Source organism: Melospiza melodia, chromosome 12 (genome assembly GCF_035770615.1).
Source record: "Melospiza melodia melodia isolate bMelMel2 chromosome 12, bMelMel2.pri, whole genome shotgun sequence".
Taxonomy (NCBI): Eukaryota; Metazoa; Chordata; class Aves; order Passeriformes; family Passerellidae; genus Melospiza; species Melospiza melodia.
The window spans coordinates 5,423,744-5,565,961 of record NC_086205.1 but is presented as its reverse complement, the minus strand read 5'-3'; the positions used below and the strand labels follow the sequence as shown (position 1 = coordinate 5,565,961).

The 142,218-nt window shown below is 46.5% G+C and overlaps 3 protein-coding genes across 3 annotated transcripts; 2 read left to right on the top strand and 1 right to left on the bottom strand.

Annotated features, from left to right (window-relative positions):
* Nucleotides 1-22,787: 22,787 nt before the first annotated feature.
* LOC134423419 (transcription cofactor HES-6-like) lies at nt 22,788-25,325 on the bottom strand. The gene is given in 5 exon segments (XM_063166393.1): nt 22,788-23,824; nt 24,356-24,434; nt 24,583-24,678; nt 25,099-25,233; nt 25,236-25,325. Coding segments are annotated over 5 exon segments (822 nt in total). The 3' UTR covers nt 22,788-23,402.
* Nucleotides 25,326-41,628: 16,303 nt separating this feature from the next.
* CAB39 (calcium binding protein 39) lies at nt 41,629-86,212 on the top strand. Its single transcript, XM_063166505.1, has 9 exons — nt 41,629-41,703; nt 63,380-63,536; nt 71,547-71,711; nt 75,390-75,508; nt 77,380-77,548; nt 79,734-79,793; nt 81,784-81,849; nt 82,689-82,832; nt 83,618-86,212. The coding sequence occupies exons 2-9, from the start codon at nt 63,423-63,425 to the stop codon at nt 83,804-83,806; spliced, it is 1,026 nt and encodes a 341-aa protein (XP_063022575.1). The 5' UTR covers nt 41,629-41,703; nt 63,380-63,422; the 3' UTR covers nt 83,807-86,212.
* A 22,055-nt stretch (nt 86,213-108,267) lies between these two features.
* On the top strand, nt 108,268-135,402 carry ITM2C (integral membrane protein 2C). The gene is made up of 6 exons (XM_063166504.1): nt 108,268-108,415; nt 123,939-124,076; nt 125,994-126,182; nt 126,453-126,563; nt 130,747-130,897; nt 133,644-135,402. The coding sequence occupies exons 1-6, from the start codon at nt 108,302-108,304 to the stop codon at nt 133,733-133,735; spliced, it is 795 nt and encodes a 264-aa protein (XP_063022574.1). The 5' UTR covers nt 108,268-108,301; the 3' UTR covers nt 133,736-135,402.
* Nucleotides 135,403-142,218: the final 6,816 nt, after the last annotated feature.

The window sequence follows — 142,218 nt, the reverse complement described above, 5'->3', positions numbered from 1 at the left end:
ACAGCAAACATGTCATGAGCTGCCTGTTTCAGGCATCATCCATGCTGCTGCTGATATAACATCCCATGAAGAAAAGAGATACAATCGTCACCTTCCCCACTGATGCCTGCCTGCTTTCCAAATCCTTCAGGAGCTGGGTTTGTAATCCAGCTCACTCTGATTGCCCCTTTACCTCAGACAGCCAGCGTGGTGTGTGGGGCTTGCAGAGGAGCTGAGGTGCCAAAGAAACACCCTGGTGTGTATTCCTGGTGTGTATTCCATCCCTGGGTGCTGGGACAGTGAGCAGCAGGGGTGCGTGTGTATTGTGTGTATTCCATCCCTGGGTGCTGGGACGTGCTGCTCTCCTGCCTGCAGGACCTCAGGCACCTGAGGAGCAGTGGTGGGCAGCGTGAGTGACCTGGGTGTGATGCTGAGGGAGTGATGCTCCTCAGTTTCCTGAGGGAGGGATGCTCCACAGCTGTGCTGGCAGCAGCACGGGGCAGGGAGGTGAGGCTCAGAGGAGTGGCAGTGCCAGCTGCTGGCTGTCCTGTGTGCTGTCCCTGCTGTGGCACTGCAGCACAATGGCCTCTTTGTGTGACAGGCCCAGAGGAAGCTGCACTGTCAGCTCACAAGCTCAGAAACAGCATGTGTTGTTGCAGGAGATGACAAGAGGAAAAGGAAAGCAGAGGTAACCTGCACCTTCCAGAGACCCCAGAACTGCTCCTGAGCCATGTGTTTGCATTGGCCATGTCCTGCATCATGTGGGAATTCCTGGAGGTCACACCAAGCAGGTGAACTTTCAGAGATGTGGTGTGAATTCATTGCTGCCCTGATCATTTGACTGAGTGGCCTTCCGCTTGCCAGAGTGCCAATGGTACCTGTGACACCACATCCTCTGCCAGGGCTTCTGCACAGCTGGATTGCTCTGTTAGAGCAGAGAGATGGGATGGCCCCTCTTCTGTCTCACAGCAGCCTTCTCTTCCACTGGGAGACCTGGCAGCTGCTGTCTGTCCATCCTGTCACTCCTTCCCCTCTGGAGAGCCACTGCATTCTCGTGGCAGTCACACCTCTGTTTACACGATGCCCCTGATAAATTGCAGTGTGGCTGGAGCAGGAGCCATGGCCCTCGGCCAGCCTTTGGAAGGTGTTCCAGATCCCTGCCTGGCAGCTGGCTCAGGGATAGGTTCTGTATTAGCAGCCCTGGTTCTGACACCGCTGTGTCCTTGTGGAGGGCTCTGAGCAGATGCTGCATCTGGCTGGGGCTGCTCCAGGTGCATTCAGATCATATCTTGGGAAAAGCTGCTCACTCACTCACACATTCCACTCCTTTCAGCAGCTTTCTGTGTGCCCTGGCTCCATGGGGACCCTCCCATTTCAGTGCCCATTTGTCACAGACATCTTTTATGGAAAATCCTTTCCTTAGGATTTTTCCTCCTGAGAAGCTGGGAGGCCTCAGGAACAAAATGTAAACAATGGTTATCTGCTGCTGTGGAATGCAACAGGTGCATCTGGGATTGGTCTCATGTGGTTGTTTCTAATTAATGGCCAATCACAGTCAGCTGGCTTGGACAGAGAGTCTGAGACACAAGCCTTTGTTATTCATTCTTTGCTGTTCTATTCTTAGCTAGCCTTCTGATGAAATCCTTTCTTCTCTTATTTTAGTATAGTTTTATTGTAATATATATAATAAAATAATAAAGCAAGCCTTGTGAAACATGGAGTCAGATCCTCCTCTCTTCCCTCATGCTCAGACCCCTGTGAACATTGTCACACTCACTGACCAGTTTGGACTGAGCTGCTCCATGTGCTCTCACTGCTGGCTGCCTCAGTGCCCTGCTCTCCCTGCTGCTCCACCCAGCCTGGCTCCAGCAGAGCAGGGAACACCTGCTGGAGAACAACTCCTAGGGGTGTGTCAGTGCAGGTGGTGCTGGCCTGGGCGGATCAGAGAGACCCAGGCTGTGCAGTCTGTCTCAGGAAGGGCAGGGTCTGACTGTCCTCCCTGTGCTCCTTGCTGCAGATGTGAGCACCTGTCCCAGCTGCCATCTCAGCACAGGGCCAAACCTGAGCTGGTGACTGACCTGTTGTGCCAGGACCTGCCTCTGCTGCTGGAAAACCTCCAGGGATGCCTGTCCCTAAGGTCACTGCCTGATAGAGACACAACAGCAGGCCCAAATCGTGCAGCCAGGCTGTGTCACTGCTCCCTGCTCACCTGTGCAGGCAGTCTGTGTCACTGCCACCTGTGCAGCCAGGCTGTGTCACTGTCACTGCTCCCCTGTGCAGCCAGGCTGTGTCACTGTCACTGCTCCCCTGTGCAGCCAGGCTGTGTCACTGTCACTGCTCACCTGTGCAGCCAGGCTGTGTCACTGATCACCTGTGCAGCCAGCCTGTGTCACTGTCACTGCTCACCTGTGCAGCCAGCCTGTGTCACTGCCACCTGTGCAGCCAGGCTGTGTCACTGTCACAGCTCACCTGTGCAGCCAGGCTGTGTCACTGCTCACTGCTCCCCTGTGCAGCCAGGCTGTGTCACTGTCACTGCTCCCCTGTGCAGCCAGCCTGTGTCACTGTCACTGCTCACCTGTGCAGCCAGGCTGTGTCACTGATCACCTGTGCAGCCAGGCTGTGTCACTGTCACTGCTCCCCTGTGCAGCCAGGCTGTGTCACTGTCACTGCTCACCTGTGCAGCCAGCCTGTGTCACTGATCACTGCTCACCTGTGCAGCCAGCCTGTGTCACTGATCACCTGTACAGCCAGGCTGTGTCACTGCTCCCCTGTGCAGCCAGGCTGTGTCACTGATCACTGCGCACCTGTGCAGCCAGGCTGTGTCACTGTCACTGCTCCCCTGTGCAGCCAGGCTGTGTCACTGTCACTGCTCACCTGTGCAGCCAGCCTGTGTCACTGCTCACCTGTGCAGCCAGGCTGTGTCACTGTCACTGCCACCTGTGCAGCCAGCCTGTGTCACTGCTCACCTGTGCAGCCAGGCTGTGTCACTGTCACCGATCCCCTGCTTGCTGGGGTAGTGTGGGGTACTTAGTTAAGTAAGTTTTGGGGTTTCCACCCTATTTGGGCGCTGTTCTCTGCTACACCTTACACTTCACCTTAGGGTTAGGGTTCTGTGGCTTAGGATTAGGTTTTAGGGTTAGGGTTAGAGTTAGGGTTAGGGTTAAGTAGTAAGTAGTAGTAGTAGTAAGTAAGGTGATCACCTTATTGATCACCTGCTTGTTGTGGAATTTTTGGCTCTCCCTCCTATTTGGGTGCTGTTCTCTGCTACACCTTATACTTCAGCTTAGGGCTAGGGTTCTGTGGCTTAGGGTTAGGGTTAAGTAGTGAGTGCTAGTAAGTAAGTAGTAGTAGTAGTAGTAGTAAGTAAGGTGATCACTTTACTGATCTCCTGCTTGCTGGGGACTTTTCATGTCAGGGAGTTTTTGGCTCTCCATCCTATTTGAGTGCTGTTCTCTGCTACACATTGCACTTCACTTTAGGGTTAGGGTTCAGTAGAGTTAGGGTTAGGGTTAAGTAGTAAGTAGTAGTAGTAGTAAGTAAGGTGATCACTTCACTGATCACCTGCTTGTTGAGGAGTTTTCGTGTCAGAAAGTTTTTGGCTCTCCCTCCTATTTGGGTGCTGTTCTCTGCTGCACTGTACACTGCAGTGGTGTAGCACTGCCAGGACTGACAGACCAATGCACACCTTTGGGCTTTACACGTGTGTGACAGCTGTGGCCAAAGAAAACTCTATTTTCTGAATACAGCACACAGCTTATTGGGCCTGAGTAGGCCTGCTAAGTACAGGACTTTTGTTCTTTAGTTTGCCAACACTGTGATCTGAATGCTTGTGCAGACTGGGAGGGTTAGCTGGAGAAATTCCCCTAAAGTCACAGGGCTGACAGCTGGCAGATGTAGGAACAGCCCAGCCCTGCTGCTGCCCTGCCCACCAAAGTACACTGCTCCTGTGCTGTTCCTTCCATCATCTTCCTCCATGTGCCTCCCCTCCCTTGTCCTTTCCTCCCTCCAGCCTCTGGGGCGAGGTGTGGCAGGGATGGGCAGGAAGAGTCTGGCTTGCTGAGCTCCATCTGTCAGGCAAAGCTGCACAACTCCCCCTCCTTGCAACCAACATTGAAGGAGTTCAGCAGCCAAGCCAGCTGGTAACAGCAATAAACTTGGCTGGATTTTAGTAAATTTTTACCATCTCCAGATCTGGGCTAAAAATCCATCTTCTCCCCAAAGGGGACAAATGCTGCCAGTTGTCTGCACCACCCAAACCCTGTGACTCAGCCGTGATGGAGCTCCACAGGGCTCCTCATTGTGGGTACACATTGCACTGAACTCCACCACCACTGAGGCGCTCTGGCCTGCCTGCTGTTGCATTCCCCACCTGGAATTCACCACACAAGTCACAGCAGCACAATAAAAGCCAACAGATGAGCTGAGTCAGAACATTGGGTGCTTTGCTGTGCTCAGGTCAGGGCTCTGCTACCAACATTGGGGTTCCAACAGCAGGGAACCCCACACCACTGGGGCTGCAGAGGGACTGCAGGCTGGCTCCCCTCTCCAACCCCAGTCTGGAAAGGGCTGCCTGTGCTCAGAACCTCTCTGATTTCTGGGGCTGGGATGTGGAGTCACTCAGAGCAGGTTGTTCCCAAGTGGAGCACACCCTGTACAGGGCAGTCTTTGTCGATGGCAGCTCACTGCTGTACCTGGTTTTCTCACAGGTGTGATGTACACGTGTTATTTTTGGCCCCTCAAAGCAGGTTTGGTGGTCACCCATGCCAAAGTTACACGTGACATGAGGTATTTCCAAGAGGCCAACATGGGGTTTCTCCTCCCCTGGCCTGCCTGTGCTGTGTCTCCTCCAGAGACACTTCACCTCCCTCTGTGCAGCTCTCTGTTCCTCTGCCATGGATTTGGGACCACTCGGAAAGGTGGGTTTCACCCACTGGCTGTGTTGTTGTAGGCAGTGGGGCAGTCATGGCTCTGGTAAAGGCGTTGGTTGTGCAGACTTTGGAACCAGATCAGAATCCAAAATTCCCCTCGACTGGGGAAGGGCTGGGGTGCCAAAAGCCCTGAAAACATCTTTTCTCCCAGTGAACAGCCGCTGCTGCTCACTGCACTGAGAAAAGCTGGCAATCCCTGGGCAGACAAGGTGAGATGTGCTCATGTCTGGGGTCAGGTTTGCAATGGAGGAAGGCACGGTGAGAGCACAAGGTGTGGTGAAATTCCTGGAGAAAACGGTCTGCAGTAATCCAAACGGGAGTTTCCGTGTGCTGCAGGCATCAAAGCAGCCCCCCTTGTGCAGGTGGGAGCCTGGGCTGCTCCCCGTGCCGTGGCCAGACTCCACATGCCTCTGGTTTTGTTACTCATGCCTGAATCTTTTCATTCCCCTGGGGAAACTCATAAAAGTAATTGTTAAATCTCTGGCAAGGCACTGGGAGGAGAGGGAGGCGCAGGGAGATCCCTGCCCTGGCTGCTCTGTGGGTGCTGCAGCCACCTCAGGCTGAGCTGGCCCTTGCCAGGGGCCCTGTCCCAGGGTGATGCTGTGATGCTCTATCCCCATTTGTGTGTTCTGTTTATGCTGGATATCATGTTCTGTGCCTTCAGGACTGGCTCTGAAGGGTGAAAGTTTTGTTTTGGTTTTGCCATCAGCCGCTCCCCCATGGCTGGTGGGACACACGGACAGGGCAGTGCATGGTGCTGCTTTTGCTTTTAGCTTTGCTTTTTGCTTTGCTCTTGCTCTTGCTCTTGCTTCTGCTCATTAGTTAGTTTAACTAAGCAGTCCAAATTTTCCCTGGACTGTTTCTCCTTCCCCTTTTTTGGACCTACTCAAACCTGCTCTGGACTGGGACCTGGGAACACGGAGAGTTTGCACCTTGTGGCTGCAGCAGCTGCCCCAGCACAGGAGGGACTGAGAACAGAGCTACCACTTCCCAGAGAGAATTTCTGAATTTGTCATCTCTTCAGAGCAGTGACAGAGTGGTGTCACCTGGTATTGTTCATTTTGTGTGCTGGGGGTGCTGTGACTGTTAAATAAACAGGTTCTTTCTACTTCTCTCCTAGGAATCCTTCCCAAGGGGAAGGGGACGTGTGGGTTTGCTTTCTGGAGGGGCCTCTTTGGAGGTTTTCTCCCAAATTTGCCTTAAACCAGGACAGGCACCCATGCAGGGCCTCACCCATCCCCTTCCCCTTTGGGCTGATCAAAAACCTCCCTGGAGAGCACAGAACTGTCAGAACTCAGCGCATCCCTCTGGGTGTCCAGAGTTGCTGGGACCCTGCCAGGGGGCTCAGAGACCCTGGCACACAGCCCAGAACACCTGTGGGTTTGATTGTGACCCATGGAGCAAATTACCAGCTTTGTATGAAGACCTGAAAGTCACAGAAGTTTAAATAATGTAATAAGAAAATTATCACCAGGTGAAAAGGTAGATTTTGGATTTTTAGAATGGGAGTTTTGGGGACAAGATGGCAGAACTTGGGCGTGTCCAGCCTTTCTCCTTCTTCTTCTCTACCTCCATCTTCTGCAGTGATGTTGGCACTTTGGGATTGGTTTAGAGTAGAAGTGCACTGTCTAACACAGGTGATGGGTATTGGAAAGTAATTGCAAACATGTTATCTGTACTTTGTAGTATAAAGAGATAACACACCCCTGGGGGCAGGCAGAGTGCCTCTGTCTGTCCTGCTGAGGGAACCTCAGCTGGACAGGAGGAAAATTTTATAGATAATATACAATAAACAACTTTAAGAATGAAAACTGAAGAACTCCAGCTCGTTCTTCAGACACATGGGCCAAAACAGAGACTTTTCACACATCTCAGGGCTGCAATTAACAACAAAACTCCCGAGATGGAACCAGCACCCAGCCCCCAGCACCTGCGGTGTCCTCACCCTGTGTTGGTTTCTCAGCTGTTTTAATGACCCAGGAAGGCCCGGGGTGGCCTTGGGCAGCCCGCCCTCCAAAGGACGAGAAGAGGATTCAGGTTTTTTCTCGGTCTTCAGTGTTTATTAGTTTTTTATCTAAAAGATTTTCTCTCGGCCCGACAGAGGTCTGCACAGCAGCCAGCCATGAGCGCACTGAGAGCCCCCGGGGCGGTCACCTATCTTTATACTCAAAACTACGTGTACAATATTTACCTATTTCCCCAATACCTTCTACCCTTATTGACCAGTACACCTTTAGTAATAACCAATCCCAAAGTGCCAACATCACCACAGAAGATGGAGGCCAAGAAGAAGCAGAAGAAGGACAGGACACGCCCCAATTCCTCCATCTTACTTCTTTAGACCCCCCTGTACAGAAATCTTAAACCCTGTGTCTCACTCTAATTAACTTATCCCTTCACCATTCACCCCAGTGAAATCCTCCCATCCTCATACAGGTGTTGTCTCCCGTGCAGGATCAAAGTCCAGCCACCAGACACTTCTGGCAACATTCCAGGACTCCCGAGCCCCCCAAGGGTGGTCTCGGTCACTCTGCACATCAGTCCTGAGGTGCTGAGATCCCACAACCCTGGGCTGCTGAGTGCAGGGACCAGCAAAGGACACCAGGGATGGGACCTCTGGAGAGCATCTCCTGCCCTGGGAGGCTGCACAGTCCCCTGGAAAAGGGGATTAGGGCAAATATTTTGTTGTGTGCCCCAGACAAGAGCACTGAGCACTGGGTATTTGATACCCCAGCAGGATCACTCTCTGCCTGCCCGCCACAGCTAAGCCCGGTGCTTAGCATCAGGAAATCCCTCACAGCCCTGCAGCCTTTGAAGGCAACTGTGACCCTTTGATTGGCAGCCCTAAATCTGACTGGACTTAAAATAGAACCTCAACATCAGCTCTCTGAAATTCAGCTCTCCTCAAGCCTCATTTTTTTTGGCCCTGCTTAATTCTGATTTCGACATACAGGCATTATAATTAGGCAATTTGCAAATGGAAACCATAAAAAGAAAGCAAAATAAGGCTGTGTTATGTAGTGACAGCCCTGTGCTCACCATGTTAACTCTTTCCCTGGGCCATCAGAGATGGGATGCTGTGTTGGGAGGGCTCCTACTCTCATCTACAGGGATTCTTATGCTCTGGTTTTGTAACAGGTATTTCAAGCAATGGAGCAAAGAGGGGAAATTCCAGTCTCTGAGCTGGCTGACAGACACCAAACACTCCTGCCCAGGTGTGTCCCACAGCTCAGAGGGTCTCCAGGCCAGAGGTTACTTACATCAGTAATGGTGGGTGAAGCTTCACACTAAGAGCTCTCTTCTGCTCTCCTGCCTCCATTTCCAGCTGCCTACAGTATTTCTGATTGCTTATCCCAGTCAAGGAACAGTGAAATCCACATATAATGCTCCCCAGAGTTGGGAGTTTTTCAGCAGTAATTAAACAGTCCTTTGTGCCTGCTTTACAGAGCACCTCAAATGAGACACCTCACACTGCCAACAGCTGCACAGCACAGCACATGGATGACAAAGATTTGTTTCCTTGTTTGATTTTAATTATTCTGCTTCACTGCAAAATCCCTTCCAGTTATCCCAGTATAAAAGCCCTGGGTAAACAAAGCTGATTTTGCTTGTCTGATGCGTTGATGGCACCGATGGATTTTGCTGTGCTGGGGAGTTTTGCCAGGATAGCTGCAGCAGCAGGACTGGGCAAGGGCAGGTGGCAGGATCTGGATGTGCATCAATTGATTGGCAGCCAATGCTCTGCATCTCCTGCTCAGTCAGTGATCAGGAAGGTAGGATTGATGGGGGTAGGATGGTGGGGATGGACGGAGAGCAGAGATCTCTGCAGCCAGGTCAGGAACTTGGGGTTCATTGCAAAGGGCCTGGGTGCAGGGCCCTGCTGGGATTTGGGGTTCATTGCCAAGGGCCTGGGTGCAGGGCCCTGCTGGGATTTGGGGTTTATTGCAAAGGGCCTGGGTGCAGGGCCCCGCTGGGATTTGGGGTTCATTGCAAAGGGCCTGGGTGCAGGGCCCTGCTGGGAGCTGCCAGGCACAGCTCAGAGTAGACCCCAGAGAGGGAGAGAGGGGTAGAGAGGATGAGAGGGTAAGAGAGAAAAAGGGTAAGAGAGCAAAAGGGGTAAGAGCTAAGAGGCAAGAGTAAGAGTATAGAAAGTAAGTGAGCAAAGTTCCTGTTACAATACAATAAATCCTCTTCTGTGTTGAATATTCTGATTCTCACTAACCAATCTAATACAAGATACAAATCCCATAGCATCTCCATACAGCCTATAAGAATCATTACATTACCACACTGTGTTACATTTTAAACCCTAAAAACTCCTCTTTGGGCCCCTTCTGCCAAGCTGTAGGGTCTGCTCTGACCCTTGGGCCTGTCTGCAAGCAGAGGGTGTTGTTCCATCAAAAGGGGATTACCTTCAGCCAGCCACACCATTGTTTTCCAGCTGTTCAGTAACTGAGGCATCTCAAAGCTTGCTTTCATTTCAATCTCGCTTATAGTTTCCATATTCTCAAAATCTTTTGCCAGACAATCGTATTTATAAGGCTTTCCTGCTTCATCTTCCCCAACAAGGAACATGATGTGTGAGGGTGCTGCTGCCTCAGCCGGTACCCAGTGTGCTGGGAGCAATGCAGGCTCTTGTACCAGGAATGTGTGGGGGCTTCCCAGCACTGGCAGCAGAATGTGCCAGGGAAGTGTGTGCATGTGCTGTGGACCCGTGCCCACATTCCCACACCCCATCACACCTTGAGGCTGGGGGTTTTTCCTCAGGGCACCCCAGAGTGAGATATGTCAGCACTCTGTGTAAAATCCAGATGCCCAGGCAGGCAGGAGCCTCAGCTGGGGCTGTGCCCTGCAGCTCTGAACAGGCTGCTTGCTGGAAAACATTTTTCCTGACCATTTCTGCCACCCTGACTTGCATTCAAACACTTCAGAGTCATCTGCTGGAGAGCTGCCAGTGGCCCACTGCTGCTCTGTGGCTCTGGGTCATGCACAGACATGCAGGGGAAAGAATTCTTCCCCTCACCTCCTTATCTGCCCAGGAGGAATGCAGAGCAGCCTTCATTCAGTGCACACACACCACGCTGTCTCCAGGAATAACCTTCTGAAATTACCTTTTTGGAGCTTGGGAGAGGGGGATGATAAAGAGGAGCTGATGGTTGTGAGGGAGCTGGAGAAAGAGGAGAGCATGGAAAAAATAAGCATTTCTATCCTTCTTTTTCCTGAAAATGGTGGTTCTCTTGCTCTCACAACTCTGAAATATCCCTTAAAAAAAGGAGGGATCATACAGCTTGTTGTTCTCCACAGCAAACCAGCTGTATGATCTTGGAAATCTTTTCATCCTGCTTGTGAGTGCAGGAACTCTTTGGAAGCTCGAGATGAAGTTTCCTGTCTCTGCCCTGTGTCCAAGGGGCACACCAGGAGCTGAGCTGTGATTCCCTCCCAACACCTGGAATCAGAGCTCCCCAAAACACCACAGCAGGACCCTGTAGGCAGTGTGTGCAAGCCAATCTGCTGCTTGCCTTCCACACTTTACTTCCCTGTCTGTGGTTGTTTGTCTCTGCTCTGCTGTTGCAGTTTCACTGCTGCTTTGGGCTGGTTCTTCTACCCTCTGTGGTGTTGACTTTATTGTGGAAAAATGTGGGGACTTGCTTGGAGAAGCAATTATTTTGTGTACTGGCTTTAGGCTCCTTATGTTTGCTGCCTCCTTATCTTTCTGTTTCCCAAGAAATCTTACAGATACTTCCTTCTGTGTGTGTTTAAATGCATGCACACCCATATATATGTATGTATATTTATGCATATACACATTTATGTATATATATTATGTATTTAGGAGCTTGATACCTGCTCCTATCTACCTAATTAAGGTGTCCAGGGCATCTGCACTGGAGTGTGGATACTTGCATGTATAAACCTAGCAAAAACTAACAGTAAGGTCAGGACTAAGTCTTTAGTCCCTGGGCGTGTGTGGCAGCCATCTTGACATCTTCAGTGTCACGCTTTTTGTAAGCTACAAGAATGTAAAATTTGGTGGGTGATTGGTTGATGATTTCTCATCATGGTTTGTATTTTTGTTTGGTTTTTTTGTGGGGGGGGGTTAGTTCTGGGGTTAATTCTATGTTTGTTTTGGGGTGGCTATGGAGTGATGATGACAGTTGGTTATTGGTTTTGATACTAGGAAATGTAGAGGAAGGTTAATTTAAAGTGTATTGACAAATTATTTGGATAATGTAGGGATATATGGTTTAATTATTTGACCAAAAAAAAAGTCAAGATAAAAAAATAATGCGTAAAATGGAATTTAAATACTAGCTCCTAGTAAATGATACAATAATTAATATGTGTAATTAAGATGATAAAATTATCATATTAATTGCACATGCACACATGTGGATGTATATATGGTGGGTCAAAGAAATCGTTGTTGAATTCCTGCAGTGTCCATGAAAATGAGTGTGTATTCCCTAAAATGAGTGTGTATTCCCTTCATGTATTCACTGAGAGGGGTTTTCACCCGTATCTGAAGGGATTTTACCAGATGTGGCAGTGTGGCAGTGGTAAGCACAGTCAGCAGGCACCACACAGCACTGCAGCTGCTGGAACTCAGTTCAGCCATGGACATTTCATGGCTCTGAGGCAGCCAGACTCCACTCCTCAGCCTTTTACCTCCCTGAAAAGGCTGAAAAGAGCGTTGTTGAAGCTATGGCAGACCTCTGGGACAAGGACATCTTGCCCTTGAGGAGAGGGTTATTGCCCACCTTGCTGTGGAAGGAGCCTTGCCTGGAATGGCAGAGATGCTGGTGCTGGAGTGGAGCTGCTCCTGCTGTCAAACACAGCTGCTGTCCTGGCTGGGCATTGTCTCTGATGGCAGCCACTCAAACCAGCATTTCCCCTGGGAATGGAGAGTGTTGTCCCCTGGAGCTGGCAGCTGTGGGTCTGTCTGAGGGGCAGCTCTGACCGTGTTCACAGGGGTCTGAGGATGAGGGAAGAGATGAGGATCTGACTCCATGTTTGAGAAGGCTTGATTTATTATTTTATTCTATATATATTGCATTAAAACTATACTAAAAGAATAGAAGAAAAGGTTTCATCAGAAGGCTAGGTAAGAATAGAATAAGAAAGAATGATAACAAAGGTTTGTGGCTTGGGCTCTGTGTCTGAGCCAGCAGACTGTGATTGACCATTAATTAGAAACAACTACATGAGGCCAATCCCAGATGCACCTGTTGCATTCCACAGCAGCAGATAACCATTGTTTACATTTTGTTCCTGAGGCCTCCCAGCTTCTCAGGAGGAAAAATCCTAAGGAAAGGATTTTTCATAAAAGTTGCCTGTGACACCCCTTCCCTTCTTGCTTTCACAGCCCTAAGGAAAGGATTTTTCATAAAAGATGTCTGTGACAGGGACCCACTCCTGGTGTTGTGCTGATGGCACCTGGAGCTGTCCCTGCTCTCTGGGGGTGCTCTATGGGCACAGCTCTGGAGATGGCCACGGGACCCATCCAGCTGCTTTGGCACTGCCCAAAGCCATCTGAGGGCTGTTTGCCAGTGGCCCTGCATGCAGGGTGTGCCCAGGGCAGGCAGATCCCTCCTGCCCCGACCTGCCCCGTGCAGGGAGTGCTGCCTGCCTGGGTTCAGGGCAGGAGAGCTGTCTGAGGCTGGGAGAGGCCCCTCTGATGTGCATGCCAGCAGCTGCACACAGACACAGACAGCAGGATGAAAGGCGAAAGGTGTGTAAAATCCCCCCTGGGGGCTAGGATTGAAGCTGTGAAACCCAAAGCTTATGGAAACACTTCAGGCTCCATCTGGGGTAGCCATGTTTCCCTCCAGAAGCAGTGGGAGCTGAGAGATCATGGGCTCTGACTCTACTGGCGTTTCATTTTGGAGCAGCCATGTGGTTTTGAAGCAAATTCCCTAACTGTCCTCACTCTCTGCACAATCCATGGGCTGGCAGTGCAGTTCTTTGCAGACAAACTGGGCTCATTCTGGTGGAAACCAGATTAGAAGTTCTGCCTGAGCTTGCACCAGATGTTCTCCAGCTGTGGAAGAAGAGGGTGTGGTGGATGAAAGCAGCAGCTGGTCCTGTGGGCAGCTGGGAAGGACATGCATGTTTAGGGGCTTGCTCCAGGAGATTCAGCCTAGCTGGAAGTGCCATCCTCCAGCAGCACACGTGGGGGGTGCAGGAGCCTCAGAACCAACAGCTTCAGCCAAGTGATCTCACACACAGTTCTCTGCTCTTGTAGGCACTGCCCTTGAGCTTCTGTGACCCTGAGCCCTTGGTGAGTGGTGGCCACAAGTGGGTGTTGAAGTTTAGCTGCACAGATCACCTTGCTTGTGTCCCACACCTGCAGTGTGGCCTGTGCTGGAGTGTCTGCAGGCTTTGCCCTGCCAGGGTGAGGGTCAAGTGTCCCCTGTTTGTGCTGGGTCAGCACAGCCCATCAGGAGAGCACTGGCTGCTGTTTGACACAGTAGGTGTTTGACAGAATGGCCAGAATGGTTTTCTTCCTCCTCTTCTCTTGCTGAGACCTCCGTCAGAACAGATGCTGGATATTCCCTGGGGTGATCTGGAAAGTGATGGCAGCCATCGTGGGACACCTCGGGAAGGTCCCTGCTGCCTTCTGCAGCTGTAAAACACCTCTGCTGGAGAGGATCAGAGTGTGGAGGCCCTGGGCTGGCAGCTGGGTGTGTTTTACTGTCAGGGCAGAGCAGCAGCTGCCTCACCTGTTCTGTGCCCTGGCTGTGCTGCACTGTCAGAACTCAGTGCATCCCTCTGGGTGTCCAGAGCTGCCAGGACCCTGCCAGGGGGCTCAGAGACCCTGGCACACAGCCCAGAACACCTGTGGGTTTGATTGTGACCCGTGGAGCAAACTACCAGCTTTGTATGAAGACCTGAAAGCCACAGAAGCAGTGTAATAATAAAATTATCAGTGGGTGAAAAGGGAGATTTTGGGGTGTTTAGAATAGGGGTTTTGGGGACAAGATGGAGGGACTTGGGCATGTCCAGACTTTCTTCTTCTTCTTCTCTACCTCCATCTTCTGCTGTGTTGTTGGCACTTTGGGATTGGGTTAGAGTAGAAGCTTGTAGGAGGACACGGTATGGGTAATGTAGAATGTAATCTTATCCCCCAATGAGTTGCAGCTGAACCCTATTACTAAAGATTAGGAGCAGGCTGGATGATAACAAGCAACACCTGTAAACAATAAGAACAAGTGGTATAAAAGAGTGGACTGATGGGAACTAGAGTTAGAGAAGTCAGATGGCTGCTGTAAGGACTAAGAACAGTCAGTGCTTAGAGGAGCTGGCTATGAGAAAATTTGAGGAGGTGTGAAACTCTGGTGCTATGGAATCCTTGCACAACAATGATAAAAGAACTCTTGATATACAAGACAACAAACTATAATGATAGTAGAACTCTTAATATATATTAAGGTAACAGAAGTGCACTGTCTAACACAGGTGATAGGTATAGGGAATTAGGTGTAAATATGTTACATGTAGTTTGTAGTATAAAGAGATAACACCGCCCCAGGGGCAGGCAGAGTGCCTCTGTCGGTCCTGCTGAGCAGACCTCGGCTGGACAGGAGAAAAATTTTTATAGATAAGATACAATAAACAACTCTGAGACTGAGAACTGAAGAAGCCTGACTCATTCTTTGAATGTGCAGCCCCAAACAGAGACTGTTCATGTGTCTCAGGGCTGCAATAAGCTGCAACCTCCTGAGGCTGCACTGGGCCAGGGAACAGCCCCAGGAGCTCTCCCAAGCTCACCACCTCCAGGCTCTGTCCCCCAGCAGCTGTCACTGGGCTGGGCAGGGCAGCAGAAGCTCCAGGCGAGGCTCAGAGCAGGGCCAGTTTCCTGCAGCTGTCAGGGAACAGCTGGAACACAAAGCAGCTCTTTCCAGGCTCGGTGCCAAAGTCTCCTGCTCCTCCTTGTCAAGCTGGGCACAATCCCAAGCACACTCTGCCTGCAGGAATCACTGCAGGAAGGGGCAGAGCCTGCTGCTCTGATAGGGACATCCCCTCCCAGCTGCTTGATAAGGGCCAGTATGGGACAAAACTTCTCACAAAAGCAGCAGAGGGTCACTGCTCAAAAGCAAAGCATCTCCCAGCAACACATTAACCTTCCCAAGCACAGTTTGGTGCTTCCATGAGCTCTGTAAGTGCTCTGTAAGTGAATAAAGTTCTTTCCTTTACTCCTCAGCTAGAGCCTGCTTTGCTCTATTTCTGGTCACATCTCACAGCAGACACCAGGGGAGAATATATTATATATATATGGGGGCACTGGCATTGTGCCAGCATCAGACCAGGACACCATGGAACCATGCCACCATGATTCCTTTGTGTTTGCTGTTGGAGGACGAGCAGTGCCTGGTTTGGGGGCACAGTGCTCATACGGGGTGAGCTCAGGGCTGGGGCTGTGCACAGGGTGAGCTGGGCTGGCAGCACCACTGCCCACACAGGGGCAGGGTGGCAGGAGAGCAGCTGGGTGTCCCACGCCTGCTGGGAATGAGCCTTGGAGAAGGCTGGGAGCAGTGGGAAGGCTGGGCCAGGCACTGCCTGCCCTGGGGAAGGGCTACAAGGGAATGTTTGCACAGAGGGACAGGGAAGAGGCCAGTGCTGGAGCTGCGGAGACAGTGGAGAAGTGATTCATATGGCAGCTGGTTGGAGAGGTGATTTTCGAGTCCTGCCTCATCTCTTTAATCTGAGCAATCCCTGGCATCTTGCTGGTGCTTTTCATCTCAAGATCTCTGAGGTGAATACAGTCATCAGCCCAAGCAGGAGGCTGGAAAAATTCAGGTGCAGAGTAGGTGGAGGTGAGAGCCAGGACTAAAACAAGAGCAGCTGCTGCTGAAACTGTCCTGCCCTGGAGAACCAGGGGGCTGCTGAGCAAGCTCAGGTCTGTGCTGAGCTCAGCTGTGCTCCTGAGCTCAGGGCTCTCCCTGGTGCCGTGGCTCTGTGGTGGAAAGGGCTCTCTGCTCCTTCTGTGGGTTCTGATGGCCAAAGCCCTGGTCCTGCAGGGGTTTTTAGCAGGTGTGTTTGTGAGGGCAGTGCCAAAGCACGGCTCTCAGGTTGGCTGTTTTGTTCTCTGCCCTGAGATGTGCAGGATGTCTCTGCTGCAGCACTTTTGAAGAACGAGTCTGGACTCTTCTACTTTTTGGTCTTGAGGCTGTTTATTAATTCTTATCTATAAAATTTTCTTTCTGCCCAGCTGAGATCTGCTCAGCAGGGCCGCCACAGGCACTCTGTGTTGTCCTTTTATACTACAAACTACATATAACATATTTACACTTAATTCCCAATACCTATCACCTGTGTTAGACAGTGAGCTTCTACTCTAAACCAACCCCAAAGTGCCAACATCACAGCAGAAAATGGAGAACAAGAAGAAAGGCTGGACACACCCTGATTCCTCCATCTTGTCCTCATAACCCCCATACCAAAAACCCTAAAATCTACATTTTGTGATCATTTTATTACACCATTCAAACCTGTGTGACTTTCACATCCTCATACCAAGCTGGCAACTTGCTCCAAGGGTCACAATCAAATCCCCAGCTGTTCTGGGCAGCATGCCAGGGTCTCTGAGCCCCCCAGCAACTCTGGGCATCCGAAGGGATGTGCTGAGTTCCTACACATGGCAGATGCCAGGAGCCACAAGTGTCCTTTAGCCCAGAGTGTTTTGAGAGCAGTGTGTGTGGTTTGCAGAACCTGTCTGTGCAGGTGCTGCTCTCCTTGTGTTCAGTGACCAGGCTGTTCTTCCATCACACCTATCAAAACAACATCTCAGCGCTTCTGAGGAGTACATGGGGTGCTGTGATTGCTATCCCAGGTGGATTGCTTGTTCTCACAGCCTCTCCAGTGGGGAGAGCACATATTTTAAAGTGCTTGCCTTTGTTCTTTAATACCCACGTAGGCTAAGGAGGGCAGGGCAGGGGACAGAGAGTTTTGAGGTTGTGTGGTTGCTCCTCGGTGGTTTCTTCCCACAGTCCAGGAAAGTCCCAGCTCCCACACAGGGATACTCTGCCCTTGTTTTGGGGCTGCTCTGTCCCAAGGAGCTCCCCTGCCTCACTTTCCCACCCTGCCTCTTCTCAATGTGTGGAAGAGAAACAGCCTGAGCAGCGAAGATGGTGCAGACATGGGCAGTGCTTCTGGGGCTGCAAACCAGCCACTTTCAGGTTATCCCAGCTGGAGTGAGAAATTGTCCTTCAGCACACTCCTTCTGCTGGGATGGAGGAAGAGGAGGCTGTGCAGGGAGAGAGGCAGAGAGGAGGGGGTTTGGAGAACTCCTGGTAAAGGAAGGGCCAACCTGGCAGTGGTTTCTCTTACCCCAGCAATCATTCCCTGCTGAGCAGCTTCCCAAGAGCCACCAGAGCTTCTGTGCTGCCATTTTCCCTTGCCTCCTTGGGAAGGTGTTGTCATTATATTGTAAGGGTTCCATATTGCCAGAGTTTCACACCTCCTTGATGTTTCTTGTAGGCAGCTCCTCTGGGCACTGACTCTTCCTTGTCCTCACAGCAGCCAACTGGCTCCAGTCCCCACCAATCCACTCTTTTATAACACTCTGCTGATTGGCTCCAGCTGTGGCCTGTTAACATCAGGCCTGCTCCAAATCCTTAATAATTAACCCAGCTGCAACTCTTTTAGGGGGTAATATTACTTTCTATACTACCTTTATTTACTTATGTTCTATTCCCCTACAGGAAGGGACCCTGGAGAGGAGGCATCATTCCTGTTCCTCCTCAGTGGCATTCTGCAGAGCAGGATGGACAGTCCTTCAGCCCTGAAGAAGAGCCCTTGGAGCTGCTTCCTGAGGACCCAATCTCTTCGTGGCAGCAGATGTGGAATTGATTGAAGAAGTCCATTTGCTGGGTGGCGTTAGCTGTGGAAAACTTGATGGAAATGCACTCTTCAATTGCAAATATGTGGTAGGAGTTATGCAATTTATGCTGCCTAATGCAGGAGCCATAGGAGGGCCTCAGAGCAGAGTGTTCCTAGGCTCTGGTAGGGCTGTGGTGATGCCTCCAGCCATGTTCTCACCAGGACTTGGACTTAGAGGTTAAATATCTCAGCAGTGCAGAACAGATCCAGGGCTGGCTTCAGCTTCTGCTGCATCATTCATGAGTATGGGAAAGCTCTGATGAATGTGACAGACTTTGGGTTAGGTCCTCAACACAATATTGGTTCTCATGAGATGAAATGTGAGCTTCATGTCCCTGTAGGACAGGAGTGCACAGGCTGGGAGCTCTGAGATAATGGCATAAATAAAGGGAAGGTGAAGTCTTTGCTGTTTGTTTTCACTTTCCTCCCAAGGAATCCCTTCTGCCAGTGACCTGCAAGCACTCCCAGTCATGGCAGCATGGCTCAGAGCAGTTTGAAGACATTTGAATTGCTTTTGCAGGTTTTGTTGGGGGTGCAGAGGATCAGGAGCCCCTGCAGGCCCTCTAGAGAGGCCACACTGGCAGCACAGGCTCCTTTTTGCCCAAGCGAGCACTCAACAATGAGATAAGTGAGGATACAGCTCACGTTCCCTTGTCCTGCCCTGTGCTCAGCCCGCTCAGGCAGTGATGTGCAGGGGCTCAGCACCACTCCTACATCTCCAAAGCAGTTTGGCCTTGTCACTGAGGGTGGTTGTGGGACCTCAGGCTGGGAGGAGGAGCCAGGAGAAGGCAGGGATGCTCAGGGGCCCCAGGGGTTGTGTGTGCCCCACAGAAGACAGCATGGCAGGGCCCCAGTTTCTCTTATATACTGATGGAGCTCTGCACTTTCCCAGTGGGAAAGGGTTTGCTCCTGTTTCTGAGAAATAAGTGAGAGTTTTCCTCTTGGTTTGCATGAGAGCTGGTCTGGGAGTGAAGTTTCCATGAAGGGGACTGTTGTGCATGTGGGTGTTCTGTCCACCTGTGTCACAGACATCTTTTCATGAAAAATCCTTTCCTTAGGATTTTTCCTCCTGAGAAGCTGGGAGACCTCAGGAACAAAATGTAAATAATGGTTATCTGCTGCTGTGGAATGCAATAGGTAGATCTTTGATTGGCCCATGTTGGATGTTTATAATTAATGGCCAGTCACAGTCAGCTGGCTCAGACAGAGTCCAAGACACAAACCTTTGTTATCATTCCTTCTTTTTCTATTCTTAGCCAGCCTTCTGATGAAACCTTTTCTTCTATTCTTTTAGTATAGTTTTAATGTAATATATATCATAAAATAATAAATCAAGCCTTCTGAAACATGGAGTCAGATCCTCGTCTCTTCCCTCAACAGAAGACCCCTGTGAACACTGTCACATACCTGGGCTTATGCTGCTATAAAAATCAGTAATTGCTTTGTAGTGAAGGCATGTGAGGGTCCTGAGGCTCATGTCCAGCCTTCCCCACATCCCTGTGATCTCTGCTTTTTAATTCTCCATTCACAAACACATGCCTGGAACAGCACTTTGGCAGGGGACAAAGCCCAGCTCTGCTGTGTCCCAGCCCTGCCTGTGCTGGGGAGATGTGCTGCATCCAAACAGGTCTGTCTGGCCACGCCTGAGCCCAGGAATCTGGTCTGGGAGCTGGTGCTGGCTCTTTCCAGCCTGCATATGAGGTGTCTGTGCCTTGGGAATGCAGTCCCTGTGATGGTGTTCACAGGGGTCTGAGGATGAGGGAAGAGATGAGGATCTGACTCCACGTTTCAGAAGGCTTGATTTATTATTTTATTATATATATTATATTATATTAAAACTATACTAAAAGAATAGAAGAAAGGATTTCATCAGAAGGCTAGCTAAGGATAGAAAAAGAAAGAATGATAACAAAGGTTTGTGGCTTGGGCTCTGTGTCCAAGCCAGCTGACTTTGATTGGCCATTAATTAGAAACAACCACATGAGACCAATCCCAGATGCACCTGTTGCATTCCACAGCAGCAGATAACCATTGTTTACATTTTGTTCCTGAGGCTTCTCAGCTTCTCAGGAGGAAAAAACCTAAGGAAAGGATTTTCCATGAAAAGATGTCTGTGACAAGTCCCAGCTGGGAATGGGATGCAGCCTGGAAGGTGCTGGGGATCCGTCCCTGGGCTGTGCCCTGGCAGGGCAGGGTCACAGCCACTGCTGCAGATGTGACAGCAGCATCTGCCTGGGCAGAGCCTGTAGGAGTGAGGGGCAGTTCCACCAGCAGCTGCTAAGGACAGAATTCACAGAATGACCAGGTTGGAAGAGACCTTCAAGATCATCGAGTCCCACCCATCCCCAGCAGCTCAACTCACCCAGTGCCCCATCCAGGCTGTGTTAAACACACCCAGGGATGGGGACTCCACTGCCTCCCTGGGCAGCCATTCCAGAACTTTATCACTCTTTCTATAAAAAACTTTCTCCTGCTATCCAACCTGTATTGGCACAGCCTGAGGCTGTGTGCTCTGGCTGTGTCAGTGCTGCTGCAGACAGAGCCCAGCCCCAGCTGAGCACAGGCACCTTTCAGGAGCTGTGAGAGTGATGGGGGCACCCCTGAGTCTCCTTTTCTGCAGGCTGAGCACCCCCAGCTCCCTCAGGGGTTCCTCTCAGGGTTTGTGCTCCCAGCCCCTTGGTGCTCTCCACTCTGCACTGCCCAGCTGGCAGCAGGAGCTGCTCCCTTTCTTCCCCAGGGGACAAGATGGGAGCAGCTGGCAAAGCATTTTTGGGTTGTCAGTGGAGAGGTGATCATAATGAAGAGCAAAGTGTTATTGCTCTTGTACAGTCCTGGCTCTGGTGAAACCAGATGGGTTTGAAGTAAGTATGGAGTTCCTTTGTCCAATGTAATTAGAAGCTGAAATTCGTGTGTTTGAAGTGGTGTGAGTAATCCTCTGCTTTCTTTCTGAAGAAACATTTTTTTATTTGTTTTTTTACTGGTGGCTTGCAATGGATTCCTGCAGTACTGGTTGGATAGAGGACAAGGAGGTCATATAAAAAGTCACCACTGGTTTGAAATGAAGGCAATGAAAAATGAGTGCCTTGTACTAAAAGTGTTGCTGGAGGTTGTTGGCCAAGTATTGCAGTCTCACTTTCCTATTTTTAAAACTCTTTCACCAGCTGTGATGTGACCCTTCCCTCCACACCCACAACAGAAAAATAGCCCTTACTGATTAGAAACAGGAAACAATAAAACTCACTAACCACAAAGTATTTCCAAAGACACAAAATAAACAAGCAGAGATAGTGGGAAATAGATATTTCCTGCTGATCTCCTTTCAGCACAGTAACTATAGCTAATAATTATAGTCCCTGGGGATTTACAGCTTTTGGAGGGAATGTATGTTTTTATGATGACTGAAGTAAAATATTTTCATCAGAGTCTGTCCCAGCATAGCAAGGAGGTGGCCAGGAGTGCCATGAGATGCATTGGTGACACCTTCTAGAAGTACAGGAGTGTGACAGTGTTCACAGGGGTTCTTGGACGAGGGAAGAGATGAGAATGTTGACTCCGTATTTCAGAAGGCTTGATTTATTATTTTATGATATATATTACATTAAAACTAAAAGAATAGAAGAAAAGGTTTCATCAGAAGGCTGGCTAAGAATAGAAAGGAAAGAATGATAACAAAGGCTCTGTCTCAGACTCTCTGTCCAAGCCAGCTGACTGTGATTGGCCATTAATTAGAAACAACCACATGAGACCAATCCCAGATGCACCTGTTGCATTCCACAGCAGCAGATAACCATTGTTTGCATTTTGTTCCTGAGGCCTCCCAGCTTCTCAGGAGGAAAAATCCTAAGGAAAGGATTTTTCATGAAAAGATGTCTGTGACAGGCTCTCATGGCATGGGCTTTTACCTGAACCTCCCTTTATATGTGACAGTAAGCTGGGAAGATCTTTAATGCCTTTTCTCTGCCAGGATTCTGCAGTTTTCTTTGCCTGGTTGGTTTCTCTAGCCATGAGTATTCTGTGTGCTCGGGCTGGCCCCACCTCCCACTCTCCCCTGGACTTTGCAGTGGATCAGGATGAGGATGATGATGATGATGATGTGTATTTTTCACATTAGTGATCACCCCAAAAGGCCCCATCAGGAAAGGGGGAATCTTCATTTTCAGGCAGAGGGTGGAAGCTGAGGCTGATATTTGTGCAGTTCTGGATCTGTGCAATTCTGTCCTCACCTGATGTCTGACCTGCCTTACCTCCCTCCAGCCAGGGAGGTGGGCCAGTGGTTTCTGCTGCCACCCTCGTACCACTGCTCCTAATGGCTGGATAAAAGGGAAAGCTTCCCAGGAAAAGATGCTAAACCCGGAGGTGCCGCTTTCACTCCTTCAGCACCTCATCCAATACATCTCCTGCATAATGAGCCCCTGAACTGCGGGGCCGTTCATTAGTATGCTCCGTGTTTGTTTAGGAGCTCCCTGCTCCTTTATTTCTGCTGTGAGCAGCTTCTAACTGCCTCTGAGAAGAAAAACGGGCACCAAATGTTGCCAAAAAGTGAGTAGATTTGTCCCAATCTCCTCTGTCCAGTTTGCAGGGAATTTCACCTTCTGCTCTCTAGATGATCTTTGTGACTCAGTTATCAGTAAAAGCTGAAGCATCGATCCAGCCTGATAAACCCAACTCCTTATTTCCTTCATAACTTCTAAAGTGTCCCTGTGATGCAGGCAGGGCTGTCTGTGTGTGTGGTGAACGCTGCTTTCCTACAAAGTGTCGGGGGCAGCCCCCAGTCCAGCCCCTCCAACTGCATCCAGGAAAAACTGTTTGTGAAAGAAGCAAATCGAAGCAGATGCTCCTCAAACACTCTTTATTCAGAGCACACAGGACAAGGCTGGGAGAAATGTCAGTCGTTATCTTCAGAAGGTTTATTTAGAACTTTTAGTTATGGAAACAAAAAAAATCCCTAAATATAACTATATGTAACATATATATATATAACATATGTAAATATATATACACACATGTACTCACAAGCTCTAGAGCAGGCTGGGAACAGCAAAGCCTGAGTGAGCAACCCACAGAGCATCTCTAAAAAGTCCAGACCAAGTCTCTCCCTTTTTCCCTTTTTTTTTGTTTTTTTCCTCCTAATAATTGCAGCATTTTTACAGGACTCAACACTGGAATATCCTACACGGCACAGGGATGATATTAAAAATACAAAGCAGAAGACACCAGCACCAGTTGCTTACCCTTTTATCCAACAAAGGGATCTCAATGGCTTATGTGAGATCTGAAGGTAAACTTGATTCCAGAGAGGTTTGTTGCTTATTGCCTTGTAGTTTTATTAACACAAAGTTAATTATTTTAGAATGTAAGACAAGAAAACTATATCATTATTATACACTAAACAGCACGAGAGGATTCTAGACAATAATTTAGATGTATTAAATAAATAAGAAATAATAGCAGCCTTCTACAATGCAGGCTACACATAGGTTTACTTCGGTTTGAAGTACCCAGGTCTTTAGTACACCTACGGGAACAGATTTGCTCCACAAGTGTTTTAAAGCAACATATCTATAAGATACATACGTAAAGAGTGTCTAAGGTTAGGACAAAAATGGAAAGCACACTTTACCACGGTCTCCACATATCTAATGACCCCATTCTGGGGTTGTTATGGGAAAAATTTGGCTGCAGAACCTGTCTGGGAGGAGGCGCAGCATCAGCCTGGCTGCAGAGCGGCAGCGAGGGCAGCTGGAGGGGATTTTTGGCAGCCTGCTTGTTCTCCGCCGGGCTTGTGCCTCGGCCCTTGGGGCTCGGGGCATTTTTCTGTGTCGGGAGAGGCTGCAGAGCCGGGCTGCCGGAGCGGAGCGCTGCCTTGCCGGGCTCATCTCCCGAGCGGGGCAGCGATTTGAGCAGGTGGTTCAGCAGCCGCGCCCCCAGGCTCCTGTCCATCCACTCGCAGGTGAGCAGCAGGTTGTGCACCTCGTGCATGCACTGGATGTAGCCGGTGCTGTACCTCTGCTGCGCCTCCAGCCCCACCTTGGAGTCGGCTGTGCGGGACAGACACAAAGGGTGAGCGGGGCACGGTCACCTGGTGGTGTCTGAAGCATCTCTGGCTTTAGAGATGCTTTGTGTGCGGGGAAAAGGTGAGCCCTGAGCCCTAAAGGGTGAGCGGGGCAGGGTCACCTGGTGGTGTCTGAAGCATCTCTGGCTTTAGAGATGCTTTGTGTGCGGGGAAAAGGTGAGCCCTGAGCCCTGTGCCCCGCAGGGTGAGCGGGGCAGGGTCACCTGGAGACCTGCCCGAGCACCTCTGGCTTTAGAGATGCTTTGTGTGCGGGGAAAAGGGTGAGCCCTGTGCCCTGCTGCCCCGCGCCAAGGCAAAACCGCACCAAAAAGCAGAAATCGGCTCAGGGAGGGAAGGAAAAACGCTCCCCTGGGTTCAGCAGAGCCCGGCTCCATCTCCCCATCTAGTGGAGAAAGGCAAAGCCCGGCAGGCTGGGCCTGGGCGGTCTGAAAGGGGCTTGTGCCAGGCTGCCAGGGCATCACACCCCCTGGCACAGGGTGAGGGACCCAGCACTCACCCAGCATCTTGCTGCTCTGGATGTTCTGGAGGTGCTTCACTGTCATTTCCAGGATGTCTGCTTTTTCCAGTTTAGACTGCTGATAGGGAAAGAGCGCAGCACTTAGAGGCAGAGAAGGGTTTGCACCATGCCCAGTTTCTCTAAAGATTATCCATTTCCCTTCCTCCCCCCACAACCCAGTTTCCCACCAGCAGAAGGACAAAAAGCAGCATAAAATGAGCACTTACATCCAGGTGAAATGCACCCACAACAGTCTCCTTCAGCTGGTCCAAGCAGTTATTAATCCTTTCCCTTCGCTTCCGCTCAATGAGGGGTTTCCTTAACTGGCAAAGAAAAGGAGCAGGAAAGATCTCAGTTGATATTTTAATTTCCTCTCCCTGCTGCAGTCCAGCAAGGCCAGAGATCCCTTCCCTGTGTGAAGCCAGAGCAGGGTGACACTGCTCAGCAGGGACAAGGTGTGCATGGAGCCTGTGCCCATCCCTGAGGTGGCATCACCTCTCCCTTCTCCCACTTCCAATCGTTCCGAACACAGAAACTCAAAAACAGAGAGGAGGCATAGAAAGGAAGCAGAAAAACACCCACATGAGTTAAAATCAGAGAAAAAACCATCTTTCCAAGAGGAGAAAAAGCATTTGTGACAGCAAAAGCTGTTATCAGTAAAAGCTAAAGCATCGCTCTAAATCTAAAGCGCTTCCTGAGTGGCTGGCACCCCTCATTGACATGCCCAGCTCAGGGACACTCACCTTCCTCTCCTCCTTGGTGCTGGCCACCTTGTGCGTGCCCGTGGTGGCCGTGGCTGTCATCCTGGGGCAGGGAGCTTGGCAGGACGGGATGGGATGGGATGGAATGGGATGGGATGGGATGGGATGGGATGGGAAGGAGGCGCTGGGCCAGTGGCTCGCTCCCCTTCCAGCTGGGCTCTTTGCTGCTCCGCTGCTCCTCGGCTGTATTTATAACCCCAAATTAGCATCTGAAAGGCAACTTTCCTTGGCGGGACTTCTTTTCCCACACGAGGGGTCGAGCCCGGAGGTTTGTGGCCATCAATCAAAGCTGACAGGTCACTGCTTCTTTTCAATGACCACGGCGGCCCCCCCAAACGGCGACAGATGTCCGGCCTCCGACGCTGGGCTTTGGAGGGATTCCTTTGTTCGGGAAGAAGGGCAGGAAAATGGGCGCGCTCGGAGCAGCTTGCACGGCTCCTCGTTCAGTTCGCACAGATTCCCAGGGAGGCACACAATGGCCGGGAAGCGCTTGAATTACACCTGGGAAAATGCCTTCCACTCATCGTTTTCTCCTCCATCTCCTTGAAGCCATGCCTGTTTTTACCTGCTGAGCTGACCCCAGTTGTTTCACATCATTGTAACAGGCTCTTAATTTAAGAATAGAGTACTTCAGCTGGGAGATGCTGCTCCCAGGGATTATTGTTACAAGGAAATGATGATCGATTAAAAACTGTTGACAGCAGACACCTGAAGGAAGGTTGTTTCCATCACAGAAATCCTCTAGGGAAAACATGGGGACTTTATTTACCTCCTGGGAACCTGAATTATCTGTTGCACCTGGGTGGATGCAGGTAATATGTAACTCTTCTAGTTTTTGGCTGCTCTGCAGAATTTAATATTAAATGTACAGGGTATTGAAGGTACTAACAAACCTAGAGTTGAGTTAGTCCTGTGGAAGGTTTACTTCTTTGGGTTTTCCCCCCCATGCTGCGAGGCTTGGGTGGCTTTGCCTGTTTCCTGCTCTGGAATGCTAGGCCAGGGCATGAGGGGCCTTTTGAGGAGGCTTGGTGTGGGGTGAGAACACACTTTTATACTTCCTCACTTCTGCCTGGCTTGGGGGAGCGTATGAAGGTGTTTTCATGATGTTGCATTTGCTTTCTGAAACTTTTTGAAGTTGCTCTGCTGATGAGCAGGGTTTGGCAGTGTCCTGTTGGGTCCCACAGGTGAAGCCCTGTGGATTGGTGTTGAATGTGTCACCTTATTGAAGTGGAGAGGAAGCAGCTGCAGCGGTTCAGAAGCACTGCAGGCCCTCCCAACGCACTGGGGGGATTTCCCAGCTCCTGGGAAAAATAAATATTTTATTGAAATAAATAAAAAATGAGAGCAGCATTCTACAATGCAGGCTACACATAGGTTTACTTTGGCTGGAAGTAGCCAGGTGTTCAGTACAGCCACAGGAACAGAGCACTCCACAAGGGTTTTACAGAAACATGTCTGTGAGGTAGATGGTGCGTGGCTGCAGAGCCCTGTGTCCCTCCAGCCCTGGGTGGGGACATTGCCCAGTGACAGCAGCGAGGACATCACGCTGCTCCTTGCTCAAGCACCGTGTGGGTGTGAGAGTGTCAATGCAAACATACCTGCAGCACATCTGCACGCCCTGCTGCCTGGCCTCAGCACCAAAACACGTCCCCAGCCATGGGAGCTGGCAGGCAGAGGCTGTTTGGCAGTCACATGCAGAGCTGGGGTGCAGTTCCTTGGTTTTATAAGCGCCCTACTTTGGAATGGCCTGGGTCGAGCTGGGGTGGTGGTTGTGCTGGGAGAGGAGGGTTGGGAGGGGAAGGTTAACTTATCCTTTGTGCCAGGTAAAGGGGTGGGATCCTTATCTCTGGGGCGTTGTCTTCAGAGACAGCAAAGGAGATCCCACCACCCCATGCAGGAGGCCCCACATCAGCCAGCCCAGCCTCCTCACCTGTGAAGACTCCTTTGGTTTTCCACGCTTTTTCCATCCCAGGGAAATGGATTGTTGCTGCTATTTGTAAAAGGTGTAGCTGAGGCCACATGATTGCAGCAGCTCGGCCTGGAGCAGGCAGGGCTGGGCTGGGGGCACAGAGCCCACTCTGTGTTTTGTGCCCAGGCTGGCGGTGCCTGCCCATCTCCCTCCACCTTGTGCAGAGGGCAGCAGGGAGGAGGTGAGGTGATCTGGCCCAGCTGAGCACAACAGGGGTGTCAGCAAATCCACAATCACCCAAAGCTCTGAAAAGTGTGTCCCGAGCCTGCAGGGTGCAGCATGTGCCCCGTGTTGCTGGCCCGGAGGCTGGCCAGGACAGTGCCACCAGGACAGCTCTCTCAGTGTCTGTGATGGCAGCACCTCCTTCCTCAGCCTCTCTCCCTCCCCTGGCCCTGCCTCGCCCTCCCTCCTGCCCCCTTTGTGCGGCGAGCTGCTCCAGCTCCGGGGCTGCTCCCTGAGCTTTCCTCTCCCTCCCAGGCGAGCTGGTGGCCAGGGGACGCCGGGCTGGCAGGACAGGCCATGGGCAGTGGGGTGGCCCTCAGTGTCCTGCGAGCTGCCCCAGCTCCGGGGCTGTTCCCTGGGAGCCCAGGTGAGTTGGTGGCCAGGGGACACCGGGCACGGGCAGCAGGGTGGCCCCGGGTGCCAGCCCGTGCCCAGCCCAGCCTGGCACCGCAGCCCCTTGCTTGGCCCTTGCATCTGCTGCGGCTGCGCTCATTTCAAGGTTCATTTGTAAGACAGCGGCGCGGTGCAAAAGCAGAGCAGCTTTGGCTGTAAACAGTTATTTTACACCTCTCAGTCACGGCAAAAGCCTTTATTTGGGAGGCGGGGGTGCGGGCGGGAGAGCTGGCCTGGCTTTGGGCAAGGCTGACATCTGTGCCGGGGATTGCAGGCACCCAACAGCCCCATGCTAATGAGCATTAGGGGAGCTTTCTGCGAATTCCCGCCTTCCTTTGGCGGTGCCACTGCCAGGTTTCACTGAAAAGGGGATTCTCCTTTGTAAACAAAGCCTCTCTTTTTTCCTGGGCTTTCCAAAAAAAGAAAAAAAAAAAAAAAAAAAAGGAAAGAGAGAGGGGTGAGCGCTGCTTAGAGTTTTCTCTTTTTTTTCCCTATTTGTCTACACTTCACAGTGCGGAGAAAGAGAACAACTTTTAACATCTGTTCCTGCAGTATTTAAGAGGGAAAGAAAGGCTGTTGAAAAGGGGGAAAGTGTGGCAGATGTTGGCAGGTTCCCCCGGGCGCAGATGTCCCGCTCGGAGCGGGGCTTTGCTCGGGGAGCGGCCTCGGGACACGCGACTGCCGCCCGGGCGGGGGACGTGGGAAAGCGCCGCCCAACAAAGGCGCCCATTCAGACAAACCCCGGAGCCGTGAACAATCTAATCACCAGCAGAGAAATGGGCAGCAGCCCCCAGCGAGGGCGCGGGGGCAGCCGGTGGCCACGGGACGAGGGAATTTGACCGGGCTGCAAGAGCAGCGTCCCTTCCTTGCCCTCTGCGCTCCCTCGGGGCATCCGGCACGGAGCTGTGGGCAGGGATCCATCATTGCTGAGGTGCTCTGCAGCCCGGCTGTCCCACACAGCAGACAGGGATGGAGGGCTGGATGGATCCCTCTGGATAGAGAGCAGGCACCGCTGGGCTGGATGGAACCCTCGGGATGCAGGGCAGGCACCTCTGGGCTGGATGGAACCCTCGGGATGGAGAGCAGGCACCCCTGGGCTGGATGGATCCCTCTGGATAGAGAGCAGGCACCCCTGGGCTGGATGGAACCCTCGGGATGGAGGACAGGCACCTCTGGGCTGGATGGAATGCTCTGGATGGAGAGCAGGCACCCCTGGGCTGGATGGAACCCTCGGGATGGAGGACAGGCACCCCTGGGCTGGATGGAACTCTCAGGATGGAGAGCAGGGAGAGCAAGCACCTCTGGGCTGGATGGAACCTTCTGGATGGAGGGCAGGCACCCCTGGGCTGGATGGAACTCTCTGGATGGAGGGCAGGCACCTCTGGGCTGGATGGAACCTTCTGGATGGAGAGCAGGGAGAGCAAGCACCTCTGGGCTGGATGGAACCTTCTGGATGGAGGGCAGGCACCCCTGGGCTGGATGGAACTCTCTGGATGGAGGGCAGGCACCTCTGGGCTGGATGGACCCCTCGGGATGGAGGACAGGCACCTCTGGGCTGGATAGAACACTCTGGATAGAGAGCAGGCACCCCTGGGCTGGATGGAACCCTCGGGATGGAGGGCAGGCACCTCTGGGCTGGATGGAACCCTCGGGATGCAAGACAGGCACCTCTGGGCTGGATGGAAATCTCTGGATGGAGAGCAGGCACCTCTGGGCTGGATGGAACCTTTTGGATGGAGGACAGGCACCTCTGGGCTGGCCAGGGCTGTCCCACGCTCGGGACAAGGCAGCACCAGAGGAGGGACTGTGGGACAGCAGGGACATCTTCGATTAGGCTTTTAAGAAAGACCTTCTACCAATAAAATAATAATAATAATAATAGTAGTAGTATTACAGCAGGGACATCTTCGATTAGGCTTTTAAAAAAGAGCTTCTCCCAATAAAATAATAGTAATAATATAAATAATAATAATAATAGTACAGCAGGGTCATCTTCGATTAAGCTTTTAAGAAGCAGCTTCTACCAATATAATAATAATAATAATAATAATAATAATAATAATAATAATAATAATAATAATAATAATAATAATAATAATATAGTCTTGTTAATAATAATAAGCCTCCAATCCTATTGATTACATCTAGCTGAAACACCTTTGCAAAACTGACTTTGATAAGGAAAAAAAGTTTATTTTAACAGCTTCTACCAATATAACAACAACAACAACAACAATAATAATAATAATAAATAAATTGTTGTTAATAATAACAATAAGCCTCCAATCCTATTGATTACGTCTCGTTGAAATATCCTTGTAAAACTGACTTTGATATGGAAAAAAAGTTTATTTTAACAGCTTCTACCAATATAACAACAACAATAATAATAATAATAATAATAATAATAAATTGTTGTTAATAATAACAATAAGCCTCCAATCCTATTGATTACGTCTCGTTGAAATATCCTTGTAAAACTGACTTTGATATGGAAAAAAATGTTTATTTTAATGAAAGCAAAATTTTTGAGAGAACTTTTCATTCTCCTTCTTTCTGGCTGATAAAATAATTTCAAATAAGTTTTTTTTCCATGAAAGCTGGTAATAGTTCTGTTGAAGCACTTTGTAGGAAACAAGTGAGAAGCCCAGAGAAAGAGAAGCCGAGCCAAGAGAATTCACATAAGAGAGTAATTAATTCCAGTTTGATCTTAAGGCTGAGGAGCTCTGTGATTGTTCCTCTAATTCCTGCAATTTTCAGCCTGCTCCATCTCCGCCCCAGTCCATTTTCTCTGGGTTGTGGGCAGGGCAGAGCTGTTCCTGCCCATGTGCCAGGACAGCTCTTCCTCTTCCCTGCTCAGGGCCAGAGGGCACAGCCAGGTGAGTTGAGCTGAGCTGCTTCTTTGGAGGCCAAGGATGGGGACAAGGAGCCCAAAGCCCTGCTAGGCTGTGTTCCTCCTGCCAGCAGAGCCCTTTCTGCATGGCAGCTGGGTGAGGAGCTCCATGCTGCACAGCCCAGGCTGGTGCCCCTGCCTCTTGCAGCTGTGGGCACCAACTCAGACCCTGACAGGGCTCACAGGAGGCTTGTGCTGTGCTGAGGCAAGCCCAAGCCCAGCCTGGGCCCTGGCTGGTTAATGAACGGCCTGGTTAAGGCAGCTCAGCCTTTGGCAGGGATGGGTTTGCTGTGTGTGGGAGGAGAGCTGGGCAGGTTCCTGAGCACTGCTCAGTCTGCAGTGGGGGTCACAGAAGGACTGTTTGATCCCTCTTTGTTCCAGGCTGGAGATCATCCAGGCTGGGTTTGTCTGTGTGTCTGCTGGCTGGGTGTGGGGCTGGGGGTGCCTGGCCCCAGCAGTGCCAGGGAGGCTCTCAGAGGCAGGAAAAGGGGTTCTGCTCCAGGTCCTCCAGTCCATCCCTCCCAGGTGTCTGTGGGTTTGCTGGGCCTGGTTTCTACTCTACTTCAGCTCTACTTTCACCATCTGCTGTGTGCTCTGGGCAGCAAGGAGCAAAGTGCAGGGCTGGCAGTGAGCAGGCTGAGGTGGGGACTGTGACAGTGTTCACAGGGGTCTGAGGATGAGGGAAGAGACAAGGATCTGACTCCATGTTTCAGGAGGCTTGATTTATTATTTTATGATATATATTACATTAAAACTATACTATGAGAATAGAAGAAAAGGTTTCATCAGAAGGCTAGCTAAGCTAAGAATAGAATCCAAAAAAATTATACAAAGCTTCTGTCTTGGACAGAGAATCTGAGCCAGCTGACTGTGATTGGCCATTAATTATAAACAACCACATGAGACCAATCCCAGATGCACCTGTTGCATTCCACAGCAGCAGATAACCATTGTTTACATTTTGTTCCTGAGGCCTTTCAGCTTCTCAGGAGGAAAAATCCTAAGGAAAGGAATTTTCATGAAAAGATGTCTACGACAGGGGACAGTGGCTGCTGCCAGCACAGGCTGTGGGTTGGCCCTGATGTGTGACCACGGGGCATCCTCTGCACCCTGTGCCCCCTCCCTGGGCTTGGGCTCCAGCCCTGCCCTGCCCTGAACAAACACTCCCCAAGGAGAGGCTGCTTTACAAGGGCTTTACTCACTCTCAATAAAGAGGGTTTTGTCCAGTTGAGGTTTTAAAAGGAGTAAAGCTCTCCTTTAAAACGTTTAAACCTGGATGCTTCCCTGTAGCCACAACCCCCAGGCAGGCTGTGCTGAAGCCCTGCTTCACCAGGGCTGTTGTGCTGCTGAGGTATTCGGTCGGGAGGAATGTGAGGAGCAGCAGGACGTGCCAGTGCAGTGACTGGGGTGCAGGCGGGCTGGCTCCGGGCACCCAGGCACCCAGCTGGAGATTACTCACTGCTGCATGGCCCAGGGGCACCAGGGCTGCCTCTCCTGACTGGCCTCAGTTCAGCATGGTGGACCTGCCATGGCCCATCTCAGCCCTGTTTGCAGGAGGAACATGTGTCCTGCAGCCCATCCAGGACAGGATGGTGCTGGAAATGGCTTAGTCAGAAAAGCAAAGGATGATTTACCTGTTCTTGGGATGTGGGGAAGAGCATTGGGAGAGCACAGTCCCAATGAGCAGATGTGGAGAAGAGCATTGGTTGGTCAGAAAAGCAAAGGATGATTTATCTGTTCTTGGGATGTGGGGAAGGGCATTTGCTGTGTTGAGGGCACAGTCCCCATGAGCAGACACCACCCTCGATGGAAGGTGGGCCCAAGATCACCGTCAGAGCTGGCAGAGGGAAGCCATGGCTGTGCTGGGAAGGCTGCTCCTGACACCTCTGTGTTGGGATCCTTGGGGATGCAGTGACACTGTGTGTGCCAGGTCATGGTTTCTGGCACAGGGCTGGCAGGTGATGGGGTTGGTGGCTAGGTGAGCGTTGTGTGGTGGCTGGGGAAGAGGCACAGGGCATCTGGCAGATGAGGTTGGTGTGGTGAGATGTGGTGGCCTATCAAAGCCTGTGAGTTCACCGTGGTGTGGGCAGGGAGCTCACCTGCTCCTCCTGCTATAGCTGAGGAGAGAGAGGTCATACATGGCATTGGACAGTGCCACATGAAGTATCTGCATCACGGAGAAAGCCCAGCTCCAAAGGAGCACTGAACATCTGGAAATTCTGTTGACATCTCTAAATCCATCTCTAAATCCATCTCCTTTACCAAGTGCTCCAAACCCCTCTGGCCCCAGCTCAGCCTCCTGGGTACCAGCTGGCTCTGCCATCTTTGGGAGTGAACTCCTGGGACAGGAAATAATTACAAGGCTGGTACCAGCTGAGTAATTCCCAGCTTTTCTTTCACACACCCCCATGCAGCCTTGGTGTTAAGGATCAGCTGATGCTCTTGCCATTGCTCAAGCTGTCTCCTGCCTGGCAGGTTAGCAGCGCTCCAGGCCCCACAGGAAATCTTATCTGCTGCTTCTCAGCCAGAGTGCTTGAAACACAGCTGCTGGGCCAAAAGCACCTTATAGGAAGCAGAAAATCTGATAAGCTGTGTGGGTGGTGGCAGGCTGTAAGGGTTAGCCCCTTGCCTGTGCTGAATTTTACATAGAGAAGACAAAACAAGTGCAAACTCTGCTTTTCTTCTTCCCAGACCAGCTCATGCAGCAGCACCCACCTTCTTCACAGCTCCTGCTTGCTCTTCATATCTTCTCAGGGCCATGGTTCTCCTACTCCAAGGTGACCAAGAACTAGCAGGACTTCCTATACCTTTTGGTTCCTCCACAGCAATGAGAAATGCTCATCCCTGTAATAAAGGAGTGTCTCCTAGATACACCTGAAGAGGGGGGAAAAGTGAAGAAATTGAACAGGAGAGTTGGTTTTAGAAAGCAAACAATTCATAACAAAAAACAAAATAGTAGAAAACCTTTTGCGTTAATTGGTAAAAAATTAGTTAAAAACATAGAGATAAAAAAAAAAATCTTAGAGTACTCACAAGGTTTTATACACCATGCAGGATGGACTTGGCTCACACAGACCAGGACCAGGCTGCAGAGGTGGTACAAAGGAAAAGAGCCAAGCTTCATGAGGAGAGCACAGGGGACTTTGAGGGACCATTCAAGGAGAGCACTTGAACTTTCTTTATGCAGCATGCCTTGATTTATATCATTCAGGAGAGCAGTGCTGGGTGTTCTCACTCTGGTTGTGTTATATCATTCAGGAGAGCAGTGCTGGGTGTTCTCACACTCTGGTTGTGTTATATCATTCAGGAGAGCAGTGCTGGGTGTTCTCACACTCTGGGTGCGTTATTTCATTCAGGAGAGCAGTGCTGGGTGTTCTCACACTCTGGTTGTGTTATTTCATTCAGGAGAGCAGTGCTGGGTGTTCTCACACTCTGGGTGCGTTATTTCATTCGGGAGAGCAGTGCTGGGTGTTCTCACACTCTGGTTGTGTTATATCATTCGGGAGAGCAGTGCTGGGTGTTCTCACTCTGGTTGTGTTATATCATTCGGGAGAGCAGTGCTGGGTGTTCTCACACTCTGGTTGTGTTATTTCATTCAGGAGAGCAGTGCTGGGTGTTCTCACACTCTGGTTGTGTTATATCATTCAGGAGAGCGGTGCTGGGTGTTCTCACACTCTGGTTGTGTTATATCATTCAGGAGAGCAGTGCTGGGTGTTCTCACACTCTGGTTGTGTTATATCATTCAGGAGAGCAGTGCTGGATGTTCTCACACTCTGGGTGTGTTATTTCATTCAGGAGAGCAGTGCTGGGTGTTCTCACACTCTGGTTGTGTTATTTCATTCAGGAGAGCAGTGTTGGGTGTTCTCACACTCTGGTTGTGTTATATCATTCAGGAGAGCGGTGCTGGGTGTTCTCACACTCTGGGTGTGTTATTTCATTCAGGAGAGCAGTGCTGGGTGTTCTCACACTCTGGGTGTGTTATTTCATTCAGGAGAGCGGTGCTGGGTGTTCTCACACTCTGGGTGTGTTATTTCATTCAGGAGAGCAGTGCTGGGTGTTCTCACACTCTGGTTGTGTTATTTCATTCAGGAGAGCGGTGCTGGGTGTTCTCACACTCTGGTTGTGTTATTTCATTCAGGAGAGCAGTGCTGGGTGTTCTCACACTCTGGTTGTGTTATATCATTCGGGAGAGCAGTGCTGGGTGTTCTCACACTCTGGTTGTGTTATATCATTCAGGAGAGTGGTGCTGGGTGTTCTCACACTCTGGGTGCGTTATTTCATTCAGGAGAGCGGTGCTGGGTGTTCTCACTCTGTGTGTGAGATGTTACCAGATGTCACCTGATAACAATCTGTAATGGAATAAACCAAGTGCTTGGTTTATTCAGTAAGCTTTGACTTTGACAGCAGCACGGATGCCTGACTCCCCCTGGGCTCAGCACCCTGCACACCCCACACTGCAGCCTCTGCACTTCCCACACTGCCTGTTTCCTCTTAGCTTCTCAGTTCTTGAGGCTGCAGAGGGATGTGGGTTAAGATTCATCTTTGTGAGAAAAATATCTCTTCTGTGAGTAAATGTGGCTTTTGTGCCAGCCTGGCCACACGCCAACGCCTGCTTTTTATAGTCCGTGTGCTTACGTGTGCTGTCACCACATCCTGAGGCCTGGCACAGGACACCTTGTCAGCAGGAATGGGGCAGCCCCAGGCTGTGCTCTGCAGCAGGGTGACCTGTGTGCTGTCCTGGGCCCAGCTCGGGGGGTGCCAGGGGGGCACTGCCCTTATAGCAGAATTCCCAACCTGCTGCCCACTGCTGTTGCTGCAGGGCTGGGCTTGCAGCACCCCAGGAAGTGGGAAATGCTCACCTGGGTGTTTGGCACTTTGTGGTCCTGCCTTGGCACAGCCTGGCTGCTGCTGGGACAGTGGAGAATGGGAGGAGGGGTAGGCATGAGCTGCAGGGCTCTGCTCTGTGTGAGCCAAGTCCATCTTGCATGGTGTATAAAGCCTCGTGACGTTCTCTAAGATTTCTTTTTTCATCTCTATGTTTGTAACTACTTTTTTACCAATTAAAGCAAAAGGTTTTATACTATTTTGGTTTTGTTTATGAACGCTGTCTGCTTTAAACCAACTCTCCGGTTCAATTTCTTTACTTTTCCCACCTCTCTTCAGGTGTCTCTAGGAGACACTCCTTTATTACAGGGATGAGCATTTCTCATACTTGTGGAGGAACCAAAAGGTGTAGGAAGTCCTGCCAGTTCTTGGGGCACAGTCACCTTGGGGTAGGAGAACCATGGCCCTGAGAAGATGAAGGGCAAGCAGGAGCTGTGAGAAGGTGGGTGCTGCTGCATGGGCTGGTCTGGGAAGGAGAAAAGCAGAGTTTGCACTTGTTTTGTCTTCTCCATAATGAGGCCATTAATTCAAATAATAATAAAACCCCCACTGCCACAACCCTTTTTTTCTTGCTTGTTGATTTTTAACATTAGGAGCTGTGCCCTGGGTTTGCTCTGTCAAAAAGCAAAAGAGGCCACGAGACACATGAGTTCCCTAAGGGGTTTTCCAGAAGAATACCTGTGATCAGCTGGGTGTCTTGTGTTTCAAAGATGATGTTTCACCCCCTCTTGTTGTATTTCAAAGATGATGTTTCACCTTTCTTGTTGTGTTTCAAAGATGATGTTTCACCCCCTCTCCCCATTCCAGGTGTGTCTGTACACACATGTGCAGACAGTGATGCCCTCTCGCACCTGCACACAGACAATTTTCAGATGATACAATTTTGTAGCCCTTTTCCAAAGCAGTGCCTGCCTTGGAAGGTTGGGACAGCAGAGCTCTGGAGCTCTCTCCTCACTGGGAGCCAGGGGTCCCATCAGGAGCAGGAGGAGAGCTGCAGAAAAACTTTAGAGAGTCTCAGGACAGGCTGTGTGTGTGTATTTGCTGGTGTTGTCAAGTGATGTGGCCAGGGCTCCTGTGCCAGCTGAACCTGAATCCAGCTGAAGGGCAGCACTAAGCCCATGCCCCTCACAGGTTTCTGCTGTAAGAGCTAATTAATTCATTTCTGCAAAGCCATTTGAGGGGGTAAAGGGGTAAGCAAGTGCACAGCAGTGTTATCCAGAGGCTGTGTGCTTCAGAGTTTAACAGGCACTGCTTAAATATGAACCAAGTTAGTCACCTTGTAATTTCTTTAAAATGTAAAAGAAGAGGGAGAGCATCTAAAAAGAATAACCCAACAGTAATTTTCAGCAGTGTTCACACCTTTTTATCTTTCTGCTTGATTTGGGATTCTTACTGTATTTGCTTCCAGTTCTATTGAATTAATAGCTGTATTTCACTGTTTTTTTGTGTATGGTGTTTTGGTTTTAGCTCAGGAAATACATTTTACACTAGTGCTGTTTCAAACTCAGGAAGTACATTTTTCACTAGTGCTGTTTCTTGGGGTGACTTCTTTTACTTCCTTTCATGTTTACAATGCTGATGGAAACCTGGTTGTGGCTTTAGTAGTAGATCCTACCTGGAATGGATGCTGTGCTTTACAGATAACTTTCAATTGTTCCACAGTAATAAAAAGTTTATTAAAATGACTTGCTCTCCAGGTAAAGGGATTTGCAACAGATTTTTTTCTATGATTGTTCAGGTAATTGTTTGGGGTTTTTTTCTGACAATGTTTACATGCTAACCCTTAGTTCTTGTGGTTTGTTAAAATGTTTTTAAAATGTGTTCTAATTCTGAAATGGAACCTTGAATTAAAGATAAATCATGGAATGTCCACGAGGAAAGAACCTCCTAACTGATATGAAAGACAATTACATTTAATTGTGTTTTCTGCCATAAATAGGATTTTGGGGGTGAGTGTCTGCTCATTATGTATTAATTGAATGAACTGAAAAGTAAAACAATACCCACAGACGTTTCTTTGAGGAAAGCTTTAGGAGTCTGCAGTGAATGTCTCCAGGCAATAACTGGTGAAATGCAGTTTCAGGAACTGTCATGGGCACTTGTGAAAGCTGGTGATTAAATTCAGCCACTGCAGCTTGGTTTAAAGTCCATGGAAAGACTCAGGATTCTTCTTCTGCCGAACTTTAAACAGAAGAAATTCAGCATAACTGCAGTTGTCCCTACTTCTAATATTTCCTCCCTGAAGCACCTTGTCAGGAGCCAGGAACACGGGCTGTGCTCTGGGAATCACAGCACTCCATGCCCAGTTAAACATCACCTGGGGGTTGGTTCTGCTCTCCCCTCCTCGTGTGCCCCTCCAGACAGCTGGCAAGAGGCCCCAGTGTATATTTTGAGATGATCTGTGTCAGGAGGCCATGGAGGTCCAGAGCCCCTCCATCCCATGGCGTGGGTGACACACCCACAGCACAGGAGTTACCTCAGGGCTCCCAGCCCTGCTCCCAGCACAGCTGGACACCTGTGACACCTGTGTGACACCGCTCCAGCTGTGACTCTGTCAGTAAAACTGTGGACAGTGACACCCCAAAGTGCATGGCTGGCAGCAAGGGCTGGGGGCACGCCGTGAGGGACACGAGGGGCACCTGGGGCCTGTGTGGGACATGAGGGGCACTCGGGGCCTGTGTGTGACATGAGGGGCACTTGGGGTCTGCAGGGGGCATGAGGGGCACTTGGGGTCTGCAGGGGGCATGAGGGGCACTTGGGGGCACCTGGGGTCTGCAGGGGACATGAGGGGCACCCAGAGCCTGCAGGGGTTCACGAGGGGCACACGGGGCCTGTGTGGGACATGAGGGGCACCTGGGGCCTGTGTGGAATGTGAGGGGCACCCAGGGCCTGTGTGGGACGTGAGGGGCACTCAAGGCCTGTGTGGGATGTGAGGGGCACCCAGGGCCTGTGTGGGACGTGAGGGGCACTCGGGGCCTGCAGGGGACATGAGGGGCACTCAAGGCCTGTGTGGGACATGAGGGGCACTCAGGGCCTGTGTGGGACATGAGGGGCACCCAGGGCCTGTGTGGGATGTGAGGGGCACTCAAGGCCTGTGTGGGACGTGAGGGGCACTCGGGGCCTGCAGGGGACATGAGGGGCACCCAGGGCCTGTGTGGGACGTGAGGGGCACCCAGGGCCTGTGTGGGATGTGAGGGGCACTCAGGGCCTGTGTGGGACGTGAGGAGCACCCAGGGCCTGTGTGGAACATGAGGGGCACTCGGGGCCTGCTGCCAGCAGAGCAGTGGGGACAGGAGGGGAACCCACGTGGGGAAAGGGCATGTGTGTGCCATGGAAAAGAGAAGATAGAGCAGGAAATGGCTACAGGGCCTTGTGGAGAGCTAGGGTGGCCAACCTTGCAGAGCTGCCATGGCACCCCATGAGGGAATGGCTGCCCTGCATGAGATAAGGGCTGAAGGGAGACAACAGGACAGCAATATGGAGCTGCTTGAAGGAGGGGTAATTTCACAGGCTGACATATTGTTTTAACCTAGTTTTGCTATTTTTCTGTCTAGGATGGTGATGGGAGGAGCTAGAGCTGAGCTGTAGGGTTCCCTGAGCCTCCCACCCGCAGCACAAAGGCCAAGGATGCCATTCAGCTCTGTCCTTCCTAAGCAAAGCACCTGCATGCTTGTCCTTCTAAATACCTTTTCTTTTCCCCAGTTGAAGTAACTTGGATTTTTTTAATGTTTACTCACTTCCTAATTTGCAAGGATTAATTAATTCACAATGGCTCTCTCAGTCATGGCTGTGAATTAGTGAATCATTAGTGTGCCAAGAGCCCTCTCACATGCTGTATTTAATCCCTGCTTCTAAGAGCTTAGGAAAATCATGCTCTCTCTGCTCAGGGATTTCTCTGCAGTGTGCAGGGCTCGTGATTGCACTGAACCCATTTCTGGCCTGCTCTCTTTTCCAATGGTCATTTGTAGAGCAGTAGTGTCTATCCTCCAGGAGCTGATATTGAATCCCTTTAACAGTGCTTGCCTTTAACTCCTCCTCCTCTCTCCTCAGTACTCTGATTATTATGTTTAAACTCCAATGGTTTTAGCCTAAGTATGGGCTCACAATTTTTCACACCCTTTCCATGTTGGTTTTGAGATCAACCATTCCCAGCTCACAAGTGGGATATATGAACTGCCAAAATTTTGCTGACCACACGTTGTGAGTCGAGGTCCCATCACCTCACACAGGCACCACAACCCCTCCTGCTTCAGGTCTAGTGCTGCTGCATCTCTTCCATCTTCCTGCAACAGCAAGTAAATATATGAGGTAGATATAAATAATATTAGGAGGTAAATATAATAAATAGTAGGGATAAATGTAATAAAATTAGGAGTAAATATAATAAATAAATATAATAAACATTAGGAGGTAGATATAAATAAATGCTAGATATAAATAAATGTTAGATATAAATAAATGCTATGCATGCACACTTGTTTTTACCCCCATGTCCTGTTCCCTGGGGTGCTGAGCATGGCAGGATTGGCTGGGGCAGCCCCTCATGGCTCCAGCTTGGTGCCAGGCTGGACCTGGAGTCCCTGGTACCTGTCCAGAGAAGTGTCCCGTGACCCACCCTGTCCCACTGCCCAGTGCCAGCCCCTCTGCTCCCCTGCTGTCGGATGCTGGGGTGGCTGCAGGTGTGCTCAGATGCATTTTCCATGTCTGAGCTGTAGCACAGAGCTGGTGGAGACCCCCCCAAGAGGGCAGAGGCAGCTGTGCCCACCCACATCAGAGGTTCAGCAGCCAGGGAACTGTGATGTGTGGAGCCCAACCCAAACCTCCGCAGCAGAAGTGCAGCAGAGGGATGTGCAGCCAGGTAATCAAGAAGAAGCTGAAGATAGAAGCTGTTATGGACATTTTGGGAAGCAGGTCCCTCATGGCTGCATGCCGGTGCTGCATCAGACCTCCTGGGGCAAGGTTTGTAAGAAATTCATGACTTGTTCCATTAAAAATTTTTCTTCTGCTTTAAATGTATTATAATGGGCAATATCAACTTGATCTGTGCTGGGAGAGGTGTGGGCTTTTCTCCATGCAGGCTAATTTGCATTTGTCACAGCGCCAGTAATAGATGAGTATTACACACAGGGACAGGAAACCATCTGGAGGCCTTCCATGCCATGCTGGGGAGTGCAGAAAACCTGCAGGCTGTAAATCAGCAGCACCTGATGCATCAGGACAATCTGAGCACGTCCAAGGCACGAGTTCCAGCCCCACCCTGAGGCCCTGAGGGTCACCGCATGGAAAAGAAGTTTTGTGACACAACAGAGGGTGTAAAGGGTCTGCAAAAGGACAGGGCAGAGGGCGGTAAAAATGGTGAAAAAAAGAGTAAATGCAAATAAAAAATGAATAAATACCAATAAATAAAATTTAAATAGTAATCACAAAGACTGTTAACCATTAATAAAGAATAAAGGAATAGGTTGCACCTTGAGTTCTGCATGCTGTTTTGAGTCCCTCACTTTAAAAAGGACATTTAGGTGCGAGCATGTCCAGAGAAGGGCACCAAGGTTTAGAACCCTTGTGTGATGAGGAGTGGCTGAGGGAGCCGGGGCTGTTCAGTCTCCAGGGGCTCAGGAGGGACCTCCTTGCTCTGTACAACCCCCTGGCAGGAGGCTGTAGTGACACGGGGCCGGTCTCTTCTGCCATGTCTGCACTGGGAGGACCAGAGGAAATGACTTTAAGCTGAAGCACGAGAATCAAATTAAATATTAAAAGATATTTTTCCCTGTTCAGGGGGTCAGGCATCAGAACAGGTTGACAGGAAGGTGGTGGAGTCCCCATCCTGGAGGTGCTCAACAGGCACCTACACCTGGTGCTGGGTGATGTAGTTTAGTGGCTCAGGGGTACAGTGACATGTACCATGGTTGAACCGGGTGATCTGAAAGGTGTCTTCCAGCCCTGGTGGCTCTGTGACTCCAATAATAAGGAAAAGCGCCGTGAACAATGAAACGAGGAAATAGCGAGAGGCGCGGCTATTTCCCCCTTGGTCCTCCGCGGCGGCAGGGGGCGCTGTGGCGCTGCGGCGCGGGCGGAAGCGCGGGCGGGAGGGCCGGGCCGGTGCGACGCCGTGAGCGCGGGGCGGGGGGGACGGGCCGGGCGAGCCGGGGCCGCGCCGCCTCTGCCGCAGCCGCAGCGCCGGAGCCGAGAGCCGCCAGCGGGCGGGCGGGGCCCGCCGGACGCACAGGTACTGGGACGGCCGGGGCTGCGGGGGGCGAGGGCCGTGGGCATTGTCCGGCGCGGGGCCGGGCCGTGCCCTGCGGGCCGCGGGTAGCGCGGCCCGGCCGGTGCCCGCCGCGCTCCGGGCCCGTTTGTCCGCTGGGCGCTGGGAGGGACCGGCCGAGTCCCGCCGGCCTGGGCGGAGGGCAGCTCCGGGGACAGCAGCCGCTGCTCCGGGGGTGCCGCGCGGAGCGAAAGGGCACGGCCGGGGCTGCGCTTCCCGTGCGGCAGCGCCCCGGTCCCCGAGCCGCTCCAACGTCGAGCCGGGGAACGATCAACGTAAAGCCGCGCACGGCCCGGCCCGGAGCGAAGCGCAGCGCCCGCGCCGCTCCCGAGCAGGGCGGAGGGGCAGCGGCTGTCCCGTCCCAGCGGCGGCGGGCCGGGGGCGCTGCCCGCGACCACCGCTCTTTGTTCGGCCCCGGACACACGCTCGGGGCGGCCGGAGGTGCGGGGCCGGCACTGCCTTGCGCGGCCTCTCGCGGTCCGGCCCCGAGGCCTCTTCCTACAATTGTTGTTGCTGGGGTGGCCCCGCTAGGCCTCCGCGGCTGTGCGGGAGTGCTGCTCGCAGCCTGCTCTCCTGCGGACTGACCCGCGGACACCCAGCGCGGCCTCATCGCTGCTCCGTGCCATAAGGAAAGTTTTGCCATTGTTATTTTCCCTGTAAATCCCTAGTATGCTACCGGTACTGAAACTGGGATGTATCCGGTTTTGGTATTTAAATTTTTTTAAAAAAATATAATTTCTGGTGAGGGATCATGTAGGTGCCCAGGATTTATTTAAAACCCATATGCTGTCTTGTGGGAATGGTGTGATTTAATTTGCATGATGAGTCAAAGATTAAATTACATGACCTAGGCTCTTCAGTTTCAGTGAGGCAAATAATGCGTGGAAGAACAGTTTCAGTGTAGATCAGAAATGAAATTTGATTAACATCGAAATGTTGTAAAGTTTTGTCTGCGCGTGGGTTATTTTTAAAACTTACCTGTCAAAAACTCTTAATTTAAGATCCTTAGCGGTGTGGTTTATCAGGAAGTGTGCCTTCCTTTTTAACACCTAGAGCTCGTGCAAGCTGAGGAAATTTAACATCCTGAGCTTGCACCTTGGTATCACAGCTTTTAAATAATAGATTTTTACTATTTAAAACACTGTGTACCTTTAGTTAGTAGCTGTTACTTAATACCTGTTGATGTGGCACATGCCTTTAACTGCAGAAGGAAAAAAAGGCCACAAAATATTTTGTGAAGTAGGATAAGCATGGTACCCATTCTGGGCTCAGGAATTAGTTGATTTTTTTTATTTTTTTGTTGTTTTCAGTTGTCCTGTAGAAATTGGCAGCTAAGGTGACCTGATAGGTTTCTGCCTGCTGTAAGAATATTGTATTTCACAGTTTTAGCTTCATGGTTTTCATGTGGTGTGGGAAACTATTGGGTCAGCCAGCTGGGATGCTTTTGGCTTAAATTTATTTATATTTGATGTGGATCTCACCAGTAGTGTAACATTGCTGTTGTTGGGGCTTTCCTTGGTCGGGCAGAGGCACCTTGGGACAGGAGAGGTTGTGCCTGGTGGTGTTGGGAACAAGCAGGACAGTGTTAGAATGTGAGTTTGTACATATGAACCATGCTGCTGAGTTTTTCTGAATGCTGACAGCATTGATTTTTCTTTTTCTCTTAAGTTTAATGACATTCTCTTCTTTATGTGGATACAAAGTTGTGAAATTTTGATGTGTTCTGTGTGCATTGAGTGCACAGCTGTGTAAAACAGAATTTATATTTGTAAAAATACATGTGTTTACCAGTAAAAGCAGCAGTTGAGTAATACTTTGTGACAGTATGTCTTTGAGAGATAATTACACTCTTTGGGTATTATCAAGCCCAGACAAATGTATATTCCCAGTGGGGTGTGATAATATTAAAACTGCACCTCTTGGAATTCCTTGATTGGCTTATTCAGGAGGGAATGGTGTCTATTTTGCATTCTGTCATGTAGCTCTTATTAATTAATGGCTGATAGTTAAATGAGACTTGACTCTTGCCCTGTGTGTGCTGCACTTCCCAAGCTTTTTTTATGGCATTTTGGTGAATATGAGAATTACTGGCCAATGTCTTCCCTTCTGAATCATTTCTTTGTTCAGTGTTTGTAGATTTTTTTACATTAATTATTTGCAGCCCGTTTTTTTTTTTTTTTTGTGTAAAATATTTCTGAAAGCTGATAATCTCTGTATGTGCTTTAGAGGCTTTAGAAACTTGCTAAAATAATGATTTTTTTTGGTGGAGTTTCAGAAAGCTGTACTAGCTGGTGCTGCTTTGAAGCAGGGGGCAGGAAGAAGCCTGGTGGCCTTTTGAATTCCCTTCTGGCCCTGCTTTTCTGTACTTGTGACACTGTGTAATATGGTTTAATTACAAGAGCAGCTATTAAAGTATGATTATCTTAGTCTAATTGGAGGCATCTTGCAGTTACCTATCAAAAATAAGATTTGACTCATCTGCTCCTTCAAAATTAATAGTTCCACAACACCCTGCAGCTATTTATGTAAATAATGTGCCAAGCAAGAATGTGAGTTGAATATTTTTCCAATATTCCCATTTCTGCATCATACAGTTGATATTTTCTATGTTTAATTCTCTCTCTGGCCGTGTTTTCTGTCCATCCCATGCTTTTGGCACCACGAGGTGCAGAGGTGTGAGCCAAAGGGAAGGAAGCTGAATGTCTGCAGTGAGAAGGTGAAACTTTATGCTGAAATCCCTCCCCACCCCCAAGTGCAAACACAAAGGTTAAATTAGAAGATGAGGCTGTCTTGAATTATTTTAAAGGACTTGAGCTGGGCTGTTAAATGCATGATCAGGAGTACCTAAGGCTTCCACTGGTGTCATGTGAGTTTGGGCTTTCTTTAGCCTGAGCACAGTTATGTGCTTTCCTTATTGCACCTTGTGATAAAATAACACATTCATTTGCCCCTGTTTAAATACTCCTCATAAAGGCTTAAATTCAGGGTTGATCCAAACTGGAAGCAGCCAAAATTCTGTGTGTTTACAGGAATAACTGTGGTTGTTCCTCAACAGCCTTGTGGCCTCCTTTTTTCAGACAGTGTTAATTTAGGAAGTAAATGGCTTAGGTTTAAATAAACAACTGCAATTTGCTTTCTAACTCCCTTGGTCTGAGCATTCTAGCTATGCTTGATATAATCAAAAGACACTACAAAAAGTTCCTGACTGTTGTCCTCAAATTTGCTAAAAAGAAGCAAATATTAAGCCTATCCACAAGGGCAGAAAATTCTGGGGGATATTACTGAATGTTGTAGCTAATCTTTCTGTTTATTGAAATTCTGCTACTTGTAGTTAAATTCCTAGTTCTTTCTAAAGATGCATTTCCTCTGTAATCCTTCCCTCCCCTTCAAACACTCAGAGAATTCTTCACCAGAAAGTTAAATATAGCAAGACAGTTCAAAAACTGGCAAGTTATAATTAGTAGAGGACTGTAGTATTAGTGTAAGATGTTTTTCTAAGTTCACAAACATCTTTGGATGAAGATATTTAGGAGTTACTACATAGATATTTAAAACATTGGATATTTTAAAAATTCAGGTATACTGCCAAGTGTGGGAAATGGCTGCATCAGTGAAAAATTACTCTGTGCTGCTTTTGATCCTTGCCCTGTTGTGTATTTTTTTAGTCAGTCTTTATTGATAACAAATTGTTTTTTCTTACTAAGAGAATGTAACAAATTGTTTTAACTGCAAACCCTGCAAGATTTGAAACATGAGACTTAAAAATAGCTAAGATAGAACTTGGCTATAAATTAAAGAGAATTAATTTGTCAGCTTTTCAGGGAGCTGAATGTATGTGACTGTGAGAACAGTACTTATGTTCAGTCACTCATGTGTGAAATGCCTTATCTCCTTTGAAGTTTATCTGTGTTAAAACACAGAATGAAAAAATGGAGAAGCATTTCCAGAAATGTGCAATGTGAATGTGTGATCTTTTTCTGGCTGCTAAAGCTGCCCAGACAAACAGCTTGACATCTGAAGAAACACCTTTCTGAGAAGTTTTCATTGTTTTATTTACTGATTTTGGAGTGAGGAGAGGCAGCTGCACAGAGTTGGGGAAGGTCCCTCTCACACCCCAGCTGGCTCTTGCACCAGTGCTGCTTTGACTGTGCAACTTTCTGTCATTTTCTCTTTACTTTCCTGGCCAGGTGCATCTGGGAAGCTCCTCATGGATGGATTTATTTTTCCAAATATTCATTCAGAGCCACAGCAGCTTCTCAGCTCATCTGCTGAGGAGCTTGCTGTGAGAAAAAGTCTGTAGACACAGAGTTCTGAGTGACACCCTGTATGGAGTGGTGGATGTGTGTGCTGATCACACCCATGCAGAGCATCCTGCTGCCCTGGAGCTCTGAGATCTTCCCCTGCCTAAGCAGTTTCAGGAGGTTTTGCTACACTTATAAAAATGATGTAAAAGTTATTGGTCATTTTATTTTATTTTTGGCTGTTACATGTGAAGTTACTGCTCTGGCAGATGATCTCATTTTAATTTTTTTTATGTACTGCTATAATTTATAAAATTACCCACCAAATTAACAGCCACATAACATTATGACTTTATTGCACAGACAAAGAATAAGCACAAGTAAAGTCTGATCACAGAGGCACAAAATTTTAGCCAAGAAAATGTGGGGGGTTTTGTTGTAAAAGAGGCCTTAGGGATGCAGACATGCACTGAGTGTAACACAGGGATGCCTGAGAAGTCTCTCCCACATGGTTTATGAATGCCTGGCACTTCTAACCTGTCACACCTGCTCTTCAAGTCCCAAGTTTCTTCTGACTGGAGTTTGGTAGTGATGGAGAAACTTCTCAGGAGAATTTAAAGAGATAACCTTGGAGGAGGTCACTTGAGGCATGGTTCCTGATAAAGACTTTGTGTATGCTTGGTACTATATTAGAAAAATGTTTGGAAAGCAAAGTCAATCTCTGAAAAATCAGCAAATATCCCAAACCTTGCTTTGCTTACGCTGATTTGGTACAAAATCCTTCTGTGGTTGTTTGCAGGTTTTTTCAGCTCACTGCACATAACATCCTTTGAATGTACTCGTTTAGTGAATACACCAAATACACTGCAACTGAAGACAGGAGGTTCCAGATCCTTGAGGGTTTTTCTTTGGGTCACAGACACTCATGACAGTACATTTCACAGTGTTCTTCAGCAGCATGATGCTTTCCCCCCTTTTCCAGGGAATGATGCTTAAGCACAGAGATTTTCCTCCTCTCTTGGGGTGTGTGACGTTTGTTGTGCATATTGTCTGCTAGAGCACTTGAGGAACACACACTTAAACTTTTTTTTCCAGTGATGCCCATAAAGTTGCCTAAACATAGATATCCAGATATATTTTAGGTACTCCAAAGCACCTGCCCTAGAGGTTTGTGATTTTCTGAAAGGGCAGTTGGAGACCCAGCTGTTGATATTGGTTGTTAGCCTTGGAATCTCATCCAGAAGAGGATGAACACTCAGGCTGTGACCATGTTATGGGTACCTGGGTTATGTGTTACCTCAGGAGAAATGAAGATTTGGGATCAAATTCTGCTGCCTGAGTCTTGTCCAAGAGACCTGTTTTTGCTGCCCTCTGCCTTGTTGCCTCCTTTCCAGCTTTAAAAAAGGAAAAGTTCCTATGGAAATTTATATTTTATAGTCCAGTATAGTTTATCAGTGGAATGAGTGAAGGTTTCAATAATCCAGAGAATTGGAAAACCTTAAATCAAGTGTTGGCTGTTGGATTTCAGGGTTCAGATATGAACCTGAGAAGTTCAGCTTGTCTTAAAATATGTCTGAAAGCAAACACAAGCTGCAGTCACCAGGGTAAATAGTCTTTTTCCATGCATCACAGAGGTAATGATTGACAGCAAAGACAGCTTCTTGAGAGCAGAATATGTTGGCTAAACAAGTGCTGTTCTGGAGGTGATTATTTAGATTTGTAATCTCTAAGAAAAGCAGGAGATTGACTCATCAGAATTGACTAACATAGTTCTGTTTTATGTCTGTAATTGACATTGAGCAATATCCAAACTCTGCTGCCTCTGTAATAGGGTGGAGCTGGAGTAAACAGTTTTTCTCTGAGGAACTGCCTCCATTCATGGAGCATTTTGGGCAGAGTCCTGGCATAGCTGTGCTCTCTGACTGCTGTAACCTTTAACTCCTGTTATGGTGATGGGTTTGACATCATTGGATCCAAAAGAGCCTCTTCATTACAGGCTGATGGAATATTTTCCCAAAAAGTCACAAAAACTTCAGGGCATTTGTGCATGCTCACAAACTTATGAATGTATTTAAGTTTTAAATTCTCTGACAGAATTGCTGCCAGTTTTCTTCCTCTTTTAACCAGGAAAAACCAAACAAACTTCAAGTCCCCAGCTTCTTAATTTGTGCTGTAGTTATTACTTCCTGCCTGTTTATAGATAATTTTTTTTCTGTCACAAAGAGAAATAAACTCTGTTTAGTGAGTTTTCCTTCTTGCTTGGGGACTTATGTGTGTATGTGTAGATATGTAAAAATAAAAAAAAAATGTTTATAGGCATTTGGAGCTGGATTTATAGTTTACATCCAACGAAGATTATTTAGATTTTTGCTTTGAGGCTGACCATGCAAGGCTTTTTGCCTCCCTTAGGAATTGTACTGGGTAGGGTCTCAGAGTTGTTGGAGTCTGAATAGTTCTGCTCTCCCTTTAGCACTGGCAGTCATTCCTTGTGTTGATGCAGGTTGAGGATTTAACACTATCAAATCTAGGAAGAAATGTCAAATCTGTGTTTCAGAAGTAGCTTTAGTGAACAATGAGAATGATTGTTGGCCAGAAATAAAAAAAAACTTTTCTCTTGAAATCGGCTGTTTTTAACTTTCAGAATTACTAGCAAGCATTGAAAAATGTTAGTAAGCACAACAGAAGTTTCTAACCCTTGTCTTGTATTCATTATGGTACTCTGACTTTCAGTGCTGTGGATTGATGCCTCTGAGATTTAGACCAAAACTCAGAAAATCCAGACTTTGAGCAAGTCCCTAAATTAGATAACCAAGCTAAACTAATTTCAAAATGACTGTGAAGGGAAAATGAAAATCTATATTTTAGGAGCTAAAAGGGATAGTTTGAAAATCCATAAGTTACAGTGTCTCTCACATTGTTTATTTAAATCTTCTTTGACTTAGTAGCAAAGAGTTATTTTAATAGATTTCAGTACATCTGAATTCTGTGAAATCCCCTCATTTACTTCTGTTTCTAATGGATGGTTGGTCTGATTCCAAAATTGTCACTGCATGCCTTTTATTTTTGTAATTTCTGGGGAATGTGCAGGTTGTATTACAGTCTATGGGCTGCATCACAAGCAGTGAGGGCAGCAGGGTGAGGGAGGGAATTTTGATTTCTTGACCATTTCATCATTTGATTTAAGAGCTCTTGTTTGATTGAAGCCTCTTAGTGATAGAGAAAGTGATGATATTGTACTGTTGTACTCCCATTTAAGTAATTTTTGTAATTTTTAATTAAATAAAATTATGTTAAGTTGGTGCAGCAATTAATAATTTCAGGGGTTGGGGATTTTTGTTTTGTTTTTCCACATAGCCCTAAGGATACTGACATAGCTGGAATAAGTAAAATTGCACAGTGTTAGGAGTATAGGTATCAGCTGAAATGCAAGTTGTTCCACCCAAGCTTGGTGTCAGCCCTTTAGGAGAATTACTGTCCTGCAGAATGGGTTTTTTCAGTCATTTCAGGTACAATGTTTGATCATTCCTTGGGTATACTTGTAGAGATGAAAACTTTTTATGTAGTGTTCAAGTTTCTCTTGGTAGCATTGCACAGTAATTGCATTAGAGGAAAATTGGGAGTTCTTGTTTTAGTATTGTGAAACAATTTGGTAGTTCCCTTTTCCAGTCCAGCTCTTCTGAGCAGATAAATTAAGGGAAGTGTCCCTCAGAGGTGCTTCCCACCATGTTAGCTGATCTAATTTTAGTCCCATTGGTCACATCTTGTAGCAAACCTTGTTTTTCAGTGCTGTCTGCAGCCAGGTAGCTCTCGGCCAGGTTTCCACCTGTGGCCCTGTCCGTGTGTCAGGGAGTGCTGATTCCTGTATGGACAGACCAACAGTGTCTGTTTGTCACACCTGTGAGCCCTCAGGGCTCCTCTGCCTTGGAGACCCCCGTCTGCAGCAGCTATTGTGAACTGTTTGAAGTCCAGCCAGTTGGGAAGTCTCTCTTTTGGAAGGGTGTCTTTCCTTTCTGTTGTGTGATCCCCTCCAGGCTCCTTTTTCTTTAAATCCTTTTTGAAACTTTTGGTCAACAGCAAGCAGGAACTGTAAGGTACTACCTTGTGAATTTTGTTAAACTTTTTACCATTTTCTTGTAGTTGTTACACTCATGGAAGCAGAGCTTTGCTTAGCGTGATGTGGTCTACATGGAAAGAGAACTCAAGTGTCCCCAAAAAGAGAAAGACAGATGAAAACTGTGTATCAGCACAGACCTCTGACACATTGTTTATCTTGTGTTTTCATTGATATATAATAACTTTGAGTAGCTGACACTCTCAGGTGGTGTCAGGATTGAAAAGGATTTTGACCTGGGTTTCTCAGGAATGGCTGACTGAAGTATCCTGCTGTAACACAGATCTTTGGACTGGTGTCTTGTGAGTCATCAGAAGCACTCTTAATTAGGTTGTCATGGCAGGAGCTCAAGCACATTTTGGGAGCAATCTAGATCGTTCCCCCTTTTTGATTCCTGTGCTGCAGAGCATTTCATAACATGATGTGGAGTTCATGGGTTAGCCTGAAAATCTATAAAAGTGAAATCCAATGGCATGGTGTTGATGTTGTGACTCTCCCCTCATCTCTCCTGAAGGTTTGTGACTCTGATAACTCTCTTAATCCTGGGATGCATCACCTCTGCCATTGAACATGCCTTTCTGTGCTCTGTGTTGCCCCAGAGGAGCACACCTATCTTGGCACTTGAGATGTGGTGTGGTTCATATATCAGAAATGAATTCCATTAGTGACTTTAGAGATTTAGACTAAACATTTAAGCTGGCAGAAGAAAGAGAGGTCATTTAGGGGAACTGTGCAAAGTACACTTTCCTACAGCCTCTTAAGGTGTATTGTGATGTTGAAATTATTTATGTGAAATTTCTGTGTTGTAATGGCTGGTTCTTTTCTTGGGAGAACAAAGTGAATTCTACTTTAAGGTCTAGTTTTTTGTTTGCATGTTTATTATCTTGGCACAAAATCTGGTCACTTATTCAGTAATAGTTTGTTGTTTAGTTTTAAATGGAGATAATTTTATGATAGAATCATTGAATTATTTGGATTGGGAAAGGACTTTAAAGACTGTCTAGCATGGGCAGGGACAGCTTCCACCAGACCAGGTTGCTCAGAGCCCCGTCCATCCCAGCCTTGGACACTTCAGGGATGGAGCATCCACAGCTTCTCTGGGCAGCCTGTGCCAGGGCAGTGCACCCTCACAGGGAAGAATGAATTCCTGATATCTAATCCAACCATGTCTGCTCTCAGTTTGAAGCCATTCCCCCTTGTCAGAAGCCCCTTTGAGGTCTCCCCAGAGCCTTCTCTTCTCCAGGCTGAACAACCCCATGTCTCTCCTCCTGTGTCCATTGCAGAGGTGCTCCAGCCCCTCTGATCACCATTTCATCTCCTCTGACTCACTCACCGTGTTCCTCATGTGCTGGGGGCCCAGGGCTGGTGCAGCCCCGCAGCTGAGTCTCAGCAGAGTGGAACAGAGGGCAGAATCCCTTCCCTTGCCCTGCTGGCCATGCTGCTTGTGATGCAGCCCAGGACATGGGTGGCTTTCTGGGCTGCCATGTCGCTTTAAGCTTCTCAGCAGCACCACCCCTGGGTCGTTCTGGGCAGGGCTGCTCTCAGTCCATTCTGTGCCCACACTCTGTGCTCAGGGTTCCCTGTCCCTGCAGTTGCTGTGCTCATTGAGCTCTGTAAGGACTGCATGAGCCCACATGTCACCCTGTGCCACCCTGGGGATGCTGTCCCTTCCCTGCAGCCTGCTGTGACCACCACCCCTGCTCAGCCCCACACATCTGAACGGTGCCAGTCCAGCTGTGACCCCTGGGGAGCACCACTCCTTGTGGGGTGTAATACATTATCAAAGTCTTGTCTCTTTCCTGAGCCCTGGATATCAGGCTGCATTTTAGCCAGCTGCTTCTCATGAGTTCATTTCTCACTCTGATGTCTTGGTAGCAATGAAACAGATGTGTGCCTGGATGTCACAGATGTGGTGTGGCTTGTAATGCATTGATTTTTGTTTTTTCTTTTGTCTTCCAAGTGATGATCATGAAATTAATTCTTGAGTACTTTGGGGAAAAATATCTCCTGGCTATCCTCTAATTTTGCTGCTCTTTGTGATGTGCTCCCCTTTGCCACATTGTCCTTGGTACAGCACACCTGAGAGGAAGCAGGAATTCTGTCTGAGGATGAGTTCTGTACCGAAAGGCACCTCCACACAGCTAACTTGGGAAAATTGGACACTTGATTGATGGTGTACTGATTCTGGCTGGCAGTGTGAAGGAAGAAGCACTCTTTATACAAGTACTTAACCAGTGAAGCCCTGGCACAGTTGCAGTTATCATGGTCAGAGGCTGTGGTTTTTACTAATCTAAGCTGTATCTGCACTGGTAGGATTTGCTAGCAGAGCTGTGTCAGTAAACCCTTTGTACTGTCATCAAAACTGTCTTTTAAGTGCCAGGGACCATGGCAAAAAAAATAAAATAGTGTGGCAGAAAGCAGATTTGTCAGATGGATAATGATGTGTGGATCAGCACAGATACTGCTTGTGCTTCAGCTCCCAGTACTAGGTGAGAGATAATTGAAGGGAAAAAGCCCTGGACAACTCTTTTCCTTTACTGGATGAGGATGTAATGAACTAGAGGAAAAAGATTGCCAGTAATGGTGGTGTCATGATTCTCAGTTGTTTATTGATTGCCCTCTCCTGCTTTCTCTGTGTCTGTACATAACTCCCATAGGTTATTTGTCAGGAACTCCCTTTTGTAGAGGAGATATGGATCATTGGATCATGCACCAAATTGTCTTGGTTTTGTGTAGTGAGAATCAGCTCAGATTCATGAGAATTGATCTCCCAGTGATTTACATTTTAATCTTTGTGTCACTGTACTGAGTTGAGGTGACAGTGGCAGAGCTGAGGAGTCAGCTGTGGTCTCAGCCAGCCCTGTGGACTGTGAGCAGCTCTTTGCAGTGCAGCTTGCTGTGCTTGGGTTTCAGTTTCAGCCCTGCCTCTGCCCAGCTGAAGCACAGCAGTGAGCCCAGGTAGATAAGCTCTGTTTGATTGCCTGGCATCCCAGCTGGTTTGTTCTTGTGGAGCTGAGGTGGGCTCCACAGTTGTGTAACATAAAGATTCTTTCATTGTGAGCTCCCAAATGGATTCTTTTGAAAGGGAAACCTTCTCACACAGAGTTTGGTAAAGCTGGAGTTCATTCCATGCTGCCTGTGGCAGGGGTCAATAGCAATCACTGTGGGAAGAGGGATTTTCCTTGGTGTGTTTTCCCAGTTCCTATGTCAACATGTTTAGGATGTTCCTGAGCTCTGTCACAGCCACTACTTTACTGCTCATAATGTTAGTGCTTTAATATTGTTCTTTAAGTCATCTTGTTTTGTAGGTTATGTTTGTTAAAAATGTGTTCATCTTAAGGTACATTAGATGAAGAGCTATGTTGTGTTAAAGTTTAAAAAACTTGGATTGAGCATTAGAAGTTACTAGCAGGCCATAGAATATGGTCTCCAAAGAAAGTAAAGAAACTATGCGAAAAATATTGTGGAATTTCTTTAAAGTTAGTTTTAAAAGTGATGCATGTCTTATTGAAATTGTATTTGGGTAAATACTTTATTAATTATGATTTTTTTCTCCCTAGATTTGTTATTTCTACAGCTTTCTGGTAGGTGGCTGTAGTCAGGTGGGGTTGGTCTCTTTCTCCAGGCAGCGCTGACAGAACCAGTGGAGACAATCTGAAGCTGTGAGAGGGGAAATACAGGTTGGATATTAGCAAAAAGGTTTTCATGGACAGAGTGATACAGTTCTGGAATGGCTGCCTGGGAGGTGGTGCAGTCCCCATCCCTGGGTGTGTTTAACACAGCCTGGATGGGGCACTGGTGCCAGGGTTTAGGTGAGGTGTTGGGGCTGGGTTGGACTCAATGATCTTTAAGGTCTCTTCCAACCCAGTGAATTTGTGCTGGTAGAGGATGGCTTTACTGAGTGTAGGTTTTAGTTTGAGAGAATATCCTCTAAAGAAAACTGTGCCTTAGAGGATTGTGGCTGGAGCATCCCCAGACCTTGCAGTTTCTTTGTTCTCAGTTTCTGTTCAGAAGGCGCTGAAGTGCACAAGCACCTCCCTTGTGCTGGTGCTTGGGATTCTCACCCTCCTACCCTGTGTCACCAACTCGTGATTAAAGTGATGTTTTCCCCCAGCCTGTTGCCCCAGTGCTGATGCTGTGTGTGGTGCTGGTTTCCTGTCCTTCACCTGGGGGCTTTCTCACACTCAGCTCAGTTGAGTTCTTGGAACGTGTGGACTCCAGGCCGTATTTCACGATGTGAAATCAATCAGAAATGAAACTGCAGTGTCCTTCTGCCTCCACTTTTGCCACTGCTTCAGTCTCAGAATTGACCCTTAGATGTATATCAGAAAATCTGGTACAAAGAGAACCTCTGGAAAGGAATGGGAATAATAAAGCAAAGGACTAGAAATAGTTACAAAGGAGATTCTTGCTTTGCATTTTTGCTTCCAAGGGTGGGTAGAATGGCACGTACAGAGTTGCAGCATTTTTTGTCATGTAGCAAATATTCAGGGGTTTGTGATGATGCAGTATGGGCAACTGAGCCAACAGGGGATTGACTGGATACCAGGTTAGGAGAAAATTGTTTCAGCTTCTGCCTGGGCATAAGTGGGCAGAATATTGTCTGACAGCTTTCCTGAAGCTCCAGGTAAGTTCTTTGGGTTTTTTGCCCCCAGTGTGCTGGAGATAGTAGTTGTTTTTTGTGCTGAAGTGTAGGATTATTATTGTTTTTATTAATTTTTCAATATACTTCCCAAGGAATGGGTGAGGCATTCACATGCCTGTCTGTATACCATATTGCAATATAGGAGTGAGGTTTGTGGGGGAATGGATGGGTGGGGTAACTCCAAACAGCACACCAGGGAAAGAAGCTGAGTCATAGGATTTCCTTCTGCATGGAGACAGGCTGGGATCTCACATTCTGAGCTTTAGCATTAACAGGCTTTTCTGCTTAGGCAGAAGCCCCTTAGAAGGAGCAGTGCTATTTAAAATCAATTTATAATTAATGTTTCTGTAGCTGTGTGTTAAACTGCAATTTCTGTAACAATCTCCCAGTCACAGAATGTAATGTGACTTTAGGGGCTGCAGTGGCTGCCCTTTCCTTTTTCCTGCATGGTGCAGGTGTCTGCTGGAGAAGGAGGCTCTTGGAGAGGCAGAAGGATCAGTCAATTAATTGAATGGCAAGAGAGAAGCCTGCTTAATGAAAGGAATCAGGTGGCATTTGGTGCTAAAGAAACAAGCAGGGCTATGAACTGCCAGGGTTTTAATTGTTTGGAAATATTCAGAAAGTAAGAAGCTATGTTACATTATTAATTTCATGTTTATGTAGAGATTTATTTTCCAATATTACCCTTTCTTTTTAATCCATTGAATTATTTTTTTTTTGTTCACTTCGCTGTTCTTCTGTGTTACAGGAGGAAGTTTTTTCTTCATGATTTTAATTTTGCTATTTTTAAAGAGGGGAAGTTTTTTTCATTTTAATCTTTAAGTGGGTCACACTACAAATAATTCTGTGATGCAGAGTTGTGAAACTGCTTTTGAAGCACATTAAAGCTTTTGTGTGCTGCAGACTTGATAGAATATGGTAATAGTGAATTTTAAGAAAGATGCTAAGTTTCTGTGCTGGGTGGGACATGGCAAGTATGAGATGAACATGCCTGTCCTTCAAGAAAACTTGTATGTATGAATTATATTCCTCACAAAATTATCATTATCACAACAGATCCAGACAGGTAATTGCTGTAATTCTTTTATCCATATTTTAAAGTTATATTGAAAGAAACACTGAAAAGGTGTGTGGAAGTATTTAGAGGATAGCAATTATTAATTTTTTTTTAATTATCAGTAATTATAATTTACAAGCAGAGCCATGCTCTGCCATGGCTACACTGAGCAGTTCATTGTGGTGTGGCTCCTGCTCTTTATCAGTCTCATTTCCTTTGGGAAAGTTTTTACAGGTGAGCTTGTATTAATAAACTCTGCTAGACACATGTTTTGGTTGAGAGGCTGTTGAGTTTCAATTCATTTTACATATCCAAAAGAAAAGAACTGCTTTGCTACAATACTGAAGCTCTGGAAAACCTTTTAATTTAGTGGAAAACCAAATATCCAGAATGAGGATACTGAAAGATGTAGAACCCGGCACATGAAAAATGTGCAAGAATGTTTTAATGAGGAATGTGAGTACTCGAATAACCCAGTGAAGGAAATGATGGCTGCTGCCCTCAGTCACTGCATTTATGCACTCAGAAGTGCTGAGGCCTTTCAGGAATTGTGCTCTGGGCAGGAATTTGCAGTGATGAGCTGGCAGCAATATTCCAGCTGCTTCCCAGTGGCACCTGCCTGCTGTCCTGCACGTGTCTGGGACAAAGCACAGGCAGGAGCTTCAGCTGCCTAAATGCTGGTAGCTGTGACATTTCACCATCTTGTACAAGAGGGGGAATAGCTAATAAGGTGTCACTTCTGGCTTTGAAGTACTCAATTTTTTTTCCAAGGAGCATGGTAGCTTGCATAAAAAATGTTTCTTGGATCAAAGGCATGGCTGTCAGTCTTCCTCTGGGATGCTGGGCATGTCTGAGGGAGACAGTGCTTTTAAAAATGCATAATTTCTCGATCTGTTCCTGGTTTTATCATTCCAACCAGATTTCACAGTGGTGAATTCTAGCTGAGCTTACAGCCCCTTGTAGCAATTACACCTCAAGAAAACTGATTTGTGTTATTGTTTCCAATACTGGCTTAATGGTCCCTGTTAATCAAGAAGCATTCAGCAAAAGAGTGACTTGTGAGGGACATCAGGTGTATCAAGACAAACATGAGCTTGCTGCATTATATTTTTTAATAGCAGTGTGCCCCTTTTTAGCAAGATACAACATGCTGTGTCAGTAATAGGTTGATAAATTGTCAATTAAAACTCCACATGCAGTGCAACCCCAACTGTTTATTGTGAAACTTGGTATTTTGCCTTTGTAGACCGATTAGTTTATTGAAGTGTGTTTGCTTAAGCCATTCTCCTATGTGTTAGCAGCACTGTGGAAGGTAATTGGCACATGATATGACTTCAGGATAGGAGTTGGCAGCTCCCCTCTACCTGGAGGAGGAGGAGAAGCTGCTGTGCCCTTCCCTCCTGGCTGCCTCATCCCCCTCCTCATCCCCTCCTCGGGCTGTTGTGGCTCACAGCTCAGGTGCCTTGTGCTGCTTTGTCTTAAAAACCTTTCAGAATTTTTATTTATTGCCCCTCATTTTTATTGGCTTTGTCTTCTGCCATTTTGGTCGGTTCAGTCAGCACTCTGGGCACTGGGACAAATATCAGGCTTCTCAAAATAACTGATGGAAAGTGACCTTGCCCCTCCAGCCCTGCTGTTGGTTTGGCTCCAGCCTCACCACGAGGTGCTCTTCTGGAGGGATCAGGAGCTGAGGGAGCTGATTGACAGCTCCTTGCTGCTCAAAGGGATGATTTTCCTACATTCCCTACACTACTCATTGTTTATTTTCCTTTCTGGTAGCTTGAAGAGTGCCTCAGCCCCTGGATGGGTCAGCTGGCCATAAACAGGGGATGGGGAGCTGGGGGGAAATGGGATCTCCCCATCAGCTCTGGGCTTGCCTCATGTGCCCTGAGAAACCTTACTGGTAATTATTTGGCCTTACTGAAATTATGTTGGTTTTGTTTGATCTGCAGCAGTTTTCTTCTTATGTGCACATTAAATGGATGTTCCATGGGTGCTCTCACTAGGCTTGCATTTTCATTTCCCCTCAGGAAATAGCTGAAGGGTTTTTTCCTCCTCTTTTCCTCATCAGGAGCTTGCAAAAGCAGTCAGCTTAAACTCTTGGTGTGTATAAATAAGGCAGAAGGATGCAGTGAGGAGTTAATATAGTGCAATTAAATGGTGAGGGCCACAACAGAATAAGGATTGAGTTTATTGCACCTGTTTGTTTCACAGAATTGGAAATATGGGGCCTTTGTACATTAGTTAAAGAGTATTTTGCAAGGGGATAGATGGTGGTTTGCTCTCTGGAGCTGGAATAGATGTGGATATTTAAATAATGCTTTATTTGTGGATTATACTTCTGTGCAGAGAAAAAACAAAGTTTAAACTTTATTTTGTGGTAAATTCCTGGTATGTCTAAATTTAAAAGGCTTGATTTTGTGTCCTATGGTGCTGGTATGGTTTTCCATTCAATTGAATCCCTTTGCGTTTCAAAGTCTGTGCTGGTGAGACTTGGGTGCCACAAATTCATTTGTCTGTGGAGTAACTACACCTGTTAGTGCAGTCAGGAGTGTAATTGTACCATTTCTTGTACCTATATTGTTCTGAAAATAGTAATGCAGGCATCTCACAGTAACAAAAATATACTTCCTACAACAGAAAAAAGCCATTTATTCTAGTAAGTAATCAGGGTTTAAATGGTGGCACACACTTCTTATATAGAGGTAGCAAATTTTCTGACCCTTCAAACAAAAAAAGCTCAGCTACATGACAGACCATAGTCCAGACTAGTGCATTATTCTTAGAGAAAATAAATTAATTTAAAAAAGGAAATTGTTTATCATGCTTCTGTATTTGTTCCTGTGGCATTTTTTTTCTGCTGGAGGGTTGTCCTCACAGAAAATGCTGGTTTTTTTTTCTCTCAGCAGACACTTTTAAAATCTTATAGATTTAAATCAGACATTATTGATTGTGTGGTCAATCCAGTGAATCAAAAATCACAAAAAAGCAAACTGCATGGATTCCTGGTGCATTGACAGAGCTGGAAGTTATATACCATCTGCAACAGTGGGGCTTCTATCTCTGGGTATCACAAAAGCCCCAATGTCCCAGAGTCCTGAGTGTGTCACTGGAACTTCAATCTCTGCGTGTCTGGCCATGTGCCATGTTGTTGTGTGATGGTCCATTGGCACTGATAAATCAAATCACATTTCTGTTTGTGGCTGGGACCCCAATGCTTTGAGGACTTCAATTTTGTTACCTTTAACCTATTGAATATTGGTGAAATAAAGACATGCCTGAGAAACCTGAGGTTTGTGTAATATTGTGCATTAACAAATGGTGAAGGTGAGTTTCTGGGAAGGCAAGATAAAGCAAAGCGCCCAGCAGATCCATGGACTTGTAGCATTTTAACCCTTCAGGAATCCTTTGTTTAGCCACAATCAATGTTTTATCCTGAATTTGCAAGGCAGCCAGGTGCTAGTATTGTGAATCAGTTATCATTTGACATGATGTAAGGCCTATTCTTATTTACAGCAAATGTCATTTGGTGTTGTTCCCTTTTTGTGTGTGCTGCAGATGTGCTGGGGGCAGCTCTTTCCGATCCCTCACAGATGTTGCCATTGTCTATTGTGCCCAGGGTGCTGCTGGGGGTGCTTTGCTTGGCTGAAAAAGGAACAGCCTGTCTGTGTTCTCCTGCATGAAGTACAGCTTTGAGACAAAGCACTGCTCCTCCTTTTCCCCTTTTTTTTCCCTTTTTTTTCCCCTTTTTTCCTCTTTTTTCCTCTTTTTTCCTCCTTTTTTCCTCCTTTTTTCCTCCTTTTTTCCTCCTTTTTTCCTCCTTTTTTCCTCCTTTTTTCCTCCTTTTTTCCTCCTTTTTTCCTCTTTTTTCCTCCTTTTTTCCTCCTTTTTTTCCTCCTTTTTTCCTCCTTTTTCCTCATTTTTCCTCCTTTTTCCTCCTTTTCCTCCTTTTTCCTCCTTTTTCCTCCTTTTTTCCTCCTTTTTTCCTCCTTTTTTCCTCCTTTTTTCCTCCTTTTTTCCTCCTTTTTTCCTCCTTTTTCCTCCTTTTTTCCTCCTTTTTTCCTCCTTTTTTCCTCCTTTTTTCCTCCTTTTTTCCTCCTTTTTTTCCTCCTTTTTCCTCCTTTTTTCCTCCTTTTTTCCTCCTTTTTCCTCCTTTTTTCCTCCTTTTTCCTCCTTTTTTCCTCCTTTTTTCCTCCTTTTTTCCTCCTTTTTTCCCTCCTTTTTCCTCCTTTTTTCCTCTTTTTTCCTCCTTTTTTCCTCCTTTTTTCCCTCTTTTTTCCTCCTTTTTTCCCTCCTTTTTTTCTCCTTTTTCTCCTTTTTCCCTCCTTTTTTCTCTTTTTTCCTCCTTTTTTCTCCCTTTTTTCTCCCTTTTTTTTCCTCCCTTTTTTTTCCTACCTTTTTTTCTCCCTTTTTTTCTCCCTTTTTTTCTCCCTTTTTTTCTCCCTTTTTTTTCTCTCCTTTTTTTCTCTCCTTTTTTTCTCTCCCTTTTTTTTTCTCCCTTTTTTTTTCTCCCTTTTTTTTCTCCCTTTTTTCTCTCCCTTTTTTTTTCTTCCTTTTTTTCCCCCTTTTCCCCCCTTTTTTTCCTTTTTGGTTTTCAGGTTTTTTTTTCTTTTTGCTGTTTTTCTTTTTTCTTTGGCAGGATGTGGCCCAGGTTTTTCAGTAACAGAATTTTGCTTCAGGGTTTGTGGGATCTTCCATCTTGAGGCCCCAGATGATGTTCCCATCAGTACCATTGCATTCCTTCCTGTAATAAAACTGAAATGGCATAAACAGTGTATTTACTCCATTTTATATAATAAAAGAAATACCTTGAAGCAAAATGTCATCTTCAGTAATCAAGAATGTAGATTTTCCTTCTTAGTGGTGCTGGCAGTCATTCCTGATTTTTCTAAATTGCTTAGGAGAGGTTCATACAGGAACTTACCTGGATTGGGAGAAAATATTTAATCAGAATGTATGCTAGTGAGCTGTTATTGATTATTTTCTACTAGATATGCTGGTATATAGAGAGAAACTTGTTATGATTGAGTATGCATGTATGTATATCTGATTTACACAGAACCTGGAAGATTTTAGGAATAATCAAAGCTTCAGACTATTGTTAATTTGAAGAAAAAAACAGGCACTGTCTAGAGGCAAATCAAGTTTTGCAAACCTAGACCTTTGGCACACATGAGGACAGTTGTTTAATATCAGTATTCTGTATTTCCATAGGTTTTGTGTTATCCATGTAGTCTTTTAGACTTTGGAGTAGACATAGTTCTGATCCAGAAATTGAGTGTGCAGGGCTGTTTTCTTTGGTTTGATTTACCTTTGTTTGTATATTTGCTGTCATACCAGATTTTATGGTTCCATATATTTTTGTTCTCTCAGCTGTTTTGATTCCTAGTGGATCTGCTTCTGTTTTAATGCCTAATCCAAGGAATTAAGACTGGCAAATTTCTCTTTGTACTGGGAAATATTTTATATATTTGTACATATGTTGTCTGATTGTTAGTTGCACTTTTGATCATAGGTTTTTGGATGAGCCAGCCCTTCTCTGTTACATGGGTATTAGCCCTCATCCAGAATGAACAGGCAGAGTAGTTGTTAAATACTGTTACTATCAGTGCTGATGTACAAACATGAAAGAATCCAGATTTGTTTTCATGGCTCATCTTTATTTGCAGAGTAGTAAACAAAGGAGAAATAAAGAGAACATTTAAAATGTTGCTGTGATGCTTGAGGTGGGGAAATTGTGCTTATTTTCACTCTTTCTAGGAACAAAAAAATCCTGTGTGAAAATACCACAATTTTCCTTAAATATTGTTTTAAATGCCATTGTATTTTTATTGTATTAAATAACAGTCAGTAGTGGTGCTTTTCTTAGCTGTAGGTTTCTGTTCTGCTAGATGTGATGAAGTTTGAGGCATAGAATTCTCTTGTCAAAAGAAAGACCTGTGGGCACTTTTTGATCTCTTTTTATCTCCTGCCTTTGTAATTTCAGTGTTACAGACCCTTCTTTATGAAGGTTGTGAATGAGAGGTTACTACAATGACACACTCTAGAAAATAAATGCAACAGAAGTCCTTATGATGTGTTAAAGAATGGAAATGGCTGGTGGAAGGTCTTGTTTCAGTCTTCCTGCTGATACTTCTATCTGGAAGCAATCTAATTAAAAACTACCTACTTTATGCTTTAAGTTATTTGTAGGTATGGAATTGTGAATGTATGATCTCTGTAACTGCTTACCTGAAATTTCTATTTATGGAAATTTATTTGGATGAAGATCCAAGTTCTTTGGAACTTTAAAGTTTTGCCCATGGGCCAGCCAAATTTATTTGTTTAAATAACAGAAATAACTCAAAAACAGCATTGTATTGGGATTTTCATCACTGATCAAAACTGTTGAGTAAGATGAGGAATAAAGTTTTAGAGTTCCTGGTGGGTGAGCTGGTATTTTAATCAAGGAGCAAAGTGCATTGTGTCAGATAAGATCCTTTAACATGTTCTGGTTAGAGTTGGCTTGTTACTCACCACACAGACACTGCAGGGAGATGGAAATTCAATTTTCAGGGTAATCCCCCTTCTTTGGAATGACAGTGCAGGCTCTGCTCTGCCCTGCCAGCCTCAGCTGTCTTTTGTGTCTAGCAGAAGTAGCACTGTCAGCATTTTAATGGAGGATTTCCTGTTCTCTTCGGGCTAGATGAGAGTTGTAGAAGTATCCTCCATGTAATTCACTTGTAAGAAGGTTTTATTGTTGTTTAAATGTGGGTGTATGTGTTTAGTGACAAAAGCTCCAGTACACTCATTTATTCCAGTTGTACTTTTCCATTTTGTACACAGAAGAGAGTATGTATATGTGTGTGTGTGAAAGTAAATATGTGTCAATATACAGAAGAATAAATGTATTTGGATTCAAGAGCCAGATATTTTTAGGGAAGGAAACCTTCTCCTGTAAGACATGTTTTATCTTTTTGAGAAAGATACACAGGGTGTTGATTTTAATGTTTTCAAGTGCTTTATGTATCCCTGCCTGGTGTCAAATTTTATTTCCCATAAAATGTGTGAGGTTGAGAGTGTATTTGAGGCTGCTGTCTGTAGCCCTGCCTGCTCATGTTTGTGGGTCCTGCACTAAGGTGCACACCTTGGGGTCTGCTTTGCATTTGCAAATTGATAATGGAGTGAATCTGGGTAAAAGCATGTACCTGGGCAGTCCCTGCAGGCCCTGGGACACCAGGAGCTGTGTGTCAAACACCTCATGGGAGAAGGCATTTGGCTTAACAGCGCTAATTGGAATAATTGATCCTTGTAAGTCTTGCCCATATGGGGCATGTGTGCACTTTGTGGCTTTGGATATAATTCATGTACTCGTTAATTTGCTCCTGAAGCATAAGATGATTATTTTAATGTGAGTTCTTTGTTGTGTATCTTGTATTTCAAGAGAAATAGAAATACAAGAATCTAAGTTTGTCATGGCAAGCTCTGGTTCACCTGTCAGGAATCATTTGTTCCATGTATGAATACCTTTGCTGCTCTCTCTTTGCGTGTGTTATGCAGAGCTCAAGTTTCTATTTTTGATGTACTTTCTTTCTCCTCCTTTTCAGGTGAAGCAGGAGCCACAGAAGGAAGACCTTGTGGTTTGCAATCATGCCATTCCCCTTTGGCAAGTCCCACAAGTCTCCTGCAGACATAGTGAAAAACCTGAAGGAGAGCATGGCAGTTCTAGAAAAACAAGACATCTCTGACAAAAAGGCAGAAAAGGTACAGTTGTGATGTTCCACTTGCTAGATGTTCCAGTGGGGGAAAGGGGGAATTTACAGCTCTTGAAACTGAAACAATTAGGAATTATTTGGGTGGTTTATACTGTGATAAAGGGTAATTGATGTACCTTTGAACAGGTGTGTGTGCTGTTGGCTGGTTGGCTTACGCCACTGGCAGCTGATAATGACATTTCAAACGATTTGGCACTGTAGGACATTGCATTCTTTTAATGAACAGCTCACAGCTGTACAGTGTTCTGCTCTTGTGACCACCACAGTGCCTTCACTGCTGCACGAGTAGTTCTGTCTCTGCTTGTCCATGCAAATCTTTACAGAGCAGAGTGTCTCTTACTGAAGCTGAAGAACTTTGTGTCTTCATGGATAGAGGATCTATTTTGGCTTTCCTGCCTCTTCTTCAGGCCACAGTAAGATGTGAGAAGTTCTGTGCTGGTGCACTTTCCTTTACATGGGTGTCTTGTACCTGTCCCCAGTCATTTCCTTCTCAGCTGGCACTCTGGCTTTTACAGCTTTACAGGAACTGACCTCACAGTTCAGCCTGAGTGCAGCTTCATCCCACCTGGTGAATTGTGTGGCTGAGGTTGAGATGAGCACCCTCCTTGGAGCCTCTCCCAGCATTATTTAACTATTGTGTGCCATTCTTGGCATCCCCTGAGTCCCATATTGGAGTTAGTCACAATCTTTTCATGTTCACCTGTATTTTTAAGCAGAGTGTGGCCAGCTCTTCTACATTCAGTTTCACCTAGATTTGGCACTGTTACTTCTAAGGGTCTTGATTAAATTGCCATTTATTTCTGTTATTCTTAAATAATTAGCATCTTCTACCCCTTTGCCACCATGTGGTGTGTTCCAGGTGTCTTACAGGGTACCACAGTAGTTTCCTCTGATGCTTTTTCTCTCCTATTGTAGAGAAAAATGTTACATTTTGTTCTGCAGGCTTGTGTGAAGGCTGGAAGGTTTTCATTTGCTGCTGCTCTTCTTTTGTCTCTAAAAGAGCCTTCTGTCAGGAGAGGAAGGATAGGTGCATTCTGATGAGGCTTGGCACTGCCTCCTTTATCTTGGGCTCATTATTAGTTCCTGGAGATGTGGCCTGGTCTTAAAATCTGTGTTATTCTGTGTTCTCTTTCTGCTGGGACCCCTCATGGGGAGCAGAGCAGCTCATCCCATGGTGTGTGTCCTGCAGCACGTGCCTGTGCTCCTGATACTGCTGCTGGAGGTTGCTGTTACCTTTTCTTCTTGCTGGCCTTTGGTGCCACACCTCCATCTTTTTGAAAGCCCTCATTTCTGTGAGGCTGCTGCTCTGACAAGAAGTAATAAAGCCTGTGGAATGGTTTTTCCTGTGTCAGACAGAGGGTAATACGTTGTGCCTGCAGGAGAACAAAGGGCAGCCCACATTGACTGGGTTAAGTGTGAGGAGGGTTAAATCCTGACAGCCAGGGCAATGAGCCTGGGCATGGTGCTGCTGTTCCCCATCATCCTTGCTGTTCACAAAGGAGCTGGTGAGCCCCAGCACCCCCACCACCAGTGTCCACATCTCCATGCAGAGGTTCATCAGGAAGTGTTTGTTCCTTGGCAAGCCAAGACTTCAGCAAGGTGACTCTGGTTGTGACTCTTTCTCCATCAAACCAGCAAAACTCAGGAGGTTTGCTGGTTTGAAGGAGAAAGTTCTGCAATGTGTTATGGACCAGCATCAGATGTTTGAGGGCACAGCTCTGTGAGCAGACACCCTGAATTTGTGCCCTCTTCCTGTCCAGTCTGTAGAAATGACTGGAGTGAACTTGGAGTTAAAGGACAGTGGCCTTTATTAGAAAAGAACAAACATTTCTTTATGCCCATATCTCAGTATTTAGGCATCTTTTTCATTATCCCTTTTATTATGATGATCCTTTCTGCCATGTAACTTTTTGGCCTCCTTTGGAGAAGAATTCTGTGCTGGTGGCAGGGTAGTAGAACAGAAATAGAAAAACTCACTCTACATGAAGCACAAAAATTGCTGCCTGGTACTAAAAGAGGAGAGGGATGCAAAAGTTGTTCTTGTTTTTATGACTTCACTTTTTTAGTGATGGGATATGTATAAGATACAGTGTGTCTCAGTAATTTTGTCATTGTAGCTGTTTGATCCAGGGTTGTGCTTTTGCAGCCTGTCACATATCATTGGTGCAATTTCAGTGCTGGGTCAGCATGCTAAATACTCAGTATTGGTTATAAAAATACCCATTTGGGTTAAAGGATTAACTTCTTTTCTTACACACTTTCATTTCTTATAATACAGAGTTTGCTACTATGTGGAGAATGCTCTTTAACAATTTTGTTGCACAATTGGAAATACAGATTTGTAAGAAAATTAGACAAATAATTTTCCCTGGAATTATGTAATTATGCTTGAACAAAATTCCTCATTTTTTTCAGTGCTTAGGCTGAAATTTAAAACCATTAATGTTTTTTGAGTGGAAGCAAAAACATCAAAGGAGGTAATAAAGATGTTTAAATCTTGGACAGTGTGTGTTCCTGTCCATTCTTTATAATCAAAATAGAAGATATTCTTCAAAGTAAAAGAGGTAAAACAATAGTAATGTCTTGTTCAATTATGAAACATTTTGCCCTGTAACACTGGAAAATTTGTTTTCTAATCAAAAATCTGAAATTCAAGTGTATCCTAGTTACATGTTAATCTAGCTTTTGAGCTTAGTGAAGACTGGAGAAAAATTAACCAGGTAGTTCTCCAGGCCATTTGAAATGTCTTTTAATCATGTGGTGCTCGTTTAGGAGCTGGGCTGTGGCTCACTTGTCCCACCTCCCTCTGTGCCACAGCTCTGGTGCTTGCTGCTGCACTGCTGTGCTTAGCACAGAGGTCCTGGCTTGCTGTCTGTCAGTATTTGGGAAGGGGAATGAGATGTCAAGTGCTTTAGAACTGAAAAGTGTTCATCATTGATGCTCTTTGTTCTCCATTGCCTGTGCTCTCTCAGAAAGGGGCCTAAAGGGAAGGGAAACCTCCTTTCCCATCAGCAGGACTTACCCTTGATCTACTCCATTAGTCTTTATTCACATCTCTTCCTCCTCTTTGGCTGATGGCAGCATTTTTCTCATACTCCACTTCCCTTGGTGTGTGGCACACATTTACTGTGCTGCAGGTAAATATTTACTCATGCAATCAGGTTGTTCTTCACTACCCTGTGACCTTGGCTTGCCCTGGCCCACAGCTCCCTTTGCTGGAGCCTTGCTGTGATCTGCTGTGGTTGTTCTCTCTCCTGGATGTCACAGCTGTGTGGTGGCAGCACCATGAGCTGCTTGGCTCAGCTGTGCCAGGCTGATGCTGTGCCATGCTGCCAGAGGTCAGATTTCATTCAGGGAGTTCATGGTGTCATTCACAAAGCAGGAAAATCCTGGATTTGTTACGCATGTGTGTACAATTAATCTGTGCTTGAAAGAAGGCTAAAGGTTAAGTCATGTGCCTGGCCTCCAATGTGGGGCTGGGACTCAGGGGGTAAAGCTGAGCCTGCTTTAGGCAGGTGACACAACATGCTTCTCTTCTAATTGAACTTTTCTGTGCTGTCTCCAAGCTAAATGTTCACTGGAAAATCATACAATAATTTTTGGCCTTTAGATGTGCTACTGCACTGATGTAGTTAATAATACATTTATTGAAATAATGATTTTTAGTTGTGATAGATACTGCTTTCCACTCCTAAAATTATTCACCCAATACAGGTTCAAAGCTATATCTGGTTTATCTTTTTATGGATGTTTTCATTAATAGTGCAGTTTCTGTAACTGCATTATCCATGGGTAGGTAGAGAACCCCCAGGCACTGAGGTTCCGTGGGTCTGGAGACTGCCAAGCTCTCTGGAAATATTTCAGGACTGGCCATGTGTTCTTTATCTTTTTCTGCTGTTCACAAAGCCCCAATAATCCAGCTGTACAACTCTGACTAGAGTCTTTGGGGTTTGCACTGCTTACCATTTCAGGAAATGCTCAATTTTAGGGCATTTCACTGATCTTTCCAGAGACTGCAATAAACCATAGCTATAAAGACATGCAGCTATTCTGGTGTAACAGTCATATGTGTGACTTCATGGTGTCTGCTTTTATTTTTGAATAGTATCTTCCTGTCCTTCATAAACATAGAGAAGTAAATACTTTCTTTATTCTCCTTGCTTTACATTTCACTTTTATAGTTTGGCTAGTCCTCAGGTGGAACTCAGGAGGCCATCAGGGTGCTGGAGGCAGGGCCACCTCAGTCCTGCCAAGCATCACTCCAGCTTCATTTCTGGGAATCTTCTGGAAACTGAGGTTTTCTGGAAGTATTATAACAGTGACCAATGTCTGTCAATGCACTACACTTCATAAAATATAACGTCCATGTAGTGCCTCTACTCTAAAATTCAACATCAAAAGGACTAGAAATAAACTCAGACAAACTTGTAGAACCTCCTTACTCTTGTACATTCCATGAACTCTCAGACATATTCCAAATACAAGATGTGCAGACCTATTTTTGCCATTTCAGATGCAGAATGGAATTTAGATAGTTACACTGAAAAATAGAATGCTACATTAAATATTGGTGTGAAGAGCCAAGTAAAAAACCACTAAAAACAAACACAATCAAGAAACAGAAGAAAAGCTTGGCTAGCATTACTTGCAAGATTTTCTAAGATACTGAGATGTAAATTGCCTAATGCACTGATCTCTTTTAAGAGGAGAAAAAACTCTAGACAGAAAGATCAAGATACACAATGAGGTTCATCCAAAAACTCATGCTCAAAAGTGGAACTAACAATCAGACAACATATCTACAAATATATAAAATATACCCAGTACAATATATGACCAGGGTTATTTTATATATACAGAATACCCACACTCTCTATATATTTTATAGAGAGTATAAGTATATATTCTATATATGTATATATAAAACAGTTTATATTTTATATGTTAAAATTTTTATTTTTTAAGTATTAACATCTGTATTTATATGCTCTCAACATTGATTAGGAACAACGTGAATTTTAGAGAAAAATTTCATGGCAAGTCATATTTGAAATTTATTGGTGCCAGAAATTCAATACCATCTGAGGAGAAGCCACACTATACAAGTGAAATGTAAAGCAAGGAAAAGAAAGAAAGAATTTATTTCTCTATGTTTACGAAGGTTAGGAAGATGCTAATCAGATATAGCTCTGAACCTGTACTGGGTGAATAATTTCAGTAGTGTAAAGCAGTACCTGCCAGGCTGAGCTGTGCTGCTTCTGAGGGATGTGGTTTGGCAGCCTTGAGCTTTAGGGTCTTTCCCAGCCTCAGTGACTCAGTGGTTTGTGTCTCTAAGTGCTGCTTCCCACTAAAGCTCTGTGCCATGCCAGTTCCAGTGAAGCACGTGCAGGTGGTCCTGGCATGTCGGTTTCTCGGCTGTTTAGGTGACCTGGAAAGGCCCGGGGTGGCCTTGGGCAGCCCGCACTTCAAAGGACGAGGAGAGACTTCTGATCTTTTCTCGGTCTCCAGTGTTTATTAATTGTTTATCTAAAAGATTTTCTCTTGGCCCGACAGAGGTCTGCACAGCAGCCAGCCATGAGCACACTGAGAGCCCCCGGGGCAGTCACCTATCTTTATACTCAAAATTACATATACAATATTTATCATTTTTCCCCAATACCTTTTACCCTTATTAACCAGTGCACTTTTAGTAATAACCAATCCCAAGGTGCCAACATCACCACAGAAGATGGAGGCCAAGAAGAAGAAGAAGAAGGACAGGACACGCCCCAATTCCTCCATCTTACTTCTTTAGACCCCCCTGTACAGAAATCCTAAACCCTGTGTCTTACACTCTAATTAACTTATCCCTTCACCATTTACCCCAGTGAAATCCTCCCATCCCCATACAGGTGTTGTCTCCCGTGCAGGATCAAAGTCCAGCCACCAGACACTTCTGGCAACATTCCAGGACCTCCGAGCCCCCCAAGGGTGGTCTCGGTCACTCTGCACATCAGTCCTGAGGGGCTGAGATCCCACACTGGCAGCTGTGAGGAGCACTGGAGTCCTCCTGTCTCTACTGAAGTTCTCAAACTGCATGTTCATGTTGGGCTAGAGGCTTTTTGGTGTTATAAACCCTCAGTGTTTGGACACACTGCATTATTTTCTGCCTGGTTTGCTAGCATTTCCATTGCTGGTGTCTGTCTTGGGCTGGTGCTGAGGGAGAGCCCTCAAGTGCAGTTGTTGAAATTTGGGGTTGGGTTGTCCTCTTCCTTGGGGTTTTGGTTGGACGCATTCTCCATTCTCCTTGATGACAGGCATGCCCTCGATACTGCCATGGTTTCAGCTGAAATAGGAGTTCCTTGAGCTGCCTTTCTTCCTCTTTCATTTGCTTTCTACATTAGTGTGCAGGGACAGACTTGGCTTCCTCTTCCCTTAGTAGCCATCCATCAAAGATATCTCTTCATATCTTCATGTCTGACAGATGTTCCTGTTCTTCTACAAAAGAGCTGTTTCCTCTGAATTCCAGAGAACAATTGTGTGGTGTAATCCTGCTCCAGCCTGGGGAGCTGGTGTTCCCATTTCACCTCTTGAGGAGCTGCTGTGAATCAAAGTGCTCTTACTGAGCACCTGCTTCTTGCTGTCTGACCAGCAGTGCACAGAAAATCCCTTGGGATTTCAATTGAGGAGGAGACAACTGAGACTAGGAACTGAAGTAGCAGGGAGTGGAAAGTTGTGGAGGAGCTAAAAATGATACAGAGCCTCCTTAAAGGTCATGGAATCCTTGCTTGCATACCTAGCAAAGCTGGAATGGCTTTAGCTCGAATAGTGCATGGGTCATGCTGATCCTAAGCCTCTCTGGATAAAAAGCACAAATGAGAAATCTCTTTACACACTCTTTATAAGACTGGCAGTGTCCAGGAAGTGGTAATTTTTTCACTTTATTAATTTTCTGTAAGCTGTCAATCATGAATACTTTACATTCAAGTGTATGCATACTTTGTTGGCAGGTTCATCTAATTACTAAAAATCAGTGCACTTACAAACCATTCAGACTTTTTAGGCATGTGAAGAACCATTATAATTAAACCAGCTATTTATGATGATCATTTTCAGCATTGTGCCCCCAAGCTCAGTAAATAAATATATATTCAAAGGAGTAGTTCTTTTTTGGTGCAATACAACTGTGTTTTAAGATTTAGAAGTGGGTATTTAGAAGTATTCTTGTTGATTTATATATATATTTTTAAGTTTTACTTGTGAGATAACTGTGTTTCCACTGCTAAATGCTGCTCCAGCTCATCCTGGCAGCTTAGGAATTCCTCACAAGTGACAGGTCAGACCTGTCTGGCTTCTGTAAAGTGGGCTCCAAGCAGGGAAGGGTTTTAGACCTTTGATTGTGTCCTTTTGAGTGTATCACTTTCTGGGTCTGTTGGCCAAGTTGTTCTTGTGTGCTGAGATAACCTGAAAGTTAAAGTTGGTTCTCCTTGAGGTTTTGTTTGTTGGAAAACTTCACCCACAGTAACTGGAATGGGAACCTAGTATTTGACAAAACCTGATGTGTGCAAAATCCACAGGAGGAATCAGCTTGGTGTCTCTGAGCAGTTCCCTAGGCACAGGCAGGAGGCTCCAGGTCATGTTTTCCAGTCTGATCCTACACAACTGTTTTGCAGAATGGAAATTTTGTCAGGTTCTTTTCATCCTGTTGCTGTTCTTTAGGGGATTTTTGAATGGGAAGTTAAAAGGCAGTCACAAGGAAGAGATTTTTACCTTTGGTAACTAAATTGTGTATGTCTTGCCTCTGCTTTGTATTGTTTGGTTTTTTTTTTTTTTTTTTAATACCAGTCTCATAACAGTCTTATGTGCAGAAAGAATATCTATTGTTTTTTTACCAGATTGTCATTTCCTGATTATTCCTCCCCCCCAATGGAAGTTTGCAGATGTTAAGAATAAAGGAGTGTGCAGTCAGAAAGACAATTGGCATTGTTCTCTAACTGTATTGTTTTCCCATTTTCTTTAGGCGACAGAGGAGGTCTCAAAAAACCTTGTTGCCATGAAAGAAATCTTGTATGGCACAAATGAGAAGGAACCCCAAACAGAAGCTGTGGCACAGCTTGCTCAGGAGCTGTACAACAGTGGTCTTCTTAGTACCCTAGTAGCTGACTTGCAGCTCATTGATTTTGAGGTAAGAAAGGAGGGTTTGACATTTTTTACATTCTGTATGTTAAAATAAACACATCTGAATTCTTATCACTTTAATGATTTAGATGTTTCAGTCTTCAGCTTTTAGTTTGTGGTTATGACACATCCATTAGAAAGAGACTGACCAACTATGGAATGTAAAATGTGTGAATTTAGACATATAAACACAGATCTGAAGCAGATAAACCTCTAATGTGGTGGTACAGTTCTGTTAAAATCATGGAATAATTCTGAATTGTTGTTTACACAGAAGGGTTAATCTCTTAGTAGTAACCCTGTGGTGCTATGTTCATCTTGCTACATCAAATTAGTAGGAAAAGTAATAGAATTATTGTAACATTTATAACAAGCTTAAATACATAATTTAAAGCTGTTAGTTTTATTAATAGTCCTTTATTTCTCTCTTTTTTAGAAACAAGTGATGCAACCTTTTTGGTTTCCTTGTCTTTTTTTCTGCTTATTAAAAAAAAAACCTCAAGTTTTTGTTGATCAATTCAAAATAGCAATACTCATATTTAAAGGTATCTCTCCACAAGCCTCTGTGGCTTTTGTCACCACATCACATGGAATAATTTAGCACCATGGAGAAAAATCCTATTTAGGTATGAGATGTTGCAGTGCAATTGGATTTTTCTCTTTTCCCTGAGGTCTCACAAGAGGCGTGTGGTTGTCTAGGAAAGGAGCCAAATCCATGCATCTCACCCCACAGCCTCAACCATAAAGATCATCCCACTTCAGATTGCTTAAAAATGGGATTGTTCATAAACAAGTAGCTCACAATGCAAACAGAACAGTTTAAAGTCCTATTGTAATTTGACATTCCAAAAACAATGGCTTTCTTCCCTGTTCTTTCTTCTCTCCCCTCCACCCCACCCATAACTCCCTCTGATTTGTGTTTAATTATAATACAGTGGTATTTTTTTCCCTACCCACACAAATGTTTATACCATACATAAAACATTCAGGTTGTTAAATAAGCAAGGAAAGCTGAGAGGGAATGCTGAACTGGGCTGGCCTTTAATTGCTGAAGAAAGAAAATCCTGAAACGTCATCTGGATTCTGCTGACCTCTAGATTGGTATCAGCCTGGTGTTTACTCAGCCCAGTTATTAGCAAAGGAAACCTTCATTATCTGCTGCTAATGAAGAATGAGAACCATTTGCACAGGCTTGCTCTCATTAAGGAGAGCTGTGCTTTTCATTAAGGGGACATGGAAGGGTTGGGAGTTGTTTCCTGCCTGTTCTGCTGCTCTGTTTCAGGAGGATGTGATGGTTCCCCTCGGAGGCAGGAGGAGTCATTGATGCTTTCTAGGCTGGACCACATCTGCTTTTTATGGCTGGCAGCTGGCAGAGTGTCCAGCTATTGTTGGTACCTAGAATTCATGTCAACACACCTGTGCTCCAGATGTGCTCCAGCTTCCCAGCTGTTACAAAGCCAGCCAGATGTTGCCTTTGATATCCCACATGTCTGTGTGGGTTTACTGCATTTGAAACAATTTTTCCATTACTGATGGAAATACAGATTCGGTTTTCTGGTGGTTTTTAAACTTGAAGAGTGGGTCTGGAATTTTTTCTTTCTGGTTTCCCACCACAGCTGCATGTTATTCAGTGACAAACTAAGCTCTTTTCCCCTTTCAGTCTCACTTCTGAAGAAGGTTTCCTTGTAGAACAGCTTATTAATAGACAGGGACTGGTCATTGTGACTCTTTAACTGTCTCAGATGTACTATGGTGAGAACAACCCATAGAAAAGTAAGAAATAAAAGCTAGAAAAATAACAAAATTGGATGTTTTAATGAAGAGAACTGTAACTGTGCAGCTCTTGCCTTGTGCCCAGGCCTGTTTAAAGTGTTGCCCTTCCCTGGAAGCTTGCTTTCCAGTAAAGCAGTCAACACAACCAATCCTAACACTTACCAGGTATCTCCTTGCTGGTTTGCACTGAGAGAGATGGTATCCCTGGTGAAACTGGGTTTCTTGTCCTGTTGTTTTGGGATTTTTTAAATGAAGAATTAAAAAAACCCACCCAAAACAAAACTGCCTTTTGCCTCGGGGAGCTGAATCCTTCTGCTGGGAAGACAATACAAGCACAGTGTCCCTCTCACCTCTGGCTGTGGTGACTGTTGGCCTTGTTGGGCCACGAGGTCACTTGGCAAGGCACAAGAGAGTGACACAACCTGGCTGTGGGGTTGCAGTGTGCACAGGCAGCTCAGGGATGGTGAGAAGGAAATGCTGTTCTTGCTGGGGACTGCAGGCACACGCTGCGAGCAGCCGCGCTGCTGAATGGGAGTTGATGATTATATTATGTGGAGTTTGAGTAAAGCAATTCCTGCAAACACTGCTCTACTCATGTCAGAACAAAGAGTTCTGGTGTTGCTTTGGGCTGCCTTTCAATGGAATTGTAATTGAGAAAACAAGGGTTTACAAACAATCTCTTATATCCTGAAAACAACACTCCAGCAAAACTGTCCGTGGTAATTTGCAAACATGCCATTTGTAAAGCTCCACTCCTCCTACGTTTTCATAAACATTTCATTTTTTCCTGCAGTCTTTTTTGCACTGATTAGAAAACTGAAAGAATTTTAAATAATTGATGATGTTTTTAAATTTCTTGCTAGTTAAATAAACCCTGCATTTTACTCAAAAGCTTCCTGGTGTTACTCGGGAGATTTACAGCACCGATAGAGCTTCTCAAGAAACATTAAATACATCTAGGTTTGGTGTAGAGCATTCAGGGAACCTGTAGGTGGAGTTGCTTAACAGGCCTTTATTTGCAGGTCCAAGCTTAGTACAAGCTGGCCTGGTCTTTTTCTGGAATAGATCTGATAACATAATCCTGAAGGTGTCTTTGTGCAGTCCAGAATAAACAGTTAACTGCAGAAAGCTGGCTTTTAAACGGTGCATTTGAATGACAGTGGAAGCTGTTTATGTTTATAATCACCTTTTTGTTAGATGTCTGCCAGTTTGTCTCTTCAGCTGTGGTCCTACAGAAGAAATAAACAGGAGATGTGTATTTATTCAACAAAGAACATTTCCAGTTCCTTTTACACTGTCTGGTGCTGTGCTTGTGAATTTTTGTGTGTATCATTTGTACTGAATTCCAGCATCCTGGCCTTATTTATACTGCTTTTGTGCACTGAAAAATGTGAGACTTGCATTTTAGGTCAGTGGATGATTTCTGTGTATATTATTCATCCATTTCTTTATTCCACTTTCATAAGTTGCAGTTCTAAGCTGGATGTTGCAGTTGGAAATGCTCTGCACACTCTTAATGGTGGCATTGTGTGTCCCTAAACAAGGGGAGAGGATAATGGAATATTGAAGAAATACACTTCCAGGCAAGAGCACAGTTAAAAACTGTTCTGCTGTTAGCAAAATCAAATATCAAATAAGCCCAGGAGATTGATGCTCCATAGAAATACCTGCTGAGACATCAGCTCTGAATGTAAATTCCCCATGATCAGCCTGCAACGTGGTGTCATGTTTTGAGTGCTTTGGCATATTTGAAATGGGCATAAAGGAAGAGAATCTGGTCAGGATCAGAGTGTGGAGGCTGCCTGAACTGCAGAACCCCCCAGTACAGCTGCATGAGGTGATGATAATGTTTCATTGTTCACTTGCCTGTGGACTTCCATATTTTGTGTTTAACTGCTGATGTTTTTGACAGGGCAAGAAAGATGTTGCTCAAATTTTCAACAACATTCTCAGAAGACAAATTGGTACAAGAACTCCCACAGTTGAATACATCTGCACTCAACAGAATATCTTATTCATGCTATTAAAAGGGTAAGTGCACTGTGAACCATAAATATGCTTTTACATGGAGTAAGGGCTTTGTAAATGCACAGAGAAGCAGTGAGTTCTGACATGTTTGCTCTTCCTTTGCAATATGCTTCATTTTATTTTCTTTTTCCTTGGTTTTGCGGTCTGTAATTCCCCTAAGTAAAGGAAAAGTTAAGAAGTAGAACCCCAGCCATCTACTTTTGCATGAAAAATACTCTTACTGGGCTAGTAAGATATTTTCCTTTCAGTATACTATTTGAGCCTTTTTAAATTTAAACTACTATTTAAGCCTTTTCTCTTGTGAACTTACTCATCAACAGTTGAAGGCTGTTCTTTTTCCTTTTACCCACAATAATTTCCAGTTTGCTGGCCTTAGACTTCTTATTCATAGTGATTTGTATTGCTGTATTGACACAAACAGACCACCACAAACCTGACCAAAAAAGAATGATTTGTGGTATATTGTGTCAGACAATTGTTTCTTCCTCTCTTCTTGTAATATCTGCAGTGCTGGATATTGGAGGGTCCTGCCATACTGAGTACCTGTAGAGCTGCAGCTCCCAAACATGAAAGCAGAAAATAAATTGCTTGCATTTCTAGTAACATTAATTAAGAAAGTTCCGAAAATTGCGATTTCACTGTGTTATTTTGGGACAGACGAGCTCATCAAACATTAATAAATTTAAAAATACTGCTATTTATAAATCTGGCTGCAGCTTCTGGGTAAGCTTGCTGTAGTTGAGGAGTACTTATTCCACTTACTGGGATAACTCAAGGGTGTATGAAAGGGCCACTCATCTCAGTGGGGTATGCCTGTTGCTAGCATTACTTGCCTGTAATGTCATTTAAATGTCAGAGGGACTAAAGAAAATATTAGTTGTGGCATAATGCAAGAGAAATTATTGATTCAGTGCATCTTCAAACTAATTTACAAAAGGGAAAGCTTGAGGTGCAGAGAGACAAAACTACTTTTTCAGCATGTTCTCATTGGTAAGTGGTTGAATGGGGGCTGCAACACATTGGTGCTCACTTTTAGTCTGTGTTGTCACACTTCAGAGAGCTTTACCCTCCCAGGGGTTATTGAAACTCATATTGATGAGTCAGGATGTTTGAAATGGGCATTTAGCAGCTTACATGTTACATCTGATATCCAACTGAGACAAATTTATGTGAATTTAAACTGTGGCATGAATTGCAAAAAGCTCAGTAGATTTCAAATCTCCATGACAGGTTGAATGGAGAGTATTGCAGGATTTAATGCAAATTATTTCAATTTTTTTTTTTGGTAGGGTAATATAGTTAATGCTTAGTATGCACAATGATACTTTTCTCCTGAAATTGTGGAGAATTTCAATTAGAATTTCAATCACTCTGGAGTATGAGGCAGGAAGGCCTGTGAGAGGCTGTGACTGCTCCAGAAGCTGGAACCCCATGATGTGCTGAAAAATGGTTTAATGGAAGAGGAGATCTGAATTTATGTCCAGTATTGCTAACCCCTCATGCTCATATGGAAGGTTTTATGTAAATTGCTGTCATGTTTAAGCAAGCAGCTTTCAAGGCAGAACATTTGCTGCTTTTCCAGATGTCTGCAATCCCACAGTATGGAACAAGAGAGCAAAGAAAGTATTTTTATTCAGTCTTGTTTCCCCATTTGTGAAAATCCTTTTAATTGGCTGTAATTGTAACTGGTAGCTATTTCATCAGTGTTTAGTAGAAATATTTAAAAATAGAGTTTAATGCAGAAATAAGAACCTCTAATTTTGATGGGTTTATTTATTGATGGTATTGAAGGCTGTAATTAGCAGTGCGGTGCTGCAGTGCTAACTTGTGCAAGTTTATAAACTCACAAAGAATCTCTTGGCTTTTGGGAACAGGTACGAATCTCCAGAAATTGCTCTCAACTGTGGGATAATGCTCAGAGAATGCATCAGGCATGAGCCACTAGCCAAAATCATCTTGTGGTCAGAGCAGTTCTACGACTTCTTCCGATACGTGGAGATGTCCACGTTCGACATCGCGTCCGACGCCTTCGCCACCTTCAAGGTAATTCCTCAAACCTGGGAGCTGCAGCTTCTCTGCTTCTCTGCCCTGGGCACCCTCTGCTGTGGGTGCTGCTCTTGGAAAACAAGCCTTGGCAGAGGAGAGGAGCCGTGGGTGTGATGGGGATGGGTGAGCTGGACACTGTTCTTCCTCATGTCTCAGAATGCAGTACAGTACATTTGCTCCCCAAAATCCTGTTCTGAGTAAGCTGTATCATGCATTACCTGAATGCAGGTGTGTAAATACACACAGTACATTTGCTCCCCAAAATCTTGTTCTGGAGAGTGAGCTGTATCATGCATTACCTCAGTGCAGGTGTGTAAATACATACAGTACATTTGCTCCCCAAAATCCTGTTCTGAATAAGCTGTATCATGCATTACCTGAATGCAGGTGTGTAAATACACACAGTACATTTGCTCCCCTAAATCCTGTTCTGGAGAGTAAGCTGTATCATGCATTACCTGAATGCAGGTGTGTAAATACATACAGTACATTTGCTCCCCAAAATCTTGTTCTGGAGAGTAAGCTGTATCATGCATTACCTGAATGCAAGTGTGTAAATACATACAGTACATTTGCTCCCCAAAATCCTGTTCTGAGTAAGCTGTATCATGCATTACCTGAATGCAGGTGTGCTCTTTAAATCTGTGTTTTCAGCTCCTCCTGAGGGTATCTGATGCTGTTGCTTTGTCTAGGGAAATTTTCTGTGGCCCAAATTTTGTGTCCCCTAAAGCAATCAGTTATGGGGACAATAAGCATCATATTAATCAGTATTAAATGGTAGATCTTAATCTCTGTTGTGTGTAGTTGTGTGCATAGTAAATACACACAGTACATTTGCTCCCCAAAATCCTGTTCTGGAGAGTGAGCTGTATCATGCATTACCTGAATGCAGGTGTGTAAATACACACAGTACATTTGCTCCCCAAAATCCTGTTCTGAGTAAGCTGTATCATGCATTACCTGAATGCAGGTGTGTGAATATACACAGTACATTTGCTCCCCTAAATCCTGTTCTGGAGAGTAAGCTGTATCATGCATTACCTGAATGCAGGTGTGCTCTTTAAATCTGTGTTTTCAGCTCCTCCTGAGGATATCTGATGCTGTTGCTTTGTCTGGGGAAATTTTCTGTAGTCCAATTTTTGTGTCCCTAAAACAATTAGTTATGGGGACAATAAGCATAATATTAATCAGTATTAAATGGTGGGTCTTAATCTCTATTGTGTGTAGTTGTGTGCATAGTAAATACATACAGTACATTTGCTCCCCAAAATCCTGTTCTGAGTAAGCTGTATCATGCATTACCTGAATGCAGGTGTGCTCTTTAAATCTGTGTTTTCAGCTCCTCCTGAGGGTATCTGATGCTGTTGCTTTGTCTAGGGAAATTTTCTGTGGCCCAAATTTTGTGTCCCCTAAAGCAATCAGTTATGGGGACAATAAGCATAATATTAATCAGTATTAAATGGTAGATCTTAATCTCTGTTGTGTGTAGTTGTGTGCATAGTAAATACACACAGTACATTTGCTCCCCAAAATCCTGTTCTGGAGAGTGAGCTGTATCATGCATTACCTGAATGCAGGTGTGTAAATACATACAGTACATTTGCTCCCGAAAATCCTGTTCTGAGTAAGCTGTATCATGCATTACCTGAATGCAGGTGTGTAAATATACACAGTACATTTGCTCCCCTAAATCCTGTTCTGGAGAGTAAGCTGTATCATGCATTACCTGAATGCAGGTGTGCTCTTTAAATCTGTGTTTTCAGCTCCTCTTGAGGTTATCTGATGCTGTTGTTTTGTCTGGGGAAATTTTCTGTAGTCCAATTTTTGTGTCCCCTAAAACAATTAGTTATGGGGACAATGAGCATGATATTTATCAAGATTAAATGGTGGGTCTTAACCTCAGTTGTGTGTAGTTGTGCACAGAGTGGAGCCTTGATCCACAAATAGCACCCTTCAGTGATAATTTCACAGTCTGTTTCTCTGTGAATTAAATTAACTCATCACAGATCTTTGCTAAGGGATGCCAAGATCCTGAGCAGTGCCCAGGTATTGGATTCATGTCCTAATACAGCGTGTTTAATGAAATAGCAGAGTTTTGGATTGAATGTCTTACATGTGTGAGAATGTTTTTGTACTGTTGAAATATTTTTAGTGACAGTGCTGGGTTTGTGCTTTCTTACAGGATTTGCTTACAAGACACAAGTTGTTAAGTGCAGAATTTTTGGAACAACATTACGATAGGGTGAGCAGACGCCTTCTCATATTTAGAGCTCTCTAGTTCTGTGTATCTTATTTGAAGAAATTGGTTTTTTCCCTTGTTTAGTTCTGGTTTTGGGGATTTTCACACAATATTAAATCAGCTGTACTTGGGGTTCAGTTTCCCTCCCCCAAAGCCAAAACAAGGAATGTTGGAGAGTTTCATTTATCCTGACATTTTCAGCTATATGACTTCCATCCTTTTGCCTTTCAACAGATTATTCAGAACCAGTTCCACAAAGATATTTAAGTGTTTAAATCGTATTCTGATTAAAACTCCCAGACTTACAAGCAATTAAAAAAAAAAAAAAAAAGTACCAAAACCAAGACCAACAAACTTGGGATCACATTGATTTTTAAAGGTTTGTCTCCAGGCATGTTCACTAATTCACAAAAATCTCCTCTGAGTGACTCAGCTTTAAACAGGAGACAAAAATTATTATTCCCTTTTTGACTACTTGCTTTAGCCCTGAAATATCTACTGAATAACGCTTCAGGCACTGTTTGGGAACCAATTAAGAGGCTTTGAGAAATTAGATGTGCAGAGTTGATACTTAGCTCACCTCTTCATCTACTTTGAAGCAAAGTTCTTCTTGCTATGTAATAATGTCTAAAACTTTAAGAGATTTTGATGAATGCATTTCTAAAACAAGTCACAGTGAAACTGTATTTTAGACTACTCATGAATAGTAAAACTTGACAATATTAAAAAAACTTAAAGAGTGTGCAAAGTAAATGTTTATTTCAGTCCTCCCTGACTCAGTGATGTCCTCACGTTTTGACACACTGAATGGCAACTCCAGTTGGTCCCTTGGGCATTTGTAAAAACCCTGCACAGATTGAAAAATCAGTTTGCTCTGGTGAGTGCAAGGCATCAGAGTCTTCCACTGAAGGTGGTTCTGTGGGAGCCAGCCTGGCTTCTCCTGCAGAGGGAGCCCGTGCTGTGCTTTCCAGGGAGTCCTGGGAGCTGGGAGCTTATGGAATTCACAGGGAACGCCGACCAGGGCAGGAGAATGATGCATCTGACTCCACTGATAGCAGGAGGCTAATTAATTATTTTATTACACTATGTTACATGACATCTAAACTGAATCTGCCAAGTGTGGTGGTGTTTGAGGGTCCCCAGGATGAGGGAAGAGATGAGAATCTTGACTCCATGTTCCATATTATTCTATTCTATTCTATTCTATTCTATTCTATTCTATTCTATTCTATTCTATTCTATTCTATTCTATTCTATTCTATTCTATTCTATTCTATTCTATTCTATTCTATTCTATTCTATTCTATTCTATTCTATTCTAAAACTATACTAAAGAAAGAGAAGAAAGGAGACATCAGAAGGCTGAAAAAGAATGAATCATAAAAACTTGTGACTGTTCAGAGCCTTGACACAGCTGGACCATGAGTGGTCATCAAGTAAAAACAATCCACATGAGACCAATCAAAGATGCACCTGCCACATTCCACAGCAGCAGATTATATTATATTATATTATATTATATTATATTATATTATATTATATTATATTATATTATATTATATTATATTATATTATATTATATTATATTATATTATATTATATTATATTATATTATATTATATTATATTATATTATATTATATTATATTATATTAATTTTATTTATATCTATTCTATTCTGTCTATTCTATAATATTTATATATAATATAATGTAATTATAATTATATTATAATTATATTATGATTATATTTTAATATAATACATAATAACGACATATTATCTATTTTAACTTTAAACCATATTCAATGTTTAACTTTGTATCTCCTTTAAAAGCCTAAGTAGTGACAGTGTAGTTACAGGAACCCACTGAAATTTCAGATTCTGTTTGGTTTTGTTAGGGATTTGCATCTTCTCCACTTTGTTGCAATAATTTGGAAGAAGATGCTTGTGACACTTGTAAAAGTGCTAATCCTTCTCTGTATTCTGTGTTTAGTTCTTCAGTGAATATGAGAAGTTACTTCATTCAGAAAATTACGTGACAAAGAGACAGTCACTTAAGGTAAGGCAATTTTATTTTCTTCTGAAATGCAAAGAGATTCCCTTTATTTTCAAGGTGAGTTAACTTTATTTGAAATGGCTTCTGTAACAGCCTTGAACAGTATTTATTTTAACTCTTCAGACATTTTAATTCTTGAGATCAGCTAATTTTTTTAGTCGAGTTGTTATATATCTCAGTGTCCAGCACAGGCCAAAGTAATTTCTCTCCCTATGAAAAAATGGCTCCTCAAATGTCTTTATTTTTATTGATTTTTTTTTCCTTCAACAAGTCTGGTTACATTTAAATAATTTAACAAAGATTCACATGATGTGCCTAAACCAATATTGATCGTGCATTCAAGTAGGTAAAAAATAGTGAATATAAATGTAATGCAGAGCTTGCAGCAAAGGTGATCCTTGTGGGCAAAATCCTTTTAAACCCTTTAGGTAGCAAAAGAACAGTCAATATTTCACTTGATATACTAACCTGTTTTATTGGGTTTGGGTTTTTTTTTTTTAAATGCATTCTTTCTATGCTGAATAGCTTCTGTATAAGTGGAAAAAATAATGAAGTCATGGGGGAAATAAATGAAAGACTTCTCTTTGCAATTCATAACAAGGGGGAACTGTGATTTTTCACTTTCTGAGGAAAAGGAGAAACTGTGTAGTTGAAATAAGGGGAAAATGTGCACCTGCACATGGAAATTTAGATCACTTAGTTGTGTTACTGCTTTATCTGCTGACCACTGGTGCTGCATTCCCAGAGCCCCACACCACTTGAGGGGCTCTGAAAGCATTTATACATCCAAATTAATTCTTCTGTTAGTAATTTTTTCATTTTTCATTCTTTTCTGCCTTCAGCTTCTCGGTGAATTGTTACTGGACAGACACAACTTCACAATTATGACAAAGTACATCAGTAAACCTGAAAATCTCAAACTAATGATGAACCTTCTACGAGACAAGAGTCGTAACATTCAGTTTGAGGCCTTCCATGTGTTCAAGGTATGTTACAAAAGCAGGAAACAGAAGCAATCTGACCAGAAGTTGTTTAATTGAGTAAACTGCTTAGCTGAGCCTAAATGGAGCTGACCTTAATGTCTGCTCAGTGATTAAATAAAGGGAGCACTGATGTTTGCTTGATTATGATCCATCTTTACAAATTGATACCTTGGATATCTTTTGAAAACCATTTAGGAACCACTTAGGGACTTCCATGGGGTTGTCAGAGTAACATCTCTCAGAAACTTCTGGAATTGAATGCATTGAGATAAGGAGGAATGCATGATTCCATATAAAATCATGGGGCTCAAAAGTGATTTTATCACACTGCATGATGTCTGAAAGAGAGCAGTATTTCAGTCAGGTCACCTGGATGGTAATTTGAACATTATGCCAGATGGCTTCTGACTTTGCTAAGAGTTATAGCTGGAGGTCTAAAACTTTGCAGTGAAGTGTGAGATTCCCATCAGATCATCCATGCACATGATATGAAACCATGCATTTGCCATAGAATTTAACCATAAAGTGCCTTCAGTGGTTTCTGCAGAGGCTGTTGAGGCTGGTCCCCTCACACAGACTAGATTTACTTTGGTACTGATGTTCAGCTTATGCTCTGATTTAAAAAAAAAAGTAATTTTATTAAAAAACTTGAAGTATTTTGGTGGGATACCGAAATAATTAAAACATAATTTTAATTTATCATCATCAGTATTTTGGTAGATAATTTCTTTTTTAACTTAACCTTTTGTTTCTCGCTGTTGTGCTCAATGCCTTTTATTTTCTTGCAGGTGTTTGTAGCCAATCCTAACAAGACACAGCCTATATTAGACATCCTTCTAAAGAACCAGACCAAACTTATTGAGTTCCTCAGCAAGTTTCAGAATGACAGGACCGAGGACGAACAATTTAATGATGAGAAGACCTATTTAGTTAAACAGATCAGGGATTTGAAGAGACCAGCACAGCAAGAAGCTTAAAACTCCAATAAACCTTTAAAATATTAAACCCAAATTCAGCATTTGCTGTTAGATATTCAGCATCAGGCACTCTTATCGATTCATGAGGAACATTACTGCTAATCTGCTGTTCAGTGAACGGTTTTTGTTTTTTCTCTTTTCATTTTTAGTCCAAGTTGAGAAACATAGCTGCTGCTTTCTTGCACAATGTGGACTTTCTTGATATTTGTGTCATTTCAGAATTCAAAGACACTGCTTGTTTTAGGAGTCCTGAAAAGAAAGATTCTAGGTTCGTGAAAGCAAACATATAGATACTAGTTTGGTCTAGGAGAGAAGGTATTCATGTAGTTAAGTAACAGGTTGCATGCTTGCAAATCTGAATAAATCTGTATGTTTGCACTTACCTTGTTTGAGATAATGAGCACAACGTGACCTGTGCATACCTGGCACCATAGTATAAGATTATATGCCTTGATTTAAAACAAAAAAAAATGTGCAGTGCTTTATTTGTAATCAAAGGGGAAATGTATCTAAGATGTGAGCTTATTGGGATAAACAGTTGTCTTGCAAATAAACTGATATTGAAACTTAGCAACTTTTAAAAGAGTGAAATCTCAAGGTTCATACGGAAAATGTATATATGCCTTTCACTGCTTTATAGAATTTTTTTTTGGACATGATTTGATTTTTCTGAGACTTGACTTGTAAACTTGGAAATATGTTCTAAGGGGTTTTGTTAATTTTACTTTAAAGGTATTTCAGACAGTAGACCTAGCAGTGACATTTTGCATTTCATTTCAACAATGCTTGCTGGTTTCTTTTGTATATAACTCCTAGGCTGCTCATTTCTTTAAAATATGATTTAATTTGTACAGCAGAGGAATGTTATTGTATTAGTCTGTAACTATTACCTAATATTGAGTTTTGCAAAATGAATGCTCATATGTAATTGAATACTTCAGATCACATGGAAATGCTGATTTAACAATCTTAAGTACTGCAGCATTTAAAAGGAAACAAACACCCAAACCCAAACAAATTCTTTGTATTCACATGTCTAATGGGGTGCCATCAACTAGGGTAGGCTGAACCAGAGAACTGGAACCCTTTCTGCTCTGTTCTTACCAGATAATATTGGCCTTATTTAATTACACTTGCATTGTGCTCACCAGCTCTGCAAATGGCAAGGATTATGCTAAATTAATATTGATTCCTCTGACTTCTGGGGAGCCTGCAGTGCGTCATTTCTGACAGTAAATAACTCAGTACAATAGTTGTGTGAGTGATTTCATTCCCTCCAACCTCAAGAAGCAATTCCATAGGTGTCCTAGGATAACAAAATGATCTCCTTTTTGTTGATTTTGTTCTTTGTTGCTGCAAACTATCAGTATTTATAAAAACAAAAAAACCCAACTGATTTTGCACCATGTTTTTGTTACTGTGACCATACAAAAGGAATCTACTAAATATAGCTAAATGATGTTATTAAAATTGTATCTATCCATCATATAGTAACGCTGAGATCACAACCAAGCAAAAACTCGTGGACTGGGGGCTGGAAGTTCCAATTCTGCATGACTGAATGATTGTGAATGCTACAGAAAATGTTTCTTGCTTCCTGTCCTCTTCCCATTTGAAATATTTCACAATCAGTGACGTTTGAGCTGATTTGAAAGCCTTCACAAGGAAAATCCCAGAGCTCCAGAAAATTGAGTGTTTTCACTCGGTTGGTTAAAACTGCTCTTAACATTAAAATTGGTCTTTTAAAGGTTCTGAACATGTCCTTTGCAAACAGAATCATTTTGCTTACAGGAAGGAAAATAGCTGACTCTTCCCAGAGATGCCAGGCAGAGCTGGCAGGAGGTGGTGTTGTAGCTCAGTACTAACTGTCTGTTATATTTTGGTTTATCATAGCTGAGTGGAGGAAACATTATTTGCCAAGTTACTCACCATAACATGTAAGGCTTCCTCTTTAGAAAGATGTAGATGTGCTAAAGATTTCTATGTGTAAAGAAGTGAAAACATTTGGACTGGGATAGAGGTTTCTCTATATTGGGCCTTGGAATCAATGGCTATGGTGACTTTTTTAATATGTGGAAACATTTGAATGTTGGCTTTCGAAAAGAAGTTGTATTTAAATTAAAGCTCCTTCGATGTGCTGTTCATATTAAAAAACTTGTTCTGGAAGTGGTTTCTTATCTGCTTGAAGGCTTAAGGGTATTACTAAAACATATTTAAATGCAAGCTTTTTTTTTTGGTTTTGTTTTGGTTTCTTTTTTTTTTTTTTTTTTTTATAATAATAAGAGATGTATACAATTGTAATTCTATTTCCGTGGTAGCATTTCATTTCTCCTGAGGAAAATGTTTCATACCCAAAAAATCTGGCTGGCCCCATAATTTAAATTAAAATAAAATTTTGAAGAAAAATGTGTGTTCTTTACTGTATTACTGAAGAGGATCAGTTTCTTGTGGATGTGTATCAGGTCTCCCTTATTGCCTTAGAGTGGCTCAGCTATCTTCCTTTCAAATACAAAATCATTTTAAGTCATGAGAAACTCTGGCTTGCACAAACATTTTTAAAGAATTAAGACAAAGTGCTATATTAAAGATGCAATCAATTTTGATTTATTGTTGGTAGCCTCCCTTGCCTTGTTGTGTTATTGCTGATTCTATTTCTTTTTGGCAAGGGCAAAGAGGAGATGCTGTTTCCTGTGTCCTGGCTGGAGACAGGCCCTGATAAGGTTGGTTGATAAATTTTTGGCCCTTCACTTTTCTCTGATTTTCAGGAGCTGAGTCTGTAATTGGTCACTGGGGTCTCCTCTGGAGCTGCTGTCACAGGTAATGTGTCTGCCCCAGCTAATGCAGTGAAGCAAACATCAGCAGTGTTGTGTTTTAAACAGCATTCAGGAGCTTTTGGTGCAGCTTCTGCAGGTGGTTTTGTTCAGCAACATTCCTGAACAAGAAGTTGCCCTTCAGGAACATAATTAACTTTGCAGACAGAAATAGTTGGTCTTTGGTAGCCCCCAAAGACCAAATTATGAGGGATGTTAAAATTAGGGCTCATTTGTGTCCTTTTTTGTCTAGGGGCATTATTAGTTGTTTTGTAACTAGGTTGATAAATCATAGTTGGAGGGTTGAGAGTCAGTAATTCATCGATTGTCTAGAGACCACACCTGTTTGAGCCTCTAGAAAATGTTGGCATTTCTCTCCTCACAGACAGGAAGATCCCGGATTGCAGGGGGTTGGGGTAATTAGTACAGGTAATCAGACAAATGGCAAATTTGAATTGAGTGGACAAGTCAGGCACTTGATGAGGTGTTTGAAACGGCCCTGGTGGGAGGAAGCACATGAAATGCAAGGAGGTGTTTTCCTGACTGGTTCAAATTTGCTTTCCCCACAGAGCTGATGAGGACCTGCCCTCTGAGCTGGCACCTCCAGGCCCCTGAGCAGGAGCTGTGGGATCACCCTGGGACAAAGCTGCTGTCAGTGAGTCTCTCTCTGTTATTCTGAGTCATTCCCTGCAGGCAACTTCATCAGCTTTCCTTCTGCTTCTTCCCCTTTTCCCCCTTGCCTGGCTGCTGTTGAATTATTTCCCTGTCTGTGCTGCTTTTCTCCCCATGGCTGTTCACTCTCTGGGTGCAGTGCCTTTATTTTCTGTCACCTTTGTGGTTATTTCTGATCCATCTGCATTCCCTTCCCCAAAGGTTTTGGCCATTGTCAGGCAGTTATAAGTGCTGTTTATTTTAGCTTTCCAGCACATTGCAATTCAAGGTGATGGTTAGTATCATAATGAGGAAAACATTACCTGTTACCTCCTTAAATCATTGCCTAGCTTAATCTGAGGACACTGAACTTGTGAAGAGTTGTTTCTGGCATATATCATCTACATTTATAAGTATATTTATAAGTTGTTTCTGGCATATATCATCTATATTTACAAGTGTACCAGGGCAGATCCAGTTCAAATCCCACAGAGGCAGGTCAAAACATCCCAAAAATCACAACCTGGAAAAAAGCTGAAAGGAGAGAGCAGTGGTGTGCATCAATGTATTGCATTCTTTGAAGGGAATTGGCTGTTTCAGGAGAGAATGATGGAAAGGGACACTACCTGCAGGAGCATGGAGAGACAGGACAAAGGGGAATAGCTTTAAACTGAAAGAGGGCAGGTTTGGATTAGATAGGAGGAATTTTTTTTATTGTAAGGGTGGTGAGGCAGTGGTACAGGTTGCCCAGAGAAGTTGTGGATGCCCCATCCCTGGATGGAGCCCTGAGCAACCTGAGCTAATGGAAGGAGTCCCTGCCCACGTGGGGGGCTGGAGTGAGAGGATTTTAAAGTCCCTTCCAGCCCAGACCATTCTATGGGCCTGTGTTCTGCTCCTGTTCCTGTTGATGCACCTCTCTTTAAAAAATGCCACCACAAAAGCCCAAGTTACACAGCCAGCTTAGAGTTTGGTGAGTGTATTGTATTCACAACAAAAAATAAAGGCAAGCTCTTTTTTAGAGGGCTCTTGTTGGAGATTCTGATTTACACAAGTAAGGATATTTTGTTTCCTTGCTCAGAAACGCCTTGGCCAGAGCTGACACCCTCATTTTCCATAAGAGACCCTTAAGGCTGAAGGTTTTCCATTGCAGGAGGGTTTTGCAGCTGTGCTGTGGTGGGATGTGTAATTCCAGAGTGCAGGAAAAGGAGGGTGTCCCATGGCTGGAGGTGACAGCACTGGGTGCCACTGGCCTCAGTGTTCCTAATGCTGGCAGCACTGCAGAATTTACCAGGAGGGCATGTTTGGAATGAGGGAAGATAAAAACAGTGTGCGGTAATAGAAAGATACAATTTAGATATGTTTCAGTGGCATATGTTTAGAAAAAAAGAAATTATTGCAGTCTATTCTCCTTGCCTGAAATTAAATCATCAGTAGGTGGTTTTCCACTTCTTCCCTTGCAAATTCCTTGTGCTGAGCTGTCATGGAGGATCCCATTAAGAGTTCTTCTTTCCTCTTTGGGAATGTCCCTCACATGCCACCAAGGAGAAACTCAGGGTGATAAAAATGTGAGTGTTGCTTAACATGGTTCTAAAATTCAAAGATGTTGAACTGATTTTAATATGCTTAGTGTTATTCAGAGACTAGGTTTGCATTTATTTGAGCATAAAACAAGCATAAAAGCTGTATAGGTTTTTTAGATCTGTTTTAAGAATGATTGTATATTGCAATATTAATAAATAAGCTTTTGTAACTATAATTCAGGGCATCTAAATAAGGCATGCAGTGTTGAACAGTTTAAACAACTGAGATATGAGCCAGCCAAGCTCTTGGCCTCAGGTCTTTAACAGCATCTCCAGATTGTATGGAATTATAAGAAAAAGTGACAGTTTGAGAATTCAGACTGTAATTCAGGTTTGTGGGCATCCAACAGATTGAGAAATACAGTCTGGAGAGAGTACAAGGAGCAGAGGTTCACCTGGCTGTAAAACTTCAGATTGCAGCTGCTGAATTTCCTCACCTTCCATCTCTGGAATTACAGAGTGCTGGGTTGTGCCAGCTAATACCCAAATGATGTGGAAACAGCATTTAAGGATTTACAATAATTCTCCTTTCCTAAAACACACTTTTCCCTAGCAATTGTGTCTTGAATTGGGAGAGCAGTCCCACAAACCCAGTATGGGCAGAGCAGAGTTTTCCTGTTTCTGCAGGGGGGAAATCCTTTTGGCTGAGGTTGGTGGTGCTGCACATGCTGCAGGTTGGAGGAACCCTTACAACACACAGAGCTGCAGGTGAGAGCTGATCTTGGCTGTAAATCATCCCAGAGGGATGTCCTAGAAGGACAAAAAGCAGAGATAAAGCAAACATAGCAGGGATAGTTACAGACCTATGGAAGAGTGTAAGATGAGTTCACTGGAACTTGTCAATAGCTTGAAAATATCTATTATTCAATAGATATAAATTTAAAAAGTGATTTTTGTTGCAATCCTAGGTTCAAGGCCATCAGAATGCAATATGTGGAATATGCTGCACACTGTACAGGCAGGCTTGGAATTTTGGCTTCAATTTATCTAATTTAAAAACCCAGGTGCTTGACAAGGACCGAAGTGTGAAAAAGCTTTGATGGGCAGATGCTGAAAGTGTTCTTGATTCTTGGTGTTACTTGGGAAGCAGGAACCCAGCTTGCACATTAAAAAATGAAAATGTTAAAATACTACACAAGTCATTCCTTACTGCTGCTTTGCAATTTTAAAAGGTTTTTCCATTTATGTCTTTGATACAAAAGTAACCTGAAAGCTAACATTGGGATAATTTAAATTTTTGCAGAAAAAAGAGAGCATTTAAGAGAGCATTAAGTTATGAGTTATTTCTTTTAGCTGAATGTTTCTTCTAATTAATGCTTCTTCTGACAGCCTTGATGGTGTAAATTATGTGACTTGACTGTGCATGGCAGCTTGGTAATTAGTAACACATAACTGTGCACATTTGGTGTCATGTTTGTGGGGTGCTCTGGTCTAAGGTTTATATGGGAAAATTCATGGCTACAGTGAGTTACTGTCAATTTTAGACATCCCAGTTTCCAAAACAAAGTCTTGTTTTACTAATAAAGGTGTGTAGAACCACGGAGTTGATAATGTTTGATGTTTTTTCACCATGAGCAGCAGACTCAAGTCTGGTTTTGACAAACACCTGTCAGGCAGGCAGGTGAGAGCCCAGGTGCCCCATTGCTGTGTTTGGCTGTGGGTTTGCTCATTGCCACCAGCTCTGGAGGCTCTGCAGCTCCCAGGAGGAGGAGGCTGAGCTCCAGCTGCAGTCTGACCTGATGGCTCATGCCACAGATCAGCTCAAACCTGCAGGACACAGAGCCTGGAGCAGGACAGGGCACTGAAGCACAGGCTGAGGAAAGATGCAGCAGCTTTGTGTTACCTGTGTGTGCTCATCCTTGTGGGATCTCAGCACCTCAGGATGAGGGTGCAGAGCAACCAAGACCACCCTTGGGGGGCTCGGGAGTCCTGGAATGTTGCCAGAAGTGTCTGGTGGCTGGACTTTGATCCTACACAGGAGATAACACCTGTATGAGGATGGGAGGATTTCACTGGGGTGAATAGTGAAGGGATAAGTTAGTTAGAGTATAATACACAGGGTTTAGGATTTCTGTACAGGGGGGTCTAGAGAAGTAAGATGGAGGAATTGGGGCGTGTCCTGTCCTTCTTCTTCTTCTTCTTGGCCTCCATCTTCTGTGGTGATGGTGGCACTTTGGGATTGGTCTTTACTAAAAGTGCACCGGTTAATAAGAGTAGAAGGTATTGGAGAAAAATCATAAATATTGTACACGTAACTTTAGGTATAAAGATAAGTGACCGCCCTGGAGGTTGGGGAGTGTGCCCATGGCTGACTTGCTGTGCAGACCTCTGTCGGGCTGAAAGAAAATCTTTTAGATAAACAATTAATAAACACTGAGACCGAAACAAGATCAGAAGTCTCTCCTCGTCCTTTGAAGCGCTGGGCTGTCCAAGGCCACTCTGGGCCTTTCCAAGTCTTTGAAACAGCCGAGAAACCGAGCAAGTGGCATCCCTGAGCTATCTCCGGACATAAATCAGCCGGGAAGAGAAACCGACAACCAGCAAACATAAATCAACCATAAAACAGAAGAGAAGGAGAAAAATGGGATCCGACACATCCTCATCAGCTGTTTCTGCTCTGGGGATGTAGGATGGTTTAAATCTTCTTTAGCTCTTTCGATGCTCCCACTCCTTGCTTCTCGACTTCCAAGTCCATAAAGAATATTTTATGCACTTCTGTTTTCTAATAGTTAATCTCTCTCTTACTGAGTCTGATTCTGCACTTAGAAAATCCCAATCCTCTTGGCAAATCACACCTTTCACTCTTGCCCTTCCCTTCTGATTTCTGCCAGTTGTCTTTTCAGCTCATTTTTCAAGGGGCTCTTTGTATTTTTGAGGAACTGTTCTGTAATTGCCTGTAAGAAGTGCAGTCATTTGTCTGACCATTTTTATTCTGGGTGCAAGGAGTTTATCATCCATTATCATTGCTGCAGGTAACATGATGTGCTATAGGAAATTCTGCTTGTATGTGATCAGGAAATAGAGTGAGAGGAGATCCCAGGTGCTGCCCCTGTGGGGCTCAGCCCTGTCTGGCCCATGGGGATGAGGAGAGGGCTGGGAGCAGCAGTTTGACCAAGGGACCCTTTACTTGGAGAGGTTTGGTGTGTGGTTGGTGCCCAGGCACTGCTGGTGCTGTCCACACCCCCACAGAGCTGTGTGGGGCACTCAGTGCCTGCAGCTGATAACAGATTGATAAGGCAGTGTTTCAGTGCTTTAGGAACTCTGCTTGCTGCCCTGTTTGTAGGAACACTCAGCCCTGGGTTTCTGGGGACAGGGATGGGCTCTGTCAGTGACATTCGCAGCCTGTCCTGTCCCTTCTGGGCTGTAGGGGGTGGCTGTGACAGTGTCCCTGATGCCAGGCCAGCTGGCAGGGTCACACAGTGGCAGTGCCACCCTGTGACAGAGATCACATCACCGATACTCTTCCTTCAGTCCATCAGTTCCAACCCTTTCTGTCACCAGCAGTGCCAGTGTCACAGTGACCTCTGTCCCCATGGCCCTGTTCAGACTGACCCCTGCAGCTCCTATGCAGCTCCAGTGCGTCAGCCAGGCCCTGCAGTGCTGCCTGCCTGATTGATCAGCACTCTCAGGGACAGAAAAGGCAAATCCAGCAGAGTTTGAGTTGCCACAACAGAGGACAAAGGAGCTCCAAGAGTTCCCCAAACTGTGGCTCCACAAGGGCTGTGCTCAGAACTGACCTGCTCCTCCCCTGGAGAGCTCTGGGGGTGACAGCTGTGTCACTGTCACCTGCTGCTTGCTAGGAGCTGGTTTTGTGCCACCTCTCAGCCTTTCCCTCTGGCACAGCTCAGAGCTGGCTGAAGGCTGCTGGAAATAAATGCTGCCCAAAAGCTCTGCTTCCTTCAGGTCCTTGCTGGAACTGCTGAACTGCTGGACCTGTGTGCTCTGCAGGGTCACATTCATGGTGCAGGAGGTTCTGCTTTATTTGAAGGGGAGTGAAGAAAGAAGTTCATAGACCAGGGAACAAAAGTCCAGTGACAGACAGAAGATATTAATTGGAATGTCCTTGTCTTGCTGTGTGGCCTTTCACTTGTGGAGAAGGTGAGTGAGAAGGTCCCTACCCAGACAGTACAGGTAGCTCTGATCTGAGGTTCTCCACACTTCAGAGAAGGCTCCAAAGGGGGCAGTTTTCCATCTCTTTTTGTCCCTAGAGCAGCAAAGTCACAGAGCCAGATCTGGATCATGCAGTGCTTGTCCATGGTGACTGCAGTTTCGGGTTTGGGATCTGTTTCCTTGGTGTTTATCTGCACATTGTGGCCTGAGCCAGAGCTCACTGAAATAGGAAAAGAAGATTACTGCTGGCTTGACAATCTGGGCAGTCCAGATCTCACAGCATTCCTGGTGGGCACTGGGAGGGCACAGGAGGGGCCTCCTTTTAGACAAGTGTGAGATGTTGTGTGGTTTTGTTTTTAAACAAAAAGAAACAAATGAAAACCAAGCTTTGGCAGCATTTTCAGCTGTAGGAGAAACTTCTGCTGAAGGGGCAAAGGACTGGAGGGCATCAATGGATCTGTCTCCCATCCAGGTTCCTGGTGGGAACAGCATGGAGTGCACAGGAGTGATGGGCACTGTCTGTGTCCCTGTGTGGGCTGAGGGAGCCAGGCAGGGAGGGCACAGCTCCAGTGATGCCAGTGTGGAGCTGCTAAGGGGCAGCAGCAGCAGCTTGGCACTGAGGAGTGTCACACATAACTTTTATGAAAAATCCTTTCCTTAGGAATTTTCCTCCTGAGAAGCTGGGAGGCCTCAGGAACAAAATGTAAACAATGGTTATCTGCTGCTGTGGAATGCAACAGGTGCATCTGGGATTGGTCTCATGTGGTTGTTTCTAATTAATGGCCAATCACAGACAGCTGGCTCACACTCTCTGTCTGAGGCACAAGCTTTTGTTATTCAATCTATTCATAGCTAACCTTCTGATGAAACCTTTTCTTCTATTCTTTTAGTATGGTTTTAATATAATATATACATAAAATAATAAATCAAGCCTTCTGAAACATGGAGTCAGATCCTGTTCTCTTCCCTCATCCTCAGACCCCTGTGAACACCGTCACAGAGGAGTGGCACCTGGGATATGAGGGGTGAGGAAGAGGATGGGAGCTGGGAGGGAACAGGGATGGAGGAGTGGAGGAAGTGGTTCCAGCAGAGAAGGAAGGGTGTGGGGGTGGAAATGCTCAGAAAGCACCTGGGGGTTACTGGAAGTGCCTCCTCCCTCACTGCAGAGCCTGTGTGGGTCTGTGTCTCACTGCTGGAGATGCTGCATGGGGCTCTGTAACCCTGCTGTGTCACTGGGGCATTGTCACCCCTGCCCTGCCCTGCCCTGCAGGCACCTGTGACACTCATGGTGTCAGAAATCAGCAGCCACTCGGGGCCATCTGAAAACTGCACTCACAGCCCCCTCTTTGTCTGAGGCTGGGCTCTGCCTGGACTTGTCTGCACCAGAAGATATCCAGAATTCACATGGATCACCTGGGGCATTGAGTGCTTCTGTTAGTCCAGGCCAATTCAAAATGAAATACTATCTTTTGATCCTCTTTGCAAACAAACCTTTTCAATTTTTTTTTTTTTTTTTTTTTTTTTTTTTTTTTTTTTTTTGGCAGAAACAACCTTTTTTTTTTTTTCCCTCATGGAAAATTCCTGTTTTCTCAGAAACAGAAAATCTCCCCTATGGAAAATTTCCAATGAGCTCCAATTCTAAACCTTGATGCCAGCAAACATCTAGCAGGCATTAGCAGAGGGTGACTCAGGGTGTAATGTATCATTTAATTCTGACTAGGGCAACATAGCCACAGGAATTGGAGAACACAAGCAGGCTCTCAGCATCCCTAACTCAATATTCACTAGGCAATCCACCAAAACCACATATGCAGAGCAGGGAAAAAGTGTTACAATAACACTTCAGTATTGAAAGCTCACATCTACCCTGAGAAAGAAACTGGGAAAATGTCATGAGATGCACCGTCTCTGTTTCCTCTTGCTGACTTCAAAATCCAACATGTTTGTGTTACAAGAAGATGCTTTTATTTTGTGTTTTTATGTTTTTAGCAGATAGTTTCACCACCCAAGGGTCTGAGAGGTTTCCTGCTCCTACAAGCAGTAAAGAAAATAATCTGTGGCATTTTGTAGGTACAACAGACTTGGAGTTTGTTCTGTTGTTGCACAAGAAATAATCTCCAGTCCTTGTCCAACAACTCTGCTGTTGCTTTCCTACCCAGAAAAGAGACCAGCTGGCTCAGAAAGTATTTTTCCCTTCAGCAGGAAAGGGGTGTGGGATACAAGTCTGTTTGAAAAGGTAACTTGGACCCTATTCACCATGACACAAAGGCAATGAAAAGGTGCTTTATTTATCACTATTTATCACTAATTTCAAGTTGAGTATGAAGGGCAGGTTTCTTTTGCTCAAACATAGCTGTGAATTTTTGGGGGCACATAATTTATATTTTTTAAAGTGAAACCATTAGTAACTTAATGATGTTCATTTTTTACTATTCTAAAAGTATTTGTTGCAGCTGAACTAAATTTCGTTTGGTTTTTGAATCTTCAAATTTGTTGACTTTTATCTGCAACCTTAAGAATTCTGTGCAAGATGGGCACAAACCAAATGTCCTTACCAATGTACTTGATCCTGACTTGTGCATGTCTTTGATGCTGTTTGCCTCAGAGCCTTCTATTCAAGGCAAGACTTGAATTTTTAATGTAAAAAAGAAGCAGGAACAAAAAAAATTCCTTTTAGAATAAGAGAGAACTACTGAAAAACCTCTTTCATGTCCTCTATGCATTATAAAAAGGGAAGACAGTAATCCAAAGGTTCTTTGCCCCCTGCCTTTGAAGGTCTCCTTTCATGATCTCTTCAAGCAGTTCTCTCCTGGTTTTTTGGGTTTTCTCTAGTGTGAGCCTTCCCCCCACAGAAACAGATGAATAACATTTCTGTTGTTTGTCATTATAGAAAAGATGAAGTTTTTCATTCCTGCCTCTCAGGTGCCATCTTGAGCTGCTCTTTGCACTTTGCAGCAACAGACAAAATCCTGCTGCCTTCTCCTGCCACACTCTTGGCTTTGGGAGTGATAAAAGTGAAAATCAAAATGGGATTACAGCATTTAGGACCCATTTAGTTTCTCAGGGGCATGGAGCTGGAAAGAACTGAGCCTTCCAGTGCTCCTGCAGGAAAGACCAGTGAGATGTTTCATGAGGAAGTTTTCTTTCTGCACAGCTGAGCATGCTTGCAACCTCATCATGGCAAGGGTTCCACCTGAGCAGCTGCTGGCAGTTCTGCAGAGTTCACCTAGCCTGTTATCTTTTCTAAATATATAAATGTAACTAGGATTTGAGAAAGAAAAAAGGTAAAAAGTAATGGGAAGTTAAGTCATGCAGGATGATACACAAGGTCGGAGTGTTCCTTGTTTATCTTGTATCTCTACACCGAGTGCACTATTGCACAATGTCACAAGGGCTGGATATTTTCTTCAGTGTAGTGATGCATTTTAATTAAATTCACTGCTTAAAGTGCAGTTATTCATTAAAGGTACCCAGTTGTCCTGAAAGGCATCCTGACCTTGGATACCCAGTCCTCTGAAGAGGACTGCTAAGGATATGAACTAAACAAACATTTTAAATATAATTCACAGACAAAAACCACAGAGAGCTTCTCGAGCAGTTGACTGCATCCATGTGTTCTGTTCACCTTGCTAGTCCCTGTGCAAGTTTCCAGGTCACACTGTTCCCCATCTGACATCAGCAAATCAAGGCAGGTGTGTCCCCCTCTGACAGAGCCTGGATTTGGCTCAAGTATTGAGGCTGAGCCCCAGCCTCTGCAGGGCACTCCTGGATCACCTCTGCAGGGAGTTTTCATGAGGGAAGCAAGCAGATACAAAAGCCCTGCAAAATTCAAGCTGCATCTGTCAACAACAAAGAATGTACAGTTCTCAGCTAACAATAAAACATTTATTCGTTTCCATTCTCCTACCTTTTTTTTTGTTTTCTACTGCTCAAGTAGAGCCTCTCTGTTGAGGTTGAATCTTTCAGGCCCCAGTAGATGTCTTCCCTGGAACACAGAGGCCCTGTTTTTCCCTAGAATCTTCTGCCCTTGTCTAGCCTCAGTGTAAAATATCCTTTGCTGCAGAAATGCATTTCTTACTTCTCTCATCTGCCCAATGTTCCTTTCTTTCTGAAATTTTTTTCTTTTATCTTCTCAGATCCAGCACTGTGACTTTGATCTTGTTTTCTTTTGCTGGTGTTATCCCATCATCAGTCAGTGAGAGACAGAGAAGAAGACTGGCTTTATCAGGAAGACAGTTATTCTTTTGTTCTCCAGGATTACAAAGGCCTTGGCTTCTAATGGTCTTTACTCAACCTGAGCATAGATCAGCAGGTAAAGGACACCACTGTCTTTGCTGAGCACAAGGAACAGGGGGCAGTGAAAGATGGGCAAAAGACAACAAGGAATTAGGTTTCAAACAAATAAATTTGATTGAAGAAGTTTCCCCACCTCCTGAATTGTCAATGAAGCTGTAACAGCTCCGTCTGCTTTGACAATTTAAACTGCAGCCCCAAATCTGAGTGGGTTTCAATGAGGGCGAAGGCTTGCAAAGGTAGGACATGTTTTTTGGCTCTGCCAAGATAATGTGATCTCCTGGTGCCTAGGAGGTGGTGATCAAAGAAAGGCTGTGTGGGGGGATTGCAAGTGTCTGCTGGCAAAAGGAAGTGAGGGATGTGTAAAGGTCAGAGTGCTCTGTTGATAAGGGGATGCACTGAAAGGGCACAGGAACCACAGAGGGCTTCCTGTGTCATTACAGCAGGTGCTGTATGAAGCTGAGAGAATAGCTGAACAAAGCAAACCACAAGGATGGCAGGATATTTAAAGCAAAATGGGAAATAATGAGTCATCCCTATTTATCAAAGTGCAGGAAAAGAGATTTCTGTCTCGGGTAATTTCTCGATGGGATATAAAGGCAGCCTTTAACAAAAGGGGGGAAAAAAATCTTCATTCCATTTAATTTCCTTTAGCCCAAGCAACCAAAATCCCTTTAGACTACAGAAGCTACCTGTTATGTAACATTGTTAGGAAAAAAAGTCAGTATTTTCCAGGAGTCTGGAGTTGAATCTGTCCCTGTAATCAGTGATGTGTTGCTTGGTTGTAAACAAACACATCTCTACTCAGGAATGTTCCTCATCAGGTACCCAGAGTTAAACAGCACCAGTGCAACATTAGAGAAACATCTGGAACAGATAATTCCTATGGAATGGGTAAGGTATTGATTTGGGAATTTCTTGATGTGGGAATTTATTGAATCTGTCCCTGTAATCAGTGATGTGTTGCTTGGTTGTAAACAAACACATCTCTGCTCAGAAATGTTCCTCAGATACCCAGGGTTAAACAGCACCAGTGCAACATTAGAGAAACATCTTATTTGGAACAGATTATTCCCATGGAATAGGTAAGGTATTGATTTGGGAAATTGTTGGATTTGGTGTTCCTTGTTGAAAGTTTGGCTTCCCAGAAGTCCTGGTTCCTTGGGGGAAGACCTTGCCAATGCCTCCAGACATTCCCTCTGTTTTGTGTGGATTTATGCTTCAGCCCCTCTGCTACATTCAGTGGACTCTTTGGCCATCAGAAGCTTTTCCAAAGAGCTTTCAGGCAAGTTGCTACTCATTATTCTGGTAGTAAATCAGGTTACACATGTTGCTTGCCTCAAGTGCCCAGCACTTGCACAGGTGCTGCTGTCAGAAATAATCCTCCTTAGCAAGGCAGGCTGGTGCTGTGAGGAGAGTCACCCCTCCTGCAGACTGCCCATATGCTCTGCTGCTGTCCATCTGTTGGAATGAGGAGAACCTTGCAAGGAAGGGGAGGCTGCAGACGTGCACAGTGTGAGCTGTGAGTCGGGATAGGCTAATGCTGATATCACTGCTGCTTGGTCACCTAGGTGATGGATCTGGCTGCTATAGTAACCTGCAGCCTGCATTGCTCATCAAATACAAATTTTTACAAATAGCATTGTTTTAAGGTGCTCTTGCCCTGTCTGTTGCCCTTTTAAAATTTTTACGTGGGTTGTGAGATGAGACTTTGGAGTTTTATTGTCTGTTTTTTCCTTGAAATTGTGTCCTGGAAAACACATGATGTTTATGCTCAAATATTGAACTTAGGATAGAGATGTTTGAAAAATTAAAGACATGTTATTGCTCTTCACCTTCTGAAGTCTTGCCTCTTAGGCCCATCCTTCACTATGCAAGATGATGTTTCAGAGGAGCTAGAGCCAATTAAAAAAAATTAAATATATATATTCATGTATGCCAGGCATCTACAAGGGCTTCTCACATTCTTTTGCCATCATGCAATGCCGTGCCAGGGTCACGTCTGGGATGTGGATATTCTGTGTATGCCTTGTGGGGCACTGCAGCATCTCTCTTGAGCCAGAAAAGAAGGAATTTTAATCCATACAGTGCTCTCAGCTCATGGATAGTGCAGTATGTTCATCCAGGGATCCCCCAGATATGCTGCTGGGTGGGAGATGTTCATGGTTCATGTTGTGGGGTGTCTCACTGAGATCTGTGGGAGATGGGCCAGCAGTCAGGAGGGCACAGAGTGGGAGAGCAGCTCCTAATAGGAGTGTGGGTTTTTCTTTTTGATCACTGTGAAGGAGTTGGGTGTGTTTTCAGGAGTCCCACAGTGGGTTATCTTTTCCACTTGGACAATATTGGTAGTAGGAGATATTAAGATTCTTATATATTTGTAAGTATAGGAATTTAAAAAAGAAGCATTTATTATATTTATATTTATTTCCTATATATTTTTAATTCCTTAAATCAAGAGATTTTTAAGTTCCTCTTGGCAGAGAAGAATGGGACAAAGGAGAATATGTCATGGTGACTTGTGGAGGGACAAACTGGCATATCCTTCACAATGTGACCTGACTGAACAGATTTTCTGCTTTCTGGAAAATTGTACAAGGTATAAATAAAAATCTGGAAAAACACTGATGAAATCCAACCCAGAAGTGATTAAAAATGAGGCTGCCAACTTTCTGTCTCACACAGGGCACTGCAGGTTTACCGTGAAGGCAGAGCAGGGCCGACATGCACACCCCAGGACTACACCAATATAAATGGGAACCACAACATGCAGCCCATTTCTTAGAGGCAAATTTGTGGCAATACCCCAAAGAGTTACCCCAGTCATGTTTGAAACATTCAGGAGAGTGTTCTGGTGTCCCACCCTGCAGTACTGAAACTGCTTTGCCTGCCCTTGGCACAACCAGCTGTGCAGCTGTTGCTGCAGCTGTGTTGGGTATTTTGAAAAAGCACGACAGGAATATCTGTTCATGGCACTCCAGCTGTGATACCAACCTGAAAATACTGAATATTGCCTCTGGGCAGTGACAAGACTGCAACTGCTCTGCAGACCAGTGTCTGTGCTGGCAGAACAGGCACGAGCTGTGTCCATATGATCTGCCAGCTGATGGCTTCTCGTGTGTGGGATGGAAGTGGAATGCACATTCCCAGGAACAGGGGTGGTTGGTGGGCAGGGATACACTATGGGAGGCCTTGAAGATAAAAAACCCAGGGGAAAGGAAGCTGCCACTAAAAGATGCTCTGTGCATGAAGTCATCTGGATTTGCTGTGCCTGTGCTCCAAAGAGAGGTGGCTGCAGAAAGGTTGTGCTGCAGTTTGGGCATTTGCTGAGGATCTGGGGCATTCTGATTTGGGTTGCCCTCATTGCTGGGCAGAAAGGTGTCAAGCAGTGGAGGGGACACAAAGAGAGTGTGGGGAGCTTGCTCCAGCTGTGTGAACACTGGGCCCATGTAATCAGCTGCATTAGAACTAACCCAAGTGTATCTTCCCTTGCTTGTCCATTGGCACAATTGACTTCTAAATGTGCTGGAGTCTAAGTTCACCCCATGAGCCTCTTCTAATCAATGGGCAGCTCTCCTCCATGGCACATGCCAGTTTTCAAAGAAACAACATCACTGAACATCATCAGAGATGTTATCTTCATTCCCTTGTCCCTGGGGCCTTCTGAACAGGAGCATGGCAATTACTGGGTGTAATTTAATTTGCTTGCTTTGGCTTTTATTTCATTTGGGCTGTGAAGCAGAGCATTCTTACACAGCAAGGTTAGATCAGTTCAGCTGACTCCGGGCTTGCTTGAATTTGTAAAACATTTGCTGATGTTGTGAACAGGAGTGGTTCTGTCTCTCACTGCAAACTCCTTGTCAGCTGTGCAATGCTGAGATTTGTTTGGTATTAACTCAGTTATACCAAACTGTGATGGGATGTCTCATGCTGCTGAGGGGGTGGCAGGTTCCTTCCATGTCACCTGATCTGCAGCAGTTTGGGGTGTGACAAAGCAGGTTTGTTTGTTTGTTGAACAACAAAAGGGTTCTTCACTGAGTCACCCTCCCAAAGAAGAAGCTGAAACTGAGGATGTCCAAGCTTTTTTTTTTGCCTTGTGTCCCCAGTGGCACACTTCAGTCTGCACCTCTGTTTAACATGCTGGCGTTTGTTGTTCTTGGTTTTTTTTCATCTTCTGGTGTGCATTTTCAGGAGTGTATTCAGGCAAGGCACTGAAGTACCAAATCTAAGGAACCAGGGCAAGCAGGAGGGTGCCTGCTGTGCAAATATTTTGGGTAGTGATGGGGCACCAGACAGAAATTTCAACAGAGACAGAAGAAATGAAAGAGAGCAGAGGAGATTTAGGCTCTTCCTTTCACAGTCCTGCACCTGGTTAAAGGGAAAGTCTCCATCTCCTAGGAAGTATCAGTATGTTACACTGCCCTGTGACACCTCATCCCTCTTGGGTTCAAGGCAATGACAGTTCTCTAGGAGTGTAACATAAAATCCTGAGATGTTCGTGGAGAGTGCAAATTAAAAGAGACAGCAGACTCCTCAGAGGATGTGGCTGTCATGGAACACCACAGTCACTGTAGCTGAGCTTTCAAAGCAGCTCTTCAACACTCAAGCTGCTGGCAGGTGACACTTTCCTCCTTCCCAGCCTAAACTCTGCTGGAGAACTGCTGCTGGTTTTCAGTGCCATTTTCCTTTCCCTACAGTGAATTCTGCTCTTGCCATAAATCATTTTATTCAGGCTGAGTGTGGTCACTCACTCTTAGCAAATCCTGACTCATAGGGTGGTTTAAAGAAGGACCTTAAACATCATCTCATTCCAACCCCCTTGCCATGGCAGGGACACCTCCCACTGGACCAGAGCTCCATCCAACCCGGCCTTAAACACTGCCAGGCATGTGTTTCCAGAGTTCCTCTGAGCAATCTGTTCCAATGCCTTACCATCCTCACAGTAAAGAATTTCTTCCTAATACTGAGTCTAAACCTGCCCTCCATCTGTTTGAAGCCATTGCCCCATGTCCTGCCACTCCATACACCTGTAAATAGTCCCTGTTGAAGGAGAGGAACACTGAGAAATAACGAGGTGGGGCCTTTGCTCACAGTAGGTTACTTGCATGATGGATGGGGTTGAGCTGGTGAAAACTGGGGGCTGCTGGTGTAAGTTAGTACCTCCTCCAACTCCCTGGCTCTTGTGCAGCTGACTAAAACATGCATTGTGCTCAGAACTGAAATTGCAGGCACGTTTTCTGGGGCTGGGCACCTGGCACCACAGAAACCGGAGCCAGTGGTGCTTCACCCCCCACATGTGAGGCTGGTTCTGTGCTGCATCTGCACTAGGCAGCCCCCCACGATGGTTCTGCTCTGTCAGACTCTGCTCTGACAGTGAGGGAACACTTGCCTGCACCTGCCAGAGGATGGGTTTTGCCAGGCCTCATGACTTGGAGGTAACAGTCCTGGTGGTGGGGGGAACACAAGGCAGCCTCCCAAATCCCCTCCCCACTTGGGTCTGAAGCCCTGGCAGGCAGGAGGGGGGCTTTGGCTCAGGCTGTGCTTTTCCTTTGGCCTCTCAATGCCAGACAAGCAGAATGTTTCAGGGTTGGTGCAGGTACAGCAAAAAGCCCAGGTCTGGAGTACAGAACTAGAACTGAGGTGGCAGAAGGGAAGGGGCAGGGAGAGCTCAGGTGATCTCCTCCTGTACCTGGGGCTCTGGGGAATGGGGCAGGAATGAGCTGAACCCCTTGGGGCTGAGACCTCACACTCACTTTCCCCAGCAGCTCCTTAAATGTAGCCCCAGCCTTTCATCCTAAACCAGCATCTCCCCTTCTACAGTCCCTTTCTCTCCTGGTGCCTAAGCTGTGGTTTAACACTTGCATTCGTATGTAAAGGTGGCAAATAGGGCCTGTCCCACTTGCTGGGCTTTCTTGGCTCTTGGGTTTGTTTCCTGTTCTTTTCACTCGAGTTCCCTCCTGCTGGTGCCAGAGATTATATAAAGTTGAAGTAATTTGATTTGTGGAACACCTAACAAGTTTCCAGGTAAACTGTGGACATTTCAATGGAAAATCTCCCTCTAAATCATAAAAAGTATAAACTATACAACAGTCCTGGTAATTTTGCTGTCTTATCCCATGTCATAAAAATCCAGCTTGGCTATTTTGGGTGCTGTCTCCAAACCACACTTTCCCTTCCTGTTCTCACCATCTCTCCCCACTTTTTGGCACATTGTGTGAAGGGGTTTTGGTGGAAATCAAATGTTAACAAGCCCTTGGCTCTGGCTTTCAGCAGTCCTGCCAGCTGTGGTTAACTGAAAGTTGTGGAGGTCAAAGCCATTGTGCACCTGCTCTGTGCACACCTTTAGAAATGTGAATATTTTTTTGCAGCTACTGACTGAAGGATGCCAAGTGTTGGGCTTTTATACACCAGAGTTTGTAAAAGAGAGAAAGCCAAGATACCTGGAGCTTGCTAGTTTCCAGGAGGGAGACTAATCCAGGATAATTTCTACTATTAGGAGAAAATTACTCTCTTGTTATTTTTGAAGTACATAATGGTAATAGTTTTCCATTTACCCTCCTAGGCAGCCCAAGGCATCCTGCTGCTGCTGAACCACCAGGGTTTTTCCAAAGAAAAGAAGGAACAAAGGATGTGGTCCCTGATAGCTGTCCCAGGGATTGACACATTGCCCTGGCTGGTGGGGCAGGTACCCAGGAGTGACAAGAAATTCAGCTGCAGGTGAAAGCTGTAGCTTTCCATGGAAACCACTGGATTGATTCTCTACCTTTGGCTACAGGTAATTGCTATACCTCATGCAATTATGTGTGATAATTAGAAGTAGATTGTGTAAGGAATAACAAAAAACCTGAATACATCCTCTGCGTTTGTGGTCTGTTCCTTTGAGAGTGATTATGATTTTTTTAACAGTTTATTTTTTTTAGCCCAACCTAAACATTTCTGTTTAGTTGATCAAGCATAAGAAGGGAAAATAAAAGTGTATTTTCAGCACATTACAGAGTTCTGTTCATTTTTAGGCACGCTCTCTAGGACAAGAACTGCAGTGGGAAAGCAGAATGATTTAAGGACTCTAAAATTCTCATTTCCTTCCAGCCTGATACAGTGAGGGATGACAGCTAAGACACCAGGCAGACCTCAGAAATAGATGCAGCTCAAACATTTTGGTTGGCTTGGATATATTAAAGCAGTTATCTTGTGCCCTCTCTGTAATACTGGTTTGTTTGGGGTTTTTCTACATAGATGCTTTTTTGAAAAGTGAGAAGTGGCAAGGTAGAGGACAGTTTAATAAAGGCTAATAAAGGTACCAATTCTTCATTTCTTGAGAATTGCTACCATGCTGCTATTCTTTATGAAAGGTCAGGCAACTAAATTGTCCGTGGGATTCCAGCTAATTACATTCAGAGATGGAAACTTTGTTGTCACAGACTAATAAAGCAGCAGATGGCTTTAAGGAAGTCGGTAAGGAAGGTGGCAGTTTTAAATAGAAACCTGCTTGCTTAAAAATAGAAAAGACAGTAGATTTGAGGGAGATGTTCTGTAAGCAGCATGTCACTTCTCTGCTGCAGGGCAAGAAAGATGGTTTTTAGCAGCATTAGAAATGTTGAGTTCATTGTCAGTGTTCATCCTCTAAGCCCCCAGCTGAAGAGACTCTAGCTGGAGATTTCTTACTGAGAAATCTTTTAGTCTGAAACTCGGCCTGTGATAACTTGGGTGATTTTTCTTAATGCTTGCAAAGCCATTTATCCAGGGATGTAATTGAAATCCAGAGATGCCACAGAATACCGTGGCTGTACTGAGACCCAGGCTTGAAATGTTAAACAAGTAAAGATGCTTAACAGTGTACACCCTTAATGTTGACTCATTTTATAATTATTTAGACATTTTCCTTTGCTTGTTTTGGGTTCATTGTTATGCTGAGAATAATTTGCCTTCCTTGTCAACCCTGCAGGATTTTATGGTACAGCAGAAGTAATATTCCAGTATTCCAGCTATGTTCACACATACTGCAAACTCGAGTGTGATGGTGTTCACAGGGGTCCCAGGACAGGGAAGAGATGAGAATCTTGACTCCATGTTTCAGAAGGCTGATTTATTACATTATTATATATATTATATTAAAAGAAAATGATATATTAAAGCTATACTAAAAGAATAGAAGAAAATATTTCATCAGAAGGCTTGAAAGGAAAGGAATGGAATGATAATAAAATCTTGTGACTGACCAGAGAGTCTGAGCCAGCTGGACTGTGCTTGGCCATTAATTAAAAACAACCACATGAGACCAATCCCAGATGCACCTGTTGCATTCCACAGCAGCAGATAATCATTGTTTACATTTTGTTCATGAGGCCTCTCAGCTTCTCAGGAGAAAAAATCCTAGCAAAAGGATTTTTCACAAAATATGTCTGTGACACTTGAAGATTGTTTTGAGGCACTTGTGCATATTACTGTGTATAAAAGAAAGAACAATTTTAAAGAACACATGAACATGAACAGCATCCTGCAGGTTCTGTGCCTCCCCAGGAGCAGTTTTTGCTCTGGATGTCCTTCTGGAGCCAGTTCAGGCTGTGCAGGGCAGGGAGGGCAGTGGCTGCCAGGGGAGGTTTCCTGCAGGGGAACAGCCAGGCTGGGGACACCCCAACACCTGCACACTGATGTCAGTCTCACACATTGATCAATGCTGCTCCCCAGCTGTGCTCTGGAGAGGACCCAGGCTGATTCAGCAGCTGACAGGCCAGCCCCTGATCAAGGAAAGGCAGAGTCGCACTGTCACTGCTCCTGGTGCTGTGCTGCTGGCTTGGCTGGGGTGTGATGCTGCCTTCACATTTGCTTGCCTCTGGGAAAATCAATAGACTAGTTCTGCCAGGAGCCCTGGTGAACATCAAGAGCCTTGTGCCTCTTTCTCTCAGTGTCTGTCACAAATGACATAAATATTAGAAAAGGATCCTCTACTCTCCTGACTGCAGACTTGTTCCACCAGTCCCACAGACTGACTGACTGAGGGTTGGGGGCCAGAGTCACCTTAGACATAAATGGAAAGAACAAACCCTAACTTTATCTTCTGCCTTTAAACTGAAGGTTTTAGTGTCAAGCTTTCTCTGGTTTTACCACATGCACGACTTTGTAATCACTTTTCCTCAGCTGCATCCTGGCTTTAGGTTTCTCCTCTGAGACAAGAGCTGCCCAGTGGAGCACGGGGCTGGAGGAGAGGAGGTCAGGCAGCTTTGTCACACAGAGGGCTGTCCCTGAGGAAGAGTGGGCTAAACAACCCAAAAGAGGGACACAAGGGCGTTTCTGCCCTGTTCTGGCCATTTCCTTGCTCTAAGGTTATGTGTGATACAGCATAGATGTTTTAGCAGAGTTAGCATTTGCCTAACAGCTTTGGGCAGGGAACACCCTGCTGGGCTGTCTCCTGGTTTGCATGGTGATTCTGAGATGTTTGAATCTGGCTGTAAACAGTCCAATTTCCATAAACTCAGGACCACCTTGTCTCAGTTTGAGCTCCTGAAATTGGAGGCTGTTGTGGAAATGCAGTTCCTTATCTCTGTGTGAGATAAAACTTGTAATCCCCATGTAACTTTTTCCCACAGGGTGGGATGCTGGGAGGACTAAACAGCTCCAAATATTGAACAATGTAAGTCAGCACTGTGAGCAATTGTTGTTGTGAATCAATGTTGAATGCTTGCCAAAGATGCCTTTTGCAAATAAAATTTAGCACTAATTTATCAATGGGTTAGTTCAAAACATGATGTAAAGCACTCAGTACATAATGAACCCATCTGGATCGAAAGAAAATGCTCATAACAACTTTATTATAAATAAATACTATGTTTAAGTGGACCAAATCCATGTAAAGGTAGTGCTGTGTTTATCCACTGACAATTTCCTACCTTCCTTATTACCTGTAACTAGCAGACAGGGTATTGATAATGTTTTTTCCCCCCTTTTTTACTTAACAAAACTGTCAACATGTGTTTTTTACTTTCTTGCTGTGGAAGTTTACTTCTTCTTCCTGCTGCTCCCCAGCTATCATCTGCTGGCACAAAAGCAACCCAACCATCCCCCCCAGTTCTCCTCTGCATGCCACACTCTGCTTCTGGCGGATGGGGCATTTTGTGGATCACTGTGGATTTTATGGATTTCTCAATTTTGTGGATTACCCACGATGAAGGCAATCCATCTGCGGTGCTGCCCGAGCTGATCCTGGGGAAAGGCCACCCGAGTTCCTCCTCGGGTCCTGTTCTGTGGCCTCCAAGTGAGGAGCAGCAGGGTTTTCCAGCTTTCCCCAGAGTAACCCCAGCTCTCTGTGTCCTGCTGCAGGCTGATGCAGCTTCAGCCTCGGGGGTAGTTGGATTTTGTTTTGTTTTGGTTTGGTTTTTTTTCCCCTTTTGCTGACCCGATGGCAGCAGTGCCCGGGCAGTACTGACCGTGCCATACCCCAGATCCCGGGGGTGCCGCTGCACCCGCTCCGTGTCCCGCAGCCCGGCCGGTCACAGCGGGGCCCGACGGTGCTGCCGGGGTGCTGGGGCAGCGGGGCCCCGCGGGCAGGCAGGGCCCGGGCCGGCTCTGAGGGCTCGGTGCCCGCCCGGTGCCGCGGGCGGCTCTGAGGGCTCGGTGCCCGCCCGGTGCCCGTGGCGGGCTCGGCTCTGAGGGCTCGGTGCCCGCCCAGTGCCCGTGGCGGGCTCGGCTCTGAGGGCCCGGTGCCCGCCCAGTGCCCGTGGCAGGCTGGGCTCTGAGGGCCCGGTGCCCGTGGCGGGCTGGGCGCTGAGGGCGCGGTGCCCTCCCGGTGCCCACGGCGAGCTCGGCGCTGAGGGCTCAGTGCCCGCCCGGTGCCTGCGGACGGAGCTCAGGGCTCGATGCCCGTGGGCGGGCTCGGCTCTGAGGGCCCGGTGCCCGCCCGGTGCCCGCCCGGTGCCCGCCCGGTGCCCGCCCGGTGCCCGCCCGGTGCCCGCCCGGTGCCCGCCCGGTGCCCGTGGCGAGCTCGGCGCTGAGGGCGGGCGCGGCGCGGCCCCTCCCCGGGGCGGTGCCGGGGCCGGCGGTGGCGGCGGAGCGGGGCCATGGTGAAGATCGGCGTCCAGCAGCCGCCCGCGGCGCTCAAGCCGGACAAGGAGAAGGAGAAGGCGGCGGGGGGCGATGGGGTGGCGGGCGCCGTGCTGCTGCCCCCGGGCGCCGTGAGTGGGGCGGGGGCGAGGGGCGGCGGGGGTCGAGGGGTGCGGGTGCTGTGGTGCTGCTTCGGACAGGCACCGGCAGAGGTGTCCGGCTTTACCGGCGGCTTCGGGGCTTGGTGGGCGCCCAGAGTTCAGAGGAGCGGGGAGGGGATGGGGCAGGGTAGCGGTGCCGTGGCGCCAGCAGCCGTCCCTGGGCACGGCAGTGAATGTCCAGCGCACACAGGGGCAGCAGAACTCATCCCTTCGGGCGGGTTAGCCTGCGGGAATGTAATTTCGGGTTGGTCATGCACGGGTGGATGTCAGACCCGGCCATCTCTGAAGGCTTTGGGTTGGCACGGGGAAGAGGCAAGAGGAGGAAAGCAGATGGTGCTGGAGCAAGATGGGAAGCCAGGGGCTAAGGGCACAGAGCTCTACATGCTTTGCAGATGGGACTTGACACGGTGATGTGGAGCTGCCCTGCTGGCTCCGGGTGATGGGTAGGAGAGGGGAGCCAGTGCTCATGCCTGCAGGCATCCCTTCGGGCACAAGGGGAGCGAAGGCACTGGAACATCCATAGCAGAAGATGAAGAAGGTGCGCTGGGGCTGGGCACAGCCGTGTGGGTCACTCCCGGGCTGTGAGAGCCGTGGCCAGGCAGTGCTGGGCAGCGCGAGGATGGCACGGGCAGTGCCCCTCTCCAGCACAGACAGCGAACCAGGCACTGTTGTGTTTGGATGCCGGGCAGTGCGGGGCTGACACGGGCAGTGCCCCTCTCCAGCACAGACAGCGAACCAGGCACTGCTGTGTTTGGATGCCGGGCAGTGCGAGGGTGGCACGGGCAGTGCCCCTCTCCAGCACGGACACTGAACCAGGCACTGCTGTGTTTGGCAGGAGTTGGATGTTTGTGAAGTCTCTGATGCTGGAGAGCCCCACTTGCCAGCCCTGCTGTGAGGGTGGACCTGCTGGGTGAATTCCACTCTGTGTAGTGTGAGGGTGTCATCCTGAGCTGGGCCTGACCCACGGCACCCACTCTGCCCTGTTACAGCACTCCCATGTCACAGGAGGAGTCCTAAATGGCATTTCTGTATCCCTCATAAATGCCTAGGCTGTGCATGTGGTCTGATCATTTATTGAACCCTAGTCTCTCTCTGACTCAAAGAACGATGTGGGAGCTGTGGTTTTGCTCTGTTCCTGCAGCAGTGCAGAGTGTTCCTCCTCATGTGCCTCAGCAAACAAGTGGGAATGGCTCTGGAGAAGTGCTTTGCAGCAGGGGCTTCAGGAGACTGCCCTGTTCTGCAGAGTTCAGGCAGTCAGACCGTGATGATCTCTCCCATCACACATGACATGCTCAGCTCTCAGCTGTGCTGCCAGGGTCTGACTGTGCTCAGTCTGTCATGATTGCATCTGTTAATCTCACCAGGGAGCTCTGCAGAGACCTGGGGAAACGTGGTTGACAGTGACCTCTCAGTGATTTCCTGACTGTATTTCCTAATTACAAACTCAGGTGCTCGCTTGCTTCCTGCCTCTGATGTCCAGCCCTGGAAGCTGACTGTCACACTGGACTTCAGCTCACCCTGCCAATTAAACCAGCCTTCCACAGCCAGAAACTCAGTTCTTCTGTTGATCCTGACTGGGTTCAGGCAGGATCTGTCCATTTCTCAGGAGCACTGTGAGAAAAGCAGTTTAAAAAGTAATAACAGATGACAGAAGCTTGTTTCTATCATTAGTGCTGCCAGATCCCAGCAATCAAAATTACTCTGATTCAGGTCCTGCCAGATGTATGAAATTGGCTTAGGTAGCAAATAATAAATTTTGGGGTTTTTATGTTGCCTTGGGCCTTCCTCTGACTCCTGGGAGGCAGGGGGGTGTTTTTTTAAGCCCACCTCTGTGAGCTACAAAGGAACCTAAAAACATGAATTTATAACAAAGACTCCTCAACAATCTCCTGATTCCAGCAGACAGACATGTCAGAACATCAACATGAGTTCCATGCAATAAGGGCAGGAGTGGGTTACAGTGAGTCTGTGCCGTGTGAGGATGTCCAGGGAGCAGCACATCCCCTGACATCAGGTGGCCTCTTCCTGATGGTGTTTTTCAGACTATGAAAATGGATTTCAGACTATGACAGTGGATTCTTTGTTGTGCTTGGGCTTAGCTGGACCTTTACCTTTTCCAGACACCCAGCTTGTGGCGTTGGTCTTTCCATATCCAGGCTTTTTTTTGCCACATTCCCTCTCCTGCTGCCAATAATTTCTGTCTGTGTATGTCTTTCTCGAGCTGCCTCACAGCAAAATGGCATTGGTGACAAGCAAACAAGATGCTCTGCATTCCTCTCCTCTTTGATCTCATAACTTCAATCCCAGTGATAGGAGCCAGAGCTGGGAGATGATTCAGCGGCAGCTTCTGCAGCCTGGGGATTTTGGCAGGTGCTTGGTGAATGCAAAGATGCAGCAGGCAGGAAGATGTCTGTAATGCTAATGTGTCCTGAAAAGTAGTAGGTGAGCAGTCCTGACAGCAAGCTTGCATGTGCCTGAACCTTGTTTCTCCCTGCACAGCTTGGCTTGAATCAGGAAGAATATGCAGAATATTTAAACTCCTGTCAGAAAAATCCATGTAATTTTGAGACTGTTGCAAGACTTTAAGGGATTATAGAAGAAACAATCCTGTCATTTAGTAGGAACTGTAGGGATGTAGCAGCCTTGAGCAGAAGGCAGCTTGAGGTTATGCAGCCTTTGTGTTCATTGGGAAATATTTGTTCAGATGCAAAATAGTATTCAGAAAGTTTTAATTGAACCCCATATTTGCAGTCTAAAATGGAAATAAATAGACACATAGGCTGTGTCTGTAACTGGGCTGGGAAGTGTGCTCCTTGTGATTGTGGTGGATGTTGAAATCCACAGGAACCAAATAACACTGATGGCTGGAGCTCTCTGGTCAAAATGTGGGTTGGGTTTTTTGGGTTTTTTTTGATCCCTTGTGCATCCCTCTAATACCTGCTGATTATTTGGCAGAGACAGTGCAAGAGCCAGAGGAGAAGGGGTTTCATGAGCAGCTGCAGCCTGACCTAGTGTAGGTGGAAGTGGGCAGAGGAGGGCACCTGTCAGCCCTCTCTCTGTGCAGAGTGCCTGGGGCAGTTGGTGCCTGACAGCCAACACAGGCTGCTGGCTGGGGACAGGGGGTCTGCAGGAAACACATCTGGGTGACCCAGGGGCTGCTTTCACAGGAGCCTCCTGTCCTGCCTCTGGGAAAGGACTGCTCCTGCAGTGCTGTTTGTCTCTGGAAGGATGAGTGTCGAAGGCAGGGCAGCATTTGCTCAGGTCTGGCTGGTGGGACAGAAGGGTTTTACGGGCCAGGCAGGACTGGGAGAGCTCTCTCCATACCCACAGCCTGGTGAGCCTGCTGGAAACACCTTGGCAGTGCCTCACAGCCCCAGGGGCTGCAGGGGGCTTTCCAGGGTGCACAGAATGCTGCCTGCAGGCTGTGACTGATGTTTTGCTCTTGGTTGGCTTCAGTAATACCAGGCTTTGATTTGATGTCTTTCATCCCATCTGCATTCCCAAAGCCTTGACAAGACTCAGTGGCCTTTGGATCACGCCCTTCCTGCTTGAATGGAGTTTTCCACAAGGAGCTGCTTGCTGCCTGGCGCTGGATCCATCTGTGTCTGGGTGGTCTCTCTGTAGCTGCCCCTCTCCCTGCTGGGTGCCCCAGCTCCTGGCTGGCAGCTGAGCTGTCCCAGCCCCCTCCTTGTTGCCACAGCTCCCACACCCAGCGTGGTTGCCCTGCTTGGCAGAAACAGCAGGGCAAAGCCTGGAAACCCGTGGGGAGCACATTCCTGAGGACCCCTCTGTTCCCTGTGAGGAGCATCTCCCCAGTGAGGAGCAGCTCTGCTGTGGGTGTGGAGCTCCAAAGCAGGCAGACAGTGCCTCGGTGCTGGGGCTGCTGCCCTGTCCATACTCCCCTGCCTTTCCTGATGCTCAGCTGGGAATGCTTTGCATTTGCCTGAGCAAGCCCAAGAGGCTCAGCGCTTTGTGGTGACAGCAGGACAGCAGTGCCACTTCTGGCTGTCCCAGGGATTTGCTGCATGAGCAGTGATGCTGCAGAGCTGGGCTCCAGCTCAGGGACAGGTGCAGGAGCAGAGGCTCTCAGGGTGACACCAACCTGTGGGTGCTGCTGTGCTGGGTTTGGGGAGCGACTCCTTTGTGCATTGTGAGGTGGGATGTCGGTTTCTCAGCTGTTTTAATGACCTGGAAAGGCCCGGGGTGGCCTTGGACAGCCCGCGCTCCAAAGGACGAGAAGAGGCTTCAGGTCTTTTCTCGGTCTCCAGTGTTTATTAATTGTTTATCTAAAAGATTTTCTCTTGGCCCGACAGAGGTCTGCTCAGCAGCCAGCCATGAGCACACTGAGAGCCCCCGGGGTGGTCACCTATCTTTATACTCAAAATTACGTATACAATATTTATCATTTTTCCCCAATACCTTCTACCCTTATTGACCAGTGCACTTTTAGTAATAACCAATCCCAAAGTGCCAACATCACCACAGAAGATGGAGGCCAAGAAGAAGAAGAAGAAGGACAGGACACGCCCCAATTCCTCCATCTTACTTCTTTAGACCCCCCTGTACAGAAATCCTAAACCCTGTGTCTAACACTCTAATTAACTTATCCCTTCACCATTCACCCCAGTGAAATCCTCCCATCCTCATACAGGTGTCGTCTCCTGTGCAGGATCAAAGTCCAGCCACCAGACACTTCTGGCAACATTCCAGGACCTCCGAGCCCCCCAAGGGTGGTCTCGGTCACTCTGCACATCAGTCCTGAGGCGCTGAGATCCCACAGTGGGAGACAGATGGCGAGGGAAGGGGGTGTGAGGAAGAGTCTTTGAAAAAGAGGCTTTTTCACAAAGCAGGCTGGAAATTCAGAGAGAGGAAGGAAAAGCTTGCTGGCAGCAGTGTGGATTGATTGTGCTCATTGACATGTTTGCAGGCTTGAGTCCAGCCTTGAGGCTCTCGAGCTGTGGGGGTTCTCACCCTGCTCAGGCTTAGGGAGTTTAATGTGAATATCCTCATTTTAAGAAGCAGCCTCCTGTAACAGAAGGTTATTCCTGGTCTTTGCCCAACCCTCCTATAACCACCATGGTGATTTCTTTTTGTGGCCTATATGGAGTTGTCAGTTTAAAGAGAAGCACTGTCATTTGGTTTTGGTTCTCTGTGGTTTGGGGATGCCCTGGAAGCAGAGGAAAAGGTTTGAATTGGAATAAAAAAGATGCTCTGGACCCCTTGCAGGATCTGCTCTAGTGAAATACTGGACTTCAGTGTCTTACAGGACTCCAGACATGAATATTTGATATTCCAGCTGAGCATGACAAAGGATCTGACTAAAACTGGCAGAGGGAATAGGACAGAGAGTATCTGTTCCAAGCAGAAACATTATAAATGCAACTCAATTTTGAAACATGTAGCTGTCTTTCACCAAAGAGATGTAGACTGAAGAGCTGGAGCCAGAGGAGCTGGAAACAGCTGTGCAGAGGTTTGTGTTCTCCCAGAGCTGGGGCAGAGCTGGAACCAGCCCAGCTTTGCATGGAGGAGCTCTTCACTTGGGAAGAACCAGTTGAGTTTACCTGCTTTGGGCACAGCAGTTTTGGTGAGGTTTTTTTTTTTTTGGCTAAACACAGAAAACCAAGAAATATCTTTAAACAGAAGAGTTTCAAAGGGTACAAATGAACCAAAAGTAAGTATGAGACAGAAGCCCAGAAGAAGGGACCTGCATCCAGCAGAGCACTGCAGCCAGGTCTGGAGAGATGGAGGATGAGGTGTCCTTGTGCACTGCTCTGTAGTTCCTGATTTTGTGCTACCAATGTTTGCTCATTACCAGGTTTACAGGAGATGGAAACACCATCTTGACTTGTAGGTGTCTATTGTCTTCCCAAGTGATGTGTGAGAATCTAGGAATGTTTGGGTATTTTTTTTATGCCAGTGTTACCATTTGAAGGAGGACAGTGTGAGGGTGCTGGGTTTTTGCACTCATCTCTCTGCACTTGCTTTTCAGAGTTGTCTTCCTTGGTGCCATGCCCTACCTTTGAAGTCAGTTTGAACAACAAAGAGAAGGGTAAATTTGCCTCCTCTCTCATGCTGTTGTTAAACTAGACACCTTTTCTTTGTGGTGAATTTTCAAGTGTAAGATTGACTGTCACAGTTTTCTTATACTGTTGCTGGGAGAAAAGATAATAGCTGTCAGTGTTCCAGAAGGGAGCAGTGACTTCATTTTATGGTGTGACACTGTGCAAATCCTGATTTTCAGGGAAGAAGCAAATGCTCTAACCAAGTCTGGTTCCTTGAAGATGACAGGAGATGCTGGACTCTGCCCCTCTGCTTGCAGTGATCAGTGCAGGGTTCTGGCTGGGACTGTCCCTCTTGCCTGCAAAACCAGCAGAAGGCAGGATGTTCTTGGGCATCTTGGGCATGGCTGTGTTCCTTCTTCCAGTCACATCTAGAGGAAGAGTGAGGAGGGACAGTGCTGGCTTCATTGGCCATAGCCAGATCAGCAGTGCTTGGCTTGCTTTTGGTGAGATCCAGAACGCCTGCTCTGACCATCTCTGCCAGCTCCAAGGTGGGTGCTGTGGTTTTAAATTGCACACACCCAAAAGCTCTCCAGACATGGAGCTGGCTGGGGGAAGCAGGGAGAGCCCAGTGGCAGTGTCCAGGTGAGTCCTGTGCTTCCTCAGCCTCCCAAAGCATCACCAGAGGTGAGAAGGTTCAGGTGAAATCATGTGAAACCTCTGGATGTGTCTTTTCCCATCACATTTTCTGCTTTCAGATGTGTTGCCACAGCACCCAATCCTTCACATTTCTTGCAAAATCAGCCTGTGTCTCCCTTGGCTTGTGCCCAGGGCCACTTGCATGGGTTGCTGGTGGGTTTGTTTTACATGGCAGCAGTTGTACAATTGCTGGCTGGGAAAAGGGGAGTGAGTCTCATGGGACAGCTCAGCACTCTGGTGGGGACCCAGCTCATGCTTCTTCCAAGCCCTGCATGATGGTAGAGGCAAACAGACTGGCATTGGTAGCAGCTTCTCTTCCCTCCACCCAGGAGGAGAAGGAAGGCTCAGCTACACCAAGAGCAAGCTGAAAGCTGTTTGCATTTCCTTACCTCAGTTTCACAGTGTTCTTGGATATTTTTGGCATTTGTGAGAGGTCTTTTAAGGAGTCAGGTGTCTGCCCACCTGCATATGTCTTTATTTTGAGTCAAGGCTCTCTTTGAATTTGCCAACCTCTCAGTTTAAGAGCTTCCCCTATTCCCAGAGCAGCTGCTCTGCTTCACTCTTGCTTGAGCTGCTTTTGCCTATCATTGCTCTGGAGAGGTTTGAGACCCAGTGCCAAAGCTTAACCTCCATTCTTCTCCTGGGGAAGATTCCCATTCTTTTCATGCCACTTCCCACTTCAGTTTTTTTTTTTTTTTTTTTTGGTAAAAAACCCTAAACAACCCATGGCCTTCATTCACAGGGCTGTGCTGGCTCCTTCCCTCCCCAGGTGCTCCAGAGCCTTGTAGCTGTGGTGTTGCTCCATGGAGGGACTGATTTTCCCCATCATTGCAGTGAGTGGCCTGGAAATCAGGCTGTGTTTATCAGTATCAGTATTTTGGCAGTCAGGCTGTTAAATGCTCAGGTTGGGATATTTTATTTTTTTTGCCACTTTGTCACAGCTGTTTATTTTCTCTCTGCCTGCCTCTCTGTTCAACAGGATGCTCAGGGCTTCAGCTGTGAGCGTGGTAAGAACAGTCTTGTTTTTACCAGGGGCTTTGTTGGCTCTGCTAATGCTCTGAATGGTTTTACTCCTGGGAGAAGGAGAGGGAGGCTGGAATCATTCCAGCTGGAAGTTGTTGTGCCACTGCCAAAAAAACAAAACAAAACAAAAATATGGAAATTAATTCCTCACCCCTGTGCAAAGAGGGAGGAGAAACAGCCCTTTAGTTCCATAAAGGGATGAAAAAAGGAGAAAAGAGGGGGGTTTATATCTCTCTTGCCAATGAGGGAGAAGGAAAATATGATCACTGAGTGCTCAGGAGCTCCCACATGCTAGGCTGCATTTTTAACATCCTGCTGTCTTTGTCATATAGCGACAATGCTGGGGGTTTTAATTAGCCAGTGGTTGTTTTTGATATTCTAATTTCCAGCACTGTGAAGTGACTCCTGAGGCAGGTGGCTTTGTTGCTAGTCACATGCTGTGGTGTCACTCAAAGGTGTGAGTAGATTCATTTATTGCAACTTTTTTTGCCTTCAGCTGTGATAGTCCCTTAATTACTGGCTTGCTTTTGGGGTTTTTTTGCTTCCAGGCATCTTTGAGTGTGAAAGTCATCAGTTGTGTTCTCTGTGGAAATGCTGTGGCCAGTGCAAGCACTGCTCAAGGACTGTGAGCAGGGACTTTGGTTGCCTTGGAAACTGTGTGCCATATATATATATGTGTGTGTGTGTGTGTTTTCCTTTCTGTCTGTGCATGCAGACCTAGAGCATCAGAAATGCCCTTCAGCCTGGAAGGACTCCCCTTCCAAGTGTGGGTTCCTTGAGAGGCCTCTCATTGTCAGTGCAGAGCTCTGAGCCCTCTCAGCCAGGGCAGATCCTCAGGCAGGGTTCCCCCACGGGCTCACCCGGTATTCTCCTCATCTTGCTCTCTCTCCTCTCTCCAAGCATAACTGCTCTTGAGGGCAGGACTCATTTTTCATTCATCTGGCACAGGAACCTTCTTTAGAGTGTCGGGGCTGCTTTGATGGATGCCAGGATGCCTTTGCTGTGATATTTTATCTCTGTTCCTCTCCCTCTTCTTGTCTGCCTTTGCCTTTTCCCTGTGTGTAGTCTCTCACCTCCCTGCTGCAGAGCTTGGCAGCTGCTCCAGTCTGGGCCCTGCCTGCCCACCCAGCTGGCTCTGGCCATCCCCGGGGCTCTCCACCACAGAGTTCCACTGTGCTGGAATTCCTGAGTGCAAGTTAGATTGTTCTGATGAGGGTTTCTTAACTTTGGAGCCTGCATCCTTTGAGGAAGCCATGGCAGTGTCTGCAGTTATGTCAGTGCATCAAACCTTGAGAGCTCAGGCTGCTGCTCCCTTGAACAGTGTCCCACAGAGTGATGGCATATTTTAGATGGCACTGCTCTCCAAACTGCATCCCTTTGCATTGCATTTCTCTCCTCACTTGTCAGTCATCAAAATCACATCTACTATTTTTAGTCACCCCACGCTTCTTTTCCTGTCGGGGGTGTATATTTAGACACTTGCCAATCTCTGTCCCCAGTTTGTCAGGCCTTGCTACACCTAAAATGAAAGATTTCAAACCCATGTGTTTCAGAAATGCAGGGAGCAGGGTTTGTGGAGGGCTCCTGTGTTTCTGAAGCTGCAGGAGCAGAAAAAGGCCCAGAGCTGAGTCCATCTCTGCCGAGGCAGTGTGTGACTTGGGAAGGGATCGAGGCAGGACATGACACTTTTCATCTTCTCACTTCTGTCGTCTTCAGCAAGGCATGGGTGATGAAGGAGCAATAATGTCACATTTCTATTTTTATAACCTTCTCCTGTATTAATGAGAAATTCCAAAGGCAGCATCTCACCAGGTATGGTTCTTGTGAACAGCTCCTGCAGTGCTGTGTCCTAAGGCTCAGTGCTGTGAAGTTGGAGGGGTTTGCTCAGCCACAGGTGTCTGGGAGGTTTCCCTGCTCTGACTCACTGTGGCCTTTGAACTTGATACTTGATTTCTAAATCTTGAACCAGACATTGTGCCCAGCCAGGTTTCTGTCCCCCAAGCCCCTTGTAGGAGAACTGTTCCTTAACCATTCAGTACAAAACAGGGATAACAGGACACCAGCCATTTTCATCATGTCCTCAGCAAGACCTGAAATTCCAAAGAAAATCCACGAAGACTGAATCAGGGCTTTTCCCCACCCTTCAGGCTACTTTCCAGCCTCTTCTCCCCCATGGTCTGTATCATGCCTCCATCCTTTCCCATCTGGGTATTTGCTGCCTGCACTCTGTTGCTGTGCTGGCCCTGTGAGCTGGCAGGGCACTGAGTCATAGTGAAGAGTCTGTTTTATCTGAGGAAAGGAATTCCTTTTTATATTCCAATATCCTGTCTGGTGCTGGGCTGAATGCCTGACAGCAGTCAGAGTCAGCATGTCTGGGAGCTCAGGCTTCTGTGTGGAGCTGCCTCTGAGTGTCCCAGTGGAATGAAGGATTAGCAGGACAATGCCAAGATGTGCAGGTGCTTTTTGTGACAGGTGGGTGCTTTTCCCCCATTGTCCATGCAGGGGAAGAACAAGCTGTGGCTTTCCCTTGGCTTGCAGAGCATAAGGAGCTCTACCCACTGCCTCTTCTGAAATGATTCCCTGGAAAGGGAGCTGGCCCAGCCCTTTCTGTAGGGTCAGCAAAGTGGAACTGCCCAGGAAAATGGAGCAAAGAAGGGATCAGTGTGTGGAGAGGCAGCAGGTGCTCTGCAGAGCTGGGATGTGTCTGTGCATCCTCCCCACATGCACAGCTCTAGTGCCTGGACCATGGACATGCTGCCCTTCTGCCACTGCTGTTGCTTTTCCTTCTCTAACAAATAAATGTTTGTCCTCTGCTCAGCCCAGGGAGGGGAGGAAGGGCCTTATGTTCATTGTTGTGTAAAATACCTCCAGCTCTTGCAATATTGTGTTTAAAACAACAAAAAGAGGAAAGCCCATTTACTCAGCTGTCCCTACCTCTTCCCAGGGATGGTTTTAACCCCAACCTTTCCCATTCCTCTTGGCCAAAAATACCCAAGCTTGATCAAGGCAGAAAATTGATAGTATAGCTTGTTGCAAGCAGTGTGTCTGGTTAATGAATTCTCTGGAACATTGTTAAATATCTGGTGAATGTACAGCATTTTTGTGTGTTAATATTTTGATTTTTGTCCTTTGGAAATGCACACCTTGAGGACATGAAGAACTCTTCAGGAAAACCCTGCTGCCAAGTCTGATTCTCCCCTTGCTGAGGAGCCAGGCATTCCTAGGCAAGAAGAGATGGAAATCAGCTGTGATGGATTTTCTGGTTTTTAGAGCACCCTGTTTGTAAACAATTCTACTGCAAGGAGTGGGGGTCCTGTGAGAAGGGAGGTGTGTAGTGGTACAAGCAGGGCAGCAGCCTGTGCAATAAACTTGTTGGATTTTTGCAGGCTGGTGCAGATGGGGTGTCCTGCTGGGGATGCCTCCAGCCCCAAGCTGAGCTGCAGACTGAGGTAGCTGCTTTTAAATTGTCATTTATTCACAGTGATAAAGGCTGGTGGCCTTCCCATCTGCTGGGCTGGGGGATGGAGACACACTTTTTCAGTCAGGTTTTCCAGGTGATTTTTATGCAGTATTTTGCAGGACTGTATTAACTGTTCCCCTTGGCCTGGCTGGCTGCATTTTTAACCTCACTGCCTAAATTGCTGCTCTCTCAGAATGGTTGCTGTTGATTTTTTTCTTTCCTCCCTCAGAATTTGGGGGTTTGTTTAATAACTTCTTCCAGATAAAAGCTCTGCTTTGCTTCTCCCACAGGGCAAAGCTCTGGCAATTTTCCTGAAGCCAGGAATGTTTTGTAGGGAGCAAAACCCATCTTTGGCAATGAGAGGCCGGATGTTTTACGGTGTCTTTGGCCATGCAAAGAAGACAGAGCTGCCCTAGCAAGTAGCAAACCATTGTGGGCTGGTTTCCCCTCTCTACCATTCCTCAAACACAGCTTTTCTCTTAGTGGGAGTATTTTTTTTGCCCTTTGAGTTGCTGTGTCCTCATGAAGCCTCTCCAGGCCATCCCTGGAGCCAATGCTGGCAGCCCCCAGCAGGAGCAGTGCTGCATTAATGTCTTGGTTTGGAAAGACAGGTGCCTGCTAAGGAAGGCAGGAGTCTCCCCTGAAATGGAGAATGTAAACCCTCCCCACCCCTCCCAATCGCTATCAATTTTAAATTAAGGGGCTCTCAGGCAAAAAATATGGGAGCAGGAAATAACAGTTCTTTAAAAGGGAAGAAAAAAAAAATAAAAGGATAAAATAAACAATGCAGTACACTAGAACAACACTGACAGAGTCAGAACCCAACCTGACACCCTGTGGGTCAGGGTGTTGGTGGCAGTCCCATTGGAATTGTGGCTCAGCCCTCCTGCAGTGTCAGGGGTGGCTCTGCTGGAGCAGGGATCCTGTAGAGAAGGATGGATTCTTCCTCTGAAGATCCAGTGGAAGGAGAGGCAGCTGCTGTTCCTCTGGGGAATCCAGTGCAGAAGCCGTGCTGGTGTCTCAAAACCTCTGGATTATATCTGGGTAGCAATGCTTGGCTCCTCCCTCTGGGCTCACATCTCCCAATGGGATGCTGTAGTTCTTATCAGCCATGCAGTGACATTCAACAGCTGTTATCAGCAGATGTCCCCTCCCCAGGGAGGTGTGATTGTGGTCACTCAAAGGCAAACTGCCCACTTGACAAAGGTAATCTGCCATACAGATGGGAATGGAAAACATCTTGCATTGCAATTTTGAACAATTAACCAGCACAGCAACCTGGCACCCTTTGGATATGGTTCACTTGCAGAGCATTAAACATTTTCTCAGCCTTGCTTCAGTGTCAGGAGATCCTCTTCTTTCTCTTCACCCTCACTGTCTGCACTCTCTCTGTGATGACAAGTGTCTGGGGAAAGCTGCTTTTGTGAAACACTTGACATCCAGCATGACTTTCTTGTCCTAGTGGTTCATGTCAGAGAGCCTTGAAACTTCCTCTAGTAATGTGATTTCTTATTTTCTGTTCTTTGTGGCTTGTCAGAGTTGCTGCTCATTGTCTGCAGAAGGAGAGGAAAAATGTAATGTTTTTCAGCTTGCTCATCCCTTTATTTGCTGGAGGAGCAGCAGCAGCAAACTGATTGCAGTGATCCTTCAGTGCAGGAAGCTGGAGGTGAATCGAGGTGCTGTGGGTCTTTCAGCAGCTGGGATGAAGCAGAAATAAATGTAGATTAATTTCTCCTGGAGATGTGCTGGAATTGTAGCTCCCCAAAGCAATTTGGTCTTGGCAGTCATCAGGTTGAATGTGGTAGGAATAAAAAAGTATCTGGAGGAGTCCCTGTTGGCTGGGAGTAGAGCAGGTAGGAGAGGGGCTGCAGGCTCCTGGCTCTGCCCCTGTTCCTGCATCTCAGTGGAGCTCCTGGAGCAGGGAATCCCCACCTGGCAGGGTCCCCATGGGTGTCCCAGTCTGGGACAGGAGTGATGCCTCCAAGCCTGGCACTGAACTGCTGCTCTTGCAAGGGCTGCTCCGAGGTAGGGAAAGGGAAAAGAGGTGTTTGCTGCCAGCTGGGCTGGGCAGAGCTGGTCTGATGCCACCTGAGGGTGGTGGGGACACATGGGCCTGTCCTGTTGGGGCTTCAGCACTGGCAGCACCCTGTGGGTGTTGGCCACGCTATTCTGGAGAAACATCTCTTCCTTTGAGAAGTGAGGAACCTTAGGAATGAGAGGCTGATGTTTGCTTTTCAGTCATCCTCCCATCCGTGGCAGTCTCCAAGTAGCTGTGGAGAGTGTCTGTAGTCAAACACATCAGATCTCAAATGGCACAGAGGGGGTTAATCTGCAGGAGCCCTCCCTGGTGCCTCTCACATCAGATCTCAAACAGCACAGAGGGGGTTAATCTGCAGGAGCCCTCCCTGGTGCCTCTCTCCCCAGCCTGCCTGCTCAGCTGAGGGCAGCTTTCAGCTCTTCTGTGTGGAAACTGGGGCATCTCTGAACCAGCTCCTTTCATCTGCTTCTGAAAGGCCTTACATCATTCTGCTTAACATTTGAAGGGTTATTTTGGTAGAAAAACAAGAGCATCACAGGTTGGGATGAGCTGTCTGTGGGAGGTAACCCTGCCTTTGCACTGCCCTCTGTTGTCAGGGCTGTGACATGGTGAGCTGGCCACTGTCTGTAAAGATGGGGCAGCACTCTGAAGAGGACAGGTCTGTTTTCTTCTAATGCCCTGTCCATTTTCCTTTGGAGCTGTGCTGCAATGTGCTTGAAAATGAAGTTGAGATCATCACATCTGTTTGTGTCAGCTCACCCCAGCAGGGCCAGGAGGTACCAGTAATTGCCATCACAAAAATTCCCAGTGAGAAATTCTGCCATGAGTGGCAGCATTTCAACTAAAAAATTTTGACTACCAGTAATTCCCATCACAAAAATTTCCAATGAGAAATTCTGCCATGAGTGGCAGCACTTCAACTAAAAAATTTTGACTATAAATACATAAATGCTGTTATATTCAGTAACCAAGAACTAAGAGTTCCTGATCTTATTTTTTATTTTTGGTCAGTCTTTACCTCCCACTGAAACAAAGCTTGTCTTTGTTCTGAACAATTGGTGGGAAGCTGATGATACACGTGTCTGTGATGTTCACACAAACACACACACAGACACTTTTTTTTCAGTACATATAAATATATAGGTATTTAATGTATATAGTTTATGTATCTGGGGTAAGGGAGGAAAAATGCACAAGTGTTTTACTGTTGCCAGGTGTGAAGTAGCTTTGCAGGGCGGTGCTTGCCCTGTTCATTGCACAACACAACTACTTTGGATGGGACAGCAGGTTGCTGGTGCCCCAGAGCACCCTTGGATGGGTTCACAGGTGGCTGGTACCCCAGAGCACTCTTTGGATGGGTTCACAGGTTGCTGGTGCCCCGGAGCACCCCTAGAGGGTTCAGCAGGTTGCTGGTGGCCCAGAGCACCCTTTGGATGGGTTCACAGGTTGCTGGTGGCCCAGAGCACCCTTGGATGGGTTCTCAGGTGGGTGGTGGCCCAGAACACCCTTTGGATGGTTTCACAGGTGGCTGGTGGCCCAGAGCACCCCTTGGATGGGTTCTCAGGTGGGTGGTGGCCCAGAGCACCCCTTGGATGGGTTCACAGGTGGCTGGTGGCCCAGAGCACCCCTAGAGGGTTCACAGGTTGCTGGTGGCCCAGAGCACCCTTGGATGGGTTCACAGGTTACTGGTGGCCCAGAGCACCCTTTGGATGGGTTCACAGGTTGCTGGTGGCCCAGAGCACCCTTGGATGGTTTCACAGGTGGCTGGTGGCCCAGAGCACCCTTTGGATGGGTTCACAGGTGGCTGGTGGCCCAGAGCACCCTTGGATGGGCTCACAGGTGGCTGGTGGCCCGGAGCACCCTTGGATGGGCTCACAGGTGGCTGGTGGCCCAGAGCACCCTTGGATGGGTTCACAGGTTACTGGTGGCCCAGAGCACCCTTGGATGGGTTCACAGGTTACTGATGGCCCAGAGCACCCTTGGATGGGTTCACAGATGGCTGGTGGCCCAGAGCACCCTTTGGATGGGCTCACAGGTTGCTGGTGGCCCAGAGCACCCTTTGGATGGGTTCACAGGTGGCTGGTGGCCCAGAGCACCCCTTGGATGGGCTCACAGGTTGCTGGTGGCCCGGAGCACCCTTGGATGGGCTCACAGGTGGCTGGTGGCCCAGAGCACCCTTTGGATGGGTTCACAGGTGGCTCCAGAGCACCCTTGGATGGGCTCACAGGTGGCTGGTGGCCCAGAGCAGTCTCTGAGCTCCGTGTCTGTCCCCAGGAGGAGCCGGGCCCCGCGGCGCAGGGCCGCCGCTCGTCGCTCAGTGGGGTGTGCTACCTGACCATGGGGCTGCTCGTGCTGCTGCTGGGGCTGGTCTTTGCATCGATGTACGTCTACAGATACTTCTTCATCACCCAGGTAGGAGACACTTGGGAAGCACTTCTGGCTCCATCAACCCTAGCAGCCTTTGAGGGAGGTGCTGTTGGTTTTTGTTGCTGGGCACTGCAGATGAGGCATTTCTTAAGTGCTAGGCTCAGGCTGACCTCCGTTCCCAATGCCAGGAAGGGCCTTCCAGAAACCCTCCCCTTCCCTTATGGCTTTGTTTTGCTTTCTCATGAACTGCATAAAAATATCCTGCCAGTTGTACCTTCTAAACCCCATTGCCTGGGGTGCAGCAGTCTGAAAGCATGGCTTGTGAGGGGAGAGCAAGCCTGGAGGGAGCAGGGGGGTACGGGCAAGGGAACAGCTTTTTGCAGTAGGTTTTGTAGGCTCTAGCTCAGAAAAACTCTGTAGGTGGGACAAAAATAGGTGCTGCTATTAATAAAGCAAGCAGAGAAGTAAGAACAAAGTGGGAGATGATGTAGAAAGTGAGCCCTCAACCTCCATTAAATTCAGCACCTCTTCTTCCACATTGTCTTTGCAAAGCCTGGCCCAGCCTGGCCAAGGCACTGGGCTGGCAGCACTGGGGAGGGTCAGAACACAGGGAATGAGACAGGGCAGAGCTGCTTTTTGAGGAGGAAACTGCTGAGCTCTGGCTTGCTGAGTGTTTAGCCGAGAAACCCTGAGCACTGATTTGCACTGGAGCCCTCGTTGTGCTGTGGAGTGGCTATTAGCAAATGAGTTCTCCCAGGACTGCTGCTGCCTTCATCTCTGCAGCTAGCACTTATCCACTCAGCAGAAGAGTCTTTTTATATACTCCTTTTCTCCATACATTTCCTTGCTGTCAAATTAATTTGCAGTTTTGTTTCAAGAAATCATCAGTGCTTTATTCCCTGTTGTCATTCACACCTGATCTGGAAACGCTGTGGCAGCCCCAGGGCTGCTCCCCCCTCACACACAGCCGTGTCCCAGGTGAGGGCACCTGTCCCTGGGCTTTTGGTGGTGGCACTTCCCTAGGAGAAGCAGCCCTGGCCCCCAGGGAGGTCCTGGCAGGGACACCTCCCATCTGCTCAGAGAACAGCAGCTCCTGTTTTGCTGGGAGGTGAATCCACTTTGTTTTGCTGCATTTGCCACTCTGAGCTACAAGGGCCTCTAGAAATGATTCTCTGCTCAGCCCAAGCTTCTATGCCTCCTAAAAATTACACCATTTTTTCAATGCCTCCTGTAGAAAAATGCAGTTACTGGGAGCCATGGAGGGATGTGAACAGCCTGGTGAGGAAATACAAGAGCTTGCAGGCAGTCAGTTTGCCTTTCTGAATTACTCCTCATAAAAGCCAGCAGGAAATTCTTTATTCCTTTTGGGCCTGGCTTGTGACAGTGTTCACAGGGGTCCAAGGATGAGGGAAGAGACGAGGATCTGACTCCATGTTTCAGAAGGCTGATTTATTATTTTATGATATATATTACATTAAAGCTATACTAAAAGAATAGAAGAAAGGATTTCATCAGAAGACTAGCTAAGAATAGAAAAAGGAATGAATAACAAAAGCTTGTGTCTCAGACAGAGAGTCTGAGCCATCTGACTGTGATTGGCCATTAATTAGAAACAACCACATGAGACCAATCCCAGATGCACCTGTTGCATTCCACAGCAGCAGATAACCATTGTTTACATTTTGTTCCTGAGGCCTCCCAGCTTCTCAGGAGGAAAAATCCTCAGGAAAGGATTTTTCAGAAAATATCATGGCTACACCTGGCTAGCATGGAGTGACATGTGATCATTTCACAGGGGTAGCTTGCACTAAGTTCACCAAGAATGTTTTCTGCTAAAAACCTTGATCTTACAATACCCTCAAGCATCTGATGAGTGTTTTACCCAGCAGGGGTACACTCCTGTTTGCTGTAGCTGTTGGGGGGTGTTGTTGAGCCCTGCCTGGATTGTGCTGTACCCCACAGCTGCCCCGTGAGAGCGTGTTCCACTGCGGGGTCCTGTACGAAGACTCGCTGTACTCGCCCTTCAAAGGGCAGCTGGAGCTGCACGAGGATGTCAAGATCTACATTGAGGAGAACTACGAGCAAATCAACGTGCCAGTGCCCCAGTTTGGAGGGAGTGACCCTGCGGACATCATCCACGATTTCCAGCGGGTAAGGAGCTCCTGGGGCCTGTGGGGGCAGCCATAGGGCTGGGCTGGGTGCACAGCTCCGTGCTCATGGCCTAGCACTGTCTCTGTTGTCACAGGATCTATTCCTGAGCTGCCCTCTCTGGGGGCTTTTCCAACCTGCTCTGCTTGCAGGGTAGGGAGGTTTGTTTAACACAGTGTCCTGTCTTCCCTGAATTCCCTCTCCTCACCCATTTTCCCAGTCAGGGCTCATTGCAGAGGGTTCACTAGTGTCATTCCTGTGCTTGGCATGCAGGGTCTGACAGCATATCATGACATCACCCTGGACAAGTGCTACGTCATCGAGCTCAACACCACCATCGTGATGCCTCCTCGCAACCTGTGGGAGCTGCTGGTCAACGTGAAGGTACAGCTGCAGCCCTGCTGCTTTTCTGCATGCTTTCCTTGAGTTGGAAAGCTCCTGGCCAATCAGAACTGCTGTGTCTGGGGCAGTGAGCCTCGGCCCTGAGTCTCCACAGGCTTCAGCAGGTTTGGCTGAAGTACTGATAGTGCAGACAGCACAGTAATGCTGGGCACGATGAGCAGCCTGACCAGGGAGACACACAGAAGCAGCAGGTTCCTTCCCTCTGGTTTTCACTAGGAATCAAGGGAAAAAAGAAAAATTTCCTTCCTTTCCCCTTCTGAGTTTTGCACTGTGGTTTGCAGAGCTCTCAGTGTCCCTTGGGGAGGAACAGGCCTTCAGCACTCACCTTTCTGGGGGATATCTGTGCTGCCCTCCCTTCTGGGCTGCAGCACCAGGCTTGGGCTCATGCAGTTATGCTCACAGCCAGCATTAATTTGGTTTGGTACCAGCGATTTTGTTCAGTTCAGAAGCCTGTGCTGCTGAAAGCAGTCATCTTAAAATAGAATACTATTTAATCTTCACAGCAGGGAAAAAGCACAGGATTTTTCAGACTGAAAAAGGTACATATCTGTCTCAGTCTTCTGCAGGTAAATCAAGGCACTGAGCCTGGGTCTTTTATCACTCCTGTGAGGGTCTATTCAAAAAGAAGGTGGAAAAAAGACAATCTAATTCTTACTCTTTCTTGAATTCTCTTTGCTCACTTCCTGCTATGTGCAGTATGGTGAACTTTGCAGTGTGAGCTCAGAGACAAGCAGTAATGCCTGGAGAGAGCCTGATCTCCAGTCCCTGTCAGACTCCCAGTTTGTTTCCTTGCAGTCCTCACAATTTCATGCACTGTGACTGTCTGGCAAATGTGCTGGGAACCCACTGGGGTACAACACACATTTATTTACAACTCATCCAGACCTGTCACAGCTCCTGACCCTGGCAGGTGACCAGTCCCTGGGCAGAGGGAAATGGAAAAGGCAGGATTGCACAAGCTGAGAGAAAACAACTGAGAGATTGGGAGTGCTGGTCACATCCTCAAATAACAGATATAAACTCACAGTCAGTGAAAATGATGCATTGTCTTTGAATTTAAAAAGGGGATTTAAAAAGGGGGTGTGCTTATGCTTACATAAGCACATATGCGGTCATATGTGAAGAGCCCAAAGCAGGTGTGAATTTAAATGACCTCCTGATTATTGAGATGGTTCAGTAGTGTCCAATCTGTCTCTGGAGGCTTTGACCTGTGCCTCAGAGACATTGTTTTAAAATTACTAGTTTGGTTTTGGGCTCAGAAAAAGTTTTCCACCACGAGGACAGTGAAGCAGTGGAACAGGGTACCCAGGAAGGTTGTGCTGCCTCCTTGAAATACTTGAAGATTTCAAGACCAGGTAGGATAAAGTCCTGAGGTCCCTCCCCAGCTGAATTAGCTGTGATCCTATGGGCCTGTCATCTTCGTGGCCACATGTGGGAGGGGTGGCCTTGCTGATCAGGCAGAAAGCTCAAGTTTATTCCTGCTGCAGGGAGGATCTTTATGACCCTACGACTTCCCCTGCTGCTCAAAACTTGTGCCTTTTGGATGCTGGGTGAGCTTTGTTGGTCCTTGGACTTGGAGACTTTTTCTTCTCTGCATCTCTAAATGCAGTCAAGTCCCTAATGAATGAGAATTATTCCCAGCAGAAAGTTTTGTTTTGGATCTGTTCAGTGACTGCATCCCTGTTCCTAGAATCAAATCACAGCCCAGCAGTTAACACCAGTGGTTTGCTCCAGCAGACTGGGGCAGCGCAGGGAGTTGGAGAACCTCCTTTGCTCTTTCCTCCTGGCCAGCCTGGTGCCAGAATGCCCCTTTGCAGAGTGGCTGCCACATGCCCTGTGCCTGCTTCTTTCAGGCTTTGTTTTGCACAGGTGTGACAGTTCAGTGACCAGGGTTGCATCAGTGTCTGACATAAAAGGATGGAGGGATGCTCCCCCTGCAGCAGCAGGAGCCTGGAGGTGACCAAGTTACATGATGGACCATCCACATCTCTTGCAGAACACGAGATGGTCAGAGCTGTAGCTTGCTGAAGGTACTGTCCTTATTGCACAGTCCTGCCATGGAGGAGTGGTGATTCCCCCTTCACCTGCCACAGCTATTTCAGTCTGAGACAGTGAAGAAACTGGCTTGTGTGCTCATGTCTGTGTCACTGAGCCTCTCTCCAGGCCAAGGGTGTGGCACATCCTGAACCCCAGCCCTGGCTGTCACTGTGACAGCCCCTGCCAGGAGCTGCAAGTATCTCTCAGCCCCCCTGCCTTCTCTATTATTGAGAATCAATAATGGAATTTCTTACAGACCTGAAGTGTTAGTGCAGTACAAACTGGCACTAATTCTCTAATCCTGCAGTGTTAGAGGACACCCTTATTGATCTACCTGGCTGTGCCAGCTCAGCAGCACAGCACTGAGTTAAGGTAGTGTGTTTCCAGGTGTGTCTCTGTGGAGATAACCAGTCCTGGGAAACAGAAGAGGTGAATCCTGAAATGGTGCTGCTATTGCTTGGTTATTGCCTTGGTTTGAAAAGACAGGTGTCTGCTAAATGGAAAATGAAATGGAAAATGTAAACCCCCTGCCTCTGAATTATTATAATTTTGAAATTAAGGGGCTCTCGGGCAAAGATGTGGGAACAGGAATGACAGTTCTTTACTAGAAAAATTAAAAATACAAATACAGTAGTACAAAAAACCCAACAGTCCCAGAGTCAGAGCAGTCCCTGTCCCCTGTGTGCCAGGGGGTGTCCCAGCCCCATCCCAGGGGGGCTCAGCCCTCCTGCAGTGCCAGCTGTGGCTCTGCTGCAGCAGGGATCCTGCACAAGGGGGGAGTTTTCCTCTGCAGCTCCAGGGCTGCTGCAGATGGGCCTGGGCTCCCTCTGGCCATGCAGGGCAGCAGAAAGCTGCTCCTCTGGCAGTGCAGGGGGCAAAGGCTGCTGTGCTGTGCCAGGCTCAGATTGGATCCAGGCAGGAATGCTTGGCTCCTCCCCTGGGCGGAGCATCTCCCCATGGGATGCTGGGATTGGCTCAGCCCTGCAGGGACACTCAGTGGCCATGGACAGCAGAGATCTCCTGCAGGGAGGGTTGGCTGGGGGAGAGAGAAAGGAAAAACTGCCCCATGGACAGCAGAGAACTGCCCCAGCTCTGACAGGTGGGGATAGAATACACAACCACCTACACCTTTCAACTTGAGATCATTATGCTTACCTTGGCCCCAGGGTCTGACAGTTCTTTTATTTCTTTGACTCTTCTTAAGAAAAAAGGACCAGAGCTGATTCTTCGCTTCATGATCTAGTTAGCATCTGCTCACAAGTATCCCTGGCCCAGGCTGCCCTTGTTACACAGCTGTTTGTTGCTACAGTGATGTCCAAACATGAAAGATGCCCTGAGCACCTGGGAATGAGCTTGCAGAGAGTCTCCAGTGCTGAGCTGAACTCTTTCCTGTTGTGGAAGATGAGACCTCCATCTCTGGGGACACACTGAAACACTGTTTTTTCCATCTCCTGGTAGCTTTCTGCCATGACACCTCACTCATCACCCTGGCCTTCACAGTGGCCTCTACCCAACAGCAGGGATGTCACTGCCCCAGACATTCCTGGGGCAATGAAGGTGTGTCAGGAGCTCAGTTCTTCTCTGAATGTGCTGCCCATGGCCCATCTCTAGTCCCCATTCCTGTGGGCACTAAGGGCAGGACATCACTGTGGCTTGGCTCTGCTCAATGGACCAGAGAGGAGAGGAGAATGTTGAAATCTGAGCTGGGCTGGTGGTTTTGATTTTTTCCTTTTGAAGTAAATGTAGAGCACACATTTCAGTGGAGTTCCTGGAATTTTGGTTAAGCTTTTATTTCTCTCCAGATGGCTTTGTTGTACTCTCATAGTTACAGTTTGGGCATCCTGCTCTAAAATTTGGGTCAGTTTATAACAGGGTTGATCCTACACTGACTTCACCCTTATGTGAACATTCCATTTTTGGATCTCATCTATTTTGTGTGCACTGTGCTAGTAGCAAGGGACAGTTTCTTGCAAGGACAAGGTCACACATAACTGCCCTCAGCAAGTGGAGCTTGAGCCTCAGCAGCGAATGAGTTTTCCCCAGTTTGGTTGTTCATGGTGCTCTGCGTGAAACAGTTGCGTTCAGGGAGTGTTTGTGCCTTATTTCAGTGGGAGCTCTGTTCTTGCAGAAGGGGACATACCTGCCTCAGACGTACATCATCCAGGAGGAGATGATCGCCACGGAGCACGTCAGCGACATGGAGCAGCTGGGCTCCTTCATCTACCGCCTGTGCAGCGGCAAGGACACGTACCGGCTGCGGCGGCGCGGCGCCCGCCGGCGTGAGAGCCTGCCTGCCCCTCATCCCCTCACAGCCCCTGATCCTCATCCTCATCACAGCCTGCCTGCCCCTCATCCTCATCACAGCCCCTGCTCCTCATCCTCATCCTCATCACAGCCTGCCTGCCCCTCATCCCCCTCACAGCCCCTGCTCCTCATCCTCATCCTCATCACAGCCTGCCTGCCCCTCATCCTCATCACAGCCCCTGCTCCTCATCCCCCTCACAGCCTGCCTGCCCCTCATCCCCTCACAGCCCCTGATCCTCATCCTCATCCTCATCACAGCCTGCCTGCCCCTCATCCCCCTCACAGCCCCTGATCCTCATCCTCATCACAGCCTGCCTGCCCCTCATCCTCATCACAGCCTGCCTGCTCCTCATCCTCATCACAGCCTGCCTGCCCCTCATCCTCATCACAGCCTGCCTGCTCCTCATCCTCATCACAGCCTGCCTGCCCCTCATCCCCCTCACAGCCTGCCTGCCCCTCATCCTCATCACAGCCCCTGCCCCTCATCCTCATCCTCATCACAGCCTGCCTGCTCCTCATCCTCATCACAGCCTGCCTGCTCCTCATCCCCCTCACAGCCTGCCTGCCCCTCATCCTCATCACAGCCCCTGCTCCTCATCCTCATCCTCATCACAGCCCCTGCCCCTCATCCTCATCCTCATCACAGCCCCTGCCCCTCAACCCCTCACAGCCCCTGATCCTCATCCTCATCACAGCCTGCCTGCCCCTCATCCTCATCACAGCCTGCCTGCTCCTCATCCTCATCACAGCCTGCCTGCTCCTCATCCTCATCACAGCCTGCCTGCTCCTCAGCCCCTCACAGCCCCTGATCCTCATCCTCATCCTCATCACAGCCTGCCTGCCCCTCATCCTCATCACAGCCCCTGCTCCTCATCCTCATCACAGCCTGCCTGCTCCTCATCCTCATCACAGCCTGCCTGCCCCTCATCCTCATCACAGCCCCTGCTCCTCATCCTCATCACAGCCTGCCTGCTCCTCATCCTCATCACAGCCTGCCTGCTCCTCAGCCCCTCACAGCCCCTGATCCTCATCCTCATCACAGCCCCTGCCCCTCATCCTCATCACAGCCCCTGCCCCTCATCCTCATCACAGCCTGCCTGCTCCTCATCCTCATCACAGCCTGCCTGCTCCTCATCCTCATCACAGCCTGCCTGCTCCTCAGCCCCTCAGAGCCCCTGCCCCTCATCCTCATCACAGCCTGCCGGCTCCTCACCCCACATCACAGCACTGCCCCTGTTTCTCACCCCACATCACAGCCTTGGCCCTTGTTCCTCACCCCACATCACAGCCCTGTCCCTGTTGCTCACCCCACATCATAGCCCAGTCTCATCCTCCTCACCCCACATCACAGCCCTGGTCGTTGTTCCTCAGCCCACATCACAGCCCTGCACCTGCTCCTCACCCCACGTTACAGCCCTGTCCCTGTTGCTCACCCCACATCACAGCCCTGCCCCTTGTTCGTCACCCCACATCACAGCCCTGTCCCATCCTCCTCACCCCACATCACAGCCCTGCCCCCTGCTCCTCACCCCACATCACAGCCCTGCCCCCTGCCCCTCACCCCACATCACAGCCCTGCCCCCTGCCCCTCACCCCACATCACAGCCCCTCTCTGTCTGGTGCAGCCGTGCTGGGCTCTTCATGACCAGAGCTGGGTTTCCCTCGGGGGCTTTGCCTTTTCCCATGCAGTTAATCCAAGCCCAACTTCAGGATGCTGCAAACGGGTGCTGAGTGCTGTGTTTGTGTCATCCATCAGCCTGATACAAATCCTGCAGAAATGATTGCAGGAGCCAGCAATTCATTTCCACGTGGGCTCCTGGGGCTGAACTAATGGCAGAGCTGTTGGGAATTGTTTGGAAAATTTCCCTAATGAAGGCACCCGATTCAGTGGCAGCTATTCAGAGCAGATTAGATCTGCAAATTGCCTTTAATTAATTAAGTTCATAATAGTACGGAAAATGTTGTGAAGAGGGAACATTGGACTGTGTAAAAATGATTTCATGGAAATTAGCAATATGTATCTTATATTGCAGTGGTAACATTGCTGCAAAATACTCTTTAATACCAGTATTTGTATTAATTTGTTATACTTAAAGGCTCACCTGGAACATGTACCTACAGTCGGTGGGGTTGGGGTCTCTGGGGAAGCTGCAGGGTGCAGTCCCCATGGCTGTAGCTGATGGTGCTTTCCTAGTGGGAGCTGCACTGACTCCCATGGAGCCCTGGCAGTCATTGGGGCACCCCAGCTTTGCTGTAGTGGGGGAGGAGCTGCCAGCAGAGCTGCCCAGAGCTGGGGACTTGCATTTGGAGGGCATGGGGAAGTGTTACCCAGGGGGAAGCATTGCCCCAGGCTGGGGCCACAGCAGGATCAGGCACACAGGGATACAAACAGGTGCTTTAAACACTTCTTGGCTGTGACTTCTGCTGGTTTCTGGAGGCTTTCTGGTCCCTGAGATAACGCTGAGATGCTGTCAGCTGAAACCAGCTGTTGCCAGGTGACTCCTTCAGCCCGTGGCAGCTCTTACTGCAGGACTATATCCTAGAGAAGGTTGTTAGTTCTTCCAAAGACCAGATAATGCTGTTTTCCATATGGACTATGTTGTCCCCCCATTTCAGTGTTCAGAAATTGCATCTCATCTGCTTTCCTTCCCCTCCCTGCTTTGGTTCTTGCAGATTCTCATTTGTTGATTCACCTCTCTCCTCTGTTTAAATCACCTCTAGGTATCAGTCGACGTGAGGCTGGAAACTGTCATCGCATTCGTCACTTTGAAAACACTTTTGTGGTCGAAACTGTTATCTGCCAAAAGTCATGAAGCACTCTCCAGATGTAACCTCCCTTGGCTTTGCTTGCACACACATGCTCTCAGCCCTCTCTTTAGACATGGTAATCTGGCTACTTTTTATACTCCCCCCAGCTTGTGCAGCTCTAACCTCTGGGGTCCTTTGTGGCCCTTTCTTCCCTGCTACCTACCCAAGACATTGTCTGGGCTTAAATTTACACAGTGCTCAAAGATAACTGGGGGTAGATGCAGCTTCTTCCACATAACAGAATGGAAATCCCCTTTGGGAGCAGGTTTGGGTAGAGGAATAGAAATGCTGGAAATAGGTGCTCTTTTCCTGGCTGAGCAATTTCAGGCTGGGATATTGCTCTGGGACAGAGCGGGTATGCACAAGAGGAGGATTTCCATTTTGGGGCTGATACAATGACCTAAACCAGGTGCACTTAGGAAAGGAATAGCTGTGAGGCTACAGACAGGGCAGTTTGAGAGCTCAGCAGAGGGAAGGAAGTGCCAGCAGCAGAACTGGTGGTTACTGGCAAGTCAAGAAGAAGGTTTTTCAAATCTTTTGACAGTGTGTATTCTTGTGTAACTCCTCCAGTGAAAGCTGTTTTGATAGCAATCACTGTAATCCAGCTGTGTATCACATTATCTGCAGGCAGCAGTGGAGTACAGATACTGATAGAAGGCAAGATTCAGCTGATCAATATACTGCAGAGAAATTGTTTGAACAAAACTGCATTTCTATTGATCATCAGACAGAAGAATTGCAGAGTAATTAAATATTCTTCCCTCCATTCCATAAATGTAGTTAAAACTAATTAGGTTCTTGAAATGCAGGCAGTTTTTTGGCTTGAAAGAATGGGGTGAGTTTCAACTTGGCACATTCTTGTTAATTGGTTTCCAGCAAATCTGGACCTGTTCACCATCTGTTGAAATGAGCCTGTTGTTTTGGAAGAGGAAGGATAAAGTAAATGCAAGTACAATCATTAACTCAGCAGAACCAAAATGCAAAGTTAATATATTTGAAACTTCTGAGTGTTAATTTTATGAGTTAATTATGTGAAAACAAAACAGGATCTCAGGATGGTCGTGTAATGCAATAGGAATTAGTATATCGTTAGAGGCTGAGTATTTATTATTTCATATAAACATAGCTATAAATATTAATTTCTGTCAAGTAGAGGAGGACACTTTGGTTTCATTCTGCTTTAAGCTTGATGTAAAATGAAGAATTAGGTGCACTTCTTGCAGGTTGCTGTGGAAAGTTTCCCACTGCCAGATGGGTATTTACTTTTCTAGCATTGTGTTTTCCCAGCAATAACTTGCTGCTAGCCCCAGCCTTTAATTGCCAAGAGGATGACAAGAAGTGGGTCAGAGAATTGGCTCACTTCATGGAAGTAACTGGTAAATTTAAGCCCTTATTTCTCTTCATTTCTAGAAGCCTGAGGCTGCACTCAGGTGCACACAGGCCTCTTGCCCTCCCCTCTGGTTCTGCATGATGTCATTGGATGTGCTAACTGTGCAGTCCCGCAGCTGTAAGGGCAAACCTTGGTTCTTTGGGGTCAGCTCATGTGCTCACTGTTCCATAGGGTGAGAATGCAGTTGTAGAAAGAAAACATAAGATGCTTTGTATATTTTGTCTGGTGGGAATCTTACTTCTTAGGAAAAACCCATGGGATAATAAAGTCTTTTACCTCTGATGTGTGAAGTGCGTGTTGGTCTGCAATGGAAAGCACAAAGCTGTGGCTGATGGGAGGCAGCAGCTGGGGGGTCCAGCCCAGTGGGATGGATGCTGCAGTGGGGAGGCCCTCCCAAGGAGATGGGAGAGCTGTGGGGATGTGGCTGCCCTGCTGGGGAGCTGCCCAGCCCTGCAGGCTCTGAGGGCCTATTGGAAAAAGGCTCCCAGTATTACCAGTTAGATTGTGCCTGGGCCAGTCTGACCCTCGCTGCTGGGCCAAAGGCAGCAACTGCGGTGTGTCACCCCAGAGATACCTTGGCTTGCTGGAGATTGCAGCTGGGCACTGAACAAGGCCAGGCTTGTTAGGAACCCCGTTTACCTCAGGAGGATTAGCTTCAGGTGATGGTGAAGAGAAAAAGGAGAGGATTCTGCTGGAGGGTTTAATGTCCAGAGGTTTATTCCATGGTTACAGAGGTCTGAACGTGAGCAACTGCTCCAACAGAACCTGGCCGCATGCTCTGATCACCTTTTAAGCTCAGGGACAGAGGGAGGGGAGGTACAGGTGAGCCACCAACCAGGTGAGAGGGGCAGGGTCTCAGGGAAGATGACACCCAGACAGGCCAATGACCTCTGGGCATAGGGGCATCCTTTGAACTTGACCAACCACACGAGGCCTTGCTGGAATGTTCAGCCTGATTGACAGGACTCACTCAGCATGGGGGCAAGGGGGAAGGGAGAGAGAAATAGGCACACCTGGGGAAGTGACCTGGAAGGCCAAAATGGGACATTACAGCACACCACAACAAGGGCCCTTCCCTCTGCCATCCCTGGGACACCCAGGGCAGCCTGTGTGGGGAAGGTGCCCAGCTCAGGTCTCTGAAGCAGACAGACAGCTCTGCTGCTCGGGTGCCTCGTGGGCACTGGATGTTTGTGCTCAGCCCTGCTTCTCCAGCTGTTTGATTTCTACAGAAAATGTGTCCAACGTGACCTAAGCCTGCATTTGCCTCCTGGCTGGCTCTGTGGGGCCAGCCTTTGGGGTTTTCCTTTCCTCACTACACCCAGAAATTAAGGGGTCCCTTAGTACCCTCCCAGGCTTTCTCCCCCTGTTTCATCCTTCTGGTTGGAAAGTGTCAGAATATTTTCCTGACCTTGACTGTTCCTCTTTCCACAGTTAGTCTCTGGTCAGTCAGGGAGGAAGTTCATGTTTCGCTCCTTACAGTCATTTTTGCTGCATTTTGCATTTAACTCTTCACTGCATGGGTGCTTTTTCCTTCCTGGGGTTCTGAGGGGAGCTGCACCTTACAGTGACTGTGTTTGCCAAAGCCTCTTCTCCCAGGCTGGCCTCTTCTTCCACAGCTCTGGGCTGAGGAAACAACTCTGCACCACTCTGTAGGAAACCTGAACCTTTCAGACATGCCTCTGGAAGGCTGAAGTGCTGATACTGAGAATGTGATTGATGCATTCCAATAAATCCAGAGAGCAGTGAGTCAGCAACTGAGACTTGTCCACTACAAAAAAAAAAAAAAAACCAAAACCAGCTTGTTTTGTGAAACTGTGTTTTCCAAATTTCCCTCAGGGTTCAGATTTTCATTTTCTGAGGTTGCATTTGTTGCCCCTTGCTCTTAAGAGAACTTAAAACAAATCAGTTCTACTCCCTAATCTTGCTCACACTCTGGCAGAAGGCTGCTTTATTTGATTGGACAGTGGCACATATACAAGCTTGGCAATGAAACCTGCCTTAGGAAGACTGGCAGAGATGCAGCTGAAACCCTAAAATATGGGTCACTGTGATAATGGCTGGCATCTAATATAATTTGCTTTCTAATACTTGCATATTGCAGCAATATGCAGTTTACCTCTGCCAGACAGTGCACAGAAAGTCAAAGTTGGTCTAGCTCTAGGAGCATCCACCTCCAAGCTCTGTTTTGTTGGATTTTTTGGGTTTTTTTTTGTCTTTTTTTTTTTTTTAAAGAAGAAAGAAGCGCTATAAAATTATTAACTTAGCAGTTGAGGGGAGCTACCTCAGTGTCACTTATAAAACTTAAATGGATGTTTTATTATTTCTTTTTCTATTTATTTATTATTATATTTTTCTATTTATTTATTTATTTCATATATTATTTATTTATATTATTTATTTATTTTTATTTATTACAAGTTGCATTTACAGTCCAGTCCCATCCCGTGCTGTGCAGCCCTTTGGGATCTCTGCAGCCTTGGGACAAGGAGTGTCCAGGCCCTGGTGGAGAATGAAGGACCTGGCTTTGCACCAGCACCATGGAGAGCCCGTTTTGGTGGGTGCATCCTGCTCATGTGTCCCACCAGGATCTGACCAGCTCTCTGTGTGTTATGATGCCAAGCTAAGGAAAGCCTCTTCTCTCTCCTGTTCATGCTCATCCATGTGCCTTAGGATGTGCAGGTTGTTCCCAAAGCATTTTGCTGCTCTCCTTCTGAATCCCACCTGGAATGTTACAAGAACAAGTGCTGTGGGTGCTGTCACAGCTTCCCAGAGAGAAAAAGGCATTTTTGGACAGCTATGTGATAGACAAAAATAGCTTCCCAGGTCACAGGTAAATGCCTGCTTCTGGCTCTTTTGGCAAGTACAATTCCTGATGTCCCACTGAAATCATTGAGGCGCTGCAGCTCCATTCAGGGAGTGTTTTCTGGGTTAAATGAACAAAAAGCAGAGTGTGAAGGAACAGAGCCTCTAATATGGGTTGAGCTTTAATGAATATTTCCAGCTAAAAAAAACCAATAGTATAAAAAGGGGTGGAAGCAGCTAAACTTCCTGATGTTAAGCTGAAGCATTTGTTTTGACATTTTAAGAATTAAATTATTATTTCTTGTTTCAAAACAAATTTTATCCAAAAATGCTGAATCAAAATGGTGAAGTAGCATGTGAATAAACAAAACACTGTTCATTTTGTGTTAAAAGAAACATTTAAGTTGACCAAAATATCTACAAAACAATAAACATTTTGGTCAACTTGCCAGCAGGACCCTATGAGAGTGGGAAGAGAACTGGAGCTTGAAGAAACGTTTGGACCATCCAGCTTGTCATATTTAATTTAGGAGTCTTTGTTTCTGGAGAGTAAGGACATCTCCTAGAGGATGCCTGTGCTCAGTTGAGGAGTTCCTGCATATCTACAGGCTGGGGCACCTCTGGTGCTGGCAAGCTCACATCAGAGCAGGGGCTGGAGCTGCTGCAGGAAGAGCACAGGGGCTGCTCATCAATTAATTCCTTCTCTCTTATTAAAATCTTTGAAGAAGTGGGTGGGCTGAAGAATCAAGAATCAACTGTCTCCTCAAGTTTGCTGAGAAAATTTGCTCTGGGGATATTATTATTCATGCTGGATATGGAAGGTGTTTGTGCCAGCTCTAATTAACTGTTCTCACTAGCACAAAGATGTTCTCCAGTGAAAGCCAGTGTGTTACTCTACTGATTTGGATTAATTAATGTGAAAAGGCCAAGTATGTAATTTCGTACTTGAACTTTTAGATCTGTATTTGAACTGAAATCACATTATGCAATGATTGAATATTCCCCTGGTCTGACTGGGGAAGAAGTTTCCAAAAAGAAGGCAACTTTATGTTGAAGAAAACCTCTGAAATTAAAATTTGTTTTCTTTTCAAGAGATTTTCTGGAATGTCACTCTGTTCCCCCAGTTGTTATTCATGCAGTAACTTGTTCTCTCTGAAGTAAGAGGAAAGGCTTTGTATCAGGCCCCATCTCATTTCTGCCCCTTTTCAGATGGTCATTATGTGCTTGTCACTGCCAGAAGGACAGTCATTCTCCCTTCTCTGAAATTGTTGCAAGTAAAACTCAGAGAAGCATCTGTAAGCTGACTTGCTCTGGTACTGTGATACCCAGAGCTGCCATCTGAAAATGTCCCAGTGTCAGCAGTGCCATCAGAGCAATACCTTGTGCAGAGGCTTTGGGGGCTGCAGCTGTCCCTTGGGTGCCTTCTCCTGCAGTGTGCCCGGGTCTGGTGGCACTGAGGAGGCCTGGCAAGCCCCTGTGGGCAAGTGGGCAGTGGCACTTCGTGCTTTGCAATGCACAAAGAAATTTTGCAAGCTGGATTTGAGAAATGGAGGATTTAAAGCTCAGTGGTTGTGAATGTACAGGAGCCTCTGTGGCAATCAAACCAGCAGCACCGTGTTAGTGGCCTCTGGGGGATGTGTAGGAAAATACAGGCCAATGCAGTTATCCTTTGGAGAAAGGCTTGAATCTGACACAGCTGGGGGTTTAGGTTTTAAGGACTGCAAGTAGTAACGTGAGGCAGCATTTTATGACTTCGCTGAGTTCAGCTTGGTCTCCAAATTAGACTGATCATTTTGTAGGTCAAATATTTGGGAGCAGTCTAGCAAACTGCTGCATTGTTGTTATACAAGCTAAGAATAGACACAGGAGGTCACTGCATAAACATCCAGGAAAAAAATAAAAGCCCAGGATGGAACAAACCATGCACATACACCCACATCTACAGGCTGGGTTTGCACGGCCATCTGCAGCCCCAGCTCCTGGGGAGGGGAGCAGGGGAGGCTGTGTGGGCTGGCAGCCTCACTTTCCAGGTTGTGCTGCTGATTGCTTTTGGGTTTGTAAAGACTTCAGCAAGACCTGGTGCGAGATAGGGCTGTCAGACTGTTATGAATAGAAAAGCTGCCCATTTTTTTAAAAGGTTGCAGATTCACAGGTTGGGCCAGTTGCTGCCAGGGTGGAGTTCTAACTGTTGATGGTTAAGAATTCCCCTTTTGTCAGTGGCACCCTGCTGCTTCCTAGAAGATGACACCCAGATGGTGAAGAGGAGGAGACCTCAGAGTTGGCATGCAAATGACATCGGATCCAGTATGCAATGGGAGGGACCCCTCACCAAACCTAGCCAAAACCCCCTAAAATCAATGAGCCAACACAAAATTGACAAATCAAAGCAATGTCTAGACATGAGGAACAGAATCCAGTATCCACCAAGACCCTTTTTACCCCTCACCCTAACCTTAAAAAATATGTCGGCTAGATAGAGGACCTTGAATGTCAAAGCAAAAATCAAAGTAATTTTCCAGTGCTCTCATGAGGGTGGAAGCCCAGTTCTGCCCATAGACCAGTAGACAAAGCTGCACTTTTCCTCCTCCTTCACGTCACTCTGGACCCATTGGTTCTTCCGTTCTTCCCACCCAAGCTGATCACTTTTAATAGGGGCGTTAAAAAGGAGAAAGGTCTCCTGCCCATGTTTATTTCAAGACCAGCTGTGGGGACAGGGAGCAGGAGGGGAGGGCTCAGTGTGTGGGCTGGATGATGACTCCAAATTTCTGAAAGCACTCCCCATCCGTGGCCTTCTCCAGTGCTCCTGAGGAGTCCCTGGGTTATAAGGAGCTTTACACATATCCCAGATGGCCCTTTGGCTGTGGCACAGTCTGCACACACTTGCCATGGGGCACGCAGCCAGAAGGGCTGCAGCAGCCCCTGCCTCTGAGGCTGCTCGCTGAGGCACGAGAGGAAAACACAACATCCTCCTTAAAAACCAACAGCACGCCCGGTTATTGAGCAATGCTGGAAAGATCCCGTGACACCACGTGCAGCCCCTGCGGTGTGAACGTGGCAGGCAATGCACGGCAGGCTGTGAATGGGGCTGGGAACAGCAAACAGATGATTTCCCACCCCACTGCTGGCAGGAACTGTTTACACGTGCTGTGTTTCCCTTTGTGGGCAGGGTGGTTGTGAAACTGTGCCTCAGGTCAGGGTCTGGGTCAGGGGAAATGAGGTTAGCCACAGCAGGGAGCTGCTTGGATGTCCAGGGGAATGGGAGCTGCTTGGATCTCCAGGGGAATGGGAGCTTCTTGGATGGCCAGGGGAACAGAAGCTGTTTGGATGGCCAGGGGAATGGGAGCTGCTTGGATGGCCAGGGGAATGGGAGCTGCTTGGATGGCCAGGGGAACAGAAACTGTTTGGATGGCCAGGGGAATGGGAGCTTCTTGGATGGCCAGGGGAACAGAAACTGTTTGGATGGCCAGGGGAATGGGAGCTTCTTGGATGTCCAGGCTGCTTGGATGGCCAGGGGAATGGGAGCTGTTTGGATGTCCAGGCTGTTTGGATGGCCAGGGGAATGGGAGCTGCTTGGATGGCCAGGAGATTGGGAGCTGTTTGAATTACCAGGGGAATGGAGTCTGTTTGGATGGCCAGGGGAATGGCAGCCTTTCTTGAGTACATTTGCCTTTGCCGTGTGGGATGGTGATTGTTGGGAATGAGCACTGAGTTCCATCCCAAGCCCCAGGCCTTGGCTGTCTCTGTGCTCCCTCCCTGGCCTGCCAGTCACAGACACTGCCCTAAGTAGGTCCTTATCAAGCTCTCAGTTGTATTTTGGGGACAGCTGCCTGTTTGAAGGGTCACAGCTGTCAGTCTTGCCTCGGCTTGAGCCCAGGACTTGGGAAGGAAATGAGGGCCATTTAAGCATATTCTGGTGGCTGCCCTATTTTGGTCTCAGTTCCCCATTCAGTTGAAGACATCCAGATCCCCAGCACTGTAAGGAGGGGCTCCTGTCTTGGCAGCAGCAGGCTGGGAAAAAGAATTGCCTGATCAAAGTGCTTTGAGAAGCATTTTGCTGTATTTGGAAAGGAGGTGCTTAGAACTGACACTCATCCCCCTCTCCAAGACAAATGAATGCTGCAGAAGTACAGACAGTTGCAATGTAGCTCGAGCCCCTCAGAAGCATGAAGCAGGTTTGCATTAATCCTTTTGGACCTTTTCTTTCTGTGCTTTATAACAGCTTTAAAAAAAGTTTAAATTAAGATGTCATGGATAGAAATGCTCGCTCTTTCTCCCTGACCCAGTATTTTAGTGTTA

Bases quoted from the DNA above. Each gene is read 5' to 3' on its own strand.
- CAB39 (XM_063166505.1), top strand. From the start codon at position 63,423: ATGCCATTCCCCTTTGGCAAGTCCCACAAGTCTCCTGCAGACATAGTG. The intron at 77,549-79,733 runs GTAATTCCTCAA...GCTTTCTTACAG, and splicing joins ACGCCTTCGCCACCTTCAAG to GATTTGCTTACAAGACACAA. The intron at 79,794-81,783 runs GTGAGCAGACGC...TTCTGTGTTTAG, and splicing joins TGGAACAACATTACGATAGG to TTCTTCAGTGAATATGAGAA.
- ITM2C (XM_063166504.1), top strand. From the start codon at position 108,302: ATGGTGAAGATCGGCGTCCAGCAGCCGCCCGCGGCGCTCAAGCCGGAC. The intron at 108,416-123,938 runs GTGAGTGGGGCG...GTCTGTCCCCAG, and splicing joins TGCTGCTGCCCCCGGGCGCC to GAGGAGCCGGGCCCCGCGGC. The intron at 124,077-125,993 runs GTAGGAGACACT...TGTACCCCACAG, and splicing joins GATACTTCTTCATCACCCAG to CTGCCCCGTGAGAGCGTGTT.